Source organism: Dasypus novemcinctus, chromosome 18 (assembly GCF_030445035.2).
Source record: "Dasypus novemcinctus isolate mDasNov1 chromosome 18, mDasNov1.1.hap2, whole genome shotgun sequence".
Lineage (NCBI taxonomy): Eukaryota > Metazoa > Chordata > Mammalia > Cingulata > Dasypodidae > Dasypus > Dasypus novemcinctus.
The window spans coordinates 23688527-23797042 of NC_080690.1; the positions used below are offsets into that span (position 1 = coordinate 23688527).

Consider the following 108516-nt stretch of genomic DNA (forward strand, 5'->3'; position numbering starts at 1 on the left):
AAAAAAATATCACTTACATTAAAAAATATAAGAGGTTCCCATATACCACACACCCCACCCCACCTCACCCCTCCCACATCAACAACCTCTTTCATCAGTGTGGCACATTCATTGCATTTGGTGAGTACATTTTGGAGCACTACTGCACGGCATGGATTACAGTTTACATTGTAGTTCACGATCTCCCCCAGTACATTCAGTGGGTTGTGGCAGGATATATAATATCCAGATCTGTCCCTGCAATACCATTTACGACAACTCCAAGTCCCGAAAATGCCCCCACATCACATCTCTTCTTCCCTCTCCCTGCCATCAGCAACTACTGTGGCCACTGTCTCTACATCAATGATACAGTATCTTCAATTGCTAGAGTCACAATAGTTCTATAGAATACCAGTAAGTCCACTCTTTTCCATGTATTTTTTTAAAGATTTATTTTTTATTTATTTCTCCCCCCCACCCCACCCCCGGAGGTGTCTGCTCTCTGTGTCTATTTGCTGTGTGTTCTTCTGTGACGGCTTCTATCCTTATCAGCGGCACCGGGAATCTGTGTTTCTTTTTGTTGCATCATCTTGTGTCAGTTTTCCGTGTGTGCGGTGCCATTCTTGGGCAGGCTGCACTTTCTTTTGCCATAGGGCGGCTCTCCTTACAGGGCACACTCCTTGCGCGTGGGGTTCCCCTATGCAGGGGACACCCCTGTGTGGCACAGCACTCCTTGCTCCCATCAGCACTGCGCATGAGATAGCTCCACACAGGTCAAGGAGGCCCGGGGTTGAACGGTGAACCTTCCATGTGGTAGACTACTGCCCTATCCACTGGGCCAAGTCTGCTTCCCTTATTTGATTATTAAAACAGGTATGTTAAAGCTGCGCTCTAAGATTTTAGACTTATCACCCTGTTCTTGCATTTCTAATAGATTTTGCTTTGTATATATATATATATATATTTTTTTTTTTTTAAAGATTTATTTATTTAATTTCCCCCCCTCCTCCGGTTGTCTATTTTCTGCGTCTTGTTTCTTTGTCCCCTTCTGTTGTCGTCAGCGGCACGGGAAGTGTGGGCGGCACCATTCCTGGGCAGGCTGCACTTTCTTTCGCGCTGGGCTACTCTCCTTACCGGGCGCACTCCTTGTGCATGGGGCTCCCCTACACCGGGGACACCCCTGCGTGGCATGGCACTCCTGGCACGCATCAGCGCTGCGCATGGGCCAGCTCCAAACGGGTCAAGGAGGCCCGGGGTTTGAACCGCGGACCTCCCATGTGGTAGACGGACGCCCTAACCACTGAGCCAAGTCCATTTCCCTGCTTTGTATATTTTTGAAGTTATGGTATTAGGTATACAAAAGTCAGTGCTGTAACATACATAATGTGATTAGTGATTAAGCATACAAGCTCTGGCTTCAAATCCTGATTCTATCACTTTCTTTACTTCTCTGTCCTGAATTTCTCTATCCACAAAGTAGGAATAATTATATTACCTTGTTCACATGATTGTTGTAAGGATTAAATGAGTTAGTATAATAAGAATGTCTTAGAACCATGCCTAGCATATAGGTTTTTATTAACTATTAGCTTAATAAAATATTCATCTTTTTTCATATTGAGTGCTTTTAGCCTTGAATTGGATTTCATTTTATATTGATTTTGCTACCCCTACTTTATTTTTATTAGCATTTATCTGGCATCTCTTGTTTATATTTTTTAATATTAGCACTTAATGCTGTAAATATTTCTCTAAGCTCTAGTTTCATCTAATGAGTTTTGATGTGTTGTATTTTCATTCAAAAGATGTTCTAATTTCTCTGGAGACTTAACCCATGGATTATTTAGATGTCTTGCTTAACTTTCAAGTGTTGGAGATGTTCCAATTATCTTTCTGTTATTAATTTCCAATTTAATTCCATTATGATCAGAGGACATACTTTGTACGATTTCAATTCTTTTAAATTCGTGAAGGTGTGTTTATAATGCAGGATATGGTCTATCTTGGTGAAAGTTCCATGTGCACTTGAAGAGAAAGTGTATTTGTTGGGTGATGTGTTCTATAAATGTCAGATCCAATTGATTGGTGATACTGTTCAGTTTCTCATATCCTTGCTGATCTCCTGCCTACTTGTTCTGTCAAGGACTGAGGGAGGAAGATGGAAGTTTCCAACAACTGTTGATTTGTCCATTTCTTTTCAGTTCAATCATCTTTTGCTTCATAGATTTTTAGGCTCTTTTTTTAGGATTTAACATTTAGGATTATTATGTCTTTGTGGCAAATTGACCCTTTTTACTACTATGCAATGTCCCTTTTATCCCTGGAGATTTTCTTTGCTCTGTTCTTTGATATTAAAAATAGCCACTCAAACTTTTTAAATTTTTGTGTGTGAGGTACAGGGATAGGGACTGAGCCCTGGACGGCATATGTGGGAACTTGATGCTCAACCACTGAGCCACATCAGCTTGCCTGAGTCGGTTATTTTGTTTGTTTCCTTGTTGTCTGGTTGTTTCTTTTTAATTAATTTATTGAAGTATATCACTCATTCATAAACATGCATCAACAATAACTGTATAATAGTTGTGAACTTATAAAACAAACATTATAACATCATACAAGACTCTCATAACTCGTACCCTACCACCAACAACTTGCATTGTTGTTAAATCGTTTAAACTAATGATTAAAGAGCATTATCAAAATATTACTACTAACCAAAGTATTTTCCCCCAATCAACCCTATTATTACTATCTTTATATCATTTATATATGAACATACATAAAAAATTAAGTGTATAGTAAAAGTTGTGAACTTACACAGCAAACATGCAGAACGTCATACAGGGGTCCCATACATCAGCCCTCCACCAACACCTTGCATTGTCCTGAGACATTTGTTACAAATTATGAAAGAATATTGTCAAAATCTTACTACTAATCATAGTCTTTATCTTACACTTGGTGTGTTTTCCCCCCAACCCACTCTATTATTATTTCTTAAATATATTTTTCATGACAGAAGTTGTAAACTTTTAAATCAATGACGCACATGTTCAGAATTCCGAAACAACACTCCCCCATCAACATGCCACAATGTGGTGGAATATTTGCTGCAGATAAAATAATATCATCTGATTGTTACCATGTTCATAATGTACATTTAGCTCACCTTTTCCATACTGTCTCATTATCAACACAGTACATCTTTTCTGTAGATGCAAGAATATTATATTATTACTGCTAACCACAGGCCATAGGTCACTCCAGTTGTATTTTTCCCATGCTTCTCCACACTCCCAAAACCCTGCAGTACTGATGGAATTTGCTCTAGCTCACAAAGGAGACTCTTGCTTCTGTACCATCAACCACAATTCTCACCCACCTCTTGGTTTACTGTGCTATCCAGTTCCTAGATTATTCTCTAGCATTCTGTCAATTGGTATTTACATATCTAGACTACCATTTTCAGCCACATCCCCGTTTATAAAATAGCTGTTACTGTATGTTACCATCCACTCAATACATTTCCAAACCTTTACAGTAAAGCTAATTAAAACTTCTATATACATTAAACATCAGTAGTCCATCTCAGTCCTCCTCTTGTCTCCTTTAAGAATCAACCACCTACCAACAGGGCTTGAAGATATTTTCCTACAATTTCTTCTAGAAGTTTTATGGTTCTTACTTTTATTTTTAGGTTTTTGACCCATTTTGTGTTAATTTTTGGATAAGGTATGAGATAGGGTCCTCTTTCCTTCTTTCGGCTGTGGATATCCAAATCTTTCAGCACCATTTGTTGAATGGACTGTTCTGCCTGAGCTAGGTGGGTTTAACAGGCTAGTCAAATATCACTTGACCATATATGTAAGGGTCTGTTTCTGAACCATCAATTTGATTCCATTGGTCTATGTGTCTGTCTTTATGCTAGTACCATGCTGTTTTTATCACTATAGCTAGGTAATATGGTTTAAAGTCTGGAGATGAGGGCTTGGTTTTCCTTTTTATGATGTTTCTGGCTATTCAGGACTCCTTACCCTTCCAAATAAATTATATAATTGTGTTTCAATATTTTTTAAATGCTGGTGGAATTTTTATTGGGATTGCATTGAATCTGTATATCAATTTGAGTAGAATTGACATCTTAATGATATTTAGTCTTCCAGCCCATGAGCACGGAATGTTCTTCCAGTTATTTAGGCCTTTTTAAATTTCTTTTAACATTGAGTTGCAGTTTTCTGAATATAAGAGCTTTACATCATTAGCTAAGTTTATTCCTGACTATTTGAGTTTTATCTGTCATATTTTATTTTCACCACTCTTGACACTTTTAGTTACTTTTATTGATATAATCTTCATTTCTAGACTGTCTTCCAGGTCTCTCTCTCCTGTCTTTTCTTTTCAGGTTCTAGTGCACTTTTCAGGTTTTAGTACACCCTTTAATATTTCCTGAAAATCTGGTTTCTTGCTTAGAAATTTGCTCAGTTTCTGTTTATCTGTGAATAGTCTAATCTCACTCTCATTTTTGAAAGACAAGTTTGCTAGATATAAGATTCTTGGCTGGAAGTTTTTCTCTGATAGTATCTTAAATATGTCAGACCACTGTCTTGGCTCTGTGGTGTCTGGTGAGAAATCAGCACTTAATCTTATTGGGTATTCTTTATATGTTATGCATTGCTTTTCTCTTGCTGTTCTCAGAATTCTCTCTTTGTCTCTGGCATTTGACATTCTGATGAGTATGTGTCTCAGAGTTGGTCTATTCTGATTTTTTCGATGGGCGTACGTTGTACTTCTTGGACACAGATATCTATGTCCTTTAATAGAGTTGGGAAATTTTCTATCATTGTTTCTTCAAATATTTCTTCTCCCCCTTTACCCATCTCTTCTCCTACTGGGACACCCATGACACATATGTTCATATGCCTTTTGCTGTCATTTAGTTCCCTGAGACCTTGTTCAGTTTTTTCCATTCTTTTCTTCATCTCTTCTTTTGTATGTTCACTTTCAGAGGCCATTTCTTCAAGCTCACCAATCCTTTCTTCTGCCTCCTCAAATATGCTATTACATGAGTTCAATGTTGTTTTAATTTCATTTTTTGCACCTTTCATTCCCATAACATCTGCTATTTTTCTATGTATGCTTTGAAATTGTTCTTTGTGTTGATCCAGTGTCTTCTTAATATCCTCAATTTCTTTAGCCATCTCATTGAATTTATTAAGGAGATTTATTTGAACATCTATGATTAGCTGTCTCAACTCCTTTATGTCATCTGGAGGCTTATCTTCTTCCTTTAACTGGGCCATAGGTTCCTGTGTCTTGGTGTGGATTGTAATTTTTTGTTCGTGTCTTGGCATCTGGATTACTACAGTATTTATTCTGGGTGCAGTTTTTCTCTTTAGTTTAGGGTGTCCAGCCCTTTCTCCCTTGCTGGTTGTATAGGAGGAGCCAAAGATGTAGTTGGTGCTATAAGCTGTGGAGCCTCAAGCTGCCCTCATTGCCCCAGGGACCGATGAAGCTGCTCCCAACTTTCTCCTTTGCCAGGGGTAGGGACACAGTCACGGCTGTGTGGAAAATCCAAGTTGTTCAGACCTAGGCTGTAGTTGCCCAGAGAGACTGATGAAGCATCACACGCCTTTCTCCTCTGCCTGGTGTGGGCAGCCATCTATGCAGTACTGATCCAAGATGACTGCTGTTCCCCCAGTAGACTTCCAATTTTCTGTCTGTGCCAGCCAAAGGTACCTGCAGTTACCTGGATAGGCTGGTGCAGGGTCCACCAGCCTCCTCCCTGTCAGAGGTGGGGCTGAAGCCTAGTCCAGGGCTGCAGGTAAATCTGGGTGAAAGAAACTGGCTCCTACAGTCACCGTGATTTTTGGTCCTGTCTTCCCTTCAGGCTGGGGGCAGAGTCAAAATGGCGGCCACCAGCCCCTTTCCAACTTAGGCTGATTCATACCCTACCTGTTCCCAGGGTTATATCTTAACCAGCCAAGTCCACCAATCAGTAGTTGAAATTGGCAGCCAACCTCCTCCCCTGTTTTTAGGAAATGGAGCTTCCAATTCGAGCCACAGAATAGCTGCTGGGGCATCTCATGCAGCCAGAGTAGGATAATCACTGGCCTTCATGGCTTGGCCAGTAATTTCCTGGAGAGGTTGGCACAGGTCCCCACAGCTTCCTCCCTGCTGGAGGTGGCACTGGGTCCTAGGCTAGAGCTGCAATCTGATCTGGATGGAAAAAAGCTGGTCCCTACCAGCATTGTGATTTTCAGTCCTCCCCGCTTCCCCTCATGCAAGGCATGCAGTTACGATGGCAGCTACTGGCCTCTTTCTGACTGGGACAGCCTCACACTTTAGCTGTTCTTAGGATTATACTTTAGCCCACTGAATTTACAGATCAGTAGCTGAGATTGGTGCTCAACTTTCTCTTCTACCCCATTTTTGGGAAGTGGAGTTTTCAATTCCAGGGGCAGAATAGCTCCTGAGGTGGTTTGTGCCACCAGTGGAGGATGGGCACCAGCCTCCGGGTCATGGAGCCCTCTTCTCTGCAGATGGGCAGTCTCCTCTTTCCATCCTTCAAGGATGTTGCAGGATTGTCTTCTGGCCCCCTGGAGTCCCCAAACAGGTGCTTCAGCTAGCTCCAGGGAGCTCTGGGTGTTTACTAACTGCCCTATAGCAGGAGCTGACTCTAGGAGTTCCTTACTCTACCGCCATCTTGCTGGTTTTCTGTTGTTTTTTTTTTTAGGAGGCACAGGGAACCAAACTCCAGACCTCCCATGTGGAAAACAGGTGCTCAACTGCTTGAGCTACATCTGCACCCTTCCAACTTTCTTTGATTCAAGTTTGCAAGGATGTCTTTTTCCATTCTTCTGTTTTTTATCTACACCATAACATTTGAGGTGGGCTCACAACAGACCACATATAGTTGTTCTTAAAATTCTGATAATTTCTGTATTTTAATTGGCATTTATAGGCCATTTATATCTAAAGTTATTATTTGTATATTTGGATTTGGGTTTACCATTTTATTATTTCCTATTTGTTCCCTTTGTTGTTGTTGCTTTTTTGTTATTATGGTAATATGTATACCATTTAAAGAACTTCCATTTTAACCATTGTTGGGAATTGAATCATGTCCTCCACAAAAGTCATGTTCAAGTTAGTCCTGTGGGTGTGAACCATTTGTAGATAGGACCTTTGAAGATGTTGTTAGTTAAGGTGTGCCCACAGTGAATGAGAGTGGGCCTAAACCAATATGGCTGAAGACCTTATAGAAAGTAAAGAAGCCATGGGGAGCAGCTAGAAGATGGAAGTCAGTGAAACCCAGAAGAGCAAGAGAAGACAATGCCATGTGACAGCAAAGTCCAAGAACCCCGCAGATTGCCAGCCAGTCAGAAGATATAGAACCCAAGAGGCAGCAAGCCATTGACCTTCTCTGAAACTGTGGGCCAGTAAATTCCTGTTGTTAGGCCAACACACTGTATCGTATTTGTTTCAGAAGATAGGGGACTACCTTTCCTGTGTACAATTCAGTGACATTAATTACATTCACAATCTTGTGTTACCAACACCACCATCCATTACCAAAACTTTTTCATCATCCCAAAGAGAAACTCTGTACCCACTAAGCAATAATTCCCCATTCCCTGCCCCCATCCCAAAGACTTTTGAAACCTGTAATGTACTTTCTCTATTTGCTTATGCTAGGTATTTCATATAAGTGAAAATATACAATATTTGTCCTTTTTGTCTGACTTATTTCACTCAACTTGATGTCTTCATGGTTCATTCATGTTGCAGCATGTATCAGAATATCATTACTTTTTTATGGCTAAATAATATTCCCTAAATGTATATATCACATTTTGTTCATTCATCTGCTGATGGACAATTGAGTTGTTTCCACATTTTGATTATTGTGAATAATGCTGCTATGAGCATTGGTGTGTGAATATCTGTTCAAGTTCTTGCTTTCAATTCTTTGGGGTATATACCTAGAAGCAGGATTGCTGGGTCATTATGGTAATTCTTTACTTAACTTTCTGAGGCACTGCCTAACTGTTTTCCAGAGTAGCTGCACCATTTTACATTCCCACCAGCAAAGCACAAAGGTTTCTATTTCTCTACATCCTCACCAACACTTGATCTTCTCCAAAATTTTAATAACAGCCATTCTAAGGGGGTGTGAAGTGGTATTTCATTGTGGTTTTAATTTGCATTTCTCTAGTGACTAATGGTGTTGATCATCTTTTAATCTGTCTATTGGCCATTTGGATATCTTCTTGGAAAGATGTCTATTCAAGTCCTTTGCCCATTTTAAAAACTGAGTTGTTTTTCTATTTGTTTTGAGTTGCAGTTCTTTATTCTGTATATTAAACCCTTATCAGATATGTGATTCTCCAATTCTATAGGTTGTCTTTTCATTTTCTTTAGATGTCCTTTGATGCACACAAGTTTTTCATTTTAATTAAGTCCATTTTATCTATTTTTATTTTTGTTGTTGCTCATGCTTTTGTTGTCGTAACTAAGAAACCATTACCTAGTAAAAAGTACTAAAGATTTCCCCGTTTTTTTTTCCTTCTAAGAGTTTTAAAGTTTTCTTATATTTAGATTGTGACTCCATTTTATGTTTTTACATATGGTGTAAGAATTTCATTCTTTTGTTCGTGAATATCCAGTTTTCTCACCATTTGTTGAAGAGACTATTGTTTCCCCATTGAGTGGACTTAGCACTACTGTTGAAAATCAACTGGTGAAAGATGTGAGGGTTTATTTCTGAAATCTCAGTTCTATTCCTTTGGTCTATTTGTCTATCTTTGTTCCAGTTCCACACTGTTTTGAGTACTGTAGCTTTGTAGTAAGTTTTGAAATCAGGTATTATAAGTCCCTAACTTTGCTCATTTTCAAGATGTTTTGGACTGTTTAGGGCCCCATGCCATTCCATATGAATTTGATTGGTTTTTCCATTTCTGGGAAAAAAAACTGCTTGAATTTTTATGGATCATGTTGAATTTGTAAATTATTTTGAGCAGTATTGACATTTAATAATATCTTCCAATTCATGAACATGGGATATCTTTTCATTTTTTAGGCCATCTTTATTTTCTTTCAGCAATAAATTTTGGTTTTCAGTGTACAAGTCTTTTACATGATTGATTCAATTTATTCCTACTTAATTCTTTTAGATGCTTTGCTTCCTGTTTTGTTTTTTTTTTTTTTGTTCCTGTTTCTCCTTTCCTAACTTCTTTTGGAGATTATTTAAATATTCTTTATTGTATTGTAATTTATCTAGTTTTATCATTTTAAAAAATAATTTATTTTTAATTGTGGTAAAACATACAGCTCAAAAATCATTTTAACCATGTTAAGTGGACTATTCTTTGACACTAGGTACATTGACAATACTGTGTAACTTTATCTGCTATTTCTAGACTATTTTCATCATCCCAAACTAAAACTCATACTCGTTTAGCAATAATTTCCCATTTCCCGCTCCCTCTACCCCTGGTAACCACTATTCTGTTTCCTGTCTCATGAATTGGCTATTTCTAAGTATTTCATGTAAGAGAAATCATACTTTGTCCTTTTGTGCCTTATTTCACTTATTCAAGGTTCATCCATGTTTTAGCATGTATCAGCACTTCACTTCTTTTTATAGGTGAATAATATCCCATTTGTGGCAGTTTGTTATTATTTATGAATTCCAGAAAGAGATATAGATTATGTTTGTAAACTGGTCTGTTCCTCTGGGCATCATACCCTTTGTTGACTTAAACAAAAGGCTTTATGTTTACTTGGTTAAATCAAGATTAGGGCTTTGATTTAACCATGTCAAGTGTGTGTGTGTGTGGGGGGGGAAAGAAGGTTCGCGTCCCCACCTCTTTGGTGGGCTATATAAATGGACAATTAAGAACACAGAGTAGATTAGAGAAGAACACAGAGGAAGAGAGACATTTCCATAGACACAGTGATATTAGCCCCAGAGGAAAAGAGATGAGCCCTGTGCCACCCTAAACTGAAATCAGAAGAAACTGGGACCACAGAGCCTTAAGAGGAAAGAGTCCGAACCCTTGCAGACATTGCCTACCATCTTGCATCAACACATGGCAACAGATTTTGGGTAAGGAAGTACTTCTTATGCTACTTTGAGTTGGACTCTTTAAGGCCTTGTCACTGTAAGCTTTTACCCTAAATACCCTTTATAAAAGCCAACAGATTTCTGGTATTGCATCAGCACCCCTTTGGCTAATATACCATTCTATGGCTATACCACATTTTACTTTTTCATTTGTTGATACTTGGGCTGCTTCCACCTTTTGGCTAATGTAAATAATGCTGTGATGAACACTGATGTACATATATCTGAGTTCCTGTTTTCAATTCTTTGGGGTATATACCTAGGAATGGAATTGCCCAGTCACATAGTAATTGTTTTAGTTGCCAAAGGGCTGATGATGCAAAGTACCAGAAATGGGTTGTCTTTTTTTTTTTTTTGAGGTACCAGGGGCCAGGGATTGAACCCAGGACCCTCATATACGGGAAGCTGATGCTCAACCACTGAGCCACATCAGCTCCCCTGGGTTGGTTTTTTCATTTCTTTTGCTTGTTTTTTTTTCCTAGGAGGCATCAGGAACTAAACCTGGGACCTCCCATGTGGGCAGTAGGCACTGAACTGCTTGAGTCACATCCACTCCCTTGGATTGGCTTTTTTTTTTTTTTTAAGATTTATTCTCACCCTCACCCTCCATTGTCTACTCTTTGTGTCCATTCGCTGTGCATTCTTCTGTGTCTGCTTGTCTTCTCCTTAGGCGGCACCAGGAACCAATTCTGGGACCTTCTGGAGTGGGTGAGAGGTGCTCAATCTCTTGCACCACCTCGGCTCCCTGGTCTGCTGCGTCTCTTATTGTCTCTCCTCTGTGTCTCTTTTTGTTGCATCATCTTGCAGTGCCAGCACTCCCGCTTGAGCCAGTTCTCCACTCAGGCCAGCTTGCCTTCACTGGGAGGCCCCAGGAATCGAACCCTGGACCTCCCATATGGTAGACAGGAGCCCAGTCACTTAAGCCTCATCTGCTTCCCATGGGTTGGCTTTTATAAAGGGTATTTATTTGGGTAAAACCTTACAGTTTCAAGGCCATGAAAATTCCAAATCGAGGCACCCTAAGAGGTGCTTTCTCACCAAAGTTAGTTATTGTTGATCCTGTTGTCCAGGCACATTGCAAAGCAAGATGGCCACTGAACTCTGCCAAGGGAAGAGCCTTTCCCTCCAGGCTCACTGTCTCTTAGAGCCCAGCTCCTGGAGCTCAGCTATGAGTTACCAGGCATAGGGCTTGCTTTGTTCCAGGCCTCCTCTTATCAGTTTCAGCTGCTCTGCTTTCTTCCTGGGTTCAGCTATAAGTTATCAGGCATACAGAGGGGCTCATCTCCTCCTGAGCTGCTCCATGGGCAGAGCCTCCTAGGGGCTTTGTGCTTAAGCTATCCTCTCGTTCTTTCTTACATGGCAGGATAAAAAAAAAAAAAGGCAGCTTCCTTTTCCTGTATGTGTCTCTCTCTGTGTCTCCACCTTTCATCAGATACAGCAAGGGGGCAGAGATTCAACATAAATCATGGCTCCCTGACATAGTCCAATTGAAAAGGGTCTCACACCCACAAGACTGGACTGCTCTGCCTTGCCTATAGTTCTGGATATCTCTAGAGCCCTCAGTGGCCCTGCTATTTGAGGCAATATTTACTGTGGCAGTCAATGAGATCCTGCTGAGACGTGCATAAGCATAACCTCTGGGATGATCTCCCAACTCACTTTGAAATCTCAAGTCATAAAAACTCATTCGTATTTACCTTTTCCCCCATTTGGTCAAGGTCTTTTTCCAGGTGCATTGCTAGTTGGCACTTGGTAATAAGCCCTTGGTGCCAGGGAGACTGATCCCTAGGAGCCGTGTCCCATGCCAGGGGGAAGGTAATGCATTTATATGCCGAGTTTGACTTACAGGCCATATTTGGGCAACAAGGAGGCTCTAAGGAGGTAACTCTTAGGCAACATATAATACTAGGCTAAGTTTCAATTTCAAAAGAAAAGGTTAAAAAAAAAAAGGTTCATAAGTACAATCATCAATATCAAGGGCCCGTTGCAATAATCCATCTTCCTGCACTAGGCACTACCCCAGGACTCAGGGGATTCTTGCTGTCCCATTAGAGAATGTGGCAAAGCTCCCCAAGACAGGAATTTGATATTCTTTTGGTTATTGTGTGGCTCTCCACACACTGTGACAATGCCCCATGAACACTGAACACACTTATGTGCCTTAGCTGTATGTCGCAGGTGACCCTCCTCCCATGCATCCCCCATCACTGACGCCCTGCACCAATGATCCTCCCCTGCCACAACCGTGACTCTTCTGTGATCCAAAACTTCTTCAAAAATGAAACCAACAAAATAACCAAAAAAACTTCAAAGGCAACGCATTTTGTGTTTTTTGTTTTCCAGCTTCTCATTTTCCTCTTACCCCTCTGACTGGTCAGTGTTGACAGCTCAGTGTCACCCACACTCTTGGTCTCCCAAGGTGGGGCCAGTCCCAGAGGCCCCGGGTCCTGGGCCCAGCTTCAGCCTTGCCCTGTGCACGTTCAGTAACTTTTGTTGAATGAAAAAAATAAAGTTTACATCCACTGAAGCTTTAAAATTTATTTAAAGAGATATTTTTTTCCCAAGCAAAGGTGGTCATTAGAATGGAAAAGAAAACTATCTTAGAAAGAAGGCAAGTAGACAGTGGAAACGTGTTTTGCCAGAAAATACACTGCCATTTCTGCCAGCGGGTTCCCCTGCAGGTCACTTCTTGGCTTTTTCCTTGTCTCCCTCCTTCGGCTTCTCTCCCTCCGGCCCCTTTTCTTTTGGTGGAGGAGGACTCAGCACGTTCTTTCTGGCCCTCTTGCCTTTGAAGTGCTTTCTTTGAAGACACATATCGATTAAAGGAAATAACCCAGCCACACCAGTGAGGATCTGAAAAACACAAGGATCTACATTACTTTGGCTCTCCATGCCAAGGCTGGCATGTTCCCTTCCTCGATTCTACTTTCATCGGTAGATGCTAGTTAACATGTCCTCATCCCCTTAAACTACCAGACCCAAGAGACTCTGAGTGTTGCCCCAGGTCCAGCCTTGGCTCCCTCGGCTCCCACTGCTTCATCTTTGCAGGCTGCCAGGGCGGGGCCCTGTGCCCTGCGATCAGCAGTTACAGGAAGAAGCCTTCGCTTGGCTGGCTCCCTCGACATCCTCTTTCTTTGACTTCTCTGCTGGAAACACCCACTTGGATTTACTTTTAATCTATACCTTGATCCCAAGATTTTGTAAAAAGAAGCCCTTTCCTTAGACTGGGAAAACACACACCCGTTCTCCAGAAGAGAGGAATTCAGAGCAAGCAAAGAACCTGGATGGAAAGACTCACCACAGCAATTAGGTAATTTAAATGGATGGTTTGTCGGCCGATCACAGCATAGGCGACAGCCCCCTCAAGGAACACAAAGGCACAAAGGTCATTGAGGAGGTCCTGAAAGCACGGGAGATGGAAGTCAGCTTAGACAAGCTGCCCAGCAGAGCTTCCACCAAAGGGACTGGTTTCCAAACTTCCACCTGGCGTGTGTGTGTGATTTATATTTATTTTAGAAAGATAAATATAACCAGGCTAGATGGACATACCTGTGGTCTCCCAGCTGTTCTCCTTTGAGGAAATTGAAAGCCCAGGATGCTCACCTGTCTTCAGGCTTCAGCCTGTGTGGTCACGGGCTCCCTCCCCTACCATCTCATCTGTGAAATCACACAGTTGGAGTCTTGTTATATATATTTTTCCCCCATTACTCATTAAAATAAATGTATAACTATCCAACTCAAAGATGTTCCTTGGGGGTCCTGTCCCACATCCTCTTTCTGCTCCAGGGCCAGCTCTCCGGAGCAGGGTGGGCTGCCTTGCTGACAACTTCCCCTCCACGCCCCTCTTTGCAAGGAGGCAGCCTCCACCTCCCCCATTCCCATGGGCTCGGTCTGGCCCTCACCACACTTGTTTTCTTGTCCTACTGACAATCCAGATGTTCCCAGGCTGGGCAGAAAGGGTGGCCTTCCACCCATCCTTCCCCTCCACTACTACCCACTGTCATGCCCTGGGCACAGCAAAACTTGAATTTAGAGTTGGCCAAACCATGGCCACAGCATGCCGGTGTCTTCCCCCATCACTTCTGGAGCAGGGCCATGCTGTGGGTGCACTCTTAGTGCCCGGGGGCCGCAGAGCATGGCCATGCCCACCCCTCCCCTTGGCCTCCGGGGAAGCTCTGTCCTGCTGGGAGTCCTTCCTCTTTGGCTTTCTTTTTTTCCTTTTTAGTATTTTGAATTTTGACACATTTCAAACTTACAGAAAATAATAGAACACTGCACCCCCACTCCCATCCTGCCAGATAAAACAGATGTTGAAGCCTTGTAATATTTCCTTCAGGTGTCTTGAAAAAAAAAAAAAAGTAAAATTTTCTAGCATGAACTACCATCCCAGCCTTCCATCCCTTTTCTAGTTCTTTGGGCCTCCCTGCCTCCCCTTTATTCTTTCCAGAGGCAACCACGAATCAGAAGTTGATGTGCAGCTTTCCCAAGTGTGTTATTTCCCTACATGTTATATATTCATAAACAAGATATATTTCATGTGTTTCAAAAATTTAAAAAAAGGTACCATACCTTCTAACATTTGCTTTTTAAATTTAGTAATGTTTTTGATATTTATCCATATTGAGAAACACAGATCTAATTCATTAATTTTGATTGATTTATTCTGCCACCATGAATAAACCAAACTAAGGTCAGTTAGGTTATTTTGTCCTTTTAACAAATTATTACAAATTCAGCTGCAATGAATACCCCGGTAGCTGCCCCTGAACACATCTTTTCTTTGGGTTGGGTATCATCAAGTTTCTCTTCAAAGTGCTTGTACCAATTATACCCCACTAGCAACATATAAGAGTTCCCATTTCCCAAGGCCTTGCCAATGCCTGGCTTCTCAGCCTCATTTATTTTTGCCAAATTGCCAAGTTGAAATGGTATCTCATTATTGTTTTAATATTCATGTTGATTACTAATGAAGATACATTTTAAAACATGCTTTAGGCATTTGGGTTTTATTGTCTATTTAAACCCCTTGTCCCATTTTTCTTTTTTTTTAAATTTATTTATTTCTCTCCCTCCCCCCCACCAACCCCGGTTGTCTGTTCTCTGTGTCTATTTGCTGCATCTTCTTTGTCCGCTTCAGTTGTTGTCAGCAGCATAGGAATCTGTGTTTCTTTTTGTTGCGTCATCTTGCTGTGTCATCTCTCCGTCTCTGCAGTGCCATTCTTGGGCAGGCTGCACTTTCTTTCACGCTGGGCGGCTCTCCTTACGGGGTGCACTCCTTACGCGTGCGGCTCCCCTACGCGGGGGACACCCCTGTGTGGCATGGCACTCCTTGCGTGCATCAGCACTGCGCATGGGCCAGCTCCACACAGGTCAAGGAGGCCCGGGGTTTGAACCGCGGATCTCTCCATGTGGTAGACGGACACCCTAACCACTGGGCCAAGTCCACCACCTGGCTATGTTATTTTCTGTTGTGAAGTTTTAATTACTTTTTTTTAGGAGGTCTGAGGATTGAACCCAGGACCTTGTTCATGGGAAGCACATGCTCAACCACTTGAGCTACATCCACTCCCTTTAATTTTAATGGTACAGGTTCTCTCACATATATGTATATGTATGTTAAAATTGATGAAATAGAAAAGAGCTATAGAGAGGATTAATAAAACCATCAAGACAAAAAGGGGAAGTAGATTTGGCCCAATGGATAGGGCATCCGCCTACCACAAAGGAGGTCCAAGGTTCATACCCAGGGCCTCCTGACCCGTGTGATGAGCTGGCCCACACGCAATGCTGATGCATGCAAGGAGTGCCATGCCACGCAGGGGTGTCACCCACATAGGGGAGCCCCATGCACAAGGAGTGCGCCCTGTAAGGAGAGCAGCCCCCTGAGAAAAAAGTGCAGCCTGCCCATGAATGGTGCCACACACACGGAGAGCTGGCCCAGCAAAATGACACAACAAAATGAGATGCAGATTCCGGGTGCCGCTGACAAGAATACAACAGAAGAACACACAGCGAATGGACACAGAAAGCAGACAACTGAGGGGAAGTGGGAGATGGGGAAGGGGAGAGAAATAAATAAAAAATAAATCTTAAAAAAAAAAAAGAGAGAAGGAATAAAAAAATAGTGTACCTATAAGAGATTTTAAAGACTACAGGAGAAAACATTAACTTTTTATGCCAATAAATATATTTCATAAAATAATTTCCTAGAAAAATACTATTTATAAAAATTGACTCAAAAAGAAACAGATTGTAAAAGAATTCGATGTTTTCATCTGATACTTTATTTCATATTTTCCCTCTCTTTTTTCCTTCTTCCTGTCTCCCTGCCTTCCATCCTTCCTTTTTTCCTTTTGTAGGGCTAGTTCCTCTTCCTTACTCTTCTTTCTTCTTACCTTTATATATATACCTATATATGAATTTTAGAATCACCTAGACCTAAGGGGGTAAACATTGTTATTTTTATGGTGATCATGTTCATTTTATATATTAACTTAGGGAGAATTAAAATCTTTATGAGGGTGGCGGACTTGGCCCAGTGGTTAGGGCATCTGTCTACCACATGGGAGGTCCACAGTTTAAACCCTGGGCCTCTTTGACCCATGTGGAGCTGGCCCACATGCAGTGCTGCTGCGCGCAAGGAGTACCCTGCTACACAGGGGTGTCCCCCGCGCAGGGGAGCCCCACGTGCAAGGAGTGCGCCCCGTAAGGAGAGCTACCCAGTGTGAAAGAAAGTGCAGCCTGCCCAGGAATGGCGCCGCCCACACGGAGAGCTAACACAACAAGATGACGCAACAAAAAGAAACACAGATTCCTGTGCTGCTGACAACAACAGAAGCGGACAAAGACGATGCAGCAAATAGACACAGAGAACAGACAACCGGGGTGGGGGGGAGGGGAGAGAAATAAATAAAAAATAAATTTTTAAAAAATTTAAAAAGTTTCTCTCCTTTCAAAAAAAAAAAAATCTTTATGATACTGAGTCTTCTTAACCAAGAGCGTGATATGTCTTTTCATTTGTTCAAATCTTCTTTTGAATCTTTGAGGAGTGTTTTTTAAGTTATATATATATTTGCACATTTTTTATTAAATCTATTCTAGGTATTTTATCTTTTTGTTGCTGTTGTAAATAGAGATTTCTTGTTTGTATGCATTAAAGCTCTTGGTTTCTATATAATCATTGTTAATTCCCTATCTACCCTACTGACTTTTCTGTGGCAGAGTTTTAATTTACTCTATTTCGTAGGTACATAATCATATCATTCGCAAATAGTAACAGTTTATTTTCTCCTTTCCTATTATTGTGTCTCAGTTTTCATTGTTATCCAATTGCCTTGGCTAATACCTCTACTTCAGTGTTAAAAAATAGTGGTGATAATGGGCATCTTTGTCTTGTTTTTTAACTTAGTGGAAATCCTTCTTTTATTTCCCCATTCAGCCTTATGCTGGCTTCTGGGTTGAGACACTTATTGTACTGGTTAGGAAAATATTCATAGATTCCTATTATTTTCTTAGTCAAGAATGCGTGTTGAATTTTCTTTTTTTATCCCCAGCCCCCTGGCCTTGCAGCATTTTGCTTGCTGTCTGCTCTGTGTCCATTTGCTGTACATTCTTCTGTGTCTATATTTATTTTTTTCCCATTCCCCTTGCGGCTTGCTTGCTGTCTGCTCTCTGTGTCCATTTGCTGCGGGCTCCTCTGTGTTCTAGCTCGTCCCCCTTCTTTTTGTTGTGTTACCTTGCTGAGTCGGCTGTCCGTGGCATCTGTGGGCTGGGTGGCGCTCCACAGAGTGCAGGTGAGCCTGCCTTCACATGGAGGCCCTGGGAAGCAAACCGAGGGCCTCCCATATGGTAGATGGGTGCTCATCTGATTGAGCCACAGCTGCTTCCCTGTGTGTTAAATTTGTCAATGTCTTTTCAGCATCCATAGATGGGATCATATGATATTTTTTCCTATACCTCTTTATGATTAGTTCTATTATTAGGTTTCCCATATTAAATCAACCTTGCGTTCTTGGAACAAATCCCACTTCGTCTTTTTTAAAAAATTTAATATATATTGCTTTATTTCTCTCCATTCCCTTGTTGTTTGAACTTGCTCTGTCTATTCATCTTCCTTGCTTCTTTAGGAGGCACTGGGAACTGAACCTGGGACCTCCAATGTGGGAGGAAGCCTCCTCCACTCCCTGCTTTGTTTTGTCTCTCATCATGTTTTCCTTCTTGTGTCTTTTATTGCATCAGCTTGCTATGCCTGCCCATAACGTCAGCTCACTGTCTTGCTTGTCTTCTTTAGGAGGCACTGGGAACTGAACCAAGGACCTCCCATGTGGTAGGCAGGGGCTTAATTGCTTAAGCTATATCTGGTTCCCACCACTTAGTCTTTTAATGCGCTTCAGTATTCTAATTGCTAATCTTTTATTTAGAATTTTTGCATCAAAATATATTTTGTGTGTGCGCATTCTTTGAAGTTTTGTTATCAGTATTATACTGGCTACTTTAAAATTTTAAAACATTTTGTCTATGCTCTGGAACAGTTTAAGTAAACTAAAAGTATTGAAATTATCTAGTTTTTAAAATGTTTGGTAGAATTTTCCCTTGAAATTATATGCTTAGATCATTTTTACAGAAAAGTTTTCTTAAACCTTCAAAGAACAGTAAATCCTCAGGAGACATAAAAGGTAATGATAGGGAAATGGACTTGGCCCAGTGGTTAGGGCACCCATCTACCACATGGGAGGTCCGTGGTTCAAACCCCGGGCCTCCTTGACCCGTGTGGAGCTGGCCCATGCGCAGTGCTGATGTGTGTAAGGAGTGCCCTGCCATGCAGGGGTGTCCCCGCGTAGGGGAGCCCCATGCGCAAGGAGTGCGCTCCAGAAGGAGAGCCACCCAGCGGGAAAGAAAGTGCAGCCTGCCCAGGAATGGCGCCGCCCACACTTCCCGTGTGCTGCTGACGACAACAGAAGCAGACAAAAGAAATGACGCAGCAAATAGACACAGAGAACAGACAACCGGGGGGAGGGAGGGAATTAAATAAATAAATAAATGTTTTAAAAAAAAGGTAATGATAAAATGGTTCATGGACACTGAATGTTAGATGACTTTTCATTTTCTTCTTGAGCCTTATCTGTACTTTTCATATATTCTAAAATGAACATGTACTACTTTTGTAAAGAGAATAACTTCAATAAATCAAAAATGTACACATACACACACAAAACAAAAACCAGTAAATCCCTACCTTATGCAAATTGTGCCAGGAAATAGAAGAAGAGGGAATGCTCTCTGACACATATTACATGGTTAGTGTGAAGTTGATCTTAAAATCAGACATTGTAAGAAAAATTAATTATAGGCCTGTCTTATTTGAATAAAGCTTTAAAAATCCACAATAAAATAAAATAAAAAATATATATGCAATACATTATGACTGAGCAGGATATGTCCCAGGAATACAGATGGTTTAGTCTTTGGAAATCCATTAATGTAATTAATTATATTTTATTTAATCACCTCAGAATTAAACTATTTGGTCATACTCAATGCCAATTTTAAGAAAAAAATTTCTTAGCAAAATAGCAATAAAGAGAACTTCCTCATCTTAATTGTAGGTATCTACCCAAACCTACAACAAATATTGTATTTCATGGTGAAACTTTAGAAGCATTCTTTAGGTGCTTCTATCCCCACTTCTATTTAACATTATGTTGGAGATTTTAGCCAGTACAATGTTACAAGAAAGACAAAATGTGTAGTAAGCATTGAGAAGGGGGAAAAACCAGGGGTGCTTACAGGTAATATGTTTCTGTATGTAGAAAATCCAAGAGAATCTACTGTCAAATTTCTAGAATTGCTTGTGTTCCAGAAGATTACCAGAGACAAAAAAAAAAAAAATCAATATTCCTAAACATCAGCCATCAAAAAAGAGAAAATGTAACTTTTAAAAGAAACTTTTTAAAACAGCAACAGAAACTACAAGGTGTCCAAGAATAAACTTATTGAAAGATGTATAAGACTTTAGAGAGTGATTATAAAGTTTTACCACAGACATGAAAATCTAAACAGATGGATACATATACCATGTGAACAGATGTGAAGAGTTACTATAATGAAAATAGTATTTCAATCCCAAATCAATCTATAAATTAAATGAAATTTCAGCCTAACAGGTTCCCCCGCCCCCCACAAATGGAACTTAACAAGGTATTTCTAAAATTCTTAGGGAAGAGTACAGGCCAAAATTAACCAAGATTGTTTGAAGAAGAAAAAGAATCACATGGGTGGACTTACCCAAGTAGGTATCAGATTTGCTATGAAGCTTTGGTATTGACTCAGGAATTCACAAAAAAACTAATAGAATGGAAAAGCAGACTGGGAAATAGGCACCCATATATATGGCAACTTGGTCTATGATGGAGTTGGTATTATAAAGCAGTTAAAAGGAATATTCAATAAATGATTCTGGGATTACTGGAGATAGTCTTTTTAGTCTTCTTTTCCAATAACTTGCATTTGAGATTTGACATTTATCTCCCAAAATTGTTTGAATTACCTTCTACATGTAGTATTTTCTTTTTTAAAAAAGATTTATTGTATTTATTCCTCTCTCCTTCCCCCTTGTTGTCTGCTGTGTCCATTCGCAGTGTGTTCTGAGTCCCCTTGCATTATCCTGCAGCACTGGGAAAGAGAGTCTCTTTTTGTTGTTGTTGCATCATCTTGCTGCTTGAGCTCTCCATATATGCAACGCCACTCCTGGGTGGGTTGCTCTTTTTTCACACAGGGCAGCTCTCCTTGCGGGGCACACTCCTTGTGCATGGAGGACCCCTATGTGGGGATGCCCCTGTGTGGCACGGCACTCCTTGCGTGCAGCAACAACACTGCGTGGGCCAGCTCACCATATGGGTCAGGAGACCCTGGGAAACGAACCCTGGACCCTCCATATGGTAGACGGACGCTCTATCAGTTGAGCCATGTCTGCTCAACTGTATTTTCAAATACTACACATAACTAGATTTCCATATGTTTAGGAGAAACATTAGATTTCTTCCCAAACATATGGGAATTTAGTTATATTTTTACTGATTTCTAATTGTATTGCATTAAAGTTCGAAAATCTAGTTTGTATGTTATCACTTCCTTGCTATTTGTGTTCCAAGTGTGCTTGAAAAGAATGCATAGCCAGTTACTGTTGGGTGTAGGGTTCTATATGTTCCATGTATGTCCAATGGATCCAGTTATCAACTATGGAGGGAGGGATGTTAAAATATCATGCTATGATTGCTATTGGCCAATTTTTCCTTATAATCAAGTCTATTTTTGCCTTTCACTTTCAACCTAATTTGTTTCTTTGCATCTAAAGTGAGACTTTTGTAAACAGGATATATTTAGGTCATTTTTTAAAATCCAGTCTGCCAATCTCTGCCTTTGATTGGAGAGTTTAATCCATTTGCATTTAAAATAATTATTGATAAGGAAGTATTTACTTCTGCCATTTTCCTATTTGTTTTCTCTATGTCTTACACCCTTTTTTTTTTTCAGGAGGCAGCAAATTATGAACTCAGGACCTTGTGTATGGGAAGCAAGCACTCAACCACTGAGCTACATCCACTCCCCAATGAGAGTTGGTTTTTTGTTTGTTTTTAGGAGGTACTAGGGATTGAACATGGGACCTCATACATGGGAAACAGGCACTCAACCACTTGAGCTAAATCTGCTCCCCTACACCATTTTTGTTCTTCACTTCCTCCATTACTGCCTTCTTTTGTGTTTGATTTTTTGTAGTATACCATTTAGATTACCTTTTCATTTCCTTTTGTGTATATATTTTAGATATTTTCTTAGTGGTTACCATGAAGATTACAATTAACATCCTAAATTTGTAACAATGTACTTTGAATTGATAGCAACTTAGCTTCAATAGCACATAAAAACTTTGTTCCTATACAGCTCCATATCTGCCTTTTATGTTGTTATTGTCACAAACTTCATCTTCATACATTTCATGCTCCTTAACATATTTTTATAATTATTTTATGTGCATTTGTCTATTAAATTACAAAGACAAAAAAGAGCTATAAACCAAAAAAAATAATAATATAAGGCTTTTATACCTATATAGTTACCTTTACCAATGTTTTTTATTTCTTTATATGGCTTTGAGTTACTCTTTAATGTTCTTTCATTTCAGTCTTTCATTTCCCTGCATTTCTTTCAGGGAAGGTCTACTAGTGACGAAATCCCTCGGCTTTTGTTTATCTGCAAATGTCTTGGTTTCTCCATTTTTGAAGGATAATTTTGCTGGATATAAAATTCTTGGCTGACAGGTGTTTGTTTGGTTTTCTTTCAGACTTTAAATATGCCATTCCACTACCTTCTGGCCTCCATGGTTTCACATGAGAAATTGGCTGTTAATCTTACTGAGGCTCTCTTGTATATGACTAGTTGCTTTCCTCACTACTGTCAAGAAACTTTTTTTTTTTTGGTCTTTGTCTTTTTACAGTCTGATTATAATGTGTCTTTGGAGTGTGTTAAGCATCTTGGATGTATAGATTCACATCTTTGGGAATGTTTTGGCCATTATCTCTTCAAATATTCTTTCTGCCCCCTTCTCTCCTTCTGGGATGCCCATTATGCATACATTATTATGTTTGATAGTGTCCCACAGATCTCTAGGCTCTGCTCACTCTTCTTCCCTGTTTTTTCTTCCTACTCCTCAGATTGCATAATCTCACTTGTCCTGTCTTTAATTTTGCTGATTCTTTCTTTAGTCTGCTGGAATCTGCTGTTGAACCACTGAACTGAATTTTTCATTTAAATTGTACTTTTCAGCTCCAGAATTTCTATTTGGTTCTATTTTATAATTTCTACCTTTTTACTGATATTTGTTCATTCATCATTTTCCTGGTTTCTTTCAGTTCTTCGATCATGGTTTCCTTTAGCTCTTTGGGAATTTTTAAGGCAATGACTTAAAGTCTTTGTCTAGCAAATCCAATGTCTAGGCTTCCTCAAGGACAGTTCATTTTTTCCCCCCTGTGAATAGGTCATCCTTTGTTTCTGTGCATGCCTTGTCATTCTTTCTTAAAAACTGGACATTTTGAATATTATAATATGGTAATATGGTATAAGATTCTTTTTCCTCCTCAGGGTTTGTTGTTGTTGCCTGTTGTGGGTTGTAGTTGTTTGTTGTTTAGTGACTTTTCTAAACTGTTTTTGTAAAGACTGTATTCTTCATTTTGCATGGCCACTGAAGTCTGCTCCCTTAGCTTAGTGGTTGATTAGTGATTTGACAAGAGATTTTCTTAAATGCCTGGAACCCAAAACCGAAACAAACTAAAACAAAAACTCTCCCAGTCTTTGCAGATTGGTTCTGTGTTGGAAAAGTCTTTCAACTCATAGCCAGCCTATTTACAACTCCGCCTTAGTTTTCACTTTTGCTTGTCTGGAGCCTAACAGTCAGAAGAAGCAAAAGCTTAGGCTCTTCTTGGGTCTTTTCTGAGCATACATCCAGCCCTGGGCATGTGCTTAGCCTTCTAGATATCCTGGTGTAAATCAGAGCTTTTCAAAGCTCTTAATGCCTCGCGTATTTTCCCCACTCCTTTCTTTCCCAGGCTTTTCAGTCTGTCTCCTGCTGTCTCTTCTGTTATCCCTTGCCCAAGGTGGATATGGTTAGTATATTTGCCTTTAAGCACTTTTGACAAATGCCACTGGGAGGTCAATTCAGTCCTGAGAAAGCGCCAAGGTTGGGAAAACAAAAACACGCCCTTGGGCCAATTCTTCAGGGAACCACCAGAAGGTCAAAATATACAAACACGATTCTTTGAAAACAAGGTCCATATTGTTTCCTCCTGCCGTAGCAAGTCACAACAGGAATGTGGGCTACCATGTGGGGAATGGGGGATGGTAGGAAGGTGAGTTAAAATACTACAACACTCTTACCAAAATTTAGCAGTTTTCTTCATTAAATATTTCCCTAGTTGTTTAAAGTTTATTAGCCTCCAAAGTTCCAAAAAAAATTGATTCTGATCTTTTTTTTTTTTTTTTTTTTTTGCCAGTTTAATTGTTGATTTAGTGGAGGGATGGAGTTTTGGAGTTTTGTTTTTCACCTTTCTCAGTAATGTCAGTCTCATTAAATCTGACAGGTTCCCAGTCATTATCATTTTGACTATTTCTTCTCCTCCATACTCTTATCTTCATCTGAAACTTCTATTGCATATATGGATTTTCTCATTTTATCTTCCTTGTTTCAATCTTTCACTTTGAAGATAACTCCTGTTATCTCTCAGTGCTATATTCTGAGTATTTTTCCACACCTGTTGGTTCATTAATTCTTTTTTTTTTTAAAGATTTATTTATTTATTTAATTTCCCCCCCTCCCCTGGTTGTCTGTTCTTGGTGTCTATTTGCTATGTCTTGTTTCTTTGTCCGCTTCTGTTTTCGTCAGCGGCACGGGAAGTGTGGGCGGCGCCATTCCTGGGCAGGCTGCTCTTTCTTTTCACGCTGGGCAGCTTTCCTCAAGGGCGCACTCGTTTGCGCGTGGGGCTCCCCCACGCGGGGGACACCCTTGCGTGGCACGGCACTCCTTGCGCGCATCAGCGCTGCGCATGGGCCAGCTCCACACGGGTCAAGGAGGCCCGGGGTTTGAACCGCGGACCTCCCATATGGTAGACGGACGCCCTAACCACTGGGCCGAAGTCCGTTTCCCCATTAATTCTCTCTTAACCTGAGTTGGATCTGCTTTCTAACCCATCTTTTGACATTTTTATTTCAATAACTATATTTTCGATTCTTGGATATTATACTTTATACTTTAAACATTATGTCTGTCCTGTTCTCATAATCTTACTCTTTTCTTAGGGCTCTTACTTATGTATTTAATAATTTGAAGTATATTTCTTACTATTTTCAGACAACTGTTCTATGGTTTCATATTTTCAGGGTTGTAATTTTCACATTTATAATGTTTGCTTATTCTTAGTCATGGAGGACTATTTTATTTTTGTGTTTTGTTTTTGAATAATAAACTTTATTTTTAGAGAAGTTTCAGGTTTACAGAAAAATTGCACATAAAGTACAGAGAGTTCTTATATGCCACCCTTCCCAAATGCAGTTTTCCCTATTATTAACATCTTATGTTGTATATATATTTGTTACAATTGATGAACCAATATTGATTACAAATTAGTAACTAAAGTCCATAGTTTACATTAGGGTTTACTCTGTGGGTATATAGTTCTTTGGGTTTTGACAAATGCATACTAACATGTAACCACCATCAGTGTCATACAGAATAGCACTGCTGCCCTTAATATGCCCTGTTCTCCACCTAGTCATTCCCCCAACCCCCATCCCTAACCCATGGCAACTAATTTTTTTTTTTTACTGACTCTATAGTTTTGCCTTTTCCACAACAACATACAGTTAGAATCATACAATATGTAGCCTTTTCCGTCTGGACTCTTTCACTCAGCAATATGTATTTGAGGTTCATCCATGTTTTTTCATGGCTTGATAGTTCATTTGGGATTATTTTTTTTTAATTAGGAGTTTTGCAGTTTTTAGCTACAAGTTCATTGTTTATGTTGCAAGGCTCCTCCCTCACTGCTCCCCCCCCCCCTTTTTTTCCCTGTAAGTCTGTTGGTTGTGATTTTGCACTTGTTTCTGCCAGGATAGCATCAGAATATTATCAGATTGGGACCAATTTTTATGCTAATTCCAAGGCATGAAGGTTTATAGAACAAGTAGTAAAAACTCAAACTCCAAACCTGTACAAAGAGCAGGTTCAAGGTTTCCGTTCTCAGAGAAGTCTCCCCCCGCCCCCCCCCCACTAAAAGCTCAGGCAGACATGAACATACTTTCTTGTTCCTTTATGTGGAGAAAGGAATGTCTTCTCTGCTCATCTTTTCCCTGAGTGTGCAGTCTTTCCAGGTCACTAGCCTTATGCAAGGTTCTCTGTTCTCAGCACACAAAAACACATTCTCTAGGTTTCCGGGACAATCTCACATGGGCTGTTCTCTTCCACTTTAGTGGGTTATGTGGTTGCTGGACCTGTCCCCCCAACCTCCACTCTACTTCTGGCACTTGTGCGTCTCATTTTTTTGGCCAGCTCAGCCATTCAGGTAGGGCAATCTTGGTTACTTTCCCCTGGGTAATGTGCAGGAGGAGGATTTTCAGATTTTTCCCTCCAATCTTGTTGGAAATCAAAGTACCCTTCTTAGTGTCTTAGTTGGGAATTTGTCCTCTGCCTGTCCCTTTCTAAGAGTCCTCATTTGGCTCTCTTCTCCTTTCTCCCTGTACTGGGGGGTCCTTACCTACCCCATAAGACCTATGGATCCCGGGAGGCAGGACAGAGTGTAATTAGGGGCTCAGATTCTATCTGCAAAGCTGAGTTTGAATCCCTTTTTTGCCACTTACTACCTGAGTGACTTGGGGAAAATTACTTGGCCACTAAGCCCTAGTTTCCTTATGTGTAAAGTGAGTGACACCGTGAACTGTGGCTCCTGAGGCACACTATGACCATGCAATGAACATGGGGCCTTAGGATCATCACCAACTGGCTGGAATGAGAATCAGGTGTGTGTGTGCTGTGATTAGGCAGGTGATGTGCAGGGATTTTGTCCATGTGTTCTCAGGCACGACATCAAGCGCTTTATAGTTAATCCACAGGAACAATTCTACAAGAGATTATTACTGTCCCTGGGGGACAGAGGAGGAAGCAATGGCTGGGAGCACTTCAGTACCTTGTCTAGCTCTGTCCCATTCCTCTGGACCACTGCTTTGAGCTGAACCTCCTTCTGGGATAAACATCCTTTATATTCACTGGAAACCTAAGGCTGCTTTAGAAATGATTTTTTAAATGTTTATTTTACCTGATTTATGGGGTGAAGAGACTTCCCAGGTGGTCTCCCCAGTCAGGTGTGAGCTGGCACACAAGCACCCCCACCCCCATGAGGGCAAATTGTCAGGCCCTCTGAGTTTGACCACTGGGTAGCTAGGAACTCCCACCACCCCCACCCACAGCTACTTCTGCCCAGCCCCCACGGAAAGATGCTGAGCACCAAAATGGGAGACGGGATGCCCCTCTCTGTTCAATCACTTCCCAAACGCCAAGACCCATGTGTGCATGTACACAGGCCAAGGGGCACTACCCCCACCTCCAACTTACAGAAATGGGCCACAGGATGAAGGGCATGTATCTATTGATGGCGAAGCTGTAAATGATGATGAAGAAGATGAAGATGGACAACTCCATGGTGATAATGAGCATTGGGATGGGGTGCACGCTGGTCCCGCTGAACAGTATCAGCGCCGCTATCAGGCAACCCTGCCACGAGACGGGCGCCTAAACCAGGGGCAAGGCGCTCTCACCGACTCCGGAGCCCCTCTGGAGACCCCCGGAGTCACTCCCCTGCCCCTGTCACTGGACCCCTGCCCAGAAACACCAGCCCAGCTCACCAAGCTCAGGAGCTTGACCTCGGCGTGCCCCATGATCCAGAATTCTTTATTGCTGTCCTTGAGTTCCCACCGGTACCGGCGACACCCTTTCCTCGTGCCCACTTCATCCTTAGGTTGTGGCGACTTTGTTACCTTCTGTTCCTTCTGCTCCTCCGGTTTGTCCCCCGGGGGCGCGGGTGGGGGCGCGCCTGCGGGCGGGGGTGGGGGTGCGGGTGCGCCGGCGGGCGGGGCCTTGGCCTTGCCTTTATCAGCCATAGCTGTGCCGCAGTCCTTAGCTTTTCAAGGCCTGTGCAACCTCTCCCGCTGTCCCCCGACAGGCCTGGCCTGCGAGAGAGCCTGGTGCCCACCGACCCGCTCAGATGCCGCCCTCAGCCAACCGCCCGGCGAACGCCAACGCCTGCGCTCTCTCGGCGCGCGCCCCGGCTCAGGTTCCACTTCCGCTCGGGCCCCACTTCCGCTCGGGCCCCACTTCCGCTCGGGCCCCACTTCTGCGCGGGGCCCCACCCGGTCTTACCGCGCCTGCCCGGCAGCCGCCAGGTCCTCCCATCCTCCCCACGGGGATTTCCGCCCGAACCCACTTCCGCGCGCCACACTTTGGCTCCATCTCTGCGCCGAGCTCCCCTCCGGGTCCTAGCGAGGCCTCGCGCGGTTGCCCCAGGACTGTAGCCGCAGCTCCCGCCTCCCGTACGGTCGGCGGTCGGACGGGCCCCGCGACGGAGCTGGATCCCGAGTCACTGCTCCCGGCAGGCCTCCTGGGGCAGCGGCTCCCAGTGTCCTGCGCCCCGTGGGCACAGCACCATCTGCATGAAAACGTACCCCGACTTTTACACAAGGCAACACAAGGAAGCGGAAGTGTTCGCGCGACTTAGCAGCCTTGATTTTATGGTCACATGCCGGCCGGAATGGGCGACGGCGTCTGAGCTCAGTTCTGGGCATTGTGGGTGTCAGGGGGCAGAGACACGTGCATCCGCGAGCGATCTCGGAAGGACAACTGCTCCTCGGGCTTGTTGGTTTTGATTGTGACTTTCAGGAGTCTTTTCACGGTCGACCTCATCGTCTTGGTGACCACGAATGCGTCAAGGAGACACACGATTGCCGCTGTGAGGCACAGGGTCTGTCAGACACAAGACCATATGTGGGAAGGAAAGGTGGGGTTACTTTGCAGCTCATCAGCACTCTTTTGTCCCTGTCCCCACCTCGGGAGAAGTTTTGGGTGCCCCCCCCCCCCCCCCCCCCCCGCCTTTCCCGGAGGAGAGAGAGGGGTCTTGAAAATGTTGGTCTTATTGCCAGCATTGGCCTCCATCTCCGGAGGCACCAGGAGAGGACCAAGGAAGGGCACAGGCCCTGGGGGCTTAAAGTAGGGGTGGGGCCCTTCCAAAGCCTAGGCAGGAAGCAGTTTCCAAGGGAACCAACTGGGAGGAGGGGAACTCCAGGCACTAGATGAGGGTCTCCAAGGAATTTGGTGTGGCCAAGACCTCTGGAACCAGTAAGGGAGGGGCAGAGTTGAGCCTGGAAAGGTGTGGGGTCTGGGATGCTACCCAAAGGACTGTGGCAAGGGCCAAGGATCAAAAAGTTCACTTGAGGGGAAACGGACTTTGGCCCAGTGGTTAGGGCGTCCGTCTACCACATGGGAGGTCCGCGGTTCAAACCCCGGGCCTCCTCGACCCGTGTGGAGCTGGCCATGCGCAGCGCTGATGCGCGCAAGGAGTGCCGTGCCACGCAAGGGTGTCCCCCGCGTGGGGGAGCCCCACGTGCAAGGAGTGCGCCCGTGAGGAAGGCCGCCCAGCGTGAAAAGAAAGTGCAGCCTGCCCAGGAATGGCGCCGCCCACACTTCCTGTGCCGCTGACCACAACAGAAGCGGACAAAGAAACAAAAGCAGACAAAGAAACAAGACGCAACAAATAGACACCAAAAACAGACAACCAGGGGAGGGGGGGAAATTAAATAAATAAATAAATCTTTTAAAAAAAAAAAAAAAAAAGTTCACTTGAAGTAGCTGGAAAGCATGCCAGGCTCCAGGCGGGGGGCGGGGCTGCTGTCATCCAGGTAAGAGTTGATGGAGCCCTGGGGGTGCCGCCCCTGGCACATAGAAAAGAGCTTGGGAGCTGAACTAGCAGATAGAGATGCCTGGTGCGCTGCGCCTGCTCGACTTGTATGTCTCTCTTTACAGTCACTTAGACCCTGGCTGCTTAATGAACTGTTCCTAGGTAGGTCTTGCCCCAGCTGATCTGTGAGAGTCCCCAGGGAAGGGACTCTGTCCCCAGCTCTGAGCTCATGGCTGGCAATGGGATTGACAAATATGTATTAATTTTGTGGAATTAATACAACAACCCTTTTTCTGAATTAATTTCTGTCCCCATTGTTTAACTTCTTGAACCAAAGTCCTGGCCTCCCCTTTCCCCCACATCTTCCAAACGTTTAATCTGCCATTTCTTGTGCTCCTCCATCTGATGAGGTTTTGAGCCCCAGTTGGTGCCAGGCTTGTGACCCAGGGCAAGGAATTTAACCTCAGTTTCCATCTGTTAAAATGAGAGTTGTAAAGATTAAGTATGTGGCTAGACTGGTGTGGGGCACATACTGGGTACTTCAAATATGGCAGTTTCCTTCCTTTCTGAATAGACTGAGTTATTCACTTTTGACAATGCACTCCCCCCCCTCTTTTTTCATCTGCCTTTGAAGTGTAATCTTCTAGTTGAGAACTAATCAAAGAACATCTTGTTGCAGCGTTTCAAAACTGAGTGTACAGTTCTCAAAAGGGGTTCAACAGACTCTTGTTTTTCGTTCCAATTTGGAGAGAGAGTAGTAGAATGAAGATTTTCACATCTATTGAGGAAGGCAGTGCAAGTAAGAGATGGGGTGGTGGTGGGGACTATGTTCTGTAAATAAAATCATGACGGTCTGCCTGTTTGTCTCTGGCAAAGAGTCTTGCAATGCTGATCTTAAACGGAGTTGTGAAGGCCTCTACTTACCCCTCCAACATAGAATAAATGCCTTCTGTTCCTTTCTTGCATTGTGAAGATGGCTACTACCAAAAGGAACAGAGCTGTAATGAAACTGTTGATAAGATCCTGTAATAAAGAATTGAAACTTGTCAGCTTTATGTGAAAGTGTAATTTCATATTATTTAAATTGCTCAATTACCCATCTAAGGATGGATGCCTTTTTAAAAGCTTTCCCTTTGATTCATAGGAACTCTCAGAGGCATAATTCTTACATCTTCCAAAGACATGAGTATATGTTATTTTTAAGTCCTAAATAAGTATTTGCAGAATGGGTTTAATTTCATTTAAAAACAGCCTTTGGGAAACGGACTTTGGCCCAGTGGTTAGGGCGTCCGTCTACCATATGGGAGGTCCGCGGTTCAAACCCCGGGCCTCCTTGACCCGTGTGGAGCTGGCCATGCGCAGTGCTGATGCGCGCAAGGAGTGCCGTGCCACGCAAGGGTGTCCCCCGCGTGGGGGAGCCCCACGCGCAAGGAGTGCGCCCGTGAGGAAAAGCCGCCCAGCGTGAAAAGAAAGAGCAGCCTGCCCAGGAATGGCGCCGCCCACACTTCCCGAGCCGCTGACGACAACAGAAGCGGACAAAGAAACAAGACGCAGCAAATAGACACCAAGAACAGACAACCAGGGGAGGGGGGGAAATTAAATAAATAAATAAATCTTTTAAAAAAAAAAAATAAATAAATAAATAAATAAAAAATAAAAACAGCCTTTAAGAAAAGCTGACAACACTTTCTCAAACTTTTCCAAAGTATTTTTTTAAAGGGCAGAGGAAAGTGAGCATGAAAGAGCCTAAAGTTCTGTAGGTCTGGTCCTAATAAGCCCTCCATCAATAAGACATTTTGAAGTCTTGTATTTTCAATTAGTGTAGCTTCCACATTCTATTCCATAAAATATTGGTTTGACAAATGAAATGTTAAGATTAGCACTTTAATTACTGATTTAACTCCACTCCCAAATCTGCAGGTTAAACTCATGCTCTGGAAGGTGGGCCATATTTATTCTATAGCTTTGCACATCCCAAGAATGCCTGAACCCATTTGAGGGGCAAGCCTGATATTTTGGAGTGAATGGCTGGGATGTAACCAGAGTTGAGTATGCCCCGACATCAAGAAGGTATTTTGTGCCTTTCACGCTGGATTACAGAATTGGCTTCTTTAATTGCTGGCCCAGTCTGTTTTATGTGCTGAAATGAAGGGTGCAGATGAGCTGGTGGTGATGCCTTCCTGAGTGTGTGCAGAGGCTGGGATCTGGTAGCAGGGGACAGAGGAGGAGGAAGAGAGGGCATACAATGCTTTGGTGGTGCCAATGGGAGTGCCATGGGAAGGGGCAAAACCCTGGGGGACAGCCCTCGACATGGCCCAGACACCTAATTTGATGTTCTGACTTGGTAGTGGCAACCTGTTTGGTGTACCAGGTGAAACATAGCAAGATCACCTGCCATCCAGTATATGTAATAATAATTGCTGGCTCTAATGGACTCTTCCCGTGCCAAGCATTTCCCAGTCACGATCTCTTTTAACCCTCACAAATGTCCTCCAAGGACAGTATTGTTATTAACCCCCCTTTACAGAACTTAAAATGGAGGCCTAGAGAGGTTCATTCAATCACCTAAGATGGAGTAACTGCCAGGGAGTAGAGTCCAATTTAAGTCACTATTGCCTTCCATCAGGGCCACCCAAAGAAGGAGGAAATGAACTATCCCCCTAGTCTGGAAGTGTGGCATCCATTTTTGGCATTTTTCTGTGGAATGGGTCCTGGAGGATCAAAATAGAAGGGGGCAAATAAAGAAGAGAGTTTTTAACTCTTTTGCCCTGCCTATTGATAGATGTGTGACCGGGGCATGTTTTATCCCCTCTCTGTGCCAACTGGCCAATTTTTAATATGGAGGTAATGTTTGGGATTCATCTGAGGAGGAATGGCATGATGAATCTCAAAGCATCTGATAAGGCTCCTGGCATCTAGTGAGTAGTGGGAGTGCATCAAAATGGAGATTTGCGAGCTCGGCCCTCAAAACTTGCAGTCAAGAAGCTTTCCGCAAACTCCAGGTGTACATCCTGTTGAGGCAGTGTGGCAAGGAGCCCTCCTGTGGACTGTGACTTGCCTCTTGACAGAGAAAGGGGAAGGGCACTGGCGTGTACTGCTTTGGTGTCTGGAAGGTGATACAAGCGGGGGCATCTGGAGCAAGACTGGTGGGGGATTGCAGTAAGGCCCAGCTAGGTCCTGCTGGCTGAACCAAAGATCTGCCCAATGGGCAGGCCTGACAGGGGAAGGTACAGCTGTTTGTGGCTTTGCAGGAAGTTTAGCACCCAAGGATTGTGCAAACCAAGATATTCAAAGATGGGAACATGGATTCTTTGGACAAACTTGTAAAAATCAAAGTTAATTAGTTATGGTCATATTGAATTTGGGTCATTGAGACTTGGGATGAAAACCCATTAATAAAGATAATATAGTAAGTCAAACAAAGATCTGGCCTAGCTAATCTTTGCCTCCCTGTCATAATTCCCTCCCCTCGTTGGACTGCTGGACATTCTAGTCATTAATCCCAAGGAAGTATTCTTCTGTCCCTCAGAGCTAAGGTTTGCCTTGCAATAGCTCTCATTTCTTGAGCATTTACTCTGTGCTCAAGACACATGGTCTGTGTCAACGTGTTAGTATGTACTCTCACGTGATTCACACAACAAACACATTAGCCCCAGTTTATAGATGGGAAAGGAGCTTGCCCAGGATTGCTCAGCAGTAATTGATATGACCCTGGAAGTCTGACTTGAGTGTCTGAAGGCCTCCTTCCTGACCAAACCCCCTCCTTTTGCCTTAAACACAGAACCTCTTGTTGGCCTCCTCTGGACAAAAAGAGCAGTGTTGTCTCTGATGACTAGGGTAACACTGCAGCTGAGCCTTGCTACATGCAGTAGGACTTCTGGTTTCCCCTAAGCTTGGACCACTAGCTGTCTATGCTCATCATCTTTTTTCTCTCTAGACTGAATACCCTATTGACTCAAGTAGCCTCCTCTGACTAAAATGAAAGACAGGTTTGTTACTTGACCATTATTTCTCCATAATTTCTGCAAACTAGTCTCTGAGTTATACGAAATTGTGTGGAACTATAATTGGGAAAGAAAAAGATGTTTTAATGGTGAGTGCTTATTTTTACAAGTCACCGAATATTAGGAAAAAAGTAAACATTCACAATTTGTTTCACAAAATGTGGTATTTGTAACAGAATTTACATACAGTCAACTTTGTTATCTGGTATTCAACTAACTACAACTTTCATTGATTTCATTCATGCCTGGAGTTGTCCAAACACATGGCGCAGCCTGATCAGAAATCATCAGATTATTGTTTCCATTGATCTTATTTGAGTGGAATATACTAAAGCTTCTTTTGAAATAAGTGTAATATTATTGCAAGTATTTTTGAAATTATTATTTCTATACAGTTTTAGTTTAAAATGTGGGTTTATTTTATTCATTTTTTTAAAATTACTTTCTATTGGGGGAACTGCTTGATGAGAACTCAGTTTTCTTAACCATACTGGATGTGTTAAAAATGTGGAATTTTCAGAAGACAATAATTTCAATTTATACTTTTCACTGGTATGTTGGCAGAAGACACTAGACTAGGATGGATAAAATCACAAGTCCTAAAAATGACAGTGACTCCACCAGAGGTGGCGTGATCTGATGCACGGTTACACTGTCCAGAAGGGGCTCTGCACTGGACCGGGGCTGAGGGCTGGAACTGCATCCTCCCCAAGGATGTCAGGGTGCCTGCTGTCAGATAGGGCCCTGGTACCATCATCACAGAAGAGGGCAGCTGCCCCTCAAAGGCTGGGTGTGGGTCCCTAAGCCCAGGTGCCATCACCTGCTCAGAGAAGGAAGCGGAGTTGGCCCAATGGATAGGGTGTCCGCCTACCACATGGGAAGTCCACGGTTCAAACCCTGGGCCTCCTTGACCCGTGTGGAGCTGGTCCATGTGCAGTGCTGATGCGCAAATGGAGTGCTGTGCCACGCAGGGGTGCCCCCTGCATAGGGGAGCCCCATGCGCAAGGAGTGCGCCCCATAAGGAGAGCCACCCAGTGCAAAAGAAAGTGTAGCCTGTCCAAGAATGGCGCTGCCCACATGGAGAGCCGCACACGCGGAGAGCTGACACTAGATGACGCAACAAAAAGAAACACAGATTCCTGGTGCCGCTGATAAGAATAGAAGCAGTCACAGAAGAACACACAGTGAATGGACACAGAGAGCAGACAACCGGCTGGGGCGGGGGGAGGAGGAAGGGGAGAGAAATAAAAAAAATAAATCTTTAAATAAATAAATAAAATAAAACCAGTACTTATCCCCTAACCTTATACCTCCTAGGCACCAAGTCCTCTTGTCAGGAGAGGAGAGATGAATAGGAGGGGCAGCTATTCATGCTAGACCCCTCGAGTCGAGGGGGAGGCCTACAACAGTTCCAGTATGAAATAGGTGGTATGTTCTGTGGCTTCCACACTGACCTTTTGGTAGGGTTCTAGGTGACTTGCAGCTTGATGCCAACACATCTCCAAGTCTGCCCACTCTAATGTGCCATGGAGTCACTCCTCAGCACCAATACTCACTCTAAACCAGCTCATTTTCTGCCAGGCCAAGGCCTCCCTATTACCACCGAGTGGTAGCTACTACTCTGAGCAATTTCATTTGTACATGTCCTCCATCTCATGGGCTCTGAGAGAGCAGATTAGAAAGGAAGGGACTGAACAGGGGACAGAAATGCCATTTGGGGCCTGTTTTGATGGGCCTTTCCCCCAAACTTTCAAGTCAAATTGATGACTCACCCTCTGGTCAACTGTGTGGTTGTTTAGTATGTGTACTGCCAGTTAGTGGAACATCAGGATAACTGGGCAATCTTCCTGGTGAGGCAGTTTTCCTACTATGAAGCTCCTGGAGGCTCACCAGGCATGTCCACATCCTGTGCAAGGGCCATGCCCATGCCCCAGAGGAAAAGAGCAAGAAAAAGCAGGGGCCTTGACTCACTGTCTGAGCTCTCACCACCATCCAAAGAAAAGGACACCCTCAGTTGGCTTTATCAGGGTTGGCCAAAGACCTACAACTCTGGAAGAGCTGGCCTGAACTTCCTGTGACCACTGTGAAAACACGGTCTCTCACAGGACCCTCACGACTGCATGCTCAAGAGACCCCAAACTTGCTTCCATCTGGGACACTTCCTGGACACTCCTCTGGACCCTGCATCAAAGCTGTGCCTCATGGACCCTTCCTGCTCTCCAGCTTTACGGCAGTGGACCCAGCCTGCCTGGTCCTTTCCTCCCAGGGTTCTGGCTCTCCTGCCCACAGAGTTGACCATGGTGCTATGGAGCCTTGAGTAACCCCCACCCCCACCCCCACCCCCACCCCAAGGGCCTGTGCACACCCACTGGAAGAACCAGTCACCTTTGCCTCTCTGTGTTATGAAAACCACGAGGAAATAGAAGATGCAGAGAACATAACACTTAGGGAACCAGAGTAGGACAGAAAAGCATAGCCTGACCCAGCAGCTTACCTCCAGGGAGAGCCCAGGAAGGATGGAGAAAGAGAACCATTGCAAAGCAATGGGGCAGTGAGCCTGGAGAATATGCGCTTTAGAGTCAGACCCACCTGGGCGCAAAGCTGAGTTCCCACTCTCCTGCCCAAGACTGGGCTCAGCCGTTAAGTGGGGGTGGGAGTGTGTGGGGATGACTTCAAACCTCACCGGGTTGTTGTGGGGATTAAAAAAGGTTTTATGAAAAAGTATCTGGCACATGGCATGTGCTCAAAAATGGTTACTTTACCTTCCCTTCTTGAAAATTTCCATGGACAGGGATTTTAGTTTCCCCTCAGAAACCTCTCCAGGGGAATAGCTCTCCATAACTAAGAGGGTCTTTCATATGTCCAATTAAAGCTGTTCATATTTTGCTTTGTCTGCTTCCTGTTGCTTGGCACTCTGTGAGACAGAGAGAGCTCAGCAGCCTTTTCAGGAAATCCTACACATGCTTGAAAAAAGTATCTGCATTGATAGCAACTATATCTGCCTTATGGTTTGAAAAAGGTATGATAAGGAAGTGGGATGTGGAAGAGGCCAGAGTTCTGAGCTAGGATTGTTCACCATGCAAGATGGAACAGTAAAAGCAACCCAACTACCATATGGGGTCTGAACGGCTGTTTCTTTCTAGACTTCTCTTTTTGAATGTTTATTCTGTGCCAATCACTGTGCTATTGGCCTTATAAACATTGAATGTCGCAGGAACTCTATGAAGCAGTTATCACCACATTTTTCCTTCTCTTCATTCCATGGACGGGCAAACTGAGACTAAAATTAGTAAGCTGGCAGAACCAGGGACTGGCCCTGTGCTCCTAGCCAAATGCCTGTACTCTCTCTCAGTCTGTGGAGGATGCAGATCCACAGGCTCCACAATAAACAGACCTTACCTGAAACACAAGGATTAGCTTTAAGAATTTTTTTTTTCAGTTGGTAAAGAATGTGGAATTCTAGAAAAACCTACTGGAGTCTGTGCATTGTCCTTTCCTGGATATTCCACTATATGGCAACCCTTTGGAAATACAGACCCTTCAACAAACTCAAAAAGTTTTACTCCTACAACCTATCAGGGTATATATAGCAATTGTCTACAACTCAGTCATTTCAACCTTTGCTTTTGAGGAGGATGTTTGTAATCTGTTAGCTTGATGTTTGAAAAGTAGAAGCATGACCTACTTTTATAAGCATGGGTGAGAAGTGCATTTACCTACTGAATATGCTAGTTAAGAGTTTCTTTAGGACAAGCTGAAAAGTATCATGTGTTTAGTGCCACCAGGAGATGTGTCACACTCTGAGCCAGAAGGGTGTGTGTACATGCTGGTTGTCCTAAAGACAGAGGGGTCCAATGACTCTTCCTGGGTATTAGGCTGTTTTTCCCTGGGGCCAGGGCAACAGCCTGTCACAGTTCAGCTATGTCCTTGCCCAGAGAGATAAGCTCTGCTATTTTCATGCTGAGAGTCTTGACTCTGGGGCTAAGGGAAAAGTGTATATTCGAATTATGAAAATGAACACTTACAAGTAAGGGCCAATGTAAACAAGTCAGCAAGTGGTGAAGGGTTAGCATATATGTTAGAATGAAAAAAATGACGATGCAGATTTCCAGAACTGTGATTGCTATATACGACTCATGGGCTTGGACGATGATGAAACAAGCTAATGCTCCTATGATAAGACCCTGCAATAAAAGAAACAGGACTTGTTTTAATGCACATGGCTATTTAAAATAAACTAAAAAAAACAAATGTTATCAGAAGGCAGATCTGATTATATTGCAATTGCCTGTATTGTTTTGTACACACATTTTATTTTTAAAATTTCTTGTATTTTTAGGAAATGAAATAATACATACATATAATAAAAACACACAGTTTCAACAGGTAAAAAGAAAGTTTCTCTTCCCTCAACCCAATGCTAGTCCCTGTCCTTAAAAGTAATCACTGTTAGTTTATATTTCATACTAGAAGGAAGTAGGTATATATATTAAAGGAAAATATTCTTTAGCCCATCATACATATTGTAAATATTTCTTCCCTTTGTCATTTGTCTTTTGTCTTGGTTTGTGGCATTTTTTTTTCCCTGAGCACTTCAAGAGTTTAAAATCTTTTTGAAGTCAAATTTGTATTTTTTGTCCTGTTAAATACATTCCATTTTAAATCTTCAATCTCTCTGCATTGATTTTGATAGAACGAGTGAGATATAGATCTAGCTTTCTTTCCAAACAGCTGTTAATTATCCCAAAATTATTTATTAGGAAACACCAGTATTTCTTCCACTGATCTGAAATCTCACCTATATTGTATACTAAATTCTAAGATGTATTTGGGTTTCTTCTAAGACTGTTCTCTTCCACTGAGTTGCTTATTTCTTCTCTAATACTTGCTAAATTATAGCCAGTTCACTTCATATTAGTCCCCCTCTCATTGCTTTTCTGTTTATGCCTCCTATGTTTGTTTGGACAAGTTCCCCAAATTAAGTCTTTTGGCATTTTACTTAGATATCATTTAATTTATAGGTAAATTTGGAAAGATTACAAAATTTAGTCTTCCTATTTGAGAGTTATGTCTTTCCAGTTATTTTAGTGCTTTCTAATACCTTCCACTAGTTTTAAAGTTCTCTTCATATAGATATTTCATAGTTATTTCATATTTTATTTTCATTGCTGTTGTAAAAAGAAATATTTTCTTATATTTTAAGATTGTTTATTGGAAAGCCTTTCATTTATTTATAAAATCGATGTTACCTAACTAAATTAACTTGTTTTAAAGTGTTTTCCAGTTGATTTTGGGTTTTTTAAATGTACAATTACAAGAAATGATGTATTTTGCCTTTTTTCAAATATTCTTATTGTTTCCTGTCTAATTATGATGACTGATAGTCCAGAAAAATATTGAATAATAGCATTGATAGTGGGCATCCCTTTTTACTTCTCATTTTAATGGGATGTATAATTAAATGTGATGCTGATTTTTGAGTTGAGATGTTTATTTTTATAGTGCCAGTGAGATAGGTATCTCTGCTTTACTCATTTTTTTGCAATCAGGAATGGATGCTAAATTTTGTCAGAAGGGTTCTATATCTGATATAATCTCTTAAGTTTTTCTCCTTTTAGTTATAATATGGTAGATTATGATAAGTCCTAAAATTGAATTATCCTTATGCTCCTTCCTCATTGTACATTTTAAAAAATACTGAATATTTTCTGCTACTATATTAACAATTTTTACTTTGATACAAGTGAGATGTTTAGTTTTCTTTTAATGAACTCAGGAAGCTTTTAATATGTGTTATATTGGCTTTGCAAAAATAATTCAGAAATTTTCTCTAGTCTTTAAAAAAGTTTGAATAGTGTCAAAGTTACATCCCATGGAGGTTTGAAAGAGTTAACCTGTGAAAAAGTCTGGGCCTGATACATTTTTGAAAGGTACTGTTTGATAATGTTCTCATTTTCTTCTGAGTTTATATTGGTCTGTTTAGATTTTCCTCCAAGTTCAGTTTTGGTAATTTTTATTTTCTTAGAAAATCATTTCACTCAATTATTCATATTTATTTGTTTTTCAAAGTGTTCTTGTGAATTCTTTCAATTGCATTTGCAATTATTTTCTCTTTCTTGTTTCTAATTTTTGAGGATTATGTCCTCATCTCCATTTTTTTCTTGATTATATCGGCCAGTGGTTTACCACTTTTATTGGGTCTTTCAAAGTACAGTTTTTATTTATCAATTCTATTATTTTTGTTTGCTAATATATACATGTCTGTTATTTTATTATTGTGTTTCCTTCTGCATTCGTTGGGTTTATTTTGTTCTTTTTTCTAATTTCAAGAGTTGATGATTATTTGTATTCATTCTTGTTTAATTGTATACAAGTTTAAGGTTATAAATTTTCTGTAGCTGCATCTGATAGATTTTGCTATGCAGTGATTTTATATGCAGTATTTTCATTATTATTTTTTTAAAGATTTGTGAAATGTAATATCATGCCACCATTAAAAATGTTACTGAAGTATATTTATAGTCATGAAAATGTTGGGGGTATTAAGTGAAAAATACAGGTGACAAAGTTGAACATACCGTATGATGTAAAAGAAATATGTATGTATACAAACATATAAACATAAATCAATAAACTCATACATAGAGACATATATGGAAGGACATTCACCAAATTGTTAACTGTGGCCCCCTATGAATGTGGTATTATGGGCAATTCGTGTTTTACTTTTCATATCTGTATTTTCTAATTTTTTCTACAATGAATATATTCTACTTGTATAGTTAAAAAAAATAACAGGGAAGTGGATGTGGGTCAAGCAATTGGGCTCCTTTCGACCATATAGCAGGTCCAGGGTTCAATGCCCAGGGCCTCCTGGTGAAGGCACTTTAGCCTGTGTAATAAGCTGGCCCATGTGGAGTGCTGGCCTGTGCGGAGTGCTGGCCCACGCAGAAAGCTGGCACAGCAAGATGACGCAACAAAAAGAGGCAAGAGGAGAGAGAATAAGAGAGACAGTAGATCAGGGAGCTGAGGTGGCACAAGAGAATGATCACTGTTCTCCCACTCTGGAAGATCCCAGGATCAGTTCCTGGAGCCGCCTAATGAGAATACAAGCAGACACAGAAGAACACACAGCAAATGGACACAGGGAGCGGACAATGGAGGGAGGGGGAGAAATAAAATTTTAAAAAAATCTTTAAAAATACATATATCTTAGGAAGAAAGTCATCTACAATCCCACCACTGAAATAGTTGCTTCTTTTTTTATATTATTATCTAGTCCCATCCACAGAAAGATATTTCACATAGTTGCAATCACAGTATATTTTATATTTTACTTCTCCTAGAAATTTCTTAAATATTCCCCATATTTCAGGTCTTTGTTACTAATAACTACATAATAAATTATTGCCTTAGTGAACATTAATTTACTAAATCATATCCCTAGCCTTTAAAAATGTCTTCTTTAAAAAAAAAAACTAGTGCAAATAGTACTCCATTGAATATTTTAAACATAACATGTTTTGTCTTTATTGAAGTCTCTTAGTAAGTCTCAAGAACGGACTCATTGGGTCAAAAGACATGAACATATGTCACATTGCTCTCTCATTACTCAATTGTCACGCTAATTTCAAATGTCTCCAACAGAGTACAAGCATACACACAGCCTAACAACGCTAGATAGTATTCATCAAATTTTCTCCCAATTTAAAAATGCAAAGCAGTTGGCCAGGGTTGTTGTTTTAAATAAATTAACTGAATTTATCAATCATGAATAATAAAGAATACTAATCTGCCAATTGACTAGCCAGTCCAGCTGGCCAGCAGCATGCTAATTAATAAAAAATCCAAAACGTGGAACTGGTTTGTCTGTACAAACCCAACTTAAAAATACTTTCAATCCCTCTGATAGGTACACTGCGGAGAGGAAAATACAGAAAAAGTAAGTTATCCTCCCCCATAATCAACACTGTTTTGGAAAGGACAAGACACAGGTGAGGGGAAACCTGAGAAATAAAAAAGCAAGCAAGAAGCAAGAAGAAAAAAAGCCAAATTTAGTGGTAAAGGCTGAGCGGTGAGGGGTGGAAGAGGGGAAGGAGAGATCCTGCGTCTGCCCAGCCAGGTGACCACCTCTTCGCTCACCAGCCTCAGGATCTTTAACATTCCGGTGGGCGAGCAGAAAAAACGCTTGAGGCTGTCCCTGAATCTTTCCGGGACTTTGGCCCGCTCCTCAGCGCGCTTTATGACCTCCTCCTTTGCGGGTTCTGTGCCTACTGGTTTTGAGCTTCCTGAACGCCCAGTGCCTGCGGCCCGCACCGAGGGCGCCGGCCCTCCGTGAGGCGCCTTCAACGTGGACCGCTCTGAGCGAATCGAGCGCCCTTGCTGTACCGAGCGCACTGAGGTTGCCCGCTGCCCCTTCTTCGCAGATTGCACCGAGCGGGTTTGCGCCCGGGACGTGGGCGGCCTTGCGCTTACGTGACGCTGCACCCGAACGGAAGGCGCTGAGCTTACGCGCTGCGATCCGGGCCCCGACTCCTGGGGGTCCATGGCTGGCGTCCCGGCCTGGCCGTGTCAGGTGGGCCCTGCAGCTCCGAGCCAGCACCGCGGGACCCGGCTGTCCCCTGGAACCAGCGTCGCGCCCCAACGGCTGGCGGCTGCCAGCCCCTCGCGCGCACTCCGCTCTCGCCGCCCCGCGGACAAGCCAAGCCCACCAGCCACCCTCCTCGTCCCCGAATTGAGATTAAAATGAGAACTGCAGAAAATATGTGGAAGAATAAAGACATATATTTAATACTTAGCATCAATTGAAAAAGGATATAAAATTAAAAAAACTGGTCTTTGTCATGGGACGGCTTTTTCTGGTAAGGACCACTCGGATTAAGCAGAAGCTTCCGGTAAATAAGGGCCGCATCTGCAATACAACACGCTGTGGCCAGGAGACCAAACACCTGGAAACAAAGACACAGCGTTACTGCCCAGCCAGGGGCCCTGTTCTCTCGTTCACACAGTGGAAGAGTGCTCTGCCCACGGGGTTCCTCTTCTGCCAAGCTACTTATTGAGATTGCTCCCTGCTCTCTGGTTTACCAACTAAAATGGGAACAAACCTTAGAGATAATATTATTCTCCCCATTCCCACGTTTTCCTATACCTGTCTAGGGAAACTGGGAAAAGATGATGTATGTGAGCTGAGATAATACTGAGGTGGCTGCTCTAAAATAAATACTTGTCTTTATCTTTTGACTTACTCCTGTGAGCTGAATGTATAGTTTTATGCCATAATGAAGAGCTTTAGTTATCAATTAACATATCTATTCCCAACATTCAAGTGTTTGACTTCCCTATTGCCACATTATTGGAGAAAGGACTGAAGTTAACACCTGCTTAAGATTAAATCAAGAGGAAAGATGCTATGATAAAAATTTTGGAGAACAGGAGTGATAAGATGATTCAAAGTGAACCCTCAAAGGCTGGTATGCATCACTACACAGAGCTTCAGGATAGTAAAATTGAGGTAGAACATGAGGGGCTCTCTGTGTACTCTTAGGTCACTTTGCTCTGCTCAGTCAGGCAGCCAGGAAGTCTGGCTTCTTGCTCCAGACAAGGTTCCTGCAACATGCCCTATTCATTACCTTCTTTCCACCTGAACCGCAAGTCCCTGCCACCGAGTTCTGACCACACTAGCTACCTCCTCTCAATTCTTTCATGACTCTGGCACTCCACACAATGCTGGTTCCTATGTGGGAACCCTCCCACTTCTGCCTCTTTTATTCCTAACAAACTAAATCTCTGCTAGAGAAAGGCTGTTGCTTCCTTTTCTCTGTGCTCTGGCGGCAGTACCATACACACAGCTGTTTGTACTTCTCTCTCCTGCATTAGGCTCTAAGCAACTTTAGGGTACACATTCTAGCCCAGTGCTATCCAAAAGAGATATAATATGAGCTACATAAGATTTTCTAGTAGCCACAATTTAAGAAGTCCAAAAAAGTCTGAAATTAACCTTAATACTGCATTTTATTTAACTCAGTATATCTAAAACATTATCAATTTAGTATGTCATTAATAAAGTTATCAACGAGACATTTTACATTTTTTTTTCTTGGTAGTAAGTCTTTGAAATCCAGTGTGTATTTTATACTTACAGCTCGTATCAATTTAGACTAACCACATTTCCACTGCTTAGTAGCCACATATGGCTTGCGGCTACCATATTGGACAGCACAGCTCTGTACTTTATGTCAGCACCTGCAAAAGTGCACTTAAGGAATGAATAAATGAATGCATGAGTAAATAACTCATGAAAGTAAATCCTATATGTGGTCCCTTTCCCCCCATAGTAGAGGGATAAAATTAAGTTTAAAGACAAGTGGGGGGAATTGCTGTTTCAGTACTGCTATCTCATTTCTAGAATAATCCCAATCCCCCATGAAGTTGCTTAGGGCCTAATAAGGGAGACAGAAAAACCATGGATTCTATATATGTGGCTGTCTGAGAGTGGCCAGTTCTCCCAAGTGGTACTTAGGGCAAGAGATTTATTTAAGAACTTTCTTGTTATTCAGATCATAACCTGGAAAAGTCAAATGAGTTAGAATCTCTTATAAGAAATTTAAGCAGAATATCAGACAGAAATATAAATTCTTGACTTTATTTTGGTTTGCCTTCCAGAATGAGTCTGGTTAAATTGATTTGTTTCCCTTCAAACAGGGCTCAAAAGAATCCTTTAGTTACAAGGATTCCTATCACCATTTCCTTATGAGGGCATCCATCTTCTATCATATTCCACCTGAAGATCTGAACAATAGCTCAGAACAGTCTGTCTCACCTTAACAAGTGGCATGCTTCCTTATGTTAAAAAGTTAGAGCTATGAAACTCATCAATCATATTTTTTTTGTTTTTCTTTTTTTTTGTTTTTGTTTTTGGCTTGGCTATCAGGGCTCTCAGAGCTAAGTGTTGTAACTTATTAAAGTAACTTCTTTTAGTTACTCTACATTTTCTCTACATTTTCTGATATGATTATTTTCAATTTTATAACTTGGCAGGATCTTTTTTTCGTTTGAATTATTTACATTTTTATTCCACTTGGGTCTTTTCTAAGCAGGCTTAAATCCTCTTTGGAAGTAAGCAGGGTACAAAGAGAGTTAGTGATAACAACACTGCCCATAAGATTCTTACGTCTGAAATGTATTTACACTCTTTCAATATATTTTCTGGGGGCTAAAATGATTATTCAGAACTTCTGGGATGTGGACTTGTGAATAAGAGAGCCCTATATATAAGAAATATGTAGAGACTACTTTATTTGGTCAACTCCAGTTTTAGTGTATAATCATATTCCTTCACATTAATATATTTTCCAAAAAAAAAAAAAAATTCATGAAGCCACTAGCCATTGTATACTGGCCTAGAAGCCCCAGGAATGAATACACAGTATGGTTTTCTGCCTTGTATCTATTTTTAAAATGAATTTGAATTCTGATCAAACCTGGAGAAGGAAACTAGAAAGGCCTCACTTACCCCTCCAAGGACTGTCAAGGTTGTGGTTTCTGGTATCAGTGCCAACACAGATATGATTATCATGAATACTATTGCTACAAATGAGTTGACAGCATCCTGAAAACACAGAAAAGTATTCTTTACATGAAGATCACCAAGCAATGCTAACAAAACAAAACCAGCTCCATGAATACGTATTTTGATAGTTCTATTTCATTAAACCAATTTATTTACGTGCATATCTTTCCAGAAACCAAACTGCCTCAGTAAAATGACCCCTGTATTGTTTTTGGTCTATGGTGACACCTAGTGGTTCTCTTTGCCTATGATATCACTATTTGATAAGTGTTTTTTTGGTTTGTTTTTTACTTAAGGGAAAGCCCTTTCTCCTCTGATATTGTTTTACTACTCTTTCCCCCTTTCTTCAGGAAGTCTGTTGTGATTTGGTCCCCTTCCCTGGTTGGGTGCTTGCACAGCATTCTGGAAATCTAGCAGAGTACTTATAACACTGAATTGCCGTGGTCTCTCTTGCTGCCCCATCACATAGAAAGTTTCTCTGATGCAAGACTTGTCTTTTGTCTTATCGTAGAACCTACTACAGAATCTGGGATTAGCAGATATGAAACATTTGTTGAATAAATGATTTCTATAGATCAAGAGCAGAGAGAAATTTGGATTTCATAATGGGGCAATAATTTCATTAGCCATAGAGCACCATTTATAGAAAAATTACAATATCAGCAAAGATTGATCCTCAGAGATTTGGTGATTACTCTTTTCAGTGTGCTACACATTGGACACCTCCTCTCTCAGGGTACTGTTAAACTTGGGGGTCCAAGTTTAACACTGTGACATATAAGAAGCTCCAGAGAATTACTACAGTTTGGAGAAAAGGAAAGGCTGAAATGTGTTCATTTTATTCACTCTGGAGAAGCAGAGTATGAAGGGCAATTATGCAACTTTTTGAGCATAAGATCAAGATGATATGGGATGTTTATCATCTCCTTGAAGAAATCCTTAGAGTAATTTAGCTTAACCTTTCTGCACTACTTGATGCTAAATACTGAGAAAAGATTTGTAATCTCTTTTCCTAGACCTCCCTCCAATAAGGTCCATCTCTAAAGTGTAGATCAAGTAGGAGTCATGAGAGGTGTTAATGAAGATCCTATCTATTTTCCAGTTTTCCTTTATTGGGGCTTTCTCAGCTTGTGATTATTCTGAAATGTTCCTCCAAAGGTGGTTCCAGAAAGCACCACTTGAAGGCTTGCACAGGGTCTGGGAATAGCTCTAAAGTCACTCTCCTTAATAGGAATTATCAACTTGGATAGGGGGTACTATGGAATCCAAGAAGATGAGATGAGTGCAGTGGAGGAAGACATGGCAGCTATCAGTCAGCCAAAGGGGTGGGTGGGCAGCAGAGGGATTTAGGATGGAGACCTATGGAGAAGTGACTTGAAAGAGGAGAGGTGAAGACACTGTTTTCCCTAGAACCAGCTTATACTCCAAGCCGATGGGCACATACACCTTTGCCAGCTTCAACTTGCCTTTCTTGACAGTTTTCAGAACAATTTTGGCACTACTGGGATGTTATTCCTAACTTTATGAGTATGGGAGGTTAAGGCTATTCACCACTAAATAAATTTCTACATGGCAAATTAAAATTATTTAGCATTAATATTTATAGACATTTCCAAGTGAAAAAAAAAGTGCTGTATTCAGCCCTCCCAAATTAGTTTGATTTTCCTTTTGGTGATCAGGGATGTGGAAGTATAGATACTTGTGTACCTGCCTCCATTGCTATTCCCAATTTTGAGGCTGTATCAACATGCATTAAAAAAAAACAAAAAAACAAAAAAAAACCCATGCATTTACAAAGGGAGGTAAAGATTGAGAATGCTTTGTAATTGTTATTAACATGATTCTAAATTTAAATTTCTTTAGATGATCTGCATTTAAGTGAATTCTTATAACAGCAGGGTCAGCTGCCATCTAATGGTAGATGGAGCTCAGAGGAGAATTTATACTCTGCAACTGCCCTTGTTCCCTGTGAACCCAAAGACTATACAGAACACATTAGCAATGGCGTAGAGTTTTTCCTTTCTTGAGCCCATCAGATATCACCTTAAAGGTTTAAGAGCACCAAGAAACAGTTTATCAAAATGTCTCACAAAGGTAGGAAAAGGAAGTTATTAACTATAAAACAGAACACTTACAAGCAAAGGCCAAAATAAACATTTCATTAATCGATCAAGTCTGAGTAAATATAACATTATGAAAAAGAAAGTAATGAAGACTTCAAAGCCAGTGACAACAATATATGGTTCAGGGGCTTGTGCAACAATAAAAAAGGCCAAAGACGTCACAATTAGCACCTACAAAAAAAAAAAAAAAAAAAAAAGACACAAGATTTATTCAATTATTACTGGGTCCCATTTTAAGCTATAAAAACGGTAATTTCTAAAATAACTAAATAAATGGGTTTCTGCCATATATACACTTACAAGAAGAAGCATGGCTAAAATGTATTGACATTGACCTTTCTTTGTGTTTTGGGGGACTAGGTGTCCCTCTCTTTTTAAGTCTAATTAATTACTGCACTTGTACACCTGATGCCATCATTCCCCACATCTGTTCCCTTGAGTATTTCCTCCAAACATCTTCTTTTTTCTATTTTTCTTTTTTTTAGGAGATATCAGGGATTAAATCCAGGACCTTGTACATGGTGAGAGGCACTCAACCACTGAGCTACATCTTCTTTCTCTTCTTCCACCTTCAATCTCTCTTCTTTCAGTAGCTCATTTCCTCATTATCCTATAAAAATATTTTAAGTTGTCTTCTCTTAAAACACACACAACCCCTACTTTTCATCCCACTCCCCACAGAAACCCTTTTGTTTTCTACTTCGTCCTGTTGTGCTTCTCAAAAGTCTGTGTATTACTACCTATAATTCCGCATGACTCACTCATCATGCCTTAACTCTTACCAATCTGGAATCTACTGTTGAATTTAAACTGAGAATGTTGCCATGGAAACTTTTGGAGAAGAAAATTTAAAACAAATTGTCAGAGAAAAATAATTCTGATGCTTAATAGCTTTATTATTCAAAGTACCAAGTTTTACAAACTTTCTCTTACCCAAACACAATCAGGACTGAAGAATATTTTAAGTGAAAAATCCCTGCAGATAATATAATTCAATTTCCTCATTTTCAAATGAAGATAAAGAAAAGAGCAATGTTAAGTGCCTTGTTAAATGGAAAAATGAGCTAGTAGGCCCCAGAGAGTTCTGGCAATACCAAGATGTTCTTAGGAGATCAGAGACAAGTCTATCCAAACTCTTTGTGTTCTTGGTAGTTTTATTTAAAGTCTGGCTAGATTTTTATAAGTCTGTCAGCTAGAAACATCTATATTCTCTTTTTTGATTTTAGATCTAGATAGGCTACTTATCCATAATTTTTTCTATTACTTTATTACATAAAATTTGCCTACCTTTTTAGGGAGCAAATGCTCAAGCATTTGAGTGCCTGCTTCCCATATGGGAGGTCCCGGGTTCAGTTCCCGGTGCCTCCTAAAAACAAAAAACAAATAACAAGCAAACTAACCAACCCAAAAAAAAAAACAACAACAACCAACTCAAGGGAGCTGTTGTGACTCAGTGGTTAAGTGCTAGCTTTCCACTTACAAGGTCCTGGGTTCAATCTCCGGCCTGGGTACCTCAAAAAAAAAAAAGCCTATCCTTAAACTTCTAAATTGGTCAGTCGGACCACCTAGTCAATATAACTAGTTACTAAATAACTCATGCTTTATATATATATTTTTTTATAGTCTTTTTTTTATCCAAACCCCCAAGCCCCGCCCCCCCCCCCCATTGTCTGCTCTCTGTGTCCATTCTTCTGTGTCCATTATATTTTCATTAGGCGGCTCTGGGAACCCATTCTGGGACTTTCCAGAGTGGTAGAGAGGTGATCATTCTTTTATGCCACCTCAGCTCCCTAGTTTGTTTCATCTCTTATTGTCTCTTCTCCGTGTCTCTTTTTGTTGCATCATCTTGCTGTGTCAGCTCTCCATGTAGGTGGTACCACTCCTGGGCGGGCTGCATTTCTGCGCTGGACAGTACTCCTTAAATGGGGGGCACTCCTGCACAGGGCAGCACTCCTACGCAGGGCGGTACTCCTACACAGGGGCCACCCCTGTGCAGGGCAGCACTGCTCGCATGTGGCTCACTCCTCGCACGTGGCTGCACTCCGCATGGGCCAGCTCGCCACATGGGCCAGAAGGCCCTGCCTATTGAATCCTGGATCTCCTACATGGTAGGGAAAAGCTCCATCAGTTGAGCCTCATCCACTTCCCCATGCTTTATATTTAATATAATTACTATTAGCAACATGTCATCTTAAACTACTCCATTTATTTTACTAAGTAAAAGAGATCACAGTTTATAAAATCAAGTGTCTGTAATTTTTTTGCACCATGGTATCTGGTATTGGTGATTTCTTCATTTTCTTAAAATTTCCCAGGATTTTTGAAACACTAGGTTCTCCACCAATCCATTATTTACAGCTCTCACATCTTTCCTAGCTCCTTCGTTTCCAGTTATCTTTTAATTAACATGTCTTCACCACTCTATAGAACCTGCTTTTGCCAGGATCATCAAGGACTTCAGAATTACTAAATCTAACGAACACTTTAGTCCTTATGCTAGTGGACCTCCATACGTACTTGCCATTTCCAATTCTCCTTTATTTCTCTACTCCTTTGGCTCCCATGTCACCTTTTCTAGTTCTTACGTCTCTGCAACTCTCCTCTCTTTTTATCCACACCCTTAAAATGCTGGCATTCCTCTGGGTTCTGTCCATGAACTACTCTGTGAATCTGGTTCTCTATCCCAGATCTATCTTACAAATGTCACACATAAATAGCCATTTATAATCTCCATCTAGATAATCTATAGGAACCTCAACTTTACCATACCCAAAATTGAACTCAAGCTGCTCTTTCCTCTGTATTCACCTCTGCAATTGGTGATACCACCATCTTATCATGTTATAAACCTAAGATCACCTCTCCTACTCACTCCCCACAACTCATCAATCAAATCCTGCTGAGTTAATGCCTTAACCTTTTGGGGATCCACTTTCTCCTCTTCATCCCTACAACTACGTGTTCTTCAGCATTTTCCCCTGAAACTCTGTGACAATTTCTAATATGTGTATTTGTTTATGCATTCCTCCACCTATTTAGAATTCTTCAATGGCTCCCCAAGGTCTTTATTATTATTATTTTTTCACCATGGTCTTTAGAATAGAGCCCACCTCTTACCATGATATTCAAGGTCTTCATGATTCAACACCTGCTTACTTCTCTAGCAAAGACCTGCCTTATAGCTTAACTACATTTTAATTCTTTCTTCACTTGGCTTCCAGGACACCACAGTCTTAGCTTCTACTACCTCCCCAAGTGCTCTCTCTCAGTCATCTTTCCTGGTTCCTCCTGATCTTCCCAACCTCTTAATGCTGAAATGTTCCAGAGCTCAATCCATGGTTTCTTCTCTGCTCTCTCTACACTTCTTTCTTGAGGAGACTGTGGCTTTAAATACCTCTACTTCGTAAGCCTAGATCTCTTTCCCAAAATTTAGTCTTGTGAATGCTGATGATCTAGTCAATACTATCACTTGGATGTTTAACAGACATCCCTAATCTGATACTGAAATTCAGAATTGAACTTTGGAATATCCTCCCACATTTGCTTCATCCATAGGCTTTCGGATTTCAGTTGACAGCAACTCCATACTTCCAGCTACTTAGGCCAAAAACTTTGGAGTCATCTTGGACTCTTCTCTCTCACACTCCACATTTAGTCCATCAGCAAATCTTGTTGGTGCAACTTTCAAAATATGTCTCAAATGTGACCACTTCTTATAACCTACCTGCTGTCTACCATCCTGGTCTGAGCCATGATCATCTTTTACTAGAGGTATACAATACCTCTAGTTGGTCTCCTTGATTTTACCCTTGCTTTTGCAGAAATCTTCCCTTGCCTCCCTACCAATCTTAATCTAGCAGCTAGTGTACTTAAAAAGAAAGTCAGATCATATACTCCTTTTCTTAAAACTTTCCACATCTCCCCTTGTGTCCCCTCACTCACTCCACTCCAGCCTCCTTCAGGCACTTCCTAGCATTGTGCCTTTGCACTGAGTTTTCCATTCCCTTACACACTTTCCCTCCAGATATTCTCATAGCTAACTTCCTTACCTCCCTCAAATCTTTGCTACCATCTCAACAAGGTGTAATCTAAGCACTATTATTGCAACCTGCAACTATTCCCTCTACTTCCCCACTCTTACACTCGCTTACTTTACTTTTCTCTTGTTCAGTAGCACTTATCACCTTCTAGAATACTACAACACTACAGTACTTATTATGTTTATTGTTTAAGTCCTCTGCCCTCCCACCCCAATATGTAAACTCCAGGAGGGCAGGGATCTTTGTTTTATTCGTTGATATCTCCTCTCCCAAAAGCCTGGTTCAGTGTCTATCAAATGGCAGGCAGTCAATAAATATTTGTTGACTGAGTAAATGAGGCAACACTCAATTGCCTATAGTTTGCTGCATAAACTGTTTTTTGCCTTCCTGTCTTTGCTCAGGGCTGCCTCTTCAACTCCACCCTAGGTTCCTTAGGAAGCATCTCCTGACACCTCTCTTTACACTGTCCTGGGACAGATGACTCTCTTCTGTGCTCTGTCTCCATCTTATCATATAAATAGCTATCTGTTCCCGTGTCTGTCTCCCTGACTAAACTGAAGAATTTTATGAGTCGGGGACTTTGACTTGATTCATCTTTATTGTTCCACGTTCTAGCCTAGAGCTTAGAACAGTCTAAATTTGTTGAAGGAATTATGTCAAAATTAATTTTTTCTCACAAAACCCCATTCCAATGTTCCAGTGCTTCCAGTACTCAGCTTAAAAGCCCAGGCCTTCAGGTTACTTCTTTCCTAATCATTTACGCTCAACCAAAAGTAATCTTTCCTTTCTTTGAACACCACAGGAGTTTTTCTAAACTTCTCTTATGTACTTTAACTTGTATTATATTTGTCATTACTATGGACTCTTGCGGTGGGAAGACTCTTACATGCAATTTGTTTTACTCACCTGAAGTCTGAATCTCCTTTACATCATCAGGTGCTCATTTACATTTGGGCACATTTGCTGTCTGGAAATGTACTGCCCTCCCAAGTGGTCATTTAATTTTGAGACTTTTCCCCATATAAAATTCTTCCCCATATTAAGTGGAAAAACAAAATTTTTCTTGTAAATTGACTATTTCTACCCCTCCTTACATGCCAACCCTTTAAAATTTTATTATTTTTTTCCTTCCCCTGAAGTTTCCTCAAATTCATCTTCTCTTACTAACCAGGTCACCTTCCTCCAAATGATGATTCCTTTTTTCCGCACCTCTGTAGGGATCATGTTCAGAACTGACTGCAATGCTCCTGGGATGGTCGGTCCCATCGTTAGCCCTGCTGTGGACTCTATAGCCTTGAGCACTGGTGCATCAAATTTCTGGCTGCCGGTAAACAGACTATCCACTGAAACCCCTAGCACTGTCACGCGCTCTCTCTCTTTCATAATTGTGTGGCTTCTGAGTGGTGCAAATGCATCTCCGTCACCTAGTAACCTCGGTACCTGGTCTGTGGGTCCCAGTGTTGGCCACTCATGTAGATCTGCTGATTTTGACTTCTGCGTGTATCGTAAACCGTCTGAGGGGGAGGACCTGGTGCCTTATTTCTCTCCTTTCCCAGGGTGCTTAGCAAAGTGCCTTGCCTCTGGGGAGGACTTGAAAAACAACAAAGTTGAAAGAGAACACAGAGCAGTGAACTTGATATTTCAGAGCCCTATCTCACTGCCCTGGGAACGCTGGGCATCGCCCCCCGCCCTGGCCCTCACCAGCCGCAGCATCTTCACATGGCCTTTCACGCTGAGGCAGAAGGGATTATAGTTCGCCTTCGGCGGCGGGCGACGGGAGAGGTTCGATGCCCGCGGCTGCGGGGCAGGCATCGCGCCGAGGGACCCGGCAGCACGGCTTCCCTTCAGCCTTTTTCCTTAGTTCGCTGTCCTGCGGGACCTCGCGCGGAGCCTACAACGGACGTTGCTAACGCGCGCGGCCCTTCCGGGCCGCCCGCCCTCGCGCGCTCATGCGCACCTCGTCGCGGCCCCCCACGCTTGTGCGCAGGCGCCTCACCGGAGCCGCCCGTGGGCGACTGCGCGGCTCTTTAGCGGAGTTACCCCTACACCCCCAGCTGACTCACTGTTGGAGCTGCCTCGCCCAGTCTGTCACCGACAACAGCGGCTCTCACTCTTCAGCTCGTCTGATGAACTTTCCTGTCGGGAAGCATTACCTTTGAGGGAGGGGGAGGGAAAGGGTGAGGGCGGGAATGGCTGCCTCCCCAGACCTTGGGCTTCTGAGAGGCCTGCTTGTCAGAGGATTTCCCTTGGCCACCCCGTCTAGAGTTGCCACTGTCACTCTCTCCCCGTAGCACTTATCACCAGTTTATATATAGATCATAAGAATATAAATTCGACGAAAGTAGTGATGGCCTGCTTATTGGCTTCCCTCACAGCAAGGCCCCAGGGTCTGGCACATCGTAGGTGTAGGGTATGTGCAGCCTGAATTAATGGCCTGGACCTCAGAGCCTATTCCTGCTGCCAAGGGCTCACAGTCTGGATGGGTAAACCTGTTTGTTCTGCAGTTTCATTTTTGCCTCCCACTGGTACTTACTCTCCCTTAAAACTGCCTGAGACTCTTCAGCTATTTGCAGACAGCAGTTCAATCCGTATTTTTCACAAGTGCTCCTGTGAAGTCATAGATCCACCATCTTGGAGCACTTCTTTTTTTAGGGATGTGAAGTATGTGTTATCTCTGATTTGATTTCTGTCTTGAATAATTTGGCCATCACCCCAGTCCATTCTGACTTGTTTGGAACCTGCCCATCTTAGCGTCAGTCCATTTCATTTCATTCAAATCTGATCAGCAGGTACCTCCAACAACTTCATCCCAAATCACTCATAAAAATGTTGAACTTAATCTTGAAGTTTGCTCTTGGAGGGCACACTAACCCTGGGCTAGGTCTGTGGCAGATACACAGGAAGGACAAGATAGGGTTTCCGGTTTCAGGTACTAGATCTAGAGACTAAGCGAACCCTCTAGCAAATGATTCCTTTTTCTGGCCTAGAGGTGACCCCTCATATCTTGCCCTCCTGAGAGAAAAGAGAAACCCCTCCAGGCAAGCTTTGAAATGTATACACATACATTTGCTGCTCCTGGGCCTGTTGGATTATAGGATCCTGTTTACCCCACGCCTCCTGGCTGTGTATTTTCTACCGACTAGGGATGGGATTTACACGCCGCCCTCTTTCCCTATTTGTCCAGTTGAAATACTGGTTGTACCTTTCTGAGGGACCTTGTACATTTAGAGTCCAGACTCTGATATGTCAAAATTCAGAGGAGAGAGCATGGACAGATGGGCTTGAATTCTGGATCCACCACCTAACAAATGCTTCTAACCATTTAGAGCAAGTTATTTATTTTTTAAATTGATTTTGTAAAAATATTACATTAAAAAAAAATATGAGGTCCCATTCAACCCCACCACCCCCACCCCACCACTCCCCCCCCCAGCAACACTCACTCCCATCATCATGACACATCCATTGCACCTGGTAAGTACATCTCTGGGCATCTCTGCACCCCATGGTCAACGGTCCACATCAAGTCCCACACTCTCCCCCACTCCATCCAGTGGGCCCTGGGAGGACTCACAACGTCCGGTGATTGCCCCTGAAGCACCATCCAGGGCATAGAGCAAGTTATTTAATTCTCCTAAGGTCCTCTCGGGGAATGGGAATGACGTTACCTGCACAGAGGAATAAATGACATGTGGGAGGTGTCTGGATAGAGCAGGTGCTCCACTAGGTAATCTCTAATAATCACCCCATCAGTCGCTGGTATTTGTTGGCCATCCATCCCCGAGTCTTGCTACGTCAGGGGTTCCTTCTGCCAGCGTCCCAGGGACTAGAAGGTTTTCTGGCTGCCACCGGGCTGCCCCTCACGGTGAGTTCTCTCCCTGGAGGTGAGCGAGGGAAAGGAGGCGGGGTCTCTTTAAGAGCCCGGCCCCAGGCGCCCGGCGGAGCCCGCGTGGCGCTCCCGGCTGCGCGGAGGCTGGTGCTGCCGCGGGGCCGCGCTCGGCGGCCTCGCCCAGGAAGGAAGCGCCGGGGCCGCCCGCCGGGGCATGCTGCTGCGGCCGCTGCGGGGCTGGGCGGCCCGGGCGCTGCGCCGCGCGGGGCCGGGGCGCGGGCGTCCTGCGAGCTCCGTCCCGGCTCCCGGGCCGCGGGGGACGCAGCGCCGGGCCTGGCCTCCGGGTAACTCGTTTCTTTGTTTCCCCGTCGCCTCTGCGCTCCCGGGCCCTCCCCGCTTCCCGGCTCGCCGTCGTCCGACACTCCTCCCCCGAGGCGCGGGGAGGGCGGGGCGGCCTCCGGCCTGGACCCGGGGTGCGGGCCGGGGGCGCGCGGGCGGCGACATTGGGGCTGCAGGCCTGTCTCTTGGTCCCGGCTGGGGAGAGGGGCTCTAAAGAGCCGAAAGAGCCCCCCTTGCCGCGGGCAGGGGTCGCTCGCAACCGCTAGGCCCAGATTCCAGCCCCCCGATCCACTGCGGGTCCGAATCTTTTAACCAGCCCCTGCAGATGCTGGTGCACCGCGGTGGTGGGTGGTTTAGGCTGCGGGCGTCCTCCCGCTCCCTTCTTTAGAAATGGTATCGACCATTTGCGCTCAGTTCTGGTGTTCAGTGGCCTCGGGCAGTTCAGAGGCCACCTGTGGGCCCGGTGGGCAGCGATGCCGGTCGTGGGCCTAGAGGAGAAACCTGGGTCTGCTGCCCTCTCACCTGTGCCCAACGAGGACCTCATAAATATAAAATATGTGGAAAATGGAAAGTAATATATGAGGTGAAAGAAGCTGACCGCAGTAGGGTCCAGACATGGCAAGAGGACCCAGGCAGCTGCGGGTGGAGTCCCCCACGGGTACACATAGGGGTGCGTCGGTCTCCTTTCACCCTTGGAGGCTCCCAGGGGTCATTGGACCAAGTATAACCATTCCCGTTTTTGTGGTGGGTTAGCAAATTAGGACAAAGAAGGGTGAGTTTAAAACAAAGATCAAAAATCGATTTCCTTTCTTTTATAGATAAAGACAGAGAAAATGAAAAAGAGAAAAAATCAGTGGTAAGTCCCTCTTTTATATATGGTCTAGTGGAGGATAATATTTCCTTTTTGGAGGAGGGGAGTGAGGGAATATGCACACATAGGAAAAAACGAAATACAAGAGGATCTGCAGGGATAAGGAAGCCCCTTCCCAGAGGCCACCTCTGTTACCAGTTTCTTGGATGTCTTTCTCATGTCTACACAGGTACTGTGGTGGGAGTATGTTTAGATCCTTTAGGTAGATTTGGATTGCTAAGCTTGATGAAATTTACAAAAAGGATTTGAAAAATACTTGTCCTGTGAGGGGAAGGTTGGTTTTACCTGGAGTTGGGGGTTAGCACTCTGGATTAGAGTGAAAGACTGCTGACACCTCCTCTTCCCCTGACCCCAGGCTCCGGTTGATGGGTGGGTGGGGAATCAGGGAGAATCCATGGGTTAAGCCCGGTGCAGTGACTTTGAGATGTTGGCTCTGGAGTGGGGCTTGGGCTGGTTTGAGGTTGAAGGTCAGGGAACATCAAGTGGGACATGACCAGAGGGCTGTTGGAGGCTTTTGCTAGCTGGGTGAGGGGCACCGTCAGTCCAGGGGCTCAGTTCTTTACAGAAGCTCCTGTGGCTGGGAAGGGGGTGGCTTGGCTGGTGGTAACAGGTATACAGAGGGTAGAAGGTGTTGGCAGGCCTCTGGGGAGCTCAGGGAGATGGAGAGGGCCTGGAAAGAAGTTGAAGTCATGTGGAGAAGCCTGGGGATTGAAATGCTTGAAGTTTATGGAAGTTTATGGGGTGGGAAAATAGTGATGGGGTGGGAAAGGACAGCGGGCACCATAGAAGGAGAAGGGGGTGATGGTAAGTTGAGCTGGATGGGAATGAATGCATTGTTATATTATTGATGTACCAGTATCCATGAGAGCCAGGCTGTTCTCAGTGCTTTCCAGGTGTTACCTGATACGCCCCAGGCACACAGTAGGTAGGAAGTGGAGTGGAGCACCCGGGAGGAAGTGGTTCAGGCCCAGGACTGCTCATAATTGTATCCATTCAGAGAATCAAAGAGCTCCTGTTGTTAGGGAGCCTGCGTTCTGATGGGGAAGGAGACAGTCCAGCCATTTGGCTGAGGACTGGGAGAACATGGGGTAGGGACTGCAGGAAGAGGGAGATGCCCCACGCGTTTGTGTGTCTGAGGTGGATTCCAGAGATCCTTGGCCAAGGGCTGCCTTGAGGACCTCTGAGAGATGTGCAGATGGAGGAAAGGGCGAGCAGGAATTTTGGAAGCTGACAGAACCGCGGGCCTGGGACTGGGGCCAATCCCCAGAGAGGCAGCTGGGATAGGCCTGGAGGTGGTGCCAAGGGACTGGGGTGAGGGCCAAATGCCCAGGGCCACTGAGGGATCTTACAGGACAAGGATCTCTCAGGAATAGATGGTAGTGGACCATGAAGGAGGGGTGGGCCCCAGTGGGCCCAACTGGAGGCTATTCTACTCTTCTGCTATACTCAGTATCAAAAAGTTGGTCAGTACAGCACAATCTTATATCAAAAAATTGAACAGAACCTGGTATCCAACTGTAGGGATTTCAGTAAATCATGGTATGTCTTATATGATGTGTGTTCCAAATGAAAATAATAAACTATAGGAAAATATTTCTTACGAAAGAAATATTACAAACAGTTAATAATGCAGAGATTCCCAGTGTGGTTAGGAAAAGTTGTGGGGATGTTAATAGTGGTTGTCTATGACAGAGAGAAGGTTTTGGGTGGAATGGAGCTGAGGGTAGGGGGTTCAGGAGTTTTTCCTTAGTTCTCAGAATGTTAAATGAAATTGAGTAGAGTTCCCTTAAAAAAACAAACAGCTGTATTGAGGTACAATTTACATACAATAAAATTCATCCATTTTAAGTGTACAATTCAATGATTTTTAGGAAATTTACAGATGCACAACATCACCACAACCTATTTTTAGAACATTTCTATCACTGCATAAAGAAACCTTTTACCCATTTGCTGTCTTTCCCCCGGTCCCTGGCAAATACTAATCTACTTTCTGTCTCTATGGATTTACCTTTCTGGACATTTCATATAAAGGGAATTATCTAATTTGTGGTCTTTTGTGACTGTTTTACTGAGCAGCCTAATGTTTTGAGGTTCAGCTACATTTTGAGGTTCAGCTACATGTAGCCTCTGTTGTTCTTGTTTCCTTTTTATTGTGGAATACTAGTCCATTGTATGACTCTGCCACACTTTGTTTATCCATTCCCCAGTTGTTGGAAATTTGGGCAAGTTTCCTTTTTACTGTACATTTCTCAAGTTCTTACTAAAGAACCTATTTAGGACTGTGTCTGTTTTGGCTAGTCTGCTGGGAGTTTTGGGGCCTAGTCCTGTTTTTTGCTAAAACCATTGGTTCTGATTATACATCTTCTAAAAAGGTTATCTTTGACATTGAAAGATTCTTATTCTCTTGTTTTAGTTCTCTGTATTTCCTGTACTGAGAATGTTTGTTTGTTTTTGTTTTGTTTTGAAGTATCAGGGCCCTGGGAATTGAACCCAGTACCTCATATGTGGGTAGCCGGCACTCAACCACTGAGCCACATTGGCTTCCCTAAGTTGTTTTTTTGCTTTTTTCCCCCTGGTTGTCCTTTTTTTTGTTTGTTTTTTCAGGAGGCACCGGAAACCAAACCTGGGACCTCCCTTGCGTTAGGCAGGCGCTCAACTGCTCGAGCCATATCTGCTCCCCAAGAATGTTTAACTTCTATTTTCAGAAAAAATTAAATATTGTTACTTAAAAAACAAGGCTAGGTGGTTCATCATAGTGTCAGCTATAATCCTGGGAAATTGGAATCAAGTCCCAACAGCCAAGGGCAACTGGTGGTAGGACCCCAGCTGTGTGCTCCACAGCATGTGAACATCCCCATTTCTGTACCTGCCTGTTCCTTTCCTCTGTGAGTGCTGGGCCTGGGTGCTGAATACACATTAGACACCCCTTAGCACATAATAGGCCTGCAACAAACAGGCAAAAGACTCTCAAAGATGAGAAATCTGTATAGACAATAATACTTACATGAAATATGCTAAAATGTAATGTTTATTTCTTAGTGGTGGAATTATAGGCAATATATTCTCTTTTGTCACTTTCTCTCTTTTCTCCAATAAGCACTCACTCCTCTTATAATATTTTTAGATGTTTTAGTTTGCCAAAGGCCTGCTGATGCAAAGTATCAGGGGCTTCTCTCCTTGCAGCAGAACTGTGGGCAAAATGGGATACCTTTTTCTCACATGGCAGGATCAAATATAGTGGCTCCCTTTTTCTGTGTCTCCGTTTTCATCAGACCCAGCAAAAGGGCAGATTCTCAACCTGAGTCACACCTCATTTTGACTAGTCAATTTGAAAGGGTCTCATACACACAGAAATGGATTTAGTTCACAAATATAATCTCTCTTTTTGGGATTCATAAAATAACATCAAACTGCCACACTCCACCCTCTGAATATCAAAAAGATATCTTCCTTCCATATGCAAAATACATTCATTACATTGTTGTAAAATTTGAGAGAGGTTCAATTATTTATGTATAGAAAGGCCAGGACTCAGGAATGATTTTGAGAAGGGAAAATGGTTTATTGACGGCGGGCCGGACTCGGGAGCTTTCTGTTGCAAACCCTAGCCCTGAACAAGAATTTTGAGTTCTTTTTATACAGAGGAAGGGCTAAATCGTTCTTTGTTTCAGTGCTCAATAGGTTTGAATTAGCATATATATCTTCTACATCCTAGGTAAGCTTTTAGCATGGACTTCATACATTCTAGATAAGCTTTTAGCACATTTAGTTTGTATTTTTCCTGAATATTTAAAGTTTATAGAGTTTGCATCGATAAACTGTTTCCTGGTACTGGAGTCGTTGCCATGGTTACCAAGGGCAGGGCTGGCGGCAGACTTGGCCCAGTGGTTAGGGCGTCCGTCTACCACATGGGAGGTCCACGGTTCAAACCCCGGGCCTCCTTGACCCATGTGGAGCTGGCCCGTGTGCAGTGCTGATGTGTGCAAGGAGTGCAGTGCCATGCAGGGGTGTCCCCCACGTAGGGGAGCCCCATGTGCAAGGAGTGTGCCCCGTAAGGAGAGGCGCCCAGTGCCAAAGAAAGTGCAGCCTGCCTAAGAATGGCGCCGCCCACATGGAGAAATGACACAAGATGATGCAGCAAAAAGAGACTCAGATTCCTGTGCTGCTGACAACAACAGAAGCGGACAAAGATGCTGCGGCAAATAGACACAGAGAACAGACAACTGGGGTTGGGGGGAAGGGGAGAGAAATAAACAAATAAATAAATCTTAAAAAAAAAAAAAAAGGGCAGGGCTGCAACCTCTCACCATCCCATACTACAAGTCAGGACAGACAGCTTAGGTTAAGGTTATCTCCGAAGAGACTAAGAGCCTCCCACCCATAGCCCACATCAACATCACAATATTTCAAAAGCCTTAAATCATTTCAGTAGCAATGCCTCCTACAAAATCACATCAAAATCAGTTATAGGCACGCAGTTTGTCTTGGGGCAAAGTTGCCCTCTGACTCTAGACCTGTGAAACTTACTACGCAAGTTATCTGCCTCCATTATATAAAGGAGGGACAGGGATAGGATAAACATTTCCATTAAGGTAAGGAGAAATTGGAAGGAAAAGAGGCATAAAAGGTCCCAAGTAGTTCCAAAAATCTGTAGGGCACACTCCATTAAATTTCAAAGTCTGAGAGTCATCCTTAGAACAATGTCTTCTCTTCAGGGCCTTATGGGGGCCCACCCATTCCATGGGCTTGCCCGGCCATTATCTCCCTTCCACCCTCATCAAGCATCTGGGTGGTGACTGAGCTCCAGACCTTACCCTCCAAGAACAGTGGAGATTTCCAGGGGACAGGCTTAACCCCTTTAGTGCAGTGGGATTGTGGCAACATTCTCCCTAATCTCTGGCATACAGGCCCAGCCTTCTCTTTGGGGAACATGCTCCAACCTCTCTAGTCTGGAGTGGCCATATTCTCCCTGAACAACAGGCTGGATGATCCACAATTTTCAAATGCCAGGACAAACTCACTGTTTCCACACACATGGGTGGGGTCTGTCTTTTGACCTGAGGAGATGTCTTAAATCTAGATCTCAACTTCCATGGTTTTCTTCTTGAAGCTGTTTTTCATTCAGTCTCTCCCTTCCCTGTCCCTTTTAGTCCAGGCTGACAGTGGTTGCATTCAACAGGTCTTGCAAAAAGCTTGTTGGTTTAGCATGCAGGAAATGGGTCTAGTTCGTCAGACAGTAAGACTTTCCACAAGTCCTTCCTGGATAACTGCATTTTCAATCCTGACTTACAAATTCCAAGTTTAGTTAAGTCCTCACGTAGGACATTATCCTCTGAGGGCTTGTTTTCCGGAAACTTGGAATTACCCAAGCCATCAATTTCTAGTGTTTTGTTTTGTTTTGTTTTGTGCTCAGCAATTCAGTTCTGAGCTTTCCTTTTTCCTCTCACATTTTGCTATAAGCTGCAAGGAGAATCCAGGCCACATTTTCCACATTTACTTTGGAAATTTCCTCAACTAAACGTCCAAGATCTTCATTTTCAAATTCTGCCTTCTATCTAACATCAGAAGTCAATTTTGCCAAGTTCTCTGCAACTTTAAAATAAGGATTGCTTTTCCTCCAGTTTCCAGTAACAGTTTCGTCATTCTAAGCCCTCATCAGAAGCATCTTTATCATCCATATTTTTACCAGTAGTCTCTTCAAAGCAATCTAGGCCTTTTCTATTAATAACAAACATCTCACAATTCTTCCAAAAAATACCCCTCACCCATTTATAAAATGGTTCCAAGATTTTTGATAATTGCAGGCAGCACAACCTCACTTTTGTTACCAATTTCTGTTTTAGTTGGCCAAAGGACTGTCAATGCAAAGTATCAGAAATGGGTTGGCTTTTATAAAGGTGATTTATTTGGGGTAAAAACTTAGTTTCAAGGCCATGAAAAGTTCAACTCAAGGCACTCTAAGAGGTACTTTCTCATCAAAGTCACCTGCCACATGGTGAAACAAGATGGCCACCAATCTCTGCCTTCCCCTCCACAATCTTCCATCATCTCCCAGAGCTCAGCTGTGGACAACTAGGCATAGGCCTTGTCTCTTACTGGGCCTCCTCAATGTTGGCTGCTCCACTTTCTTCCTGAGATCAATTGCACATTATCAGGCATATGGCTAATCTCTCCCTGGGACTCAACTCTTTGAGCTTCTCAAGGGCTTCTCTTCTCTCCTTGTAGCTCAGCTGTGGGTGAAACTGGAGACCTTTCTCACATGGTAGAGTCAAATATGGTGGCTTCCTTTTCCTGTGTCTCCATTTTTTTTTTTTTTTAAAGATGTATTTATTTATTCCCCCCCCCACCAGTTGTCTGCTCTCTTTGTCCATTTGCTGTGTGTTCTTCTGGGTCTGCTTCTATTCTTGTCAGTGACATGGAAATCTGTGTCTCTTTTTGTTGTGTCATCTTGCTGCATCAGCTCTCTGTGCGGCACCACTCCTGGCCAGACTGGACTTCCTTTTGCACTGGGCGGCTCTCCTTACGGGTGCACTCCTTGCACGTGGGGCTCCCCTAGACAGGGGTCACCCCTGCGTGGCACGCACTCCTTGCATGCATCAACTCTGCATGTGGGCCAGCTCTGCATGGGTCAAGGAGGTCCTGGGTTTGAATCACCAACCTCCCATGTGGTAGGTGGATGCTCTATCTGTTAAGCCAAGTCCACTTCCCTCCATTTTTATAAGACCTAGCAAAAGGGCAGAAACTAAATTTGAGTCACGCTTCACTGACTAGTCAAATTGAAAGGGTCTGACACCCACAGAAATGGGTTTAGTTCACAAACATAATCTCTTGTTGGAATTCATAAAATTCAAACTGCCACAAATGTCATTCTAAAAAGAACTTTAAAGACTTTCCTTGCCTACTCTTTCTTCCCTCCATGACAGGGGACCTTTGTGAGATTCTTCATGTCTGACCTGCTTTATTGGGGGCAGATTGACTGAGCTTATCCAAGGCCTTAGATTTACCAACTTTTCAGAATTTCATGGTGGGAATAGGAAGAAGGACTTTTGGAAGAAGATTGCGTCTGAATACATGTTAAAGTCCTTGCAATGGACAGGATAGGAAAAGAAATCTGTGTAGAATACCTAGCTTGAGCTCTTTTAAAATATCCAGGGCAGAGCGGGTATACCTCAGTGGTTGAGCACATACTTTGCATGGACAAGGTCCCACGTTCAATCCCTGGAACCTCTTAAAAAAGAAAAAAAATCGAGGAAGAGGAAAAGTTGCTTCCTTAAAAGACAACAAAAATGAAATCCACCCGTGCCCCCATGGGGTCTCCCTGTGCCCTTTCATGCCCTCCCTTGGGTTCATTTTGTAGTTCGGGGTTCTAAAGGAGAGAGCGGGGAGGGACCTGGGATTGGAGGGCCGCCTGAAGTCTGCTGGAAATCTGATTGCGCGGCTCTGTGGGTTATCCCCTGGGTTCCGGGGGAGCAGACCTTTGCCGCAGACTGATATGGGTTGGGTGAGGTGAGACTGGCCCACTGTAACCCCGTGTTTTATCTAGTGTTTTATCTTGGTGTGATGGAGGCCCTTCGTAGGAGTAATGAGGAGGCTGCCAGCTCTGGGTGTGAATTCCAGCTCTATCCCCTGCCAGGCCTGGCACCTAGGGCAGGTTGTCTAAGGGGGCTGCTTTCTCTGGATGCCTCTAGCCTGTGTGTGAAGGAACAGGCCACTGCAGCAGGACTGCTACTTCTCTGTGTGTGCCCCTGGGGGCTGTCCTGTGTGTTCTCAAGGGCCAGGGTGTCTTCTTGTGACTGTGGAGCTGCCTGGTGATCTGCTGTCGCCACAGAAACTTGGCCTCTGTCAACTGGCGGTACCCTGCTGAGCAAGGCCTTGTCAGGATGCCTGGGCATGAGGGTTGCAGGCCCCAACCCAGAGTCTGATTCAGAGGGTCTGGGTGCTGCCTGCCTCCTCATACTTAACAAGCTCCCCTGGTGAATTGGAGGCAGGGTGCTGTGGAACACACATTGAGAAAACCTGCCTACACATTGAGAAAGTGTAGTGCAGCCTTGCCTGCACATTGAAATCACCTGTAGTGCTTTAAAAGCTACTGACCCCCAAGTCCCACCCTCAGAGATTGTGGTGTAATTGTTCTGGGCTGTGGCCTCTGCATTACGACTCTGAAAACTTCCAGGGGATTCTAATGCAAGGCCAAGGCTGAGAGCCTCTGCCAAGGCTCCTCTCTTCCCCTCAGTGACTTATTTGTAGGAGCCTCCTTGGTCTTTTTTGTAGATTCAGGGGTTCTTAGCCTCTTTTGTTCCCCGGACCCCTTTGCCAGTCAGGTAAAAACCACAGACCCCTAACTAAGTCCACACATACTGTGTATTATTTAATGAATGTATCACACCCACACCAACGTGTCCCCACAAGAAGAATGTTTTCTTAAACATTTCAATTCAAGCACATGACCCCTTGTTAAGAACCCCTGGTATAGATGGACCCTGGATGGCTGTCTGCACACATACACACCCACACACACCCGCCCCCATGCAGTCAGTGTGAGGTTCAAGTTGTGCTCCCTGCTTGATTCTCTTCTGTGAGCCTCATTTTTCTATTCTGTGGAAAATGTTAGGACTCACTTCTCAGGTTCTGGTGAGATTCAGTGCAGTTATGGTGTATGTCACAGGTCTCAGGGCCTGGCTTACAACAGTGTGCTCAGCCAAGTCCTTGCTCTTTTCTCTTCTCCCCTTTCCTAGTACCTTCTGATCAATGGCTGAGTGCTTTATTCTGCACAGGCAGTGAGTTAGCGTCTAGATATCATACACATGCTTCCTGACCTCAGGACCTGAGGCTCTGGCCGGGGATGCAGGACACATGCCTAAAACCCAAGAGTGTGGGGATCGGGCTAGGGAAGGGCCGCATGAAGATGCTCTTGGTGCTAACACAGGCAGGGTCTGGTCTGCGGACACTGGTCTGGGGCCACCAGTGGTGAGCGGGGTGATTGGTTTCTTTATTATTACTACCCCCAGGACCTTGTTTTTCCTGAAGAGGGTTTTTGGCTGACATGTTGAAGTCTTGGGCTGAACCGATAATGCCAGTCACCTGAGCCCTTCCATAGCCCTCATTCCCTGATGACCCCCCAGGTGCTTGACTTCTGGTTCTAACATGCATGTGTCTTTTGCCAGATCTGTGTTGAGGGCAATATTGCCAGTGGGAAGACGACATGCCTAGAGTTCTTCTCCAGTGCAACAGATATTGAGGTACGTCCTCCACACCAGGGTCCGAGGAACCTGAGAAAGCCTCATGGAGTAATTGAGAGAGGGTTTAGACCAGCCCTGTCCAGTAGCAATATAATGCCAGGCACAAATGCAAGCCACATATGTAATTTAAAATTACCTAGTAGCCTCGTGAAGAAAAGCAAAAAAATAACAGCTGAAATTAATTTTAGTAATGTATTTTATTTAATCCAGTATTTCTAAAATATAATCCTATGTCATTAATATAAAAATAACCAATGAGCTGTTTGCATTCTGGTTTTCATACTAAGTCTTTGAAATCTGGTGAGTATTTTCTACATACAGTGTATCTCAATTTGGACTAGTGACATTTCAGCTTCTTAAAAACCACTGGTGGCTTGTGGCCACTGTCCTGGGCAGGGCAGGGATAGACCTCCCCACAGTCTGGTTAGGAGGGGAGACTACAAGGTGTACAAGAAGAAGGGGCAGAACCATTGAGCACAGCTGGAATGTTCCAGTGTTACATTTGAGGTGTCAGCATGCAAGCAGGGCAGTATCACTATGAATAAGCCAATTAATGTGCTTTCTAGCCTTTTAAAAACAGTCATTAAATAAACTTGCAAATACTTAAGAACCATTTCTATCCTGCAACCTTGACCCTTCCTGCTTGTTGTAGATTTGAGTGGTTTAATTTGTTCTGTTTATAACTCTTTTTTTTGTCACTATGGATCCTAAAATTTCCATTTCTTTATAGTCATCTGATCATCCCTTCCCTTCCTCCCTTCTTTCCTTCCCTGTTTAATTCTATTAATAGAAGTAAAAACAGGGAAGGCTTACTTGAGTTCATATCCGCTCCAAGCAGTATAACTCTGTGGCACTTTATTTATTTTTAAATTTTTATTAATGTTAATAGATCACATAGAATGTTACATTAAAAAAAACCTAAGAGGTTCCCATATAAAGCACACCCCCCATCATTTTTGTAAATTGTATTTTTTTGAAGATACATCACAAAAAAAGTTACATTATTAAAAAAAATGAGGTTCCCATATACCCCCATCCCCCCACTCCTCCCACACCAGCAAGCTCCCTCATATTGTGGCACACTCATCGCACCTGGCAAACACGTTTTGGAGCACTGCTGCACCACGTGGATAATAGTCTACTCTGTGGTTCACACTCCCCCCCAGTACATTCAGTGGGTTATGGCAGGATATATAAAGTCCAGCATGTGACCCTGCAATATCATTTAGGACAACTCCAAAGTCCCCAAAATGCCCTCTCATCACATCTCTTCTTCCCTCTCCCTGCCCTCAGCAATTACTATGGTCACTTTGTCCCCGTCAATGATACAATATCTCCTATTAGTACTCACAAAAGGTTTATAGTACAATATCAGTAAGTCCACTCTAATCCATATTTTATTCCTCCATTCTGTGGGCCTCTGTGGCACTTTAGAAGCTCTTACATTCTCACTGAAGACCTTGGAGTCAATGAATAACAATAGTAGTAATAATAATGTTTTAATTGTCAATAATGCTGCTACTAGTTAACATTGAATGGCTATAATACTATATGTCAGGCACTGTGTTAAGAGTTCCTTATATTATCTAATTGATTTTAGACTTACAGGAGTACTCCTTATGAGGTAGGTACTGTTATTATCTCAGTTCTGGAGACAGGAACTGATGCTCAGAGAGGTTAACTGGCTTGCCCAAGGTCACATAGCTAGTATGCAGTGGAGCCAGATGCCCAGGCTGTCTGGCTCCGGCGGCCACACGCTTGAGATGGTTCTTCTGTGGTCTGAAGAGCATTGTTTATTGGCTTTAGGAAGATTGCTCACCCTTCATCCCTCAGCTCAGTGCTGTCTGATCTCCTCAGCTACACAGCCCTCCCTGGTGTGTAGGCTCCTCTGGCCCCTCTGTGCCTCTTTTTCGTTCCTTTGAAAATATGTGTTGATTTCTGTGGTTTTCAGATTAATGTCTGCTTTTCCCTGTAGTCTCAAAGTTCCATGAAGGCAAGGGTTGAGGTGGTTTTACTCTTGCTGTATCCTTGGTGCCTATCACACAGTGGGCACTCAGTAAGGTTTGTTGAGTGATGGTGCCACAGAAGGAGCATCTGCTAAGGGCCAGGCCACAAGGCTGCCTGTAACCCAGCCTCTGGTGGGTCTAAGTGGTACAGCAGATGCTATTTCAGGGGATAGGAAAGGAGTGCTGAGAGATCTAGAAGAAGAAGAGGGGGGGGTTGGAAGGACAGGGAATGATTCACAGAGAAGGGGTTATTTGCACTGGACTTCGAAGGATGCATAGGAGTTTTCCATGTAATGTTGACTCAAGTGGGATGGGGTAGGCATGCAGGGCAGAAGGACTAGCATGAGCAAAGGCACAGAGGTGTAAAGGGTAGGGGTGGGTACTCTTCAGGGGTCTCCATGCATTGCTTTATGGCACCTGCTCATGTGTCCTCCTGAAAGTCCCCAGGTGGATCTGGGTACTCTCAAAATCTTGGCCCTAAGAACACCATTTAAATCCTTCACAGCACACATCTGCACACCCAGAAAGGTGCTTGTACAGACTAGGTCTGGGGGAAGCAAAGGGTCCCAGATCTGAGTGTTTAGCCCAGCCTGCCTGCAGATAGAGGCTCTAGAAATGCCTAACAGAGGGTCAGATCTGTGTCTCAGGAGACACGGCATGTTGGAGAAGTTGGCAGTCCTCTAAAAGGTGCACACAAGTTCGACCAGTGGGAGAGAATGCCTCCCAAACCAGCGAGACAGGGAGAGTACAAAAGAAACATGGGCTTTTAGCTGTCAGTGTGCCCAGTACAGAGAGGAAGGAAACCGAGGCACAGTGACCTGCTCAGGTCACGGGAGAAATCCTAAGCGGTGAAGCTGGGGTTCAAGCCCAGAGCTCTACAGCTTCCCTCCTGCCTCCTCCCACCTCCCTGCCTCACCCAGCATGGTGGGCAGTAAGGGCTAGGGTGGAGCATGGGGAGCAAGGATTGAGAGCCCGCTCCCAGAGCAGCCAGAGGGGTGGGGCGTGCCTCTGCCTGGATCCGGGGATGGATGGGGTTGTTCTCAGGTCATTTCTGCAAGTCTTGAGAGGACAGCATGTCCAGATGGAGCTCCAGCCTCAGGGCGATGCTCAGCCGGTTTGGCCCACCCTGGGTGCTGAATCTTGGTTCTCTCCCTCCCTTCCTCTCTTTCTTTCTCTCCTTCTCACTTTGTGTCTCCCAACACTTATATACTTTCACAGAGCTCAGAACTGAGGAACAGCAGCTCTCTGATGTTTTCTTTCCTTCTAGGTGTTGACAGAGCCTGTGCCCAAGTGGAGAAATGTCCGTGGCCATAATCCTCTGGTGAGTGGGTTGTTTCCTACATGAACCACAACTTTCTGCTCCCCCCCAGGGGACTGGGAAAAGCAGTGCTAATGCCTGAGCATGAGCCTGGTTCTGCATCCTGCCTGAGCATTTTCTTTGCTCTTAGCTGAGAGGGAGGAGAGTGCAGGGACAAGTGGAAAATGGCAGCATGTTGGTGCTCTGAGGTGGGCGTGCAGAGTCCAGTGACCGCCCATCTGCTATCCTGCGTGGTATCCTCCTGCTGCTCTTTCCACGCCCACCTTCTAGAAGAAACCCATAAAACCCAGGTAGCCACATTCCATGGTAAGCACCTGGTTTGGGCTGCACTAGGCAAGTGCAAGGACAGAGACTCCCTCTGGCTCCCCTGCAGGTACCTGTCTGTCCCCAAGGGCAGAATTAGTAAGCAGGGGTCCAGTGTCCCTGTGCCCTTCCTCTTTATTCCCCCTTCTGGTGGCTCTGCTCTGGCTGCTTGAGAGAAGTGGGTACACTCTGAGTGCTGCAAGATGGAGCTTAAGAAAGAGAGGCAGATTCTCAGCTCCTTCCCCATGACATAGCTACCATTAGTCTCATTTTCATGCAAGGAGACTGCAGTTCAGAAAAGTTGCTCAAGTGGCCCAAGGTCACACAGCTGGAAAAGGACAGATCTGGGTTTGAATGTTGGACTCTGAAACCTGCACTGCCCCCTCATTTGCAATGGCACAGGTGGCATCTCCTCATGTGGTTCAGTAGACTCTGCATTTCCATCAGGGACACGGACTGTGTCTCTTTTGGCTCATGATTGTTTGCTAGAACGTAGCACACTGCCTAGCACATAGTAGGTGTTTGTTCATTCATTCATTTAATTGGTATTTATTGCCTGTACCGGACATTGTTCTAGACTCTGGGAATGTGGCAGTGAGCAACACAAAGTCCCTCTTCTCTTGGCCTGACTATTCCAGTGGGGAGAGGCAGAAGACAAATAAATGTATAATATATTGGGTGGTGATAAAAGCAATGAAAAAAACTTAGGCAGGTAAAAGGATGTTATTTAAATAAGACAGACCCTCTGTGTTGGCTTGAGTCTCTTGTGAACCCCAAAAAATTATGTTCTCAAATTGGTTGATTCTTGTGGATGTGGGACCCAGTTGATCGGATTCAGTTGGGTGCCGTTGATTGGATTGCTTCAGTGAGGTGTGAGCCAGGGTGGGTCTTGGCCCTCCAGCTAGAGTCCTTTCTAAAGGGCCGACTGAAAGCAGAGACACACAGAAAACCTCAGAAACAGGAGCAGTCCCCGAGGCCAGAGGCTGGAATCAGTGGCACACAGAGGCATGGAAAGGCCCCCAAATGGCTAGGCCCACAGAGCAGCTTGCAGCTGAAGAGACAAGGCCTGGAGGAGAGGGGAGAGACCTGCAGGTGGGCAGTGTGCCCTGCATGTGCTCGATAGCCCCCAGCTGAGCTTGGAGAGAGGGCATCTTTAGAGGACATTGCCGTGTACCCCATCGCCCGCAGCTGCAGCTTGGTGAGAAAGCATCTTCTGATGGTGCCTTGATGTGGATACTTTCACAGCCTTGGAACTGTAAGCTTTTAACCTAATAAATTCCCATTATAAAAGCCAGCACATTTCTGGTATATTGCATTGGCAGCCTTCAGCGAACTGAGACCCCCTAGAGTCTTCATTTGAATAAAGAATCTCAAGAGTCGTGAAAGGAATTTCACTTCTGTGCATGTGGGAGAAGAATGGGAATGCCAGTCATCCTCTTCGGGTGTAACAAAGAAACCTCAGAAACAGTTCTTTTCTTCAGAAAACAGGGAGGAGCCAGCGCTGGGTTATTAAGTAGAACAACTAGGGTTGCAGATGTTAGGGATTTTAGGTGACATTTCATAGGGCAGAATCACAGTCTCAGAAGTCTGAGTATCCTTAGTGCAAATAGTTACTTCCAGTGTGGGTTTATGTAAAAAATACTGCTGAATCAGATATTTTTACACAAATTTCCACTCTGCACAGAAGAGCAAGATTGATAGTTTTGTGAATAGTCTCAATTCATCACTTTATCTGAATTGGTTTCCTAATACAGAAAGGTGTCTGTTTCTACAGCTTTGGGGCAAGAGGGTGGTTTTCCTCACCTTTCTGAGATTTTCTTTCACCGGGTTAGGAGGGTCTGTAGTTTGTAATGCAGAGCACTGCACTTTCATTAGTTAGCTCCAAGAGAAGAAAAAGCAAAAAAGTGAAGGAAAAAAAAGCAGAATAAGATTGTTACAAGTGGGATGTGGGGCATGAAGTGTTTTGTATCTACAGAGGATAGAGAATGATATTGGGGGGAGGTATCTTCTATTTTAGATAGGATAGTGGAGGAAGGTGTCTCTGATAAGATGACATTTGAGTAGAGACCTAGCAAGGTGAGGGAGTGAGCAATGCAGATAGAGCATCAGACAGAAGGAGTAGTAAGTGCAAAGATCCTGAGGTGGGAGCATGCTTGGCTTCTTTGGGGAACACTGAGGAGGCTTGTGTGGCTGGAAGCTGAGCCAAAGGGAGAATGAGAGAGGATGAAAATGATACTCTAGGGCCCAGCCACTGGAAGGTTCTGAGTGATTTATATTTAGCTGATGCAGATTTTTTAAATGATTTAATGATCTTTTATTAATTCATATAATTAATATATTAATAAATCCTTACATTGATATAACATCATTTGTTGATAATAATGTACAATATACTCATTCAGTCAATGCCATGAAAATACTAATATTCCAGCCAAAGACTTTAATTTTCATTTGGCCCTCCAGAAAAGAAATTGTGTAAAATCTACCACATTCTGAATTTAAAAGAATTTATCTTAACCTTGGGCTTTGGAGCAGTAATTGCCTGTGAGAAGTATTAGCTTTAAAATTCCGACATTCAAATGAATAAGAAGAAGGGAGAAGGGGATGTTAAAATTTTGATATGTGATATGGAAGGAAATTGTGGCTAGGGTTTCCTTGGAAAGGATTGGTCTAAAATAACTGTATTAAACCCTTAATGGTTCTATGACTAACACTACCATTTAATAACTAAATTATATATTTAAATTTACAAGTGTATTTGCTTATTCCATTACAGTTAGTCCAAATCAACATCAGTCATTAATTAACAAAACACTTAACAATATGTAATAACAATATGCAAATAATTGCATGCAAAATAATAACTGATTTAGATTTAATAGGCTCACTTTGCCTGTTAGACTGCAGGGGGCTCAATGAAAATTTTTTTTTTTTTAAGATTTATTTTTATTTATTTCTCTCCCCTTCTCCCCCGCCCCCACAGTTATCTGCTCTCTGTGTCGTAGTCTTCTGTGACTGCTTCTATCCTTATCAGCAGCAAGGGGATCTGTGTTTCTTTTTGTTGAGTCATCTTGTTGTATTAACTCTCCGTGTGTGCAGCCCCACTCCTGGGCAGGCTGCATTTTCTTTCGCTCTGGGCAGGTCTCCTTACAGGGCACATTCCTTGCACGTGGGGCTCCCCTACGCAGGGGACACCCCTGCATGGCACGACATTCCTTGCAGCATCAGCACTGCGCGTGGGCCAGCTCCACATGGGTCAAGGAGGCCCCGGGGTTTGAACCGCGGACCTCCCATGTGGTAGGTGGACGCCCTATCCATTGGGCCAAGTCCACTTCCCATGAAATTTTTTTTAAAATAAAATTTTATTAAAGTATACCATTTATTGATGAACATACATAAACAAGAAGGGTATAGTAAAAGTTGTGAACTTACAAAAGAAACAAGCATATCATTGTACAGGGCACCCATGTATCACCCCATCACAACACCTTGCATTGTTATGAAACATTTTTTACCATCTATGAAAGAGCATCGTCAAAATATCACTACTAACTCTAGCCTATATCTTACTTTTGGTGTATTTCCCCCCAACCCACCCGATTATTAACACCCTGTATCAATATTGTACATTGGTTATAGTTCACGGAGAACATTCTCCTATTTGTCCTTTATCACCTCACTCAATTTTTGAAGTTTTCATTACTTCAAAAGGAAAAATCCCATGTCCCCTTATGCCTTCTTATTTTTATCCCTTGGAATTGATCTTCTTGCCATTGCTGCAAAATATTACAGTATTACTGTTAGCTATCATCTATAAGTTACATTAATTGTAATTTTCTCATCTATCTCCACATTCTTAAAACGTTGTAAAAGAAGAACATTCTTATATTTATACTTTTTTTTTTTTAAGATTTATTTATTTATTTATTTCTCTCCCCTTCCTCCCCCACCCCGGTTGTCTGTTTTCTGTGTCTGTTTGCTGCGTCTTCTTTGTCCACTTCTGTTGTTGACAGTGGCACGGGAATCTGTGTCTCTTTTTGTTGCGTCATCTTGTTGTGTCAGTTCTCAGTGTGGGTGACGCCATTCCTGGGCAGGCTGTACTTTCTTTCACGCTGGGCGCCTCTCCTTACGGGGCGCATTCCTTGAGCGTGGGGCTCCCCTACGCGGGGGACACCCCTGCGGGGCACACCCCTGCGGGGCAGGGCATTCCTTGCGCGCAGCATCACTGCACATGGGCCAGCTCTACACGGGTCAAGGAGGCCCAGGGTTTGAACTGCGGACCTCCCATGTGGTAGATGGACGCCCTAACCACTGGGCCAAGTCCGCCGCCTAGTTATACTGTTAACCACTATCTTTATCCACCCCCAGAATCACTGTTATACATTCCCTAGATTATTTTCTTGTTTCCTTTCAGTTGACATTTACGTCCAAACACTACCCCTTTCAGCTACAATCTCATTATAAATCAGCAGTGTTAGTTATACTCACTATAACGTGTTACCATCTACTCTGTTCATTCCCACACTTTTACAATTAACCTTATTAAAAATGCTGTATATGTGATACTGTAATTGTGGATACCGGCCATTATACATTTTGTCAAAACCTATGAAATTGTACAATGCAAAGTGTAATCAATAGATCATGATTAGTAACAACACTTCAATATGTGTTAATCAATTGTAACAAATATATCTTACTGATGTAAGATGTTATTAATAGGGGAAAATGTGTGTGGGGGAGGGGATATATGGAAATCCCCTATATTTCCAAAGTAACTTTAAAAAAATTTTTTTAAATTAAAGTTAATAGATCACAAGGAATTCGATGTAACTTTTATGTAACCTAAAACTTCTTTAAAAGTAAAAAAAAAAACTACAATGAAAAAAAATGCTGCATTCGTTAAGCATCATCTCCCATTCTCAACCCACATTCTATTTCCTAGTAACCTATATGCTAGAGTTTACCACTGTGAGTGTGCTCATTGTTCAGTGAACTTTTACTGAGTGACTGAAGGAATGTTCCCTGGGACTCTAGATGGCCTCCTGCTATAGCTGGTATAGCTGGTCCTGGGCTCTTTCATCATTGCTCTGATGTCTGTCTTCTTTCTGCTGTGGTCTGAGGGCCCTTTGACTATGTTGTGCCTACCTCTGCTCTCCCATCTGCACGTAGGTTAAATGAGATGGCTGTCGGTGATCAAATAGATTGGGGTCCCTCAGATGACACTTGAGGTAAAGTGCTCTATACTCCCTCCTGCAGGGCCTGATGTACCGTGATGCCTGTCGGTGGGGCCTCACGCTGCAGACGTATGTGCAGCTCACCATGCTGGACCAGCACACTCGGCCTCAGGTATGCTTCAGGGGCTCAGTTTTAACCATTACTTTTTTTCTTCAAGTCAAGGGTGTGTGGTTGCAAGGAAGGGAAACTGAAGCTCAGCTGGGCCTTCAGCACCTTGTCTGTCTTGGGGGCCAAGGTCTCATGTCCTGTGGCCCCCACCTGCCAACCTCAGCCAGCCAAGTGGTCGCTGTGGGGTCTCTCTGAGCTTGTCTTTATGACTGCTGCTCCTGGGCTCAGCACCATTAGACTCACTTCTCCAGATGTGGTCCCTGGACCAGCATCAGCCTCATCATCTGGGAACTTGTTAGAAATAAAGATTCTCTGGCCCCACTCTAGACCTACTGAGTCAGATAATCTAGAGATGGGGCCCAGCAATCTGTGTTTCTTCAAGCCCTCCAGGTGATTTTGATCACGTTAAAGTTTCAGAACCATTTGTCTAATGCAGGACCTGGCTGTTAGCTCCACCCGGGGTCAGTCGACTGTCAGGGCAGCTTGATAGGTCATGAACATGGCTGCGTGGGCTCACTCCAGTAGGGTTGTGCCTAGGGCCAGAGTCTCTTAGAAGAAAGCGTGGCTGAGGAGATTGTTGGACACCTGTGGTTGGAAAATTGCAAGCACTACCTAAGAGTCCAGCTTTGGAGGCTCTCCTTGAAGGAGGTGGGATGTGCCTGCAGCCAGTTGTGTTGGCAAAGCCATTGGGTCTGGATGGTTTAATCCAGAGCTAGGCACCCGCAACTTCAGTTACAGTTTTACTGTGAATCTGTTGTCTTTAAAAATGTAAAGACATAAACTTTTTGGTGAATATGAATTTCTATCTCCTCAAATCTCTATCTAAAAGATAGAGGTCAGAGGATCTGAAGTTGGTACTTTTCCCCTTTGCCTACCCTACTTTTCTTGAGTGGACACTTAGTAGCAACCCTAAATTGTATCTAATACATCTGAAAGGCTAGTTAAGGTGGAATATAAAGTGTGTTCCTCCATTTACGGAAATCTACCTTGTAGGAGAGAGCTGTAGGCAGATTGAGAAAGACAAGTAGAAAGAGAAATGAATGAATGGAGAACTAGCAGAGAAAATGGACAAGCGTAAGTGTAGAGAAGATGGAAAAATGGAAAGGAAGATGGACGGACAGAGGACAGGTGAACAGATAGACAAGCAGGGAGAGAGTTGGGATATTCCTGGGTTTTGGCTTTGACTCTGTGTCTCATTTGCTGCCCCAGTCCTATGGGGTCTGTGGGTTGCACTGATGAGCAGAGCAGTGTTTGCCACTTGGGGTCAAGGGCAAGAACCCCTTCTGCTTCCCAAAGGGACACTGTGGACAAAGGGAGCACTGATTTGTGGAGGGCTTTGGGCACCTTGGCAGAGAGGGGCACTGTTAGTGTCATCCTACTCACTCCTGCTCCCGGTTTCTAAAGGGCTGCAGGGATCCCCACACTCGCCTGTGAGGAGGCAGCAAAGTTGGCAGGTCTTACAGCCTTTTGGGGTTCCATGAAGCCAGACCCTGAGGCAGCAGTGGTGGAGTCCCCAGAACCTCAGCCTCAGCGCAGCCCTCTCCAGCCTCTGGCTCAGGCACACAGGTCCCTCCGCTTAAGCAAATTCACTTTACAGACATTTTGGTCCTTACTAATCACCACACTTTGCCTTGGGACAGGACTTGGCAGTTTTTGCAACACACCCCAAGCCCGCATTCTGGCTGAGCCGCCTCCTGTGAAAGAGGCTGCTGCTGCTGCGCCTCAGCCCTGGTGATGCTGCACTTACCACTGAGCTTCAGGGTATGGGCCAGCCCCGGATGGGGCAGGAACACAGCTGAGCCTCAGGCCTGACACGCAGACACAGGGGCTGCCTCTGAATTCTCTCCCTTTTCTAAATTCTTGTATTCAGGAAAGACCACAGGCAGGCTTTTATCAGGGCTTCCTGACCATCTCCTCTTTGCCTGAGTTAGTGAATCCTTTTCTGTTTTCCTCTAGACGTCACCTGTCCGGTTGATGGAGAGGTCGATTCACAGCGCAAGATACGTTTTTGTAGAAAACCTGTATAGAAGGTACTGTAGTTTGTGCAATTGCTAATTTATGAAACCGTTAATTTTTAGAAGTGAAATTGGAACTCATTCGGTCAGTTGACAGATTTTGAGTACCTACAATGTTGTATCAGTTGTCTGTGGCAACAGTAATGCTGTGTAACACACAGTCACAAAACCTCAGTGGCAAACAGGTATCTGCGTTTCTTGCTCATGCGTCTAGGGTGGCTAGCCAGGCAGCTCTGCCAACCTTGGCTGGGCGCAGTGACAGGTCTGGGGTTGGCTGGTCTCGGATGGCCTTGGCAGGGATGACTGGTATGACTCGTCTCTTTTCTTCTTGCCTTTCCTCCTCCTGGAACCTGCAGGCTAGCCAGGGCATTCCGTGCTCACGGTGATGGCAGAGGGCAAAAGCACAAGTGGAGATGCATGAGCACTTTCTTAGGCCTCTGCTTCACATTTGCTGACATCCCATTGACCAAAGCAAAGCAAAGTAGGCTGCCCAGAGTCAGAGGTGGGAGGCCCTCAAGTTAAATGGCAAAGGGCAAGAACATAGGGAAGGGTGAAAAACAGGGGTGCCTACTATTTGTTGTGGTTCAACTCAAAGCTGCCTTCTGCCCTTGTGGGAGCAGCCTCTGTCATCTGTTTCTGGTGACCCGTCAGTTCCAAGTTGTCAGAGGCATGGGGATCCAGTGCTCAGTTGACTGCTGAGTTTGAGAGGTCTTGGGAAATGGGTTGCAGCTGGGGTCTGAAGCTTCAGCTTCCTCCTCATTCCTTCCCTTCTTGGTAGCTGTGTGCCTGGCCCCTCTCTCCCTGTCATCCCCACCTGCCACCCCTCTGCTTTGATCTTCAGGTACTGCCGTCACTCTCACAGAGCTGGCCCTGATAGGTAGAAAACTCTTCCTGCCACCTCTACAAGCTGGCTCCTCTCATCTGCAGCTTTTGTCTTAAGTATCATATCCTCTCCTGCCCCTTTCTGATCACCCCATCTAGATGGGTTGAGCCTCCTTATTATTCTTAATTATTGCTGTCTTGTTGATTTTCTTTTAGTATTTTCAAACAACTTCTAATTAGGCTAAACCATATGCCATTGTTAATATTCAATCAGTTTTGATCTAGAAAAATGTCAGTCTTGCACGGTCAGTTCATACATGTTGACTTAATTGCTTATTGCTCATTCTCTCCAGCTGGACCATAAGTTCCCTGAAGGCAGGGAGTGAATCTGCTTTACTTGCCGAGTTCAGACTCAGCACAGAGTGGGCTCCTGGTAGATATTAGATACTTGTTAACTGCTGTTAGAGGCAGGTCCTGCAGCCGTTCTTTGGACTCCAGCCATTCCCCTCCACTTTGATGGGCTTATCCCATTGGTTCTAAGCCAGCCATGGATTGTGCCCTGGAGGCTGTGTGGCCCCAGAGACGAAAGCCTCTGCCTCACACCCACCCACTCTGAGCATCAGGCAAGTCCTGCCTACAGCTTTGTCCTCTGACTTCAGGATTTTCCTGTGAGCTCTGGCTTGCCCCTGAAGCAGGCAGCACTCCTAATGCCAGAATCCCCTCTTCACCCAACTGCCCAGGTATCCAGGGGGGCCGGGGATGTTCATGTTCATGGGTATCCACTGCTAGGTTTATCTGACTCTTTGCTGTCCTCTGCTTCTCGCTCATTAGTGCCTCTGCCAGAGGGAGGATGGGCAGAGGAGAGGGGAGAGGGAAAAGGGAGCCCCTTGGGTATTTATCAGAGCTCTGAGTAGCTGGGCAGGGGGTAGGAGCTCCTGCAGATCTCATATTGCTGAAATGTTTCTGCTAATCCCAGACAGCTTAACCAGTTCTGTGTCGGAGCCAGTGGCTCTTTTTGAAGAAGGTGCCTGGGATGGACTGACCGGAGAGCAAGGGGACAAAAGGGAAATGGTATTAGGTGGACTCGGGCTCCATCCTGGCCCTGGGGTTTGCTCTCTGATCAGCATGGCCAGGTTTCTAACCCTCAGTGAGCCCATTTCCCGTCTTTCCCCGTTATCTGTCTCTGGACCAGTTGTCCTTGCGACCTGTGCACACCCTTGCCTGGTTTGGTCTTCATGAAATTTGCCAGTTCACTCCTCCTGCCTACCACCTGTAGGCTGCCCAGTGCCTGGCGAATCTCCCCAGGAGCTGTTTGCCCTTGCTTGTCCTAGGCTGCTGTTTCAGCTGATGTTCATGGGTTTTGGTAACTCACACCCATTGTCCTTCATTGCAGCACTTCTGATGAACAGATTCTGTATTCAGAATCTCCCTGGCTGTGTTCGAGGTCATGGGTCCAGAGGACAGAGGCAGGGGTCTTACCCCAGGCTGTTTTATGGGTAGTATAGGAAAATAATGTGGGTTTTTTTTTTTTAAGATTTATTTTTATTTATTTCACCTCCCTCATTGTTTTGTACTCACTGTCTGCTCCGTGTCCATTCTCCGTCTGCTCTGTGTTTGTCTTCTCTTTAGGAGGCACCGGGAACCGAACCTGGGACCTCCCATGTGGGAGAAAGGTGCTCAGTCGCTTGAGCCACCTCACCTCCCTGCTTTGTTGTGTCTCTCATGGTCTTTCCTCTTTGTGTCTCCTTGATGTGTCATCTTATGTCAGCTCGCTGCGTTAGTTTGCTGTCTTGCTTCCAGGAGGCACCTGGAACCGAACCTGAGATTTCCATGTGGTAGGCAGGAGATCAGTCGCTGGAGCCACATCTACTTCCCAGTAATGGGCTTTTAATTTATTTATTTAGCCCTTTTCCTGCCCTGGTAACTTCATATTTATGCCTCCATATCCCTCCCACCCTGCGATGCCTGGCCTCTGTGGTAAGAATGTCTGTGCTGGGGTGGTGGGGCAGTGAACCTCAGAGGAAATGTGCAGGGTCCTTCTTTCTGCTCTTGGGCTCTGTCTCAAGTTCATACAGCCTCCTAGAGAGCACAGATTCCCCTGAAGACCTTGTTGGAATCCCGAGATTACTGGTATCGCTTGATGATGCCCCCAGGCTGTCGGCCAGTGCCTGGCCTCAGGCCCAGCAGAGGCTGCAAGGAGCTTTGTGGCAGCCCCAAGGATGGGCCACCTGTGACCTTTGGCGGCTGCAGGTGGGAGTGCTGCTCAGACCCTCTCACTGAAGTCCTCTAAAGGCAGAGGAAAGCTCACACAGCCCCCATGGCCTGAAGCAGCTCACTAGCAAACTGGAAAATGCCGCTCAAGTCTTGTCTTTCATCTTAGAAATTCATGTGGATTTTGCATTTGATTCTGTAATATATTCTTCTGTTTGTAATCTAAAATAGTATTTTTTATTACTTATTGAGAAAAGTAGGTGATCGTGTAACAAACTCCATGCTTAGCAAGTGCCTTGGAGTACCCCTGACCTCAGCCACATACCCAGAGAATCCAAGTCCAGGGGCCCGAGAACCCAGGGGGAAGGGCACTGAAAACCCCCTGCACTTCACTGAAAAGTAAACGGGCCTGGAAGCTGGGCTCCTGCAGGTGGAAAGGAGCTCTTCACGGGCGCCATCCCCTCTTAGCCCTCCAGGAGCCCCTCGGGCCAGCATTACCCTATTTGGCTGCTAAGGAGCAGACACTGGAGCCGTGTGGGGCAAGGAGTGAAGAGGGAAGTGGAGACACATCTAGACTTCTCTAATTAAGTCCAGAGGCTTCAGCGTCCATCGGAGCCACAGAGGCTGAGAATCCCCAGAGGCTGGGACTCCCCAGATGCTGGGTCGAGGGGGAGCTGGGCGGGGTCGCCTCCCCTACATGCCTTAGAATGGGCCTCTCCTCCCATTGGAGCTTCCAGGTCACCTGTTGTGCACATTTCAGTTCAGTCAGTGGGTGACTGGTAACAAGCCCCCCTTGAGGCCCTGGTCCTGCAGGGCCTGGGGGAACACACTTTGAGGGGAAAAAGCACTTTGAGGAGTACGAAGCAGGCAGCCAGGTGGCCTGCAGGGAGCTTTCTGTCCCTGCGCCTAGGCCCTTTGCACCTGCATTATGTCCTTGTGGCTTCCTTGGGGCCTCACCGGGGCCTCGGGGGTCACAAGAGCAAGAGTCTTGATTGCTGTTCTTGGGGCTGGCACCTGCTGTGGTGGCCATTCAGCGCAGTGTGGAATGTGCGCAGTTTCCTGTACCCAAGCCTGTCGTGTCTTCATTTCACAGTTGTAGCTCCAGGTTTTGGTTGTCGGGATTTTCTTGTTACGTTGGTTTTATTCCTAGATTGGGAGTGGGGCAGTCATAGTCCAAAGGTTTTCTTTTTTTAAAGATTTGTTTTATTTATTTCTCTCCCCTTCCCCCTGTTGTCTGCTCTCTATGTCCATTTGCTGTGTGTTCTTCTGCGTCCACTTGCATTATCTGGTGGCACTGGGAAACTGCTTCTCTTTTTTGTTGTGTCACCTTGCTGCGTCAGCTCTCTGTGTTTGTGGTGCCACTCCTGGGCGGGCTGTGCTTTTTTCACGTGGGGTGGCTCTCCTTGAGGGGCGCACACCTTGCCGTGGGGCACCCTTATGTGAGGGCACGCCTGTGTGGCACGACACTCCTTGCGTGCAGCAGCACTGCACGTGGGCTAGCTCACCACACGGGTCAGGAGGCCCTGGGGATCAAACCCTGGACCCTCCATATGGTAGATGGCCACTCTATAGTTGAGCCACGTCCGCTTCCTGGTTTTCTTTTTTGAGTCACAGGAAGAAGTGTTTTAAGTCAGCGCTAAAGAAGAGATGAGTGGAGAGGGTAGATTTGGGACTTCCTTTATGGTCTTTCTCCTTACGGCACCAGCTTCTCCGATACAATGAGTCAACTCTGAACCAAAACCAAATATATAGTGTTGAACTGCATTTGCTGGGGCCATTGCCTGAACAGAGAACAGGATGCTTTTGTCCCCACCTGCAGGAGCAGCTTGGTACCGATGCCAGCAGGGCCTTGGGAGGCCTTGGAGAAAGACTTCAACCTAGGGTAGGAGGGTTCTTGACACAGTCGCAAGAAAGAATTCAAGGACTAGGCATATAGTAGCAAGAGAATTTAATGAAAAGCTAAAGTACACACTCGAGATGGGAGCACCGGCATGCTGGTAGGAGTGCCCCCTCATGTGGTTCAGAGTCGTCTTTGGAAGGCTTAGGGCTTTTCCTCCTCCCCACTTCATGCAAAAGAGGGCTTGCTTTTGTGCAAAAGAGGAATTGAAAACTATGATTTTCTACTGGCTCTGTATGTCTGCGGACCAGAGTGGGAACATCCAGGGGAGTGGTCAGTGGTGGTGTGGTGATCAGGTGATGGGCGGGCCTTTTGTCATCTGCTATCTTCCAGCACCAGGCCTTGGGCGGGTGATTTTCCACTGTGGGTAGGTATTCTCTGATGGTAATTTTTCTGTTGGTCCTTCCCCATTGCCGAGTTATTTCCCTTTTCCTCCTTTCCTACCTCAGTACCAGTAACCAGAAGATGACGTGTAGGCATCAGCTCTGGCCTGGGAACCCATGTTTCTTTTCTTCCTCTGGATGCTCAAGAAAAAGGACCTTTTAATATGCCGTGATGAGGACAGCCCTTTCACAAGGCAGGGCGGCGGCTGCTGCTGCACTTGCTGCCGCTGCTTCAGGGCTGAGGTGGTCCTTTTTTTCTTTCTCAGAGCCTCTCAACCTTGGTTTGGAATCTCTGGGGGGGCATGGGCAAAAGGTGAACTCATCGTTCTTGTTGCAGGCTCAGGTTTCCCAAAAAAGCCCATGTATTAGAATTCTGCAGCTTACAAAGTAACATTTTTCAAAGGGCCATCTCGCCTTCTTATTGAGCAAGTGAAGTGCTTGTCTAGTGCGGTGGTTTGAAGCTGTTTGTACCCCAGAAAAACAGGTTCTTAAACCTCATCCATTCTCATGGGTGTGAACCCATTGTAAGTAGGACCTTTTGATGGGGTTACTTCGGTTAAGCTTGGCCCACCTCAGTCAGGATGGCTCTTAATTCTATTACTGGAGTCTTTTAAAGTTGGAAAAATTCAGACACAGAAGACAAAGCCAGAGGGAGCAGCTGAAAGCTGAACATCATGGGACCTGGAGGAGAAGAGAGAAGAGGACACGCTGCTGTGTGCCTTGCCACATGACAAGCTAAGGACCAAGAATCGCAAGCAGCCAGCTCCAGAATGCCACAGTCTACAGGAAGAAAGCATCACCTTGATTTGGATTTTTTTCCCAGCCTCAAACCGTGAATGAATAAATTCCCATTGTTTAACCCGACCCATTTCATGGTATTTCCTTGAGCAGCCTAGGAAACTAAAACACCTAGGGAGAGAGCTGCCTCTTTCAGCCCCACTCCCCTCCAGGAGTTTGCGGTGGACAGAATGTAACCGCAGTTTTGCCACCAGGGTTTGCGAGGGTCACGCTAATTACTGAAGAAGAAGCTTCTGCTTATACACTCTCCTTAAAGATGGGAACTTCTGAGGTATGGGCACAGGGCTGAAATGAAAAGCTGAAGGTGGGGAGAAAGACTCAGGAAGCTAGAGAGGCCACTCAGGCAATTGTGCGGCCTGAGCCCTGTGGGTTGAATAATGGAATGCAAAGGTTTTATGAGATTGCCTAGTCAGTGTTTTTTAAGCACTGAAGTAAGGGGATTGAGTGGGGCCTGGCTGGGGAAATGACACTCTCACTTACCTACCTGCAGCTGATGGCTGGGGACATTGGTTAAAACCCAGGTTTTAGAACAGGCAGGTCCTTTTACCTTCCCAACTGGATTTGTAGCTTGGACCCCTCCGCTGCTCTTTCCAGACCCAGGCCAAGGGCTGCAGCTGTCCTTGAGCTCAGGCCAGAGAGACACTGGACTTGATCCAGAACAGTCCCCTCAGAACTGGGACAGAACTGGGAAGGTGAGTGTTGAAAAGCTTATAGGTTTCGGGGCCACTGAGAGCCAGGCATGAATCCCTGCTCAGACTAAGTTGGCGTCACTTCTTTGAGCCTCAGTTTTCCTCATCTATAAAATGGGACCAAAATCGACCTAATGGGGACTTGTGAAAATAAAAGGAAATAATGTAAACCAGGTAGCTAGCCTTTGAGTGTGAGATCCCTGTCCTAGCCCACGTTGCTCAAATTGAGGGCTCTCCAGGCCTCAGGGCAAAGGGGACAGCAAACAGCGTCCCATAGAAAACAGCAGGATTTATGTGGACTTAGATTTGGCATGGGCTCCTCTAGGCAGAGAGAGTGAGCTCTGTGTTGCGTGGTTGCCTTTTATTTCTTTTATTAATTAAAGATTTATTTTTTTATTCCCCCCCCCCGTTGTCTGCTCTCTGTGTCCATTTGCCGTGTGTTCTTCTGTGACCGCTTCTATCCTCATCAGCGGCACCGGGAATCTGTTGCGTCATCTTGCTGTGTCAGCTCTCTGTGTGTGTGGCGCCATTCCTGGGCAGGCTACACTTACTTTCACGCTGGGCGGCTCTCCTTACAGGGCGCACTCCTTGTGCGTGAGGCTCCCCTATGCGGGGGGCACCCCTGCGTGGCAGGGCACTCCTTGCCGCATCAGCACTGCGCATGGGCCAGCTCCACACAGGTCAAGGAGGCCCGGGGTTTGAACTGCAGACGCCCTAACCACTGGGCCAAGTCCACTTACCTGGTTTCCTTTTAAACTGTTAATTAACAATTAACAATTAATAAGGGAATGGGCCCCAGCTGTTCTTGGTTACCCCACCATAGTGGAGGCCAGTGGTGAGGCCTGTTTGGAATATCTGGGGCCCAGGGGAGGTCCCGGAAAGAGAAACTGAGACCTCAATGTTAAACTCAAGGTCTCAGTGAGGTCTTGCAGTCATGTTGTCCGTCGGCCATGTTGTCCGTCGGCCATGTTGTCCGTCGGCCATGTTGTCCGTCGGCCATGTTGTCCGTCGGCCATGTTGTCCGTCGGCCATGTTGTCCGTCGGCCATGTTGTCCGTCGGCCATGTTGTCCGTCGGCCATGTTGTGGTTCGTCTTCTTGCTTCCTTGGCTAACCTGCCTCATTGGGTTTTGCCACCTTGAGACAAGGGGAAGGCACCGCGAGACCCCGTGCCCACATCAGTGAATCACATGGTTGGATTTGCTATAGAGGTGCTGCCCTCTGTGGGGGAGGGCTTTGTAAATAAAGGCAGCCACTGGTGGGGGTGCTGGGTGCTCCATTATCCAGACAAACACAGGAGGAGCTGGGCAGGTTCCCAGGAGGGAAACTGCAAACTGCCTGCCCTCCCTCAGATCCATTTCCACACTCATCTCTGCCAGAAGCTTATCTTCAGAGCCTCAGCGCCTTCCTCCCTGCCTCTCCCTGCAGTCATAGCCTATTGAGCCTGCCCTCGGGGCTTCTTGAGAAGAACACCAGGAAGGGAGGGCCAGGTCCCTCTGTCTGCATCTACACTGAGGGGGGTGGGGGTGGGGGTAGGTGGGGGATCCAGAGCCACCCAGGAGCCATCCTAGACCTGGAGCAGATCTCCAAGGGGTGCAGTGGCTCTCAGGCCTGAGCCCCTGTAGACGTGGTCCCCCGCCTCCATGCCCCTGTACCTCCTTGCACACATGACAGTTTGCTGCTGCTGGTGCTGCTCCCGCTGTTTGGGTTTAGTGAACACTTTGCTTCCTAGTCCTGAAATTTGGTCCTTATATCTGTGGGCATCCTGCCAGCTCTGCGATTTAACAGCACATCTCCCTTGAACCTTGCAGGCATGACATGTATGGTCTTCCAGGGGCAATGTTTGACGGTACTCCTGTGGGAGCTTATTATGTTGGGGCCGCTTCCTATCCCCAGGCTGCTGACTGGGTAGATCCCCTGCATTGTACGTCTATTCTGCTGCCGCAGGTTGTGTGTCTGTTGGGGAAGGGGAGGGGCTCATCGGAAGCTTCCTTTTTGCAAAACCTTACTCCTTGGATCAGTTTTATTCTGGGGCTGCTTTTCCCAGAGAAGGAAAATATGCCAAGAGGCAGTGGTTTGATTTTTTGAACATCAACTACCCTTGGCTGCCACTTACTGAAATTTAACTCAGCATAGCCTGGACAGTGAGGGGCTCGTTGGTTTAATTTGTTGGCTCTGGCCCCGTTTCTCTGCGATTTCTTCCTCTGTCTTGTGCATGTCCTCAGTATGCCTCTCACATGGTGACAAAATGGCTCTGGCAGTCCCAGGCTTCTCACTGCTGGCCGGAGGAGGGGTGAGTGTCCTGCCCGTGGCTTCCCCCTAAATGTGAACAAGCATCTTCTCCCTAAGCCTCTGCAAACTGTCTCTGGCCCAGACTGAGCCCCCATGGATTGGGGGTGGGGCTGGCCCTGCACTGATTGGTCAGCTTGGCCTACCCTAAAGCTTGGGGTGGGGCCAGCTTTCTCTGAAGTACCCCGCCCCACGTGATGGATCCTGAAAGAGTAATGGGTGACTTTTAAGAAGGAGAAAGGTAAAAGGATGCCAGGGAGGCAACCTCCTGTCTTCAGGCCATACCAGCCTCTGGGCGCAAAGCCCCAATGTCAGTACCTGAATTCCACTGGTGCAAAATCCTCTCTGAATGTTGTAGGACTGCCGCCCACTCCCCACTTGTGGCACCCCTAGTTGTTTTGGGAGGCCTCTCAACTTCGTCTGCTCTGAGGTCTGATACCTGGAGAGCCCTCGAGGTGGGTGCCCACAACCACCCCTGCGGCCCTTGCTGCCCCATGGGCTCTCCTACTCTGCTCAGCTGGCGCTGCCCTGCCTCCCCTGCCCACTCCTCCTTTATCAGAAGCTCTCCTGCTGCACGTGGCTCAGGCACCCCACTCTCAGAGACAGTCTTGCCAAACCAAGATGTGAGCGGATCTGAGAAAATGCTGCTTGGCTGTGTTACTTGGGCATTCTCGGCTTTGGGTGGAGAATGTTGAGAGGGAGAATTCCTCTCCTGGGCCTTTGTGGGTCACCCACCTGGATGGCTTGGCTTAGTCTTCCAGCTGCTGCCTTTCCTTCTGTCTCTTTCCTGCTGGTGTCCTTGCAGGGCCGAGGAAAGGCCCAGGACAGTGGCTCCTCTGGCGTCCTTCTTTGCAGGAGCCAGGAGTAGATGCCATGTCTCTCGTTCATGCTTTTTCTTCCTTCCCCCTTTTCTTGATTTTTCCCTTTCCTCCTCTTAAAATTTTATTTTAGGTACCACTTTAAATATTTAAATAACTAAGCCCATCTCCCTCACTTGAGAACTAATAAGTTGTTAAAATTTGGAAAATACAAAAGGCATACAGTGAAATAAATAAATAAAATTCTCCCATAGACCTATATCTCAGAGAAAAGCATGTTTTGGTGTTTTCTTTTTTTTTAAAAAGATTTATTTATTTATTTCTCTCCCCTCCCCCCCCCACCCGCTGTCCCAGTCGTCTGTTCTCTTTGTCTATTTGCTGCGTCTGTCTTCTTTGTCTGCTTCTGTTGTCAGTGGCATGGGAATCTATGTTTCTTTTTGTTGCGTCATCTTATGTCAGCTCTCCGTGTGGGCAGTGCCATTCTTGGGCAGGCTGCACTTTGGCACTGGGCGGCTCTCCTTATGGGGCGCACTCCTTGTGCGTGGGGCTCCCCTACGTGGGGGACACCCTTGCGTGGCAGGGCACTTCTTGCGCGCATCAGCACTGCGCATGGGCCAGCTCCACACAGGTCAAGGAGGCCCAGGGTTTGAACCGCGGACCTCCCATGTGGTAGACGGACGCCCTAACCACTGGGCCAAGTCCACTTCCCTGGTGTTTTCTTTCAAGTGATTTTTTAAAATGTGTGGCTGAATATTTAAAAAAAATATGGATGTGGTCATACTGTACATGTAGTTTTATAGCCCGTTGTTTTCATTGAACACTAGATTATGAGTATTTCCCCCTTCATTAAATTTAATTTACAATATCATCTAGTTTCTGCATGGTTTTCTGTTATATAGCTGTTCCAAGATTTAATTTTTCATTATTTTAATAATGCTACAGTGGGAATCCATGATTATTTTTACAAAATAAATTCTTAGAAGGGATATTGGTTTGCACAGTTTTAGAGCTTTTTTTTGCTACATATTGCCTCAACTGCCATCCAGAAAGATTGCATCTGTTTATATTTTTATAACACCAGTAGGTTATCAGAGTGTCCTCCATAGCTTCATCAGCATCGGATAAGGCCAGTTAAAAAATACTTACCTTTTCCTTCCTTGAGAATCTAAAAGGCAAATACCTAAATTATAATAACAAATCAATGGTTTTGGATTCATAATGTATAAATATGGAATTTGTGACAAGAATTACATAAAGGTCTTCCTCTTCCTCCCATTCCCTACCCCAAGTCCAGACCTCAGCTTCCACGGTATTCCTCTTGAACCCATTTTTCCTTCAGTCTGTCTCCTCCCTATCACTTTTAGCCCAGGCTGACAGTGGTTTTGTCCATGCAGATCTCACAAAAAGCTTGTTGGGATAGCAGGCAGGAAACCTCAGACAGTAGGACTTCCAACAAGTCCTTCCTGGATAACTTCATTTCACTCTTGACTTGCAAGTTCCAAGTTCAGTTAAGTCCTGACATGGGACACTATCCTCTGGGGACTTGTTTTCTGGAAGCTTGGAATTTCCCAAACCATCAATTTCTGGTTTCTTTGTGCGTAGCAGTTCAGTTCTGAGCTTATCTTTTTCCTCTCACAGTTTGCTATAAGCTGCCAGGAGAAGCCAGGCCACATTTTCCACATTTGCTTTGGGAAATCTCCTTAACTAAATGTCCAAGTTCTTCATTTTCAAATTCTGCCTTCCGTCTGACACCAGGAATCAATTTTGCTATGTTCTCTGCCACTTTAAAGCAAGGATTGCTTTCTTTCCAGCCATAAATTTCTGTTTAAGACTTCTTTGGAAATAACTTTAGGGTCCATATTCCTACCAATAGTCTCTTCAAAGCAATCTAGGCCTTTTCTATCAAGCTTCTCACAATTCTTCCCAAATGTACCCCTTACCCATTTATAAAATTGTTCTAACATTTTTGGTATTTGCACAGCAGCAGCACACCACTTTCCTGGTAATAATTTCTGTTTTAGTTCATGCCTCACTGATGTAGTCCAGTCAAAAGGGTCCTACACCCACAGGAATGGATTAATTTCTTTTTGAGATTCATAAAATAACTTCACAGAAGGTGAGGAGGGTACCACAGCATGGTGAATGCGATTAATTCTCTGAATGGTGTGCTTGGGAGTGGTTGAGATGGGAAAGTTTATCTTGTTTGTGTATATGATCCCACAGTTTTTTAAAAAAAGAGCAGTAAAGAGACAATGACTGTAAATGCTGTATTAGTCAGCCAAAGGGATCCTCATGCAAAGTACCAGAAATCTGTTGGTTTTTTATAAAGCGTATTTATTTGGGGCAGAAGCTTATAGTTACCAGGCCGTAGAGTATAAGTTACTTCATTCACCAAAGTCTGTTGCCACGTGTTGGAGCCAAGATGGCTGCTGACGTCTGCCAGGGTTCAGCCACCTTCTTCCTCGTAAGGCTCCGTGGTCGCAGCTTCTTCTAATCTCAGCTGTAGGCTGGGATAAATCTCATATCTCTCCTGGGCTCGGCTGCTTTGGTCTCTCCACAAGGTCAGCTGTAGACTATCAGATGCTCTTCTTCCTGGGACCTATGACTATGGAGCCATCTCTGTTCCTCTGTTTTCTTCTCCTATTTGTTTATTTCCTGGCTTCAGCTCAAAACTCCACTTTCTGCTCTTCCATGTGGTTTTCCCTGTGAGTCCCTGCCCACCAAGAGGGTGGGGATGCAACGTCCTACTGATGTGGTGCAAGCAAAGCCTTAATCATAATTTAATCAAGTGAAACCTCTGAATCCAATACAACCTAATATGCCCAGAGGAAAAGACCAGTTCACAAACATAATCCAATATCTATTTTTGGAATTCATAAATAATACGAAACTGCTACAAATGCAATATATGATCCTGCGTAGGCTCTAGCAATAGAGATAGGAAGGCCTAAATTGACGTTATTGAAGGACATGAAAAAATTGGAATATAGACTGTAAGCTTTGTATCAATGTTAAATTTCTTGAACTTGATGACTGCACTTAAGTTGGCCACATAAGTGAATATCCTTGTTCTTAGGAAATGTTCATGGCAGTATTAAGTGTTCCAGGAGCATGATGTACGCAACTTACATTCAGGTATTCAGAAAATGAATTGGTAGATAGACGTAGATGAATAGATAGATGGATTCATATAATAATGTAGCAGATAGGGCAAAATTTTATGATTGATGGATCTGGATATCTGGAGGGATGGGAGTGTGTTGGAGTTTCTGTATGGATTTTGTATTATTTTCACATCTGTCCTGTATGTTTGAAATGATTTCAAAATAAGAAGTTTAAAGGAAAAAAAATACAACTTAATAGGTGAAGTATTGTAGTTTCTGTTCTAATGAACATTTCTTTGAGTGCCAGTAAAAAATAAGCATTTTTTCCAGACATCTTATAACCATTCTTTCTGTGTGTGTGAATTGCCTGTAAACATTTGTAAACGTTGAGATTGGTGGTGTTTTCCTCATCATCAGTTTTCTCTGTTAAAGTTACCCTTTCTTTGTCTGCCATGTATATCACAGCAATTCGTTGCTTGCCTTGCAAGAACATATATTAAGCCTTAGATTTGGGTCTGAAGGACCCTTCCTTGACCTTATCCCAACTCTGGCTTTTCCTAGGCACATGACCTCAGGAAAGCTGCCTCAGTTTCCCCCTATGTAAAATATGCGCGGTCATTCCTGCCTCCTGGGTGTGCTATGAGGTTGAGAGGAGCTGACACGTTTGCCTGACGAAGGGCAGGGCTGAGTACTTTGGGCCCTCCAGTTCTTCTGCTGGAAGGTTGGAGAGGGAGTTGCTAGACAGAAGCAGAAAAGCCTCGCTCCCCTCTTAGTTCCTCTGGGGGTTAGCGAGGTGCTGGCAGGGGAGCAGGTCCCTGCCTGCCCTCCACCGCCCCTTCTTCTCAGCTGGTAGAGCTGCAGGGGGAGGGCTCTGCGGAAGTGGTGATCGCCTGTGTGCCCAGAGGCAGCAGGCTTCAAATCTGGAGGCTGGGTCAGGGTTTTTTTGTGTGTGAGACAAGGGTGGGTAGGGCATGCCAGGGAAGGGACCAGCAAGGGGGCAGGCTAGCAGTGGGAAAACGCCAGCATTCCTAGGCGTGAGGGCTGGCAGGAGACTGGAGAAGCGGGAAGAGCAGGCGAGGACTGCTGCTGAGGGCAGTTTGGGCTTTGTCCTGAAGGCAGTGAGGAGCCTGAGGGCCTTTTAAAAAAGTGCTCACTAGGGCTTTCAGAACGACGCAGCCGCTGGAGAGACAAAGCTCAGGAGCGCAAACCTCAAAGGCCTGGGATTTCATGAGGCAGTTCCCCTGCCATTTCTCAGGCACATAGAATAGTGATGTCCCCTTGTCCTGTGGCCTTTAGCCCTAAGTGTTTGCTCTACCCCCTGCAGGTGCAGCCGGTGTGGCCCAGGACTGTGTGGCGCCTCGAGCAGGCCCTGTGCCACCGTTGCTGCCCTGTGCCACCGTTGCTGCCCTGTGCCACCACTGCTATCGGGCCTGGGTGGCCACTGCTCCATCTCCCAACCTGGGCCCTGACCCTTGTCTCAGGATAAGCTTTCAAGTCTCTTCTCTGCCTGAAGTTCAGATCCCAAATGAACTCTCCCATCAGGCAGGGCCGTGACACTTGCTGCATTATACTGTAAGCCAGCCCCAGGCAATGGAAGATCAGGGGTGTTTGGTCGTTGTCATCCCTTTGGGACCAACATTGCATCATCCCACTGGGCCCTGGTACTCTCAGCAATGCCCTTTCATTGAAAGCCACCCCTAGATCCTTTGGGGGAATGGTGCAACCTGGGAACTCTCTTGTGGGAGAGCATAGCCCGTGCAATGCTGGGTTCTGTTGTTGCAGTGGGAAGATGCCGGAAGTGGACTACGTGGTTTTGTCGGAATGGTTTGACTGGATCGTGAGGAACATTGATGTGTCTGTGGACCTGATAGGTGAGCTGGACCCCTCCGCATTGCCCACCGGCTTTTCCTGGGGGTCCCTGATCAGCAGGGGCAGTGGGCAGGGTGCTTGCTGATGGCGATTCTTTTCCCTCCTAAATTCACCTTTGCCCCAGGGGCATGCAAGATTTGGGGCTTCTGGTCCTTCCTATAGAAGAGCCTGGCCTTGCTCCTCCAGGGGCTCTCGCCTGGGTTGGCCACATTTAGATCCGAATCTGGTGAGATATGTGTTTTTCTAGTTTGTAGAGGAGAGCGAAGGAGCAGAATTCAGATGTTTCCTGAGACCCATTGTGTGGCAGGCCCTGTGTAGGGCTCTATGTCTGGAGTCTCATGCAGCCTCACAGTGACCCCGTGGGGCTGGTGATGTGGAAAAGGAACGAAAGTCAGGGGATGAGGGACCAGATGCCAGCTAGGCCACACAGCTGACCAGGGTCAAACTGAAAGCTGACCCTCGTCATCTCTCCTGCTTGGTGCCACTCGCAGAGGTTTCTCTCCACCCCTTGCCTGCATGCCTTCCTTCCCCCTCTCCTTGGCTTTCACTTCCAAGCTGTGAACAGAGTCATTACTGCCATGTGTTGTTGTTTTTAAACCTCAGTTTATCTCCGGACCACTCCTGAGACCTGTTACCAAAGGTTAAAGAAGCGATGCCGGGAAGAGGAGAAGGTCATTCCACTGGTAGGAACTCTCTCCCATGTTAAAGATGAACCAGGAAGCCTTGTCTAACCCAAAGGAGGTTAGACAACCCCACCCACCATGAGAGCCTTGTGCCATTGTTCCCAGAGAGAAACAGGAACTGAGCCTGTCACCCTCCTGTGGGAACTGAGCTGGTCCAAACTTCCTCTGAGGTGGGGACCCTGTGCAGTGTGCAGATCTGCTTCACTTCCTGTGGTCCCTCACTCAGACACCGGCATCCTGCACTCAGAGGCATCCCCTCCCCTTCCTGCTTAGGTGTCCCCAAGGCTTGTCCCTTCCTCCTCCTGAAGATGTCTCAACTTTGGCCTCTGCTCTGGCTCCTTGCTGGACTGTGTGTTCCAGGAGGGCAGGTCTAGGCCTTCTTGCCCACTGAGGCATCCTCAGGGCCTAGTCCAGGGCCTGGCATGGAAGTGGGGTTCAGTAATAGCTGCCGAACAGAGGGATGGCCTTGCCCGAATCTGATTGGGACTGTTGTCACTGCCTCTGGACTGCTCTCCTTGCCCTGGGTCCTTTGCTCTCACACCCCCTCTGCAGTCCAGCCTCCATGTGCTGCTGGAGTGACAGGCCTAGTATGCAACGCCACCATGTAGTTTCCCAGCTTAAAGCCCTCCAGTACCTAGCTGGTGTCTGGTTAAAGTTCCGTCTTCGTAGCCTGGCATTCAAGACCCTGCATAGCTCAGTCATGTCTCTGGCTTTATCTCCCTCCACCCCTTACCTTCCACACTCTGGCCATAAAGAACTACTTGTGGCTGTTCACACACATGCACACACACACACGCACACCATGGAGTTCCACAAGTGTGGTTTTGCGTAATTCTTTCCTCCTCCTTCAAGGTTCAGCTCCAGTGTTACCTCCTCCAGGGAGCCTTCCCTGACCTCCCCTCCACTGGGCTCCCTGAGCCCCTGGGCTTACTGTGATCACAGCCCTGCGGCAGCATACTGAAACTGTTGGTGTGTTTGTTCCCTTGCCCCTACTAAATGGTGAGCGTCTTAGGATGAGATCTTGTTCCTCTCTGCCTCTTCACCTTGTGTCCCAGGGCCTGGCACCTAGTAGTCGCTCAGAGAACAGTGACCTGAATGCCCCAGGTGAGAGAAGCTGCCACGGGAGGTGTCCAGGCAGACTGGGCACACATCTGGTGGGATGCTGTAGGGGCTTTGAGCTCAGCGCCAGAGGCTCTGCCCAGCCTGGTGTTGCTCTGGCACGAGCAGAGTAGATTCCAGCCACGAAGGCCTGGGACCCGCTCTGCATGGCTCCTTGGAAATCCCCGAGACAGGAGTGATTGGAGGGAGGACGTTATAGAGCAGAGCCGGGCCATGCTGCGACGGGGGCATGGCAGCTCTGTGGTGACCCAGATGTTCTGAAGAAATGCCAAGTCTGGAGGCCCCCCAAGCTGTTATTCCAACGATTGTCAGATGGTCATGGCGAGGTCTGTGGGACAAGTCCGTATCCTGTTGCTGAGGGAGAACTTGGTGGTGGACAAAAGGCAGCAGCACAGTTTCCCTGCTGCTCAGGGTGTCCATGGGCTCCAGGAGCCCATTGGCCGGCGTGGGGGAGAGCGTGTGTTGTCTGGGCCTGCCTGGCAGGAGTGCCTGTGCCCCTTCCCCTTGGGTTCCACCTCGCCAGGCCTTCTGAAGTCAGGGGTCTCGAGGATCTGCAGGTTATGAGTTGTCTGGTAGGCTGGAGGTAGGAAGGATTGGGGCTCCTAGGCCAATGAGGGCCACACCTTCTTGGTGGGAAGGACCAAGGGGAGGGTTCAGAGGCTGTCCATGGTCGGGTCACCATGGAGAGGCTGTGGACCCCCATGAGAAAGAAGTGGGCGCCCTGCTGCTGGAGAAGTGGCTGTAAATGGGACCAGCCAGATGGGAGCATCCTGCCTTTTGACTTGGCATTGAGTCAGGGCACCAGTGGAGGGATTCATGTTCCCACCACCCAAGTGGAGCAGAGCACAGGGTGGTGCAGTGATGCGCTGTCATGATGATGGGCAGGTTGGCAGACTGTGCGGCCGGGTTTATTGCTGCCCACGTAAGCCAGGTTGGCTGCTGCAGGCCTCGTCTGTCCAAGCCACTGCCCTCTTGTCACTGACAACTTTGTCCTAACTGTGCAAGACCCTTGGAGGGAGGGGGTTGCTCCCCGCCCCAGTCCTGACACCTGTGAGTGTGCGTTTTCCCCGGCAGGAGTACCTGGATGCTGTTCACCAGCTCTATGAGGAATGGCTCATCCAAGGAAGCCTTTTCCCCGTGGCAGCCCCTGTTATGGTGAGTAAGTCTCCCTGAGGGTGGGGCTTTCTCAGAAGGAATATTAGCCACTTTGCAGACTGGAGTAGGGCTGAGTCCCTCAGAGCTAGAGAATTTGGAAGAAAGTGACCTTCTATGGCCCCCATTTCTGGACTGAGTCTTGGAGGGAGTTAGAGAAAGTGGTGCAGCCCAGTGCCATTTTGCCTGGTGGGCACAGTAACATCGCACTTGTCCAGGATCACCAAGGAAGGAGCGTGCCCGCTGGCACCGCTAGAGCTGGGTTTTGGTTTTAACCATTGGGCATGTGGCTTTTCTTTTTTTTTTTTTTTAAAGATTTATTTTTATTTATTTAATTCCCCTCCCCCGGTTGTCTGTTTTCTGTGTCTTTTTGCTGCGTCTTGTTTCTTTGTCCGCTTCTGTTGTCGTCAGTGGCACGGGAAGTGTGGGCGGCGCCATTCCTCGGCAGGCTGCTCCCTCCTTCGCGCTGGGCGGCTCTCCTTATGGGTGCACTCCTTGCGCGTGGGGCTCACCTACGCGGGGGACACCCCTGTGTGGCACGGCACTCCTTGCGCACATTAGCACTGCGCATGGGCCAGTCCACACGGGTCAAGGAGCCCCGGGGCTTGAACCGCGGACCTCCCATATGGTAGACGGACGCCCTAACCACTGGGCCAAAGTCCGTTTCCCGGGCATGTGGCTTTTCTGAGCTGACCTTCCCTTTCTTCAGTGGACGATACCGAGCCTTTTCTTGGTGACTCAGAAGGAACTTCAGTGGCTGTTCTGGGCTGTAATGGACGGTTTGCCCCAGACCACTAGTGTCTCTGAGTTCCTGGGTTTGCTTTTTATAGTAATCCTCTATTTTCTTGCTGACACTCATCATTTTTTTTTTTTAATTTTTTTATTTTTTATTGACTTTGTAATAATATTACATTAAAAATATATATGTGAGGTCCCATTCAACCCCATCCCCTCCCCCCCCCTCCCCCCCCAACAACACTCGTTCCCATCATCATGACACATCCATTGGATTTGGTAAGTACATCTTTGGGCACCTCTGCACCTCATATACATTGGTTCACATCATAGCCCATACTCTCCTCCATTCCATCCAGTGGGCCCTGTGAGGATTTACAATGTCCGGTGATTGCCTCTGAAGTACCATCCAGGGCAGCTCCATGTCCCAAAGACGCCTCCACCTCTCATCTCTTCCTGCCTTTCCCCATACCCTTCGTCCACTATGTCCACTTTTCCCATTCCAATGCCACCTCTTCTATGTGGACATTGGATTGGTTGTGTCCATTGCACCTCTATGTCAAGAGGAGGGTCAGATTCCACCTGGATGCTGGATGCAATCCTCCCATTTTCAGTTGTAATCACTCTAGGCTCCATGGTGTGGTGGTTGTCCTTCTTCAACTCCATCTTAGCTGAGTGTGGTAAGTCCAATAAATCAGATTGTAGGTGCTGGAGTCTGTTGAGGCTCAGGATCTGGCTATCACATTATCAGTCCAGAGATTCAAATCCCCTAAATATATCTTAAACCCCAACATTAACTGCACCTCCAGCACATTGGCATGAAAGTCTTATGAAGGGAGATCCCATCTGAGTCCAGATTCATCACACATAAACACCATTTCCAAAGAGGGGCCATCTGCCCTGGTAGTTAACCCCATCGGCCATGACCATAACTCCCATGGGTCTCTTTAGCCCTCAAAGGAACCAATATCTGGGGGTTGTATCTGCTTTATCTGTCTCTCTGACTCTGCTCAGTTGTGCATGAGGGCAAACCTTCTGCCAGCCTCCAGACTCTTTTTTAGAAACTCGTAGCCATATAAACTCATTTCTCCTTTCCATTTCCCCCTTACTTTAGGTCAAACAGCATTTTAAAGTCATGGTATTTTATGTAGACATGGATATTCTGCTGATCCGCATTGAACCTTCCGTATAAGGTCATTTTCCAGTTGCATCATCAGTTGGTAGTTGATAGTGGTCCCTCGTTGCCAGGGAGGCTCATCCCCGGGTGTCATGTCCCACGCTGGGGGGAAGGCATTGCATTTACATGCTGAGTTTGGCTTCGAGACTGGCCACATTTGAGTAACATGAAGGCTGACAGGAGGAAATTCCCAGGCACAAAGTTGCTCTAGGCCTTGTTCTTATTTTGGGTTTATCAGCTCACAAGCATAGTCATGAGCATCAGGGGCTCACTGTTGAACCCTCACTCCCTCCCGGTCCCCGCCACTATACCTGGGAGACTGTCGCTGCTCCCCTAGGGACCACGACAGAGCACCACTGGCCAGGAACCCAGTACCCCCCCTACTGTGGTTTTTAATTGTTGCCACTATGGACACTCATCATTTTTGACTGATGTTGATGTGTCCGCCTCTGTCAGGGCTTCCCCACCTCCGCTTTATTTTCTGATTTGCTGCTACTTTCTTTGGGCAGTCAAAAGATACCTAAGCTCATTAAAAATAGACATACAATATGAGATCTAGAGAGGGCCAGAAACAAATTTTTGTGCCTGGCCTTGGGGATATCTGTTTGAGCTGTTCAAATGCTGTTCACGCTTAGCTCTTCCAGGCAATAAAGTTGCTGGAAAGGCAGATACTGCTGTAGTGGATTTTTAAAGAGTAAAGTTCTTTTTTTTTTTTTTTAACTCATTATAGAAAATTGGACAGTATAAAACAGAAAAAAAAGTGATTCATGAGCTCACCAGGACAACTGTGGTAGATTCTTAGGTGAAAATCTATTTAAGGATGTAGACTTGACCTAGAACTGGGGGCTGTTTGGCTCTATCATCTCTCTTTTTTTTTTTTTTAAAGATTTATTTATTTATCCCTCCCCCCATTGTCTGTTCTCTCTGTCCATTCGCTATGTGTTCTTCTGTGTCCAATTGTATTCTCATCAGATGGCATCAGGGATCTGTGTGTCTTTTTTATTGTGTCATCTTGCTGCATCATCTTGCTGTGTCAGCTCTCCGCGTGTGCAGCACCACTCTTGGGCAGGCTGCGGTTTCGCATGGGGCGGCTCTCCTTGCACAGGGGCCATTCCTTGCATGGGGGGGCACCCTTACGCGGGGGCATCCCTGCGTGGGCCGGCACTCCTTGCACGCATCAGCACTGCACGTGAACCAGCTCACCACAAGAGCTAGGAGGCCCTGGGTTTCGAACTCTTGGACTTCGTATATGGTAGGCGGACGCTCTATCTGTTGAGCCATATCCGCTTCCCTCTATCTTCTCTTGAGCTGTCCATGGCCTTGGGCTTGTCTGCCTCTCCCTGCCTTGTCCTGCCCACCTCCACCTCTCTCCCCGTCTGTGAGGGGAGGGCAATGTTCAGGAAAAGCTCAGCTCTGTGACAGTGTGTTTAATTTCCAGGTGATTGAAGCTGACCATGATATGCAGAAAATGTTAGAACTCTTTGAACAAAACCGGGACCGAATATTAACTCCAGAGAATCGGAAGCATGGCCCATAGGATCATGCCAGAAAAATGCCTGCGGTTGCCAAATTAGCTATTGGGAGCAATTTGGAAAAATCTACTTTTAGGAGGGCTTTATATCTGACCAGATTATTTTCCTAATGAGTCTTCATCCAGGGTCTCTGGCCCTTATGGGTAATGATGAGCGGGACCAATGTGCCCTTCGGTGCTCACAGCCATGCACTCCCTGCCCACCCCCGTCCCGGGCTGTTTCCCACCGCTGAGACCCTCGAATTAGTCCTTAGGAAGGGCTACCTGTGTCTGACTGCCTGCTGTGTACCCAGCATCATGCTGGACTCTGTTTTCACATCATCTGTAAGCCTTCAGACTACCCAGGAGGTTGAGGTGGTGTTACTACATCCCAGGTGAGGACGCTGCAGCTCTGACAGGTTAAGGGACCCTCCAGGGTAACACAGCAAGTGTACAGTGGAGCTGGCAACCTTCAGACTTTTGGCCAACTCCAAAAATATGCTCCAGGTTGCCTTATCCTATGAGCTATTCACCCATGCCTTTCTTTGTTGGAGACCTTCATATCTTTGGGGAGAGCTGGCAGTGCACGGAGCAAATACAATTTTCTCATTATTAGAGCAATTCTTAGGACAATTAGCATTTCTAGACTTTCAGAAAATTGTGCTGTGTTTGGCCTGAGCCCAGTGCTCAGTGGTTTCCCAGCATGAGGCCACTGTGGCATTTTCCACTTTGTGATCTGGACTTCGATGTCCTTAGGAGAGCCATGCATTGGCTCCTGAGTGGTGCTTGGTCTCCTTGGTGATGAAGGTCCTGCTCGAGCTGCTGCCAATTCTATGTCAGGCTTTTGGTGCCTGGCCGGCTCACCCAGTGCCAAGCTGAGCAAGAGGCAGCCAGGCTGGCTTCTGAGGCCGCCTCGCTCTCTGCTCACCTTGTGTGAGGAGCTTTGTCCTTGGAATTACTGAGAGTTTGTGGCCCAGAGAGAGACACACAAGTGGTCTTAAGTCTTTTAGAAATGTTTTCCATCCCAGGAGATACCTCGGGCCATAGAGCATGAAACCATCTTGGCTTCACTCAGCTGTAACCCTGCATCAGAGGCACAGCTGTGTCTTGAATCAGGTAGGAAAGAAGAAAATGGAAGAGCATTCCCTTTGGGGACAATCTGGACCTGGAAGTCAGGGTTTGCAAACAAAGGCTCTTGAAGCATTGATACACCTGACATGTTTTAGATGGGTGGAGAAAGCTTCAAGAAGACTGGCTGCAAGAATGGGGAAGGGTCAGTTGTGAGCTTTGGAGAAGTATGTGTAGGCCTTTCAGCGAGCAGGCTGTTGTAAGTTGTGAAGGTCACTCCCGGCCTGTGTGTGAATACGTAGGCACACACAGAGGTGGTGCAACCCTCTGACTCTAAACTGGTCATTGAAGGCCCTGGTGGTCCAGTCCCGGAGGAAGACTGAGCATGAGGGAGTCTAAGGGGTCAAGGACTCTGACTCCTGGCTCTTCCTATTCGGGTGAATTCTTGGGCCCTGTTGGCAGAATGAGCAGCAGCTAAGGAGGGACCGTGTCCATGAGCATCTGCAGCCCAGACATCGGTGATTAACCAGGAAACAAGGACCTTTTGATCCCAGGAATCTGGACATGTCTGGACTGTCTTTGAGTGTTTGTAAATGAACATTCCTGTAGTTCCCCCAGGGCTCATTTTTGAGCATCTGTTTTGGGGGAAATGTGATTTCTATCTTGCTGTGTAGTAATAAATCTTTAGAAAAAACCTGATGTTAATTTTGTAGTGCTTTCTGTGCCTGTAATTTCCCTGCAGCATCTTTTGCCGGTAGGATAATGTGTATTGAATGTTTAAACACTTTGTTTTCTAGCATGGTATGTTTGGGTCCGAGAGGATGCTCTGTGCATCGTCAGTAACTGGTGCTGGTCACAAAAACCTCCTAGTCCAGAGGTCACACGTGAAACAGCTGGAGCCCAGCAGGCACCAGTCCAGGTCCACGTCTCCCCTCATACTTGGGACTGCCTTCCCCATGCAGCAGGCAGGGGGGTGGAGGCTGCGGACAGGATGATCTGGAGCAGCAGGTATAAACTTGCTATGAGCCAGGGCAGGTGACACATGGGAGCCACAGGGACATTCCCAGGGATTCCCAGGAGTGGCCGGGATAAGCATGGCAAGACCCGGCATCCCTGAAGAGCCTGAGGAGGGGGGAAGCCAGGGCAGGAATGTTCCAGGTCTGATGGTTCACCACTTTCTTCCCCTGATGCTGTGGTTCCAGACGGCATAAAGTCAGCACACCAAGAGCTGCCTCAGCTGCTTTGACCCTGGCTCATTTAAATAAAAAATATTGAGCAGCATATATATTTTATTTTCAATTACATTTTGGTGAAATAATTCCAATTTACATTTAAGAATTTACATTTTACATGTAGAATATATCCTTGGAACCATTAAAAAAAATTTTATGTGCCTGGTGATTTTTTTAAACAAGGTTCAAGATATTTCTCTTTCCTGTAAGTGTGGAGGCGGTGTCCAGGGCTGGTGCGGCGCTCCACGGTTTTCAGCATCCCAGACTGTCCAAGATGGCACCTCTGCGCCGACACTGGCTACTTTGGACATCGGGGCATTTTCCTCCTATTCATACTTTAATTCAAATGCAGATAATGACCCTTTCATGGCACAGCTAAGAGCTGGAAGGTTCTAACAGGACTTGGCTAGAAGCCTTGTCAAATGTGGGAAAGGCAGGAAGGAAGGTGGTGCCCACAGGAGGGGCTGGCATGATCTGGCTCCCACACCATGGTGGCCTCTGGGCCCACACCCCTTCCCCCCACCGCCCCCACGTCACTGCGCTCTCGCTGCCCTGTGCGTCATGTCCCTGGTTCAGCCCCCCTCCCCACCTGGGCCAGTTTCCTGACTGTGTTTCCACCAGCTGGGCTCACTCAATGCTGGTGACTGAATTCAGGAAAGAGCGAATATGGACCCTGGGAAATGAGGTCACCCAGCTTATTTTTACCTTTCAGTTTCATTTCCTGTCCCCTTTCATTTCCTCCTGAGCCTCTCACCCACGCGAGAGGAGCCCCCCGCCCTGGCCCGGGGAAGACCTCAGTCAAAATCTTTCTCGAGACTCCCACAGAGCCCTACCTTCAGAGCTGAGGGAGGGGAGGGGGGCCGGCCATACTTAAATTCTGCGAGCAGTTAAAAGATGTCCCCCAAAATATCCTAGGAATTGTGCCCCTTGCTCAATTTATTTCATGTGCCATGAGCTAGAAGAAGAAGGCCCTGTGGGAATGCTGGGCGTATGAAAAAAGTTGCGTAGCAGAGGGGTGGGAATCCCCTAATATCTTCTAAGAATACAGTTTCCTTAATATATTGCTTTAACTTAAGAAGGAAAAGAACTCTTCACTGAGAAGTAGTTTAAGATGGTTTTTATAAAAACTAGATACAGAGTATTAACAATAGAAAATTTTTTCAATTTATTTGCTTTTATGCAAAGAATTAAGTTATAATGAGAAAAATTTCATTTTCATGGGTTACTTATATAATTTGGCAATAATTTGAGGAAAGACTTTTTCTTTTGCTTCTCTATAAATTTTGTGGGATGTTAATTTTGCTGATCTGTTAAATGTTTCCCAATTAAATGTCTTAGATGCTTTTCTGCCAAAAAAAAAAAAGTTTCCCCAAACCTGTCTACCCCTGAGCATGCTGCTGAATCTGGGGCACCTTTGTTTTCCTAGAGCCTTGGGGCTGTTATTGGGGAACCCACTTCCAAATACTTATATTGATGGAATGAGTAATAACCATCCCCTTGGTCTCCACTCTGAAGAGTTACATTTATTAAAATAATTGACAAGCTCTTAAAAATGTCAGTTCTCCATTGTTGGTAATAACAATACATTGCCAGGCTCCTCTGGGCTTTGGCAGCTGGGTTACTTACAGAAGATCCCCGGGACACTGGCACCCAGCTCTCTTTTCCTAGTCACCCCAGCCCTGCAGCTTCTCTAAGACTGCAGTGAGTTTTGTGGTCCTCAAGTTTACATAAGATGGTGAGTTAGGCAATGCTTTCTTTAAGCAGAACCTAAGAGAAGGCCCATCTTGTGGAACCTAGGATGGGTGTCGGAATGCCGTCCACAGACGCTGCCTTCTGGGATTTCAGTGTATATTGGCTTTTTCTTGTCTTCAAGACAGGACTCTGGGAAGCACCGCTTTTGATGCCCTGCAACTGCTGGTGACTCCACTAGTTTTTGTGCCTTGGGCTTCTGTAGTTCAGTGGTGCTCAAACTTTAGAACATCAGAATCACCTGGAGGACTTGCTCAAACACAGCCTGCTGGGCCCACCTGCAGAGTGTCTAATTCAGCAGGGATGGAACCTAAGAATTTGTTATTTAACAGGTAATAGGAAAACTGTTGGTGTGGGAACCACTCTTTGACAACCACTGCTTCGGATCTACATTTTCTAGGATGGGATATCCAGGAGTTCAAAGAAACCTGGAAGGAAAGGAAGGTTAAGAGTGGCCCTTAATCCATTAAGCTACTGCATGCTGGGTATCCGCACAACTCTTCTGTTTTTAAATCCACACTATGGCAGGTGAGGTGGATCTCCAGGAAGTCAAGGGAAATGCAGTTTAGAGGTGCAGGATGCCTTGCCCAAGGTCACTCGACTGAGCTGGGATGTGAGGGATACCGGAAGCCCCCTGAGGGCCCTTCCCTGGTTCAGGCTCTGTTGGGTACTATGTATACCTTGCCTCACTAATTCTCCCAGCCCCCTTTAAAGATGAGGAAACTGAGGCTCAGCGAGGTGGAGTGAGTTATTAAACATCACACAGCAGGTGGCAGGCTGGGATCTGAGACCAGATGGGGCTGGCAGATTGGTCCCTGTGCCTGACAAGCCATGGGTTGGCTGCTCTCCCTCTGCCATGGTTCCAGATCTACCACTTCTCCCAGCAGCCACCTTGCCGGGGGACGTCACGGTGGGAGCAATCTGTGTGGCACCACTGGGGCTGAGGCCCTCAGTCATTGCCTGGGTGGTGTCCCTGGGTGGGAACTGACACCTCGGGGGGGATGTAGTGAGAGCTGGGGGGCTCTCGCACATGTGAGGGGGCCGGGGTCAACCTCCAGAGCTGAGAGCCTCTACTGTCTGGGCTGCTGCCACCACTGGCTGGCTCTGGCCCCACAAGAGGCTCTGGTGGTCTGTTCTCCTCTGCTCCAGGGCCAGGGGAGCCCCTGGGAGGGCCTGCTAGAGTTGGGCTTCCAAGCAGGTGGGAGAGATTCTCGCCGAGCTCATCCATCTCAGCGGAGGCGCCGGGGGGCGTGGAGTCAGTGCCACGGGTGGCCAACCCCACCTCTGCTTCTGGCTTCGGGTCCAAGGACTCACCTCGCGATTGGAGACCTGGTATCAGACAGAGCTGGTCGGGGATGGTGACCCCACTGCTGCTCCCTGAGGGAGTGACCACCTCACCTGAGGATGGCTGGGGGGCCGGGGCTGGGCCCTGGAGTTGGTGTCCCTTCAGGCTGCCCAGGGGAAGGTCCCTGGGGAACAGGGGCGTCTGGTGCAAGGCAAGGTCGCTGTAGCGGGTCAGGAACTCCTCGCTGTCTGAGCAGGTGCTGGTGCGGCGCTGGGACTCCGAGGGGGCCAGGGGGCCGCTGGGGAGACCGCCAGAGGCTGCTGAGGCCTCGGGTAGCCTCAGAGCCCCAGGCAGAGAGCTCTGCTCTCCAGTGCCCTTAGCCAGGGTTCCCCCAGACGCTGCTCCTTCCGGGGGACCTTGCTGTGGCGTTGCCAGGCCAGGGCCTGGCTGGGTCCCTTTCGCTGGCCCTCGCCCTGAGCTGGGCCTGCAGTGGGGCCTGGAGAGCTTCTCTCTGCCTGGCCCGAGGACCTGCTTGCTTGTGGTTCCAAGAACAGCTTCGCATGTGACTCTTGTCAGGAAGATCTCAAACACCATCTGCTTGGTGTCCTCCTCGCTGATGGACTGGACCAGTGAAAACTCGGACTCAGAGGTAGCCGTGTAGCCCAGCCTGCGCAGCATGGTGTCCAGAGCGTGCTGGGAGAGCACAGGCCGCACCCAGTAGGCAAAGCTCCCGGTGAATGTCTGGAACACACAGGGTGCTTGTTGGAGGTGGGACACACCTTGGTAGCGTGAACCAAGGCCAGGCACCCAGAGGCACCAGGCAAAGCAGGCAGGCCAGGGCATTTGGCCCACGATCGTGTTACCCACTGTCCCTTTTTACAGATGGACACACTGAGGCCAGAGACAGGTCAGGACCTGTCTTAAGTCACACAGCAAGTCCCTGTACCTCCCACACACGTCAGCTCCCACCCAGCAGTTGTGGCTTGCAGCGAGAAAAGAACAATGCTCTCCAGGGGCTTTCCAAAGGCAAACTCCTCCCCTTGGCCTACCAGGCCACCCACCCCTTCCATTCCTAAGCTCTGGGCTCACTCATTCCCTTACTGCTAAAAGCCTTGAACACACCAAGTCCTTTCCCACCTCAGCACCTTCGCACTTGCTGTTCCCAAGTCTGAAATACCCTTCCTCTGGCTTTTCTCTTAGCTAGCAACATCTGTTCCTGTATATTTCAGCCACAACCTCACCTTCCTCAGAGAGGCCAATTTGTTAGTTTACTTGTTTATTATGAGCCACTTGGTTCCTTCTCCCATTAGAGAGGCAGTCTCACCTAATGGTTAGGGGCAGCACTGCCCGGGTTCGAGTCCTGGCTGCACTGCTTACTACAGACCAGTTGCATTGACCTCTTTAGCCCTCAGTGTCTCCATTGTAAAATGGGACCAAAGTCAGTGGGCACTTGCTACTCCTTCCCCCCAACTCCCCATACCCAGTGGGGCAGAACCCCACCCCATTCTTTCCCAGGGGCGTGGTGGCACCTACCTTCAGGGACCTGATTTCCTTCCTCCAGGGAAACAGGAGCAGGTTGACAGAGATCAGCTCCAGGAACTCGAGGGCCCGCACCAGCTCGGGGCAGATGTGCTGGGCAGGGCCGGGGTCAGCCTGCGAGCAGCCCCCCAGAGCAGTGGCCATGCTCTCGGGGAACTGGAGGCCAGGAGGGCCCCCTGTGCCCAGGACCTGCCGGGCCCTGTGGGTGAGGGCTGCCTGCCTGCAGACCCGGAGCCGGCCCTGCCCTGCCTCCTCTCGGTAATAGCCGATGAGGTCTCCCAGGAGCGTCCTGAGAGCAGCCTCGCCTGGGCCTGGGGATCGGGGCCCACTCATGGCAGCTCCGAGGGGTGGGATGCAGAGGAGAGAGTGCTGTGGGCCTCCCGGGCCAGGCCCGTTGGGCACTTGGAGGAACAGCTGGGGCCTGGCCCTGTCCCCACTGCGCATCCGGAAGCCGAGGAGGAAGTGTGCTCTGTCACTGCAGAGAGGGCTGGGACCCAGGGCTGCTGGCTTGTGTTCAGTGCCCCAGCCCTGGCCCCGCCCCCTGGAGCCGAGCCCAGGTCCCCACCTGGTCCCAGACACCAAAGAGAGAGCTGGGCACACCCCCTGCCACCACGGAGGTTGCCCACCCATAGCCCGGATCCTGAGCCTGCTGTGCCCTGACGCCTGCTAGGGCTTCTCAGGCCTCGGGCTTGAGAGAACGAGCTCTGCCAGGGAGGTGGGGGTGGGGGGGGGTGGAAGGGGGAGGGCAGGAACCCTCAACCGCAAAGGGCCATCAGGGGCTGCGAGTTGGTAGATAGAAACCCGCCTCCTGCCCTGGTAGGTCAGTTCTGAGGGCCCCCAGCTGCCCGCAGCAGTAACTCACTCATCCTTTGCTGGCTCTTCTCCCTTCCTTGTCTTAATTCCCCTCTCCCTCCCTCACTGTGCAACCTGGGATCCAATAAACCTCCCAAATAAGCCACTTATACCCAAATCCTTGTGTCAGGTGTTACTTTTGGGGGAACCCAGACTTGAAACAACTACCTATCCACTCTCTTATCTACCCTTCCCGCCTCCACTTACCATATCCCTCCCTCCCTCACTCCCTTCTTCCTTCCCTCCATTCACCCAACCAGCACTTAACTGACTAAGTCATTCAGCCACTCAGATACACACTCGTTCCATCTGGTTCAGCATTTCTCTACTTGATACTCAGGAAGAAGCCCTTGCTTGGGGACTCGTAATCATTCTTACGTGAATAAACATTTCCTCTGGCCAAAAGAATGTGGGAAATGCAGGGCTAAGTTCCCCTGACTTTTTAGACCATGTGTCCACAGGCCAGTGTGGATTGTGAATTCCCAGGAGGGGGCGATACTGTGCAGTATTTCCCAACTCCTTGGGCTCTAGTTCCTTTCAATGGCCTCATCTGGTGTTTGGGGAGGTGCCGATGACACTGCTCTCCCTGAGCTGCCAGCCAGTGTCCCAGCCTGTGCTGGCCTGGGGACTTCAGAGGTGAATGAGCCGCCCTCAGGTGGCTCACAGCCTGGAGAGCTGGCCTGGGGGCAGGAGCTGGCTGTGACCTTGTGACTAGAGCCTGGGAGGAGCTGGTCCTTGACCCTCATTTGCTTTCCAGGAGACTCCGCTGGCCTCCTGCCTCTCTGGTCACTAGGAGGGCCATCTGCCGGTGTGCCTGGCCTTGGAGCTGCCGCAGTCCTGGGCTCCCCACACCTGGGGTCTCTTTGCCCCTCACCCCAACTCCCTGCCCCCTGCCATGTGTTCTGAACATATTGGCCAGGGCACTTCATATCCTTTTGGTTGGGAAGTGACTGAGGTGAGAGTCCTACCTGAAAGTGGATCCCCGTTGACCAGCACCATGGCACTTCCTGTGCAAACCTTTAACTCCTGCCCCGGGCCGGGCATTCTGGATTTGTTTTATGTCCACTATAGAGGGTGCTACCCTTTCTCACCTTCGCTCATCTAATCCTGATCCCACCAGGGTTAGGTAACTAGTCCAGGGTCACTTAACCAGACCCCCTGGGCCTGGCCACACCATCACGCCCCCTGTGCCTCCTCCTGGGACGGAGACAAGGTCAGGGCCAGGCGGGCCAGTGTGAGAGTGCTGGCCGATGGTTTGCATCGTCACACCTGGAGCCAAAGAATGGGAGAGGGCGAGGGCGCGGGCCGCATCCACCTTTGTCCAAACCATCCTTCCTCCCACTTTACAAATTAGGATATTGAGACAAAGGGGGTGAGAGCTGGGATGAGAACCCAAGTGTATTCGTTTCCTATTGCTGCTTTGACAAATTACCACCAACTTAGTGCCTCAAATGACAGAACTTGATCATCTTATAATTCTGCAGGTCAGAAGTCCAAAATGTGGGCTGTGGTCAGAAGCCACCCCCTGCTTCCCCTGCCTGCCTCTGCCTTAGCTCACCATGTGGTCCTTGTCTCCGGGGGGCAGGGCCGGGACCCGCCAAGGGGGCATGGAGGGTCTGCTGCTTGGGGTCTGTGCAGGGCTCTCTACCTACCCACTTCCCACTTCCCTTTGGAAAGCTCATCCCAGGAAGGCCACTCGGGCTCCCCCACCCCACCTTCCCTGAGAGCAGCAGAGACCCTCCACCCCGGGCCGCCTTTCCCAGAGGCTCAGGATGGGTGCCTGTCCAGGACTAGCAGAGCCCCCTGAGATTTGATCCTTGGTCTCCGGGAGGGAAAGGGTCTCCGTTTTGTATCATGAACCAGCCACCTCGACTGGGGGCTTCCAGCAGCCATTGTTCTTGTGGGAGGATGACATCAGCGTGGCACAGCAGGGACCAGAAACAAGTCCAAGTTCGTGTTCTTGAACTCTCTGGATCCGGCTATTCCTGAAGTTAGAATTTTCACTTGGACAAGTGAAAAACCAGGAAGTATCTTTTCTTGCTTAAGATGACTCAAGTTGAGTTTCTGTCTCTTGCAATTGAGTATTGAAGGTAGATGATGGGGCTCAGAGCCTATCAAGGGATAGAGGGGCCCCTTTCAAGAGCTCTTCCCCCATTGCATCCTGGACCCCACCTGGTGTCAGATTTGTGGTAAGTTGTGTCCCACTCAGCCACCAGGACTGGAATAGAAAGATGGGTGGACTCAGAACCGCAGCAGTCAGGCCGGTGAGGATGGTCGGTGGTGGCTGTGGCGACAGGATTTGGGGACCTGCAGGTCAGGGATTCCCAGAAAAGAGGGTGGGCAGGCACAGCTGAGCTTCAGTTCCAGGGTGCCCAGCCCCCAAGTCCCGAAACACCAGGCCTGACCCAGGCCACCGGTCCTGGGCTCCAGAGAGAGGCCACTTGGGTTTGGGAGGGAGTCAAGCCGAGCAGAGCGCAGGCGGCAGACACCCTGGCCCAGAGCCTGTCCCTCTGCCGTGCAGGCCCAGGGCCTGGCTGGCCACGCGGGTGGACACTGGTGGGGCCTCCTGGGCGTGAATCTGGGCAGCCTGGGCGTGTGTGACACCTGAGCGTGAGGGGCACTGTGCGGGTGCTGAAGCTTCTAAGCAAATGTGTCCAAACCATAGGTGGTGTGAGCCGAGGGGCTGTCTGAGTGTGTATCTGAGTGTGCCTCTGGGAACCTGGTGGGAGCCCTGTGCGTGCAGGTGGGCCTGGCCAGGGAGATGCAGGGTGGTGGTGAGCGGCTCTGCTCTGTGTCGATGCTCCTTCATCCTGCTGCTCACACGTGCCAGAGACCTCGGACCGCTGTTCCCATGCGTGCCAACCGACCCCAGGGCAGGCTGTGCTCACCCGAGGGGTCCCGGATGCAGGAGCCGGCTCAGCCTGCACAAATGGC

The 108516-nt window shown here is 45.8% G+C and overlaps 4 protein-coding genes across 12 annotated transcripts; 1 reads left to right on the forward strand and 3 right to left on the reverse strand.

Moving 5' to 3' along the window:
* Window positions 1-12631: 12631 nt before the first annotated feature.
* CMTM2 (CKLF like MARVEL transmembrane domain containing 2) lies at window positions 12632-27986 on the reverse strand. Its single transcript, XM_004460927.4, has 4 exons — window positions 27554-27986; window positions 27264-27422; window positions 13407-13508; window positions 12632-12961 (listed from the first exon to the last, which is right to left on the reverse strand). The coding sequence occupies exons 1-4, from the start codon at window positions 27806-27808 to the stop codon at window positions 12791-12793; spliced, it is 687 nt and encodes a 228-aa protein (XP_004460984.1). The 5' UTR covers window positions 27809-27986; the 3' UTR covers window positions 12632-12790.
* A 420-nt stretch (window positions 27987-28406) lies between these two features.
* On the reverse strand, window positions 28407-55179 carry LOC105744128 (chemokine-like factor). Of its 4 annotated transcripts, none has more exons than XM_071209138.1 (7): window positions 55080-55179; window positions 54909-55002; window positions 53398-53487; window positions 53036-53225; window positions 45115-45210; window positions 30523-30621; window positions 28407-28667 (listed from the first exon to the last, which is right to left on the reverse strand). In XM_071209138.1, exons 4-7 carry the CDS (start codon window positions 53144-53146, stop codon window positions 28476-28478), a joined length of 498 nt encoding a protein of 165 aa, XP_071065239.1. In that variant the 5' UTR covers window positions 53147-53225; window positions 53398-53487; window positions 54909-55002; window positions 55080-55179; the 3' UTR covers window positions 28407-28475. The 4 variants fall into 4 exon arrangements, 3 of the variants coding, with proteins under 3 accessions (XP_071065239.1, XP_058135880.1, XP_071065238.1); XM_071209137.1 differs by lacking the exons at window positions 28407-28667; window positions 30523-30621 and adding exons at window positions 42365-42550; window positions 47307-47465; XR_009181542.2 differs by lacking the exons at window positions 28407-28667; window positions 30523-30621; window positions 45115-45210 and adding exons at window positions 47315-47465; window positions 52775-52924.
* On the forward strand, window positions 55121-99624 carry TK2 (thymidine kinase 2). 6 transcript variants are annotated; one of them, XM_071209136.1, is made up of 10 exons: window positions 55121-55199; window positions 56321-56358; window positions 65541-65615; window positions 68889-68942; window positions 74502-74591; window positions 76545-76618; window positions 91395-91483; window positions 92085-92164; window positions 94358-94438; window positions 97786-99624. In XM_071209136.1, exons 5-10 carry the CDS (start codon window positions 74508-74510, stop codon window positions 97882-97884), a joined length of 507 nt encoding a protein of 168 aa, XP_071065237.1. In that variant the 5' UTR covers window positions 55121-55199; window positions 56321-56358; window positions 65541-65615; window positions 68889-68942; window positions 74502-74507; the 3' UTR covers window positions 97885-99624. The 6 variants fall into 6 exon arrangements, with proteins under 6 accessions (XP_071065237.1, XP_058135878.1, XP_004460966.1 ...); XM_004460909.5 differs by lacking the exon at window positions 55121-55199 and adding an exon at window positions 55336-55507; XM_071209134.1 differs by lacking the exon at window positions 55121-55199 and adding an exon at window positions 55633-56172.
* A 572-nt stretch (window positions 99625-100196) lies between these two features.
* LOC131274320 (WAS/WASL-interacting protein family member 1-like) lies at window positions 100197-105215 on the reverse strand. The gene is made up of 2 exons (XM_058279894.2): window positions 104725-105215; window positions 100197-103932 (listed from the first exon to the last, which is right to left on the reverse strand). The coding sequence occupies exons 1-2, from the start codon at window positions 105172-105174 to the stop codon at window positions 102856-102858; spliced, it is 1527 nt and encodes a 508-aa protein (XP_058135877.1). The 5' UTR covers window positions 105175-105215; the 3' UTR covers window positions 100197-102855.
* Window positions 105216-108516: the final 3301 nt, after the last annotated feature.

Excerpts from the sequence above, each read along its gene's own strand:
- CMTM2 (XM_004460927.4), bottom strand. The coding sequence starts at position 27,808 with ATGGCTGATAAAGGCAAGGCCAAGGCCCCGCCCGCCGGCGCACCCGCA. Across the intron at positions 13,509-27,263 it reads TCATCCTGTGGCCCATTTCT|GACCTCCTCAATGACCTTTG; the intron begins GTAAGTTGGAGG and ends CCGTGCTTTCAG. Across the intron at positions 12,962-13,406 it reads TAAATTACCTAATTGCTGTG|ATCCTCACTGGTGTGGCTGG; the intron begins GTGAGTCTTTCC and ends TGTGTTTTTCAG.
- LOC105744128 (XM_071209138.1), bottom strand. The coding sequence starts at position 53,146 with ATGCCTGCCCCGCAGCCGCGGGCATCGAACCTCTCCCGTCGCCCGCCG. Across the intron at positions 45,211-53,035 it reads ATGTGAAGATGCTGCGGCTG|GATGCTGTCAACTCATTTGT; the intron begins GTGAGGGCCAGG and ends CTGTGTTTTCAG. Across the intron at positions 30,622-45,114 it reads CCTTGACAGTCCTTGGAGGG|GATCTTATCAACAGTTTCAT; the intron begins GTAAGTGAGGCC and ends TCTTTATTACAG.
- TK2 (XM_004460909.5), top strand. The coding sequence starts at position 55,378 with ATGCTGCTGCGGCCGCTGCGGGGCTGGGCGGCCCGGGCGCTGCGCCGC. Across the intron at positions 65,616-68,888 it reads CCAGTGCAACAGATATTGAG|GTGTTGACAGAGCCTGTGCC; the intron begins GTACGTCCTCCA and ends CTTTCCTTCTAG. Across the intron at positions 92,165-94,357 it reads AGGAGAAGGTCATTCCACTG|GAGTACCTGGATGCTGTTCA; the intron begins GTAGGAACTCTC and ends TTTCCCCGGCAG.
- LOC131274320 (XM_058279894.2), bottom strand. The coding sequence starts at position 105,174 with ATGCGCAGTGGGGACAGGGCCAGGCCCCAGCTGTTCCTCCAAGTGCCC. Across the intron at positions 103,933-104,724 it reads AGGAAATCAGGTCCCTGAAG|ACATTCACCGGGAGCTTTGC; the intron begins GTAGGTGCCACC and ends TGTGTGTTCCAG.